General features: G+C 48.4%; 1 protein-coding gene across 1 annotated transcript; it reads left to right on the plus strand.

The window, feature by feature from the left end:
* The first annotated feature begins 23,327 nt into the window (after window positions 1-23,327).
* SHQ1 (SHQ1, H/ACA ribonucleoprotein assembly factor) lies at window positions 23,328-100,994 on the plus strand. Its single transcript, XM_083155973.1, has 12 exons — window positions 23,328-23,467; window positions 26,233-26,386; window positions 26,980-27,044; window positions 29,237-29,359; window positions 34,219-34,376; window positions 37,728-37,840; window positions 44,387-44,499; window positions 47,940-48,094; window positions 49,623-49,676; window positions 66,110-66,233; window positions 74,834-74,954; window positions 98,199-100,994. The coding sequence occupies exons 2-12, from the start codon at window positions 26,244-26,246 to the stop codon at window positions 98,824-98,826; spliced, it is 1,797 nt and encodes a 598-aa protein (XP_083012099.1). The 5' UTR covers window positions 23,328-23,467; window positions 26,233-26,243; the 3' UTR covers window positions 98,827-100,994.
* The last annotated feature ends 36,564 nt before the right edge of the window (window positions 100,995-137,558 follow it).

Genomic DNA, 137,558 nt, shown 5'->3' on the forward strand with positions numbered 1-137,558 from the left:
GCATTAGGAACGATGAAGGATTCCAGCACTGTGAACGATGTAGGGTTCCGGCATTAGGAACGATGAAGGATTCCAGCACTGTGAACGATGTAGGGTTCCGGCATTAGGAACGATGAAGGATTCCAGCACTGGGAATGATGTAGGGTTCCGGCATTAGGAACGATGAAGGATTCCAGCACTGTGAATGATGTAGGGTTCCGGCATTAGGAACGATGAAGGATTCCAGCACTGTGAACGATGTAGGGTTCCGGCATTAGGAACGATGAAGGATTCCAGCACTGTGAATAATGTAGAGTTCCGGCATTAGGAACGATGAAGGATTCCAGCACTGGGAATGATGTAGGGTTCCGGCATTAGGAACGATGAAGGATTCCAGCACTGTGAATGATGTAGGGTTCCGGCATTAGGAACGATGAAGGATTCCAGCACTGTGAATGATGTAGGGTTCCGGCATTAGGAACGATGTAGGGTTCCAGCACTGTGAACGATGTAGGGTTCCGGCATTAGGAACGATGTAGGGTTCCAGCACTGGGAACGATGTAGGGTTCCGGCATTAGGAACGATGAAGGATTCCAGCACTGTGAATGATGTAGAGTTCCGGCATTAGGAACGATGAAGGATTCCAGCACTGTGAACGATGTAGGGTTCCGGCATTAGGAACGATGAAGGATTCCAGCACTGTGAACGATGTAGGGTTCCGGCATTAGGAACGATGAAGGATTCCAGCACTGTGAACGATGTAGGGTTCCGGCATTAGGAACGATGAAGGATTCCAGCACTGGGAATGATGTAGGGTTCCGGCATTAGGAACGATGAAGGATTCCAGCACTGTGAATGATGTAGGGTTCCGGCATTAGGAACGATGAAGGATTCCAGCACTGTGAACGATGTAGGGTTCCGGCATTAGGAACGATGAAGGATTCCAGCACTGGGAATAATGTAGAGTTCCGGCATTAGGAACGATGAAGGATTCCAGCACTGGGAATGATGTAGGGTTCCGGCATTAGGAACGATGAAGGATTCCAGCACTGTGAACGATGTAGGGTTCCGGCATTAGGAACGATGTAGGGTTCCAGCACTGTGAACGATGTAGGGTTCCGGCATTAGGAACGATGTAGGGTTCCAGCACTGGGAACGATGTAGGGTTCCGGCATTAGGAACGATGAAGGATTCCAGCACTGTGAATGATGTAGAGTTCCGGCATTAGGAACGATGAAGGATTCCAGCACTGTGAACGATGTAGGGTTCCGGCATTAGGAACGATGAAGGATTCCAGCACTGTGAATAATGTAGAGTTCCGGCATTAGGAACGATGAAGGATTCCAGCACTGGGAATGATGTAGGGTTCCGGCATTAGGAACGATGAAGGATTCCAGCACTGTGAATGATGTAGGGTTCCGGCATTAGGAACGATGAAGGATTCCAGCACTGTGAATGATGTAGGGTTCCGGCATTAGGAACGATGTAGGGTTCCAGCACTGTGAACGATGTAGGGTTCCGGCATTAGGAACGATGTAGGGTTCCAGCACTGGGAACGATGTAGGGTTCCGGCATTAGGAACGATGAAGGATTCCAGCACTGTGAATGATGTAGAGTTCCGGCATTAGGAACGATGAAGGATTCCAGCACTGTGAATGATGTAGGGTTCCGGCATTAGGAACGATGAAGGATTCCAGCACTGTGAACGATGTAGGGTTCCGGCATTAGGAACGATGTAGGGTTCCAGCACTGTGAACGATGTAGGGTTTCGGCATTAGGAACGATGTAGGGTTCCAGCACTGGGAACGATGTAGGGTTCCGGCATTAGGAACGATGAAGGATTCCAGCACTGTGAATGATGTAGAGTTCCGGCATTAGGAACGATGAAGGATTCCAGCACTGTGAACGATGTAGGGTTCCGGCATTAGGAACGATGAAGGATTCCAGCACTGTGAATGATGTAGGGTTCCGGCATTAGGAACGATGAAGGATTCCAGCACTGTGAATGATGTAGAGTTCCGGCATTAGGAACGATGTAGGCTTCCCTGCACCTGTCTTCTGACCAGTGTTATGCTGAACAGATCCCCTCCACAACATGCAGATAGACATACAAGGGAAGAATATTATCTAGACTGTATATGAAATGAAGAATTTATAATCTACAACAGTGGTTCCCAAACTGTGTGCCTAGGCTCCCTGGGGTGCCTCAGGACACATGCAGGGGTACCTTGGTTTGGTGGACCAGGATCAATTCATATTATAAATGGTCAATGTAACAGGCAAAACTAGTGCTGGTGGCTGCCAAGCATACAATATGTGGACAAACAGGAGCAAATCCTGTCCCTCACTACATACTGTAACATATACACACAATGTACTTAATTTCATTTTTTCCCCCTAAATTTCTCGATAAGAAACATTTGGCCTAGGGGTGCCTTGAAAACATTTTGATGCTCTAGGGTGCCGTGATTCAAATAAGTTTGGGAACCACTGATCTACAATATGTAATATGGTTTTATAATGTACCAAAAATAGGTATACTTCAGAATAAAAGGGTAGCAACAACCATATACATTTATGGGGGGGGGGGGGGGGGGCCATGAGGACGTGATCATGCTGACCACACCCCCACTTCGGATGATCCACCAGTGATATAAACAGTTGTGCTCAGAAGTTTACAGAATTTGTGATTTTCTGCCCATTTGTCACAGAATATGAATGATAACTCACAAACTTGTCTTTCACTCATGGTTAGTGGTTGGGTGAAGCCGTTTATTGTCAAACAACTGTGTTTACTCTTTTTAAATCATAATGAAAACAATAACTACCCAAATGACCCTGATCAAAAGTTTACATACCCCAGTTCCTAATACCGGGTATTGCCCCCTTTAACATCAATGACAGCTTGGTCTTTTGTGGTAGTGGCTCTTTATTTTCTCAGATGGTAAAGCTGCCCATTCTTTTTGGCAGAAAGCCTCCAGTTCCTGTAAATTCTTGGGCTGTCTAGCATGAACTGCAGGTTTGAGATCTCCCCAGAGTGGCTCAATGATATTGAGGTCAGGAGACTGAGATGGCCACTCCAGAACCTTCACTTTATTCTGCTGTAGCCAATGACAGGTCGACTTAGATTTGTGATTGCACACCCTGCCAGCATCCTCTGCAGTGCTCCCAGATGGTTACCACTGATGGTTCCTCTGTGGGCAGGATATATCATACTATTACACAGGTGTTAGTTTTCCAATATATGCATTCGGCGCTTATATGGCTCACCTCCATAACCTTAATAAGCATGTAATCCTGCGGAGCTTCTGCAGCAGCAGCGGGGGGTGGGCAGCGGGGTCCGGGCAGCTGGTTGTGGCATTTGCGTGGCAGTGGGTTCTGGGCCACTGGTAGCGGCATTTGCTGGGCAGTGGGGTCCGGGCAGCGGCCGGACATTGGGGGTTATTCTAGTCCATTCTTTATGACAAAATCCTTCTTAGATGGACAAAACCATGTGCACTGCGGGTGGGGCAGATGTAACTTGTGCAGAGAGAATTAGATTTGGGTGGGGTTTTTCTTCAAAGTGAGATCTATATTGAAGTGTAAAATCATGCAGTCAGTATTTTCCCTGCACAGAAACAAAATAACTCACCCAAAACTAATTCTCAAACTAATTCTCTCTGCACATGTTACATCTGCCCCCCCTGCAGTGCACATGGTTTTGTCCATCTAAGAAGGATTTTGTCAGAAAGAATGAACTAGAACAAACCCCATTGTTTTGAAAATATTTTTTTACATTCAGCAGTCGATGCGCGCCCTGCCGGTTGGCAAATGCCGCTACCAGCTCCCCACCACCCGGACCCTGCAGTTGCCCGGATCCACCCGCTGTCCGAACTGACACATAGGTGTATGCTAGCGGTTCTTCACCGCCGGCACACACCTACGGATCAGACCAAACACATTGGCCCTTACTCTGGTCCATTCGCACAGATCAGAATCTTTGCAAGGGCATCAATGGTGGGTGTATGCGCATGCCTAGTGAGGTTCTGTTATTTTGATTTTTAATATCAAAGCATGAGTCACTGTATTGTGCAATATGTAGCATCATGATGTCACAATGCAGTTCCTGCATTTGTCTGTAATTAATATACCGGTAGACTGTCTCCATATTTCCACAGTGAGGATTCCCAAAGGAATGGATTTCACAAATTATAAATGCAAAAGTAGATTGTTGCAGCACTGCGGCAAAGTGGTTGGCGTTAATAAGGTACATTGATTGGCTGCAGTACACTGGTTGGCCCTGTGGTTATCATTGCTGCAGGATGGTGCGGTGGTAAGCATTGCTGCATTACACTGGGTGGATCCGCAGTTAGCATGGCTGCATTACACTGGGTGGCTCTGCAGTTAGCATGGCTGCATTACACTGGGTGGATCCGCAGTTAGCATTGCTGCATTACACTGGGTGGCTCCGCAGTTAGCATTGCTGCATTACACTGGGTGGCTCCGCAGTTGGCATGGCTGCATTACACTGGGTGGATCCGCAGTTAGCATGGCTGCATTACACTGGGTGGCTCCGCAGTTAGCATTGCTGCATTACACTGGGTGGCTCCGCAGTTAGCATTACTGCATTACACTGGGTGGCTCCGCAGTTAGCATGGCTGCATTACACTGGGTGGATCAGCAGTTAGCATGGCTGCATTACACTGGGTGGCTCCGCAGTAACATGGCTGCATTACACTGGGTGGCTCCGCAGTTGGCTTGACTGCATTACACTGGGTGACTCCGCAGATAGCATGGCTGCATTACACTGAGTGGCTCCGCAGTTAGCATGGCTGCATTACACTGGGTGGCTCCACAGTTAGCATGGCTGCATTACACTGGGTGGCTCCGCAGTAAGCATGGCTGCATTACACTGGGTGGCTCCGCAGTAACATGGCTGCATTACACTGGGTGGCTCCGCAGTTGGCATGGCTGCATTACACTGGGTGACTCCACAGATAGCATGGCTGCATTACACTGGGTGGCTCCGCAGTTGGCATGGCTGCATTACACTGGGTGACTCCGCAGATAGCATGGCTGCATTACACTGGGTGGTTCCTGAGTTAGCATGGCTGCATTACACTGGGTGGCTCCGCAGTTAGCATGGCTGCATTACACTGGGTGACTCCGCAGATAGCATGGCTGCATTACACTGGGTGGCTCCGCAGTTAGCATGGCTGCATTACACTGGGTGACTCCGCAGATAGCATGGCTGCATTACACTGGGTGACTCTGCAGTTAGCATGGCTGCATTACACTGGGTGGCTCCGCAGTTGGCATGGCTGCATTACACTGGGTGACTCCGCAGATAGCATGGCTGCATTACACTGGGTGGTTCCTGAGTTAGCATGGCTGCATTACACTGGGTGGCTCCGCAGTTAGCATTGCTGCATTACACTGGGTGACTCCGCAGATAGCATGGCTGCATTACACTGGGTGGTTCCTGAGTTAGCATGGCTGCATTACACTGGGTGGCTCCGCAGTTAGCATGGCTGCATTACACTGGGTGACTCCGCAGTTAGCATTTATACTGAGCCAGAAGCGTGGCAAGCAAAGGGAGGATGCGAGAGTACACTTTGGGTCCCATGTTCTCAATCTTTCTCCTCTACATGGTAGTGACATCAGAGGCCCTTTATACTGCTTGAATTTATACTCAACCCACCAGTCAGGGCTCTGTATCTGGCATAATGATGTCATAATTATGCCTGAGTTAAATCCCGCCCATGCACATGGCTGCCCATGATCCCGTCACACACTATTGCTGGCTTGAGGGCAATGTTATGTTTGAGTATAGAAAATGAACTCATGTAAGTTATAATGAATAGAACAACTTGGGAAGCTTAAAAAGATTGTTTGAAAATGATTATCAGATTGCTTGGCAAGGTGTGTTTCCACGGAGCGCATAGGGTTGGAGGTTAGATGAGAAGCTTATTGAGTAAGAAAGGGCGTTCCGCAGAGTGGGTGCAGCATGAAGAAAGTCCTGTAGGGGGATGGGAGAAGTCATGAGTGTGAATGATGCACACATAGAACTGAGTGATCTCATCTGACCACAGAATGTTTTCCTGCTTCCCAACTGGGTCATGTTCACACTATTGACAAGATCCAGATGTGCGTTTACATGAGAATATCTAAGGGTCTTTTCTGGTGCTTAATACAATAAAAATGCTATAATGTGATATATCTGATGTAATCACAAATCACAGAAAGCTGCCATTCCTAGCGGACTACCAATCCACAAAAGAGAGAGAATGTTACAATACTAATCAAATAGGGGTGATTCGTACCCATTCGTTTGGATAGACACTAGTGATCCTACTGGCTAGCGTATATCGCTACCTGGAAGTAACAGATTCCGGTACTGAAATATTTATATTGCCCCTGGAATATATATATATATTGCCCCTGGCAATGAGCATGTCAATCCCTGACAACGAGCATGTAAATCCCTGGCAATGAGCATGTAACCGACTGGTAACAAGCACCAAAACACTGGCAATGAATAAGAAACCCCTAGCAACGAGCATGTAACTCTGTGGCTTCCCATTCAAGTCTCCTATTTTCGCAGAAAGTTTGCCTGGCAACTGAATAGGGTGGCTGCTGATTTGTTGAGGGAGCTGTCTCAGCCAATCAGTGGCTGCCCTATTCATTTGGATATGAGTTTTGAAATCTCCTGGACGCTGCCGGCCTCTCTCTCCGCCTGCCAGTGGTGGGGGTGCGGGAGACACCAGTGCCGGGACATGGCCACATCGTTCATCATGCCTATACATGGAATGATGTGGCCTTGATCCTGCAGGACAAGTCTTTCATCTTTCCTCCTGATGAAAGAGTCAGCAGGCTCGATGAGCGACCGGCGGGCACCTGCATAGGATCATCATCAAGCCCACACACTATACGTTTTTAAACAATTGGTCATTTTGACCGGTCAGAAACAGCCATATCGCTTATAAAAATCTTACCATGTAGCTCCTACTTCCTGAGTGGGCAGTAGGCACTGGCAGGGCCGATCTGGGCCAAAGGGTATAGCCAAATGAAGGGGGGAATGCACTGGGTAAAAGTACATGGGGCCCCCCTAGCTAGAGCACAGTGACCAGGAGACCAGAAAAAGAGCATTTTGACCCTCCTGGAATGGGTCATGTTGGGAGGTAAACACCCCATCCCACCCTTACCTGGAACCTAAGTGCCCTGGGCCCCCAAGTCTTATTCTGGCCCTGCCACAAGGTTTACTTATATACTGTATGCACTCACTAATTGTTATCAAAGCTTCTAAGCATGGGCCCCTACCACTGCATATACCCCCCTGGGGCAATCATGCCAATGCTGCCTCCCCTCCTGCATTGTGCAGGAGACTCCCTGAAATAGCAGCAATCTCCCTCTCTCCCTCATTAGTCTAGCAATCTCCCTCATATCACCTAGCACACATTACACTATTACACCTCCCCTCCTGCATTGTGCAGCAGACTCCCTGACATAGCAGCAATCTCCCACTCTCTCCCTCATTAGTCTAGCAATCTCCCTCATATTACCTAGCCCACATTACACTGTTACATCATAGTTACATCCCCCCTGCATTCTGCAGGAGACTCCCTGACATAGCAGCAATCTCCCTCTCTCTCCCTCATTAGTCTAGCAATCTCCCTCATGTCACCTAGCCCACATTACACTGTTACACCATAGTTACCTCCCCTCCTGCATTCTGCAGGAGACTCCCTGACATAGCAGCAATCTCCCTCTCTCCCTCATTAGTCTAGCAATCTCCATCATGTCACCTAGCCCACATTACACTGTTACATCATAGTTACCTACCCTCCTGCATTCTGCAGGAGACTCCCTGACATAGCAGCAATCTCCCTCTCTCCCCCCATTAGTCTAACAATCTCCCTCATGTCACCTAGCCAACATTACACTGTTACATCATAGTTACCTCCCCTTCTGCATGCAAAGGGAGACTCCCTGAAATAACAGCAATCTCCCTCTCTCCCTCATTAGTCTAGCAATCTCCATCATATCACCTGGCCCACATTACACTGTTACATCATAGTTACCTACCCTCCTGCATTCTGCAGGAGACTCCCTGACATAGCAGCAATCTCCCTCTCTCCCTCATTAGTCTAGCAATCTCCCTCATGCCACCTAGCCCACATTACACTGTTACAATTTTTTGGGAAAAAAGAAATGAGAGTTAGATACATTTACATTGACTCATCAGCACCATTTCCCAGCACTTTACCAAGTATAGTATCTATTACTAACTGCTTTGGGGCTCATCTACATTTGGATATAAGTCATTTTACAAGATTCCTCTGAGATGTAGCAGTACACACCCACGCTTCTAGGTGCCACGTTCACAATCTCTTTTCACAATCTCTCCATATATGGAACTAGACATGCCCTTTAGGAGGATAATGACACACCCCCTCAATGGGGCGCTGCACACAATTCTACTACCAACTATAATCTCCCTGAGATTTTCAAAAGTAGGCAAGTATGAATCATGCCCCAGTCTGGCACTGGGGCAAATCGGCTAATTTTACATAATGGGGGCAGGGCTTAATGGTGTCACGCTCCTCAAGCCCCCCCCCCCGGAGTGTAGATTAAAAAAGTCGGCAACCCTGGTATATTGTTTTCTGCTGTGTACACTATTTCATTGAATTAAACATAGCAGGAGTTCATGTGTATACTGTATAGGTTGTGTAATGTTATTACCTATCTACAGTATATACTGTATATGTGGTTTTAGGTATTTTAATTTGAATAAACCGATCACTTCTTCCTTAAGGCATTTGCACAGGGGGAAACTAGCTGAGGTCACTTTAAAATGACTTTTATTGACATTATTAAAATATGTCTGGATAATGCGCAAATTATTCAGATAATTGTGAAATTGAACAATTTAGGATTATCTATAAACATAAACAGAATTTGCATCCCTCAAGTCTGCAGCATACTCACAAGGGGGCGCTGTTGGGAAGTCTTCCTTGAAGCTGATTTTTTTTTTTTTGCCTGTTTAGTGCAAACTCAGGTGACCTTTGGCTCGCTGTCTGGTGGTATTAACCTACAACCCTATAATGATTATCAGAGCCAGATTAAGGTCTAAATGGGCCTGGAGCTGAATGATCAAGGGCCGATTATGCACAATAATAGGGGTTGTGGCCAACACCTAATAATGTGGGTGGCGTGACCAGTGTTCTGTTTGGGTGGTCTGCTCATGGGTGTGTCTCTATTTGTGTAAATACTTTCAACTAATTATATATGCCTGGAAAAGGCAGGGGGGGGGCTGGCATAAGAAAAATGCAGGGAGATAAATTGGCGGGTGCCCTCCAAAGGTGCACCCGCAGGACGTCAATGTCCTAAGATACTTGCGGGGTGAGGCGGCACTGCAGTCATAAAAAAAATACTGAAAGCCGAAACTTGGTAGACAACATTTCAACACTTTTTATGTGGTCACCTAAATTTACCACACCATATACCCCTTATACAAATCATGCAACACAATAGTAACCCCCTTATACTGTACTTGCCTCTTACACATTACGCCACATGGAATGAGCCAAAATTCACACCATGTTCCATGTTCATTGCCAGGGGTTCCATGCTCATTTCCATGGGTTCCATGCTCGTTGCCATGTGGGATTACATGCTCATTGCCAAGGGGGAATACATGCTCGTGGTAACTGGGGGACGGCCGCCGCTGGGCAGAAATGACAGCCATTGACAGCCTGGCAGTATTCAGAGCACTGCTATTTGAAATAATACCCCTTTTACACAAGAAAATGCAGGGACTTACCCAGGAAAATGGTCCCAGGATCATGCAGGGACATTCCCGGACTGGCCCCTTTTACATCAGCCTAGTCCCTGCATTTTCTGGTGTGAGGAGGAGAAAAAACCACCCCTCCCCCCTTTAAACAACCAGCTATATCTTCGGAACCAACTGACCCATTTACATGTAGGCTTCGAATGATTTTGGTCTCGTGAAACTGGGCTGTTTGGTTCCAGAGAAATCTGTCATCAAACAACATGAACATCCATGAAATTACATTTCAGAAATGAAAAAAAAAAAATATCTCTAGAACCAATGAACCCATATGGACCAGGTATCAGATTGAAGGCCCAGCGATTTGAGCTCGACTGAGATCAACCTCGAGCTTCTGTGATGCTGGAGGGGGAACTGGCAGCCGTTGGAACCAGGAGGAGGTCGGCATTAGCGGATCATATGTTATCCTATGGTGAAAACATTCCAGGTTTGCCTGGCGGTATCTCCGGTTCCCGGGGGGCAAGCGATGCGAGGCTGGGCTCCTTGGAAAGCCCTGGTCCTCAGCTACAATGAGCCCATTTGGAGAGTGGCCTGGATCTGTAGCTCCATCAGGCCCATTGTTAATCCGGCCCTGGGGATTATAGCTCACAGCAGCTGGAGGCCCTTGTAATTGTCAATGCCTAATTTTTCCCAGCATATAATTTCCATAATCATAATTATAATCATGCCCACTAAATTAATATATTCAGGGATAAATAATCTTTTATCCCATAAATGTCATGTTTGGACTCTAAAGGTGCGAAATTATAATAACTGTCAGATGACAGTTATTAGAATTCCATATCACATTGCAGAGAAATATTACAATGGATATTGTTAGTAGTAGCATATTCTTAAACCAGCATTAGAGATGAAGTCATTAGCATTCCCTTACACCAGTAAGCCAGCCAGGAAATACAGTATCAGGGGGCGTGTCTATAAGCTAAGTGAAACCAGGTGAATGAATAGATTCTCCCCTCCCCCGAGAGTTCTCTTGGGAAGCAAGGGAAAATCAAACAGCCACTTGCTGTTCGATCAAGACACAGAGAGGATGGGTCTCGCTTCACCGGGAGGCTCCTTCCATAACATATGGATTTGGATGTGATAAGTATTATGTATCATATAATTGTATTGTGTACTAGGACCCCGGTTATGGAATATGGATTATGCTAGAGAGTTTAAGAGTAGTTAACTTCCATTCTTAGTTTGTCTTCAGATATTAACATGTGCATAGGCCCAGAGTATGTTTACATATGGTTATACAAAGAAAGCTTGTGTCTGTGTTTGAGAAGTGACCTGTGTGAACAATGATTAGCTAGGATCATTGAGATAAGGCATTGTAATAATATATCATACATAGATCTAATGGTTGAAACGTGCTGTGTTATTAGCCTGTAGTTATGAATGTGAGTAAGGATATGCTTAAATTGGTAGATATAGCCGTGTACGTTTACATGTGGACAAAGTGAGGCCTAAACCTGCTGCTGCCATGTGGAAAAGCAGAGGCCTAGTTCCAGGATCTTTTGTATGCAAGGAGTGTAAATAGCTTCCTTTTGTCTGCTATGTGTCTGGATATTTAAACTAGCCACTGTGTGTGTGTCTGCGTCCCAGAATGGATTAGCCATGAGTTGTTTCTATTGGAGAGTGTTAATACTTTGTGTGATATACAGTGAGAATATCTAGATAAACTATCGGATAAAACCAACTTATATGATACAAATGTTGATAGCATGATGCTCGGATGGTGTGTGTGTAATAGATTGTGATGTGATTGTGATGTGATTGGTCCTTGGATTGTGTGGTGCTATTTGGGTGTTCTGTGCGGAAGTGCATGGTAGATTAAATATATATTAATTGTGTATGCAACAGGTTTAATGTGTTTGATGGATGTGTAAGTTATAGTCAGGACGGTGAGTATCGCATGATGCAGGTTAAAGGTTAAATTTGGAGTAAATGTTGTGAATAGAAATAATGAACGTACAGTCAGTGTATGTGTGATTGCCAGGCGGAAGTTAATAGTCTTTTGCTAAGGTTTCCTTCGTGTGCTAAGATGGAGGAATGCCATGTGGCAGACTAACATGTGTTCTAGCTAAGATGGCCGACAAGTAGTTATTCTAAAATGGCTGCTTCATAGCCACGCCCCCTCCCGCGCTGTATTCGCATACACAGTATATAACACTGAGGTTAGCTTTATTCAAGGATGCTGGAGCATAATAATCGTTATTATGTATAATACCTGTATTGTTATATTTTGTAATCCATGATACAGTTTCATCAGTTTACATTCATAAATAATATTCATTGGTTATAAATCTGGACATTCAATTATTGGTTGCGTGCGAAATGAATAAATTAGATAGACTTTGCATATATAAATAAATGTACTTCCATAGATGGGGGCTCGTCCGGGATATTATATACTTAAAGATATGCAATATTATGCAGATTTGAGCCAATCAGCAAGGGAGGGATCACATATAGAATAGAAATAATTATTTTAAATTTTTCGGTTTTGTTTTGGGTTTTTTCTAATGCTGATAGTCCAGGCCTGCATATGCATAATCTGTAAGATACTAATTTGAACTTTGGGACAAAAGGAAAAACATTTATTTATATTTAAATACCAAGATGCGATTCTATAAGTATATTTGTTATAATAATTTGTTTTCTCACATGCGATGTTATCCCCTTTTGATGTTTATCTTTTAAATAATAGTCAGATATGATTAGCAAGGGCTGTTTCAGGTTGAATTGTTTATGAAAATTAATGCGGAAATTATGCATTATTAATGTGACAGTTTTATATACTGTCAAATGGACGACTGTCAATGCCTAATTTTTCACAGCATATAATTTCCATAATTATAATTATAATCATGCCCACTAAATTAATATAGTCTGAGATAAATATTATTCATATCTCATAAGTAAGGAAAAGATCGAATATTAATTTACATATTTTTAGATTCACATATAATGTCATGCTTGGTCTCTAAATGAGCGAAACTACACTAGCTGTCAGATGATAGTTATTAGAATTTCATATCATGTCACCCTCACATGTTATAACAAATTATAAGTTAGTCACATTCTTAAACCAGCATTAGAGATGAAGTCATTAGCATTCCCTTACACCAGTAAGCCAGCCAGGAAATACAGTATCAGGGGGCGTGTCTATAAGCTAAGTGAAACCAGGTGAATGAATAGATTCTCCCCTCCCCCGAGAGTTCTCTTGGGAAGCAAGGGAAAATCAAACAGCCACTTGCTGTTCGATCAAGACACAGAGAGGATGGGTCTCGCTTCACCGGGAGGCTCCTTCCATAACATATGGATTTGGATGTGATAAGTATTATGTATCATATAATTGTATTGTGTACTAGGACCCCGGTTATGGAATATGGATTATGCTAGAGAGTTTAAGAGTAGTTAACTTCCATTCTTAGTTTGTCTTCAGATATTAACATGTGCATAGGCCCAGAGTATGTTTACATATGGTTATACAAAGAAAGCTTGTGTCTGTGTTTGAGAAGTGACCTGTGTGAACAATGATTAGCTAGGATCATTGAGATAAGGCATTGTAATAATATATCATACATAGATCTAATGGTTGAAACGTGCTGTGTTATTAGCCTGTAGTTATGAATGTGAGTAAGGATATGCTTAAATTGGTAGATATAGCCGTTTACGTTTACATGTGGACAAAGTGAGGCCTAAACCTGCTGCTGCCATGTGGAAAAGCAGAGGCCTAGTTCCAGGATCTTTTGTATGCAAGGAGTGTAAATAGCTTCCTTTTGTCTGCTATGTGTCTGGATATTTAAACTAGCCACTGTGTGTGTGTCTGCGTCCCAGAATGGATTAGCCATGAGTTGTTTCTATTGGAGAGTGTTAATACTTTGTGTGATATACAGTGAGAATATCTAGATAAACTATCGTATAAAACCAACTTATATGATACAAATGTTGATAGCATGATGCTCGGATGGTGTGTGTGTAACGGCATGTGATGTGAGTATGATATAGCAAGGCCATAGATTGTATGCTGCAGGTAAAGTGTGTTTGCTGAATGTGCGAGTTATATAATATAGTTGTGAGTATTGCATGATGCAGGTTAGAGGTAATTTGGAATAAATGTTGTGGAAAGACAAATGAACGTACAGTCAGTTTATGTGTGATTGCCAGGCGGAAGTTATTAGTCTTTGTTAAGGCTCCTTTGTGGGCCATGTAGTGGAATCTAAGATGGCGGAATGCCATGTGGCAGACTAACATGTGTTCTAGCTAAGATGGCCGACAAGTAGTTATTCTAAAATGGCTGCTTCATAGCCACGCCCCCTCCCGCGCTGTATTCGCATACACAGTATATAACACTGAGGTTAGCTTTATTTAAGGATGCTGGAAAATAATAATAATCGTTATTATGTATAATACCTGTATTGTTATATTTTGTAATCCATGATACAGTTTCATCAATTTACATTCATAAATAATATTCATTGGTTATAAATCTGGACATTCAATTATTGGTTGCGTGCGAAATGAATAAATTAGATAGACTTTGCATATGTAAATAAATGTACTTCCATATAATGCTCTACGTGCAAGGATGTTTTAGGGCATTAGTGCCTTACCCACAAAATACAGGGACCTGCAAGTCAACTGTCTGTACCCCAAATTACCTTGTAAGTTTACTGTTGACTAATTTCGTAGGTCTAGTGTTACTTTCTGGTATATGTGAGGATTTAGGGGGTTATTCTGATTCACTCGGAAAGGCACAATCACTCTCTAATGGACAAAACCATGTGCACTGCAGGTGGGGCAGATGTAACATGTGCAGAGAGAGTTACATTTAGGTGTTATTTTGTTTCTTTGCAGGGTAAATAATGGCTGCTTTCTTTTTACACTGCAATATAGATATCAGTTTGAAGTAGACCCCCACTCAAATCTGTGTCTCTGCACCTGTTACATCTGCCCCACCTGCAGTGCATATGGTTTTGTCCATTAGAGAATGATTGTGCCTTTCAGAGTGAATCAGAATATCCCCCTTAGAACATGTAAGGGCTGTGTAGGGACCGGGACATGGTGCCAAATGATGGTTCGCTGAAAAGATCCATAATTGTTGTTGCTGGAATAAGGGCGTTTTGCATAAGGGTCCGGCAGCGCTCACCCCTGGGCTGGCTGGGCCACGGGAAGCGGCTGCAGTAATTTGCCCAAATCAAACATGGCCGCGGGAGGGCTGCTGCGCATGCGCGCACAGCACCTCCCGCTGCCTGATTCAAGATCCCCGCCGGAGCGGCGGATACAGGGACACTGGACGGCGGGAGGAACCCGCCCCAGGTGAGCCGCCCCCCTAATCCCCCCCCCAGGCGGGCATCACTATCGCCGCCAGCCCCCCCCCCCCCCGGTGCTCATCACCATTGCCGCCACCCCCCCTCCCCGGGCGTGCATCCCCCCCCTCCCTCCCGGGCCGGTTTCGGGAGCCAATCCGCCCCTGCACCTTGGGGTACACTGCAGACCAGTTGGGGGTACTAACAAATAATATTGGTAATGGCGGAAGAAGAACAAGTTTCCCGATGGTGGAAGACGACTCCCGTTACCGTTGCATAAATATCGCTCATCTGGGAAACCCTCGGGCTACTCAGAAACAATAGCGGATTTTACCCATGGGCTACAGCACTGCAGCCCTACCAGTAAAATCTGCCACACAGTTCAGTGGGCCCGATTCAGAGTCGATCGCTGTTGTTTGAATTCGCAATCCTATTATCGAATGGCTGCACATGCATATCATTCATAGCACGCCTGCACAAGGCAAATGAGTGAAAAACATAGCGTATGGCTCTCTTCGCAATCCCCTCGCAACTTGACTGACAGGAAGGGGAGTGTCTGTGTCATCAGCGCCAGTCTGTCTCTGTCACAGAGCTGTGGAAGGGTCAGATGTACTCAGATCTGCACTGGGGAAATCATTGGATGGTGAGGGAATTGCGTTTGGATTCGCAGAGAATAGCGAATAGTGAGGTTTTCGCAAATCATTCCCAGACTTGCACGGGGCCGGGTTTCACACTGTCTGGGCGGCGGCAATCTACTTAGAGTTATTGGTGGGCCCAGTGTCAGTGAGCCAGATGCACAGGGGCAAAACGCAGGATTTCTAAAGGGGGGTTTCCAGACATGTGGTGTGCACCAGGGTTGCCTAACCTCCCGGATTGGCCCCCGTCCCGTCCCCCCAGTAGGTGGTCAACCCTCCCGGATTCTGGGGAACCCCCGCTCGCCCCCCTCGCTTCCTCCCCCCCTGACCGCGGCGTTTAGCTAACCTGATTTGCCAATCAGGAGGGGGCTAGGCTAAAGTGCCATACTCGCATCATTTAGCCCCGCCCCCTCAGCGGAGATTGACAAATTGGGTCATTTCCCAGCATGGGGCGGGGCTTAATTATGTCACGCTTAAGCCCTGCCCCCCCCCCCCCCCCCGAAAAGTCTCCTCTCCGGGCTTCTCCTGGATAGGAGATAACAAAAGTCGGCAACCCTGGTGTGTATATATATATATATATATATATATATATATATATACACGTACACGTATCCATGTAACTAGCATATAGGGAGCATAGGCCTGCTCCCTGCTATCCCGTGACATCCTTGTGGAGATATATATATATATATATATATATATACTACTGCTGTACTTGCAGCTCCTGCATTTTTCAGAGCTGTAAACATCTGCAGATCACAGAGAGCTCTGTCTCGATCTAAGGAACAGCACCATGAAAATTTGGTCTGTCAGGGGGGGTTTCCAGGTATTTAGAAGCCCCCCTGCATGCGCCACTGATGCAGTCTGTGACTGGCAGTAACTTCTGATTTTAAGTCCTACCTGTCAGTCACAGACACTACAGGCAGTCCCTTTAGAAGGTGTTTTCACTCTCTGGGACTGACAGTCCGGGCTGCGATAAGCAGAGAGCTGGCTACCTGTAGGAAACCACTCCCTTCCTCCTAGGCAGCCCTAGCTTGCCTCTATAGGCTGCGGCTGGTGCTGTCCATAGGCTTCACTTTGGGCCTCCTCGAAGATGTTCAGACATTGATCATTTCCAGTGAAGAGAAAAAATATATGCACATGTAAATATACCCAGATCTGTAGCGTGCACCTATTTCTCCTCACAAGCTAAAAGGCGCGACGCAGTCGGCAACAGCTGCTGTACCGCGCTGTCCGCCCCACGCTGCTTCACAAACTATTTGAGCTGCAAAAATCTTCTTAAAGTCCTTTAAGCATTCCAGATGTTTCTGGGATTCATATTTTTTTTCAGGGTTTTGCACATGCACAGTAGCACATATGGCAGTCTGAGCGCATGCAAGATCAGGTGCCAGGACCTAGTTGTCTCCTCACCTTTCCTCTCCAGACACGGGGGTAGCGGCAGCCAGACCCCCTCCTAAAACTAGGTAGGAGCCGCTGCTGGTTATCATTACTGCCCCCATGTGGCAGCAGACTTTCAATCAGGCTGTGGCTTAGGGGGCGCTGTGTCCGATGATGCGGTGCCCTATTTGCACGTGCACAGATTAATACACATCGGAGCTGTACGTAAACCATCGGTTTGGGAACATATATAAATCAGGTCCATACCTCCCAACTTCTGGTCTGGTGAAATCGGGAGCGGCCGAAAAGGGGGCGGGCGTATGCAAATGAGGGTGTGGCTTATGCTAATTAGCCGCAACCTCATTTTCATACGAGAATAGACGCTGTGCGCATGCGCACAGCGTCTATTCTATTAGATTGGGGGGTCTCCCAACTGCCACCCCCCGCAGCGGGACAATGCTTGCCGCGGGTGGGACAGCGGGCAGGACCCGAAAATCGGGACTGTCCCGCTGTAATCGTGACAGTTGGGAGGTATGCAGGTCCTTTATTACAGAGCACAAAATGTTGCAACAGAGCTACACAAATAAGTCCATATATATATTCATAAGGAATTACCCATAAATCCATATGGAATTAGACCACATTTGGCCCTTTCGTGAACCGTGAAACCCGAAACAAGCACATAAAAAGAAAACGATAAAAACCTGTGCGCAGGCGGGAAGCTTTTTTGGCTTAACAACAGAAATATGAATCCCAGAAACATCTGGAATGCTTAAAGGACTTTAAGAAGATTTTTGCAGCTCAAATAGTTTGTGAAGCAGCGTGGGGCGGACAGCGCGGTACAGCAGCTGTTGCAGACTGCGTCGCGCCTTTTAGCTTGTGAGGAGAAATAGGTGCACGCTACAGATCTGGGTATATTTACATGTGCATATATTTATTCTCTTCACTGGAAATGATCAATGTCTGAACATCTTCGAGGAGGCCCAAAGTGAAGCCTGCTGTAAATTATTCCCAGCAGCCCGTTCCTGACAGAAATATGACTGTGCTCTGCTTCTAAACTACAGTAACCTGGAGTGAACCACGGCTGCAGTTCCACATTTGGCTCTTAAGTGGATTTATTACTGTGTGTTTTTTTTTAGTTTGAAATTAATCTTGGAAATATCAAATCACAGGATATAAAGTCACAGATGCATTTAAGATGCAGGATTACTTTCCATGCTCAATGTGAACCCGCTATCCTTTTTCAATAAGTTGTCTTTATTACATATGGTACATATTATTGATGGCAGAATGGCACGGCCGAGGGATTAAAGGGGAAGTATTATGTTTTATGAAAAGAAAATATAGCCGCTACGGCCCCTTTTTTTGCTGAGTAAAACAAGGGTAATCCCGCCACTCTGCGATGTTTCATTTGAAAGTTACTGGAAAACAGAGCTTTTGTCACCTGCTGTAGAACAGTCACTTGAACATGTTTTATTCCCCCCCTCCCCCTCTTTTTCTAAGTCTTTATTGCATAACATAGGGCCTTATTTTGGTTCATTCTTTCTGACAAAATCCTTCTTAGATGGGCAAAACCATGTGCACTGCAGGTGGGGCAGGTGTTACTTGTGCAGAGAGAATTAGATTTGGGTGGGGTTTTACTTCAAAGTGAGATCTATATTGCAGTGTAAAAATAAAGCAGTCAGTATTTTCCCTGCACAGAAACAAAATTACTCACCCAAATCTAATTCTCTCTGCACATGTTACATCTGCCCCCCCCTGCAGTGCACATGGTTTTGTCCATCTAAGAAGGATTTTGTCAGAAAGAATGAACCAAAATAAGGCCCATAGTGGTAGAGACGTCTATTCATACATTTTGAGAATGATAAATTGATAATATATGCACTTTGTTGCTGCCTCTCAACACTGGGGCAAGATGTAGCAATGCTTGAAGAAAGATAAAGTAGAGAGAAATAAACTACCAATTATTTAGCTACTGACATATATTTTATTTATTTATTAACAGTTTCTGGTACTTGTGTATTTTTTTAACGGCGCCCGATATATCGGATGCGATATCGGCCGATATATCGGATGCAATATCGACCAATAAATCGATGCAAAACGATTTTTGACCTGTTCATAACCCCACTATCCACTATGCATGGAGGCCGAAGCATGGGGAGCGGACGCGGAATACTGCGCTCGCCACACTATATAAAATCATTCTGAACAGATCAAAAATTGGTTCGGATCGCATCGATATATTGGCCGATATCGCATCCGATATATCGGGCGCCGTGAAAATACACAAGTACCCAGTTTCTTATATAGCACACACATAGTCCGCAGCGCTTTACAGAGACTATTTGAACATTCACATCAGTCCCTGCCCCAGAGCTTACAATCTATATTCCCTACCACATACACACACAGACATTCTAGGGTGAATTTTTGTTTGAAGCCAATTCACCTACGTACCAGTATATTTTTGGACTGTGGGAGGAAACTGGAGTACTCGGAGTAATTCCACGGATGCACTGGGAGAATATACAAACTCCACACAGTTAGCGCCATATATTAAATACAGGGCCAGAGGTATCAAGCTTCAAAAAGTGATAGAGAGTGATAAACCAGCCAATCAGCTCCTACCTGTCATTTTCCAAACCTAGCCTGTAACATGACAGTGAGGAGCTTATTGGCTGGTTGTTTATTACTCTCCATTTGATCACATTTTGAAGCTTGATGCATCTGTCTCACAGTCTGTAAACTAATAGTAGGGGATCGGTTGGTACCTTGGGCCTGATTCTTGTTGAAACACTAAGCCAGGCATGTCCAAACTATGGCCCTCCAGCTGTTGTGAAAGTCCCATCGGTGTTCGCATGGGTGCGCCCAGCATTTTCCAGGGCGCACCAGTGTTTTCATGGGTACACCCAGGAAACGCTGGACAATCCCATGCGTATGCCCCCCCCCCTGCGTATGCAAGTCGCCATATGCATCCACACAGCAGCTCTGCACATGCGCATTTGCAAATATGCGCATGTGCAGAGCTCAAACATCGGTCCCCATTGTGACTACGCAGGTAACCGAAAAAGACTAGAGCGGGGTTGCCTACCCTCCCAGAATGTCCGGGAGGGTCCCGGAAATCGGGTCCCCCTCCCAGCCCCCCGGAAAGGACGGCAACCCTCCCGCATTGTCCTGCCTCTCCAGCGGAGAGGGGGTCCGTGGGGGGTTCTGTGGGTCAAATGACGCGCTCGCGTCACTTAAACCCCGCTCCCCGCAGTGCAATGCATAAAATACCGGCATTGCATGGTGGGGGGCGTGGCTAAAATGACGCGATCGCTCTAGCCATGCCCCTAAATGGCTTATCACAGCTGCAGCTTCGCCCCTTTCTTCTATCGGCACTGGGCCCGCCCCCCTGCCATACTGAGCTGGCTGCTCTCTCCCGGAGAGAGCAGCCAGAAAGTCGGCAACCATGGACTAGAGTCAGGCCCTTTATCAGTCTCTAAACGTTTGAGTTTCTCAAGGGAGTTATCTGGAGATTGTACTCTCCCCTTCTGGCATAGTTTACTACTTTCCTGGATCGACAGGGAGGCTCCTGAAAATCGTGTGTCTTTCCTGGCCCTAAGGAAGGGTGGGTAAGTCACCCGGATTGTAGGCGCATCGAACAATACCCCCCCCCCCCTTCACATCTGCACATAAGCTTGTGGAGGAGGCAGCCTGAAAATTGCCAAGAATGCAACAACAAAGGAAAACATGGCATGATCCCCTTCCCTTCATTATGGATGTGGTTCATGGCAGCGAACAGAAGGAGGGATGCGATGATACTGTGATTCGCAGCAAATCACATCATCCAACACAACCCTGACGTCCCGCTCTAAGACCCGCTCCTGTCATGTTCAAGAATAAATCCTCCTAAGGTCATTATTGCAGTATCCAGTTATCGGATGTTTTCATCATCTGACAACACATGGGATCGGGGATAAGTCCCTGATTGCATGTGTTACCGCCGGTCCGAACTGCTGCTTATCCGGGATTATGGTTCCAGTACCTGATACCTGTGGTTATCGGGTCTAAACAACGCCGACATCGGGGATAATAGGATAACCCCTGGCAAATCTATTACCAGAGGTGAAGCACTGCTGCTAAAAGGGGTTATTCAGCAAGGATCACTAATTAGAAAATTCGCAAATTAAGCGAGTATCGAAATTCTGCATGTGAACCAGTTACATTGCGCGTGAGACATGGGAATTAGCGGCTGAAAATGCTAACAGATGTTTTACAAAAATACATACAAGGGGTGGTTGCGCTAAAAAAGGTAGATTCAGGTAGTCCAATGAATAAAGAAAATAAATGTATTTATTAATAAATAATAACACAAGTGCAGCAAGCGATGCGGTGCACTTTAAACTGTGTCCATGTCGACTGTGTTGACATTTGAGTAAAAAAACAGCAAAAAACCCTGTGTCGACCTTTTTACTGATGACCTAGACACTGTCGAACTAATGACCTGTCAAACTAGTGACCTGTCGAACTAATGACCTTTCCACCTAGAACCATGTCAACCTTTTCCCTTGTCGACCTAGACCCATGTCGACATTTTCCCATGTCAACCTAATGGTGTCGACCCAATAAATGTCGACCATCATGCTGTAGACCAAATGATCCCAACCCCCTGCATTGTCCTTCTCCTTTTGGGCCCAAAGGAATATTCTGCCCTAGTGGGTGTTATCTGTAGGTGTCCCTCAAACTACTACTTCCAGGTGGTAATTAGAGAGGTGGCATTCCTCCACAGATGGTTTTGAAAGTCTGGAAGAGATGTAGTGTGTGTTTGCAGGGCCTGATAGTGGATCCTGTGTACCAGGTATGAATGGCATCTGGGACCGGTGAGAGTCTGGAGATGTAAGAAGGCTCACTCTTAGCCGATATATTTCAGAGGAGGTGAGGTGAAGCAGTGATTCCTATGCACAAGAACTGGCATGTTTCGCTGCTCCTGCAGCTTTTTTAAGGGGAACACTGGGCAGCCCCTGACCTCTCCCTTCCTTCCCTCCTCCCTGTGTAGGCACACGGCACACGGCACACATTGCCAGCCACAGAAAGGACAGCCTCCAAATCAGGGCTGGGCAATTGCGGCCCTCCAGATGTTGATAAACTACACATCCCAGGATGCTTTGCATTAGTTTTGCTATGTGGCCATGCTGAAACTGATGCAAGGCATGCTGGGATGTGTAGTTCATCAACATCTGGAGGGCCGCAATTGCCCAGCCCTGCTCCAAATAGTGGTCAGGGCAGCCGAGAGGTATGCCGAGTCCCAGATTTTTTTGGAGGACGTGACCTAATCGCGGCAGGGGTGACCACAGCCCATGATTAGAGCACGCCCCCAAAATGTTTAGAGGGGTGCGAAAAAACACTCTAAAGTTAAGGGGTGGGGGTGTTATTGCCCCCACCCCTTCCTTCCTGTCAACGGCTTGCGCATAGAAAAAGTATCAGGAATTAATCGCAGGACAGCCTCGCACACCTTAAGGCCCAATTACATTAGAACGATTGTGCCCGATTTTGGACAATTCAGATGTTCCGGGCCAATATATCGTCTGGAAAGTGCCGCATCGTTTGTGTTTTCCATCTGATCCGATCTCATGTGCAGTCCCGTGAGAGTTGGATGGGAGCCTCTAGGTTGGTCGGATGGCACCTGTGATTTGTCGGAATCTGATGTAATCGGATGGAAAATGGAGTGCTTTTGGCGCATGTGATATATCATATGCGATATATTGCAGAAAGTATAGTACACATGCAATTTGGCCAGATAAATCTCATACAATTTATTGGACCAAATTGCATGCACAAAATGACACCAAAGTACCAAATTGGATGCAATCACTCCCGGGAAGGTCCAGGGGGAGCAATTTCAGCATCAGATATATCGTTCTTATGTAAGGGGCCCTTTACTTATGCATAGCGTAACACCCTTTGCTTGTGATAACAAGCAGCATACTGCCGCAAATTCCAGCAGATCAAACCAATATCTATCTACATGTTTATATCTAGATAGATCGATTGATTGATAGCAGTGAGTTTCCTCTTATCTGCATCCAGCAAACAGCATTATTCTATTATTTCCATGACAACTACCTAGCTCTTTCCACTCCCTCCAATCGCATGCCATGTCCCGCCCTTCCAATGATCGTCTCAGCCAATCTCTGCCTCGCTATTTCTAAGCGGCGGCTGATTATTGGTAGAGGGGCGGGTGCTGTTTTCAGTCCCTTGACCAATGAGGAAAAACGTTATGTCTCCGCTCGGTAACACGTGCAGCAGACCCGGAAGTAGGAAGCGAGTGTCCTAGAGCAGCGCGGGCTCTGTCTGGTGCTGAGGTGAGAGTGTGACTTGTAGTAGTGAGTGGTTGTTGCTTTGTGGTTGTGTAGTGATAACCTACCTCATCACACCCTACAGGAGGCGGAGCTCTCTTTGCTTTACTCTTTGGCAGGCTGAGCTGTGTCCACACAGAAGTTGTGGAACTGCAACACCCAGCATGCCCGGGCTGGATCAATTCTTAGACCCTAGCCTGATCTCACGTTAAAAATGGAGTAGCAGGCAGGATGACAAAGTGCCGACCATGTACACTGAATATAGGACCATAGACAATGAGAGCAGCAATTCCAAGGAAACGACATAGTTCGATTAGTGATAGTTTATGCACGGTGCTATGCGACTGCCATGGAAACCACAGTCAAGTGGCACATAATGTAGTGATGCAAATTGTGTCACTAAGCAAATATTGTTCCTGGTTATCTTTGTAAGGATATCTGTTCAGACAGTAGAGTTTTAGCTGCTAGAGGTTGCTCCACATACAAACACAGCGCTCCCTAGGTCTTCAGGACACTGATCTCGGTTCTCATCCTATCTATTAGGCTCCTTCAGGCATTGTTTCTGCTTTCTCTGTCTGCTGTTGAGTACCACAAGGTTCATTGATAGGGCAGCTGCTATTCTCCACATATGCTGCATATATTGTAATAAGAAATAAGCTTCTTTGGATGGGTTGGGTAAGGAATACTGGCAGTTAGGAGGATGCCAGAAATCACAATGCTGACCCTAGCATCCCGCTGTCCTAATCCCAACAGAAAAGAGCAAAGAAACCAAATGTAATTGTCCCATGGATGGGTGTGGGCATGTTGGGAGAGCCGGTAAATACCCCAGAGCTGCCGGTGATCATGAATAAATGCACATCTGTCAGTGTAGGAAGGGGAGCCAGGGAGAACTGGGCACGCCCTCAAACTGACGATGGCAGGTGTTGTGCCATGAGACCACGCCCCGTTAACATGAAGTGCCACCCCCTCTCAAACTAATCCCAACTATCCTCACAGACAATTTCTAACCTTGCCTTCACGCAACCTAAACACCCCCCTCCCATGTGTATCCTAACTCACCCCAGCACACTTATGATCGGGATTCCAGCATCTGCATCTTCCCTGTGCTAATGACACTCAAATTTACCTAGTGTTCCTTCTAGCACCTTTCAAAATCAGTGCAGTTCCTCTTTCCCGCTTCAGGTGGCGCTGTCTGCTTTGTGCTTCCAGTACAGTTTGGTCTATATTGAGATGCAGACCACACTGTGCTACAAACACCACAGCAGAAAGTGACACCCCAGGCAGGGAAGAGGAACTGCACATATTTTGAAAGGTGCAGGGTGCTAGAAGGAAAGCTATTTCCTTATCCTGTATGCTTAGTGTTCATTCTAGCACCCTCCATATTTAAAAATTTAAAAACCCATGCAGTTCCTCTTCCCTGCCTGGGGTGTCGCTGTCTGCTGTAGTGCTTCTAGCACAGTAGGGTCTGAATATCAGCACTGATATGCAAACCAGACCTGTGCTAGAAACACCACAGCAGACCGCGACACCCCAGGCAGGGAAGGGGAACTGCATAGGTTTTCAAAGATGGCTGGTGCTAGAATGAACAATATATGCTTTTACACAGTGTAATTCGGTGACAGATGACTGCATTAATATATGTGTGCAGATCTTAACCGTTAGCATATAGTAAACTATTTCATTCCGTTTCTTGTAGTGCTGGAAATTTGGGACTTCTCAGAGATTGTGCACTCCAAAATAAAACAAACAAAAAAGAAAGAAATTGCATCATTGTCACTGGTGTTATAATGATGTCAGATCTGACATATTAGAATTTTTTTTCCAGGTTTAAGCCCCTCATGCACTATGCAACTTCTCCAAGGGGAGTTTGCATGCGATTCCTCTTGAACCACCTGGAAACTTCCCGGGCGGTAGGATCACATACAATATATAGTATGTGGTTATTTTGTGTGTTCTATATTGTATGCATTCCCATTCCCCGCTGCCAGGAGGCTGTCCAAGTTGGAGGCTGGATGTGCAGCACGTCTGATTTCCTACGGATCCAATACGCACAGGGCTGTGCATCAGATGGTGTGTCACACACGTATGATTTGGACATGTTCACCAGATTAATCACCCAAGTGTAGGAATTGGGTGAAAAGTGTCTAAATCTCACTAGTGTACTGTATGACTAGCTTCAGTTTGGGGAGAATTATACCCCTTTCACACTTGCAGAGCTGGGTCATACCCGGGAATGTGTTCCAGGATGCTTCCTGGGACTCTACCCGGGAATGTACCCTTTCACACTGCACTCAGACCTGGGATCGACCCGGGACAGCGCCATTCACGCTGATCCCAGGAAATCCCTGCAAATACATATGCATGTAATTAGAAATGGACTCCAGGGCTCTGAAAGATGACCTCAGCATTTGTGAGCCCAAGAAAGCTCCAATCAGCAGCCTTTTTTAAAGTCCCGGGTACGGGACCATTCACACTGACCGCATCCCGGGTCGATTCCGGAATCTACCCAGGTCAGGACCTGGGTAAAAATCCCGGGATGTTCATCCCGGGATATTCTTTAAAGACCCTTTCACACTGAGCTAAATCCCGGGTTGATGCGCGGTCATGTGCAAAAACCCGGGATATTTTTGCAAGTGTGAAAGGGGTATAAGCAGATGGCTCTTAATACTTGAAAGTTGAAATAGTAATAGGTTTTATTTTTTGGTAATAAGTTTCTTTTGGTATGTGATGCACTTTTCATTTCACTCCTTGTTTTGCATGATCTTTTCTAGTGGAATTCACAATGATCACTCCTGCGTTTGACATCAGTCAGGACTCAGACTTCCTCATTATAACCATTAAAGTTCCCTATGCCAGAGTGTCAGAGTTTGACATTTACATTGACGGAGATGACTTCAAATTCTATGCCAAGCCTTATTTTCTAAGGTAACAGAACGGTTTGCGCCTAAAGAAATTGGCCTGGAGCATATTCAACTGCGGCTTATTGCCTGTCACTTTAGACAATGTTTTTATAGTCTTGCAATACAGAAATCATTGGTGAACGCAGTGTGATGCTCTCCCAATCGGATCGGTAGTTGAATTCCCCCCTTATTTTGTAAACACATTATGGGGCTTTTTTAAAAATGATTAATTATGATGTTTTAGACCTGATAAATGTTATATCTTCTGATAAATGTTATATCTTTTTGCCGCTTGTAATGGCAATAACAAATTAAGGTTTGAAGAAGCACATTCAGAAACCGACGCTCTGATAGGAGCCTGACCCCGTGCTACTGTGCATGCTCAGTCATTGCTTCACACATGAGCGAGCAGCCATTGTCGGAGAGGGATCCAACAAATCCCTCTCCAGACAAATGTTGCAGTTTGTAGCCTATAGGCATTAGTTATAAGGGGCCAGATGTACTAAGCTTGACAAGTGATACACCATCACCATCATTTTGTATGAGGGTAGGTCTGTGTTCCACTAGGTACTGTAATGAGTCTTTCTGCTTATAAAGTCTCTTTGCTTGTGCATGCAGGCTGACGCTGCCTGGAAGGATTGTGGAAGATGGAAGACAGAAAGCCACGTATAACGCTGATGATGGTAAGTCACATTGGTCCACATAAAAGTCTGCATTGCAGAGTTCAGATTATTGGTGATATGAGTTGTGCTTGTTATCTGTCTCCTAGTTTGCCATATTTGAAGGGTAGAATCTGTCTACCAGTGGTGGAATTAGTGAGTAGTGGGTCCAGGTGCAAAAAAATGCTTTGGGGGATGCGGTGATTTGGACTACAGCATGGTCGACATGGATCTAGGTCGACATGGATCTAGGTCGAAAGGTCATTCGTTCGAAAGGTCATTAGCTCGACAGTCAAAAGGTCGACATGGGTTTTTTTACTGTTTTTTTGTGCCGACAGGCGGTATTTCATGCCCTACCATCCACTAGGGCGTGGTGGGAGAATCAAATAATGTGCCGAGCGCAGTGAGGCACCGTGCCCGACATATTGCGAGGGAATGCGGTGCACTTTAAACTGTGTCCATGTCAACTGTTTTGACATTCAGGTAGAAAAACAGTGAAAAACCCCATGTCGACCTTTTGACTGTCGACCTAGACCAGGCATGTCCAAACTGTGGCCCTCCAGCTGTTGTGAAACTACACACCCCAGCATGCCTTGCCAGAGTCTTAGCATTCCCTAATAGCGAAACTGTGGCAAGGCATGATGGGACTTGTAGTTTCACAACAGCTGGAGGGCTGTAGTTTGGACATGCCTGACCTAGACGTTGTCGAACTACTGACCTGTTGATCTAATGACCTTTCGACCTTTTCCCATGTCGACCTAATGACCATCATGCTGTAGACCAAATGATCCCAACCCCTATTAAGTTACATATTACAAAACTGCACTGCACAGCTCTTAGATCTTATATGCTGCACTACATCACTACACTGAAATCACCTTATATGCTGCACTACATCACTACCCTAAATCGCCTTATATGCTGCCGCTACATCAGTACAATACATCCCCTTTTATATGCTGCATTACACTACATCCACATAAATGCGGCACTACATCACTACACTACATCCACATAAATGCGGCACTACATCACAACACTACATCCACATAAATGCGGCACTACATCACTACACTACATCCACATAAATGCGGCACTGCATCACTACACTACATCCACATAAATGCGGCACTGCATCACTACACTACATCCACATAAATGCGGCACTACATCACTTCACTGCATACATACCTACACTACATCCTCTTATACTCTGCACTACATCACTATCCTACACTACATCACCCCTATATATACTGTACAACATCACTAGACTATATCCCCTTATACGCCGCACTACATCACTACACTACATCCACCTAAATGCTGCACTACATCACTTCACTACATCCCCTTATATGCTGCATACATCCCTACATTACATCCCGTTATACGCTGCACTACATCACTACACTACATCCCCCTATATTCTGCACAACATCGCTATACTACATTCCCTTATAAGCTGCACTACATCACTACAGTACATCCCCTTGTACGCTACACTACATCTCTTAATATGCTGAATTACATCACAACACTACATACTTTTATACGCTGAACTACATCACTACACTACATCCCCTTTTATATACTACACTGCATCCCTTTATATGTTGAACTAAATTACTCCACTACATCACCTTATATGCTTAACTAAATCACTGCATCCCCTTGTATGCTGAACTACATACCCTTACACGTTGCACTACATCACTACACTGCACTAAATCACGTTTTCCCCACAATAACAGAACATCTGTCTAGCTCCTCTGTCCTCTGGAGCAGCAGACAAGGTAGAAGGAGGCCGCAGGGAAGAGTGGAGGGTCCGTGGATCTGATCCTCTGAAATGGAAAGAGCAAATGAGGGGGGCAGGCCTGGTCCTCGGTAGAGGTCAGATTAGAATATAGGGCAGCAAGTTAGAGGGGTACAGTAGTTCTACCATCACTTTCTACCTTCTATCACTGGCTAGGTTCAGAAGGTAGAGCTTGATGGACTTTCTGCAGACAGATTGGTGAAATCACATACAGGGGTTTGGCTAGTGACGTCAGGGAGTATTGCAGGTGACATAACGTATATGCTTATTTATGCTTGTGGTAGAAGAAATAATAATTGATCATACTTGCTTTGATCTTGCACATAAGAAATGAAGTTGCATGTCCTATGATATCTCTGTGCTGTTGTTATATTTGTGTGTAATGTTGTTCTTCTCTCAGGTATTTTCACTGTCCGCGTGCCCAAAGAGACCCCAGGACAGCATTTTGAGGACCTGAACCTCTTAACGTCCCTTTTAGCACCTAAAGGAGCGAGAACGTCTAAACGTCTCATCGAAGAGCTGGGTGAGAAGGGTCTAAAACATTCATACATTTATCCCTACAGCTATTTATCCCATGAGATTATGGGGTGAGATATTGAACACATCACAGTGGAAATGCATTGTTTCATGCAGAGATTAGCAATGCGAACCCATAGGCTGGGTATAACCCCGGCCTCACCATAAACCTATGTTATACATTCCCTTTGCCAGCGCTGTTGGGTTCTCTTCTGTATCCCTGCTGCAAACTTGTCCGGTCTCCGTCGTGGCAGTGGGAACCATGGTGTGAAAGCTTTAATACGTTGTTTGGCAATTCCATATTGAATCCACAGCCGCTTATTTCCAGCAGTTTATATCGGTTGTCAGAGTTGTACAGGTTGTCAGGTGCTCAGCAGGAATGCGTACTTATGTTCTACATTAGTGCTGGAGCTTAGTATGTCTGGGTAGCCTTTATTACAGCAATAGCCTCCCACAGCACTTACTGTCCCACTCCACAGGATGGAGCAGGAGACAGGAGCAGCCCAAGATATTAATATAAAAGTTTAAAAAGTGCCTCAAAGGTCATTCAAGAGAATGTAAAGCAACCGTTTCCGGATATTACAGTTCTGTATCATGTGTATTATTAGGATGACTTATACTCCTGAAGCCATTTTCTGCCTTCTCTAAATAAGCAGGTAGAGTAACAGGCATCCAGATTTGCCCAGCAGGAGTGCACTATGTAGCGGGTCTCTGATGTCTCAGCAGCTCAGATGAGTGCAGTCACGGCTTTGTGATATGTATCAGATAACCGCTATGGTGGCATTTGGATTAACTTTGGAAAACATCGTAAACTTACATTTTGGGGCTTGGAGGTACTTTTAACGATGGGTTTCAATGTATTACTTGGTTTTATCGGGTGGCGCTCCGATGGTCAGTAAAGTGACATCGGAATCCCGACTGTTAAATGCCCGACAGTCAGGATCCCAACTGACAGTGGCTATTCTCCCTCGTGGGAATCCACGACACTCATAGAGGGATAATAGAACCTGTGGTGAGCCACTGAGCCCGCAAGAGGCATCTTAGCCCCCCCATCGGAGTTCCGGGGGCCTGGATTCCAATGTCTGTATACTGACCATCGGAATCTCCACTGTCTCAGCGTCATACCACACCTGTTATCACCTTTTCTTGGAATCTTCTTGACGCCTAAAATATATCTTGAATCGTTTGTCCTCTAACATGTTCATTAATAACTATTTAGTACTATTCACTATTATTTTTTTAATACAGTAAAGTTCAAACACTGATACCCATTTCACACCAGAAAATTCAGGAACCCACCCAAAAATACGGCCCAGGGATCATGCCGGGGCATTCCTGGGTTGGCCCCTTTCAAACCAGAAAAGTCCTTGCATTTTCTGGTGTGGGATGGCGGTGGAGGTGGGCAGGAGGTGGGACTGCGGCAGAATGGCGGCGGAGAGTATTCACCCCAGGTTGCCGGTCCTCAGTGCAGGCCAGGGATCCACACAGATGGCGGGCGCAGATGACGCAGCTGCACTGAGGGCGCCATCTTCATACGTTGCCTGTCCTGTCATCTGCGCCCGCCGCCTGTGTGGATCCCCGGCCTGACCGTACGCACCGAGGACCGGCAACCCGGGTGAGTACCACTACCCCTTTCAAACCGGCCAGGACCCCGGGTTGAACTCTGTAACAACCCTGCTCCATAGCAGGGTTGAAATCCCGCGAAACTTTCCAGGGATTTTGGCCCGGGAACCTTACACACCAGCGCTAGTCGCGGGTTGTTCCCAGGCCCAACCTGGGAATTTAGGCTGGTGTGAAAGGGGTAAAAGTAGTTAATTTACTGTGTACTTTGTTGCCATTGCTTTGTAACGCACAGAGAAGGTGTCATCCTGTATTTGTCCTATCAGTGCGTAATGGTGAGTAATCCCTGCAGAGCGCTATTAGCACTTCCACCAGCACCTCAGACGCCGCATCTTCCATTCAGTTAGTCATTTTCTTATCTTCCCTGCTGTGAATATACTGCAGCATGATGTGAGCCCAGCACTCTCCTAGGCCCCCCACCCCGTCTGCATCTCTGTATACAGCCAACACGCAGAGACCGTCCTGTTTGTTGTAAGCATCTGATTTTCATGCACATTAATTCTGGTGATTGCTTTGCTATGCGTGGATTTTAGAAGCGGTGTGCGACCGAGTGATTGATAAGCGGGTTGAGAGAACGTGTCTGAAACGGCGTCTTTGCAGAGAATAAAGCAGCGCTGTTAAAATGAGTGATTGTGTAGCGTGGTGCCTTATAGGATGACTTCAGTGCGGCAGGCAGACCAAGTGCAGGTCTCCCCTCCTTTGTCATAACCAGCCTGACAGCGCTGCGCTGTGACGCAGACAGATTTTCTGACGTATGCTGCCTATTCGCACATTTACCGTCATGGGACTAGTATAGTGCACAGCGTGCTAGGCTGGTGATCAACAATGCACTTATGATACACTGGTCTCCCCAGGGTCACATTTGGGTATAGGGGTTTTGGGCAGGAACAATGACCAATGATTGCAATAAATGACAGGGCTTCAGAGAACCTGGATGCCGGTCTCCAATGCTCTTGCATTGGTCCCTAAAGAAGATTCCATTCCTACAGGAATAATTCAGGAGCTCAAACCAAAAGCACCGCTTGGCACACATCACAGAACTGAAAATGTCTACACAGAGATATGTGGCCCTAGGAGTGCAGCAAAATACCTGAAGGGATGAAGCCAAACCTTAGACCTCAACAACTGTCAGTAGAATTGTAAGAAGCGACAGTTACGAATATTGACAATATATAGATATTTACAGTCATAACGTCGACGGTCTTAAAATAATAACCGTTGCTGCTGAAAGCAGTCATCTCAGATGGAGACGGTTGCTAGGTCGACAAGAGCATTGGTTGACAATGGGAAGGTTGACGGTGAAAAGGTAGACATGAGTTTTTTGCATTTTTTTTTTTACTTGTGCCGACAGACGGTATTTCAGGGGTCCTGCCTCCCTAGGGACATCAAACTCTGGGACGGTCTTACAGCCTCCTTATGAATTGATTTGCCCTCTGGTGGTTGTGATGTCCAGATGTAAAATAACTGTCACCTCTGTGGGGCGGTTTGCAATAATTATGGTAAGATCCATCCTCCTTTATTAGGCCCATACACTGTGCGATTGTTTTATGTGTTTTGAATTTTTAAGTTCAAAACGCGTTGCTTGTAGTTCAAATTGCATCGTGTTTCAGTGGGGCCTGCGATGCGTGCTCCTGCGTACTTTATATTGCATAGTACAGTAAGTATGTGCAGTCAGTGCTTTCTGTACTACATCTTATCACATCACTGTTGTGGCACATTCTATACGATATGAACTAATTACATAATGTAGTTTAGTCCAAATTGTATTCAGTTCAAATGGCATATAGTACAATTGTAATCACATAACAATGAGGTTAAAATTGCATAGCATCACATAGCACTGAAGTTCAAATTGTACAGCATTCATTGTATAGTTCAAATCACACCTACAACACATGGCACTGTGTATGGGCACCTTAAGCCAGAGAAATGCCTTAGGGCTGAAATGCATTGGCCGACCACCCTTTGCAGTAAAGATCTGGAATTACCTGCTAGAAAGGTTGTGATGGCGGATTCACTTAATATATATATAAGAAAGGGTTGAATCAATTTTTAGTGGAGAAAGACATCTGGGGACACAATAATTAATTATAATGCATAGTGGGAGGTCCAGTAGGGTAAATATCTAGTGTTCATTTTAGTACCCCACAGCTTTTAAAATCCATGCAGTTCCTTTTCCCTGCCTTGGGTGTCGCTGTCTACTAGGGTTTTTATCACATGGTGGCCTGTTTCTCAGTACAGACCAGACGTTGGGCAGTATTCAATGACATTTCTCACTATGTGCGGTGAATCCTGTTTGGGATTCTCTCCCTCTCTCTCTCCCTCTCTCTCTCTCCCTCTCTCTCTCCCTCTCTCTCTCCCTCTTCAACGCCGCAGGGGCTCGCTGCCCCTGATGGTGATTGGAGCTGGGGGACGGTGGCAGGGAGATGGAAGCCTCCCTGCCTGCGCCGGAATGTGTGGGGGGGAAGGAGGGCTCCCGGGGACACAGGCAGCACAAGCTGCCCCCCAGGAGAGCTGGCAGGGGCACGGTGGAGGGAGCTGCTGCACTGGTCCCGCTCGTGCATATGTAATGAGCGGCACCAGTGTGCAGTGAATATCTAATGAGCGGCTCCCCACCCCTGCTGGCATCCTGTGTTAAAAAATTAAATATATATTCCTGTGCTGCAAGCACATAAATGAAAATAGCCCCTTCACAGAATAAAATTACTGATTTTTTTGACACCAAAAAAACAAACAAACAAAAAAAAACCTTTATTTTAAAAGATCACATTCCAGTTCACCTTAAAAAAGATGGCGATTGCTAAACGGTGACACACGGAGAAAATCACATTTGAAAGCAATTCGCCATCCTAGCATTGAATACACTCATGTCGAATCACATTGAAAAACCCATTGAAAAACAACAGCGAATTGCAGCGAGCATGAAACGGAGAACTGGCCGGCATTCAGTGGTCGCTTTCGCAGAGAGTGATAACAGCCCGATTCACCGAAAAAAAAATAATGGTGAATCGAGAGCATTAAATATTGACCTTTACCAGAAATGCCAAAAGCAGACAGCGACACCTTAGGCAGGGAGGAGGAACTGCATGGGGCTCAGGGAATGCTAGAGGTAGGATAATAGTATAAACAGGTTGAACTCAATAGACTTATGTCTTTTTTTTTTTTTTTTCTTCAACATCACAAACTACGTTACTATTTAATCACGCAGCTTATTTTCTTCTAACTTCACAAATTTCTTGTTTTCAGGATCCTCCAATCAGGGTCCTGAGGACAGTGACCATGAAGAGGACTTTGATTGGCAAATAGACCAGACTCCTTTTGAAGAACTTCCCACCAGTGCCCTTCATTTACAGTGCAGTTATGGTTTCGGGAATTTAAGTGTCGGGGTCTTCGGGCGTCTGCAGGTAAGGGAATTCTCCAATGAAAATGCACAGTAGTAGTCTACGAGATCAGCGGCTTTTCTAAAAACATTACTCTAAAGATCATAGAGGATGTTTAACCGTGGATGACCTCACGGGGGTGACAATTATTTCACTTATGAGTCACGGGCTGTGATTGAAAACAACAGCAGCTGATTGGTTGGTACTTTATTTCTCTAGACTTCAACTCTGTCCAAAGTTTGATATATCATCCCCCAGAATCATTGATTCTTGGGTCTTGCCAGGACATACGGGGACAGCTCAGAAGGGACGCTATGGTAGTTGTGTGTCAGTGCTGTGCATCCATCGCTTTGGGTTCTAAATAAATGATTTTTCCAGCTTGAGGCTGACTCTGAGCAAAGCCAAAGGAGCACATTACTCGTCACCAAAGACATTAGTGTTGTAGGTGGGGCAGATGTACAAAATACACAGAAGAGTTGGGAGGAGAGTGTCCTAGCTGTACTTTATATGGCAGTGGGAATAATAAAGCTGTGCTGTATTTGTGGGCTACATGGAGAAGTAGCCACTATTTACTCTGCATGCAAAATAAATAACTGGATTTGTACCTGTTGCATTGCAGCATGGTTTGTCCAGGAATACAGTTATACCCCAACTCTCTCAGTTATATTCTACTCTCACCCCTCGTCACCCCCTTCTCACCATTCATTACCAACCCCTCTCACCATGCACCAACCCCCTCTCACCCTGTATCTTCTAATTCCGTTGCATAATGTGAAGTATAGCTTTTTTTTTTTACTCATTCTGTGTGGCATTTTGTGAATTTTGGATCATTCCACGTGTCATAATGTGAATATTGGCTCATACTGTGTGGCATAAGGTGTACAGGATTTTCGATAGAAAAAGTTTCCCTCTTGTTATGGTGCATAATGTGTTCAAGGGAGGTGGCCCATACTCAGTGTCCCACGGCGGGGGGGGGGGGGGACGACGACAGTTGGAAGACCCCCTGTCTCTATCTCCCCAGCCCCACAAGCTGCAGAATAGACGCTGTCTGCATGTGCCTATTCTGCAGCCTGAGGGGCTGGGGACATAGCCAGCAGCTCAGAGAGCCACTAGCCATGTACCCACAGCAGCAAAAAATTGGGCATGGCCTCACTGAAATAGGCCACCCCCCCCCAAGGGCTGCTTCAAGATATTTCCCGGGCTGGTTTTAATTCCCAATCCGCCCCTGCCTGTAGCGCCTCACTCTGGGGAGCTTTGGTACCCTGTAGCGCCTCTCTCCGGGGAGCTTGGTAGCCTGTAGCGCCTCCTCTGTGGGGCGCTTGCGACCCTGTAGCGTCTCCTCTCTGGGGCGCTTGTGACCCTGTGGCGTCTCCTCTCTGGGGCACTTGCGACCCTGTGGCGCCTCCTTTCTGGGGCTCTTGCGACCTTGTGGCGCCTCCGCTCTTGGGGCGCTCGTGCCCCTTTGGCGCCTCCGCTCTTGGGGCGCTCGCGACCCTGTGGCGCCTCGGCTCTTGGGGCGCTCGCGACCCTGTGGCGCCTCGGCTCTTGGGGCGCTCGCGACCCTGTGGCGCCTCGGGGAGATTGGTGATAAAAAGGAAAGAAAACTCTCTGATTGCAGCACAATAGTTGCACTTTTCATGGTGAATTTAAGGCAATCTGAGTCCAGAGGCTTCAGTGAGTGCCGGCTATAACCAGCTTTAGGTGTATTTTCCGTGTGACTGGCTGTGCGCTGTGTAAGTACAGAGCACCCCACTGTATGTCCGTGCATATTGGCTTAGAGGCATGCTGTAAGTGCGGATGTGAGGGAGAGAGCGGTCGTGGCTCCATTCCTGATTTGTAGCATCCTTTTTATTAGATCAGAGCCCTGCTGGTACTGTGTATTTCCTGGTAGTCAATTTACTATGATTTGCAATTAACACAGTTGTGAACTATAATAAGACTCTGACTTTTTATGAGCCGTATAATGGTTACCTCTCTAGAAAGAGATTCGTGTAAAGATTCCAATTCTGGCGTTATTTTCTGCTTCTGTGTACAGTTACTCTCTTATGTAAGTATACAGCTGCGTCGCATTCACGCTCATGTTACATGTACCTCTGCTACAGAACCTCCAGTGAATTGTATTAAACACAGCCGGGCTGCAATTCACTTGCTAAAGCAGTAAAACCACTTAGGAGTGCAAGTAAATCACTCCGGAATACAGACAATTTTGTCTCTGTCGGAGGTTTATATATCCCAGTCAAAAGCCATTTGATACGCCTGCATTCAGTAACCTAATAATAAAGAATAAGATTCGAGCTCCAAAGAATTCTACATAAAGATACTTTCTCTGCACAGCGAGTCTTGGAAAAATTGTAATACACTGCCCCTAGTGGTTATATTGTAATATAACATTGTAGCATACATGCTAGTCTGGACGTAGGCAACCTGTGGCTCTGCAGCTGTTGGGGAAACTATCCCAGCATGCCGTGCCACAGTTTTAGCGTTCTCTAATAGCAAAACTGTGGCAGCTGCAGGTGGAGATACGATGGATGCGTGCTGTCCTACAGGTCTGTCTTGTATATAACTATAAAGCTCTAATAGGATACAGTGGGTGTTTGAGAGACACATCCGTGTAAATTCCAGGCCACCTGTGGATCTGTAAAACGAGTCGGTTAGGAATGAATGCAGCACATGTTTGAAAATGTGACCGTTCTACCCCTTTCACTCCGCACAAATAACCCGAGGCCGACCTGGGTTACTGTGCGGCAATCCAACCCGGGTTAAATGAAGGGCTTTACATGGGTTGGACTCCGGCTGCTGTGCAGTATGAACAGGTAACCCAGGTCCTGTTCGCGCTATCGTGAGGAGGCAGAGTCTGCTCCAAGTGCTGCCCCCGATCTGACCCGGCCTTCCCGATGTCATCAGCGACCCGGCTTATTGCTGGGTCGATGTGGGAGCTTCAGCTCTCAAATACCAGATCGCTCTTGGGACGGACAGTGTCAAAATCCTGGGTGCAACCCGGGATTTGCGACGTGAAAGGGATATTAGTAATGACAGCACCTGTGCACCAGTTCGGGGGTCTATAAAACAAGAACTGCGGGTAGATCTCGTGGACTGGTATGGAGACCCCAGGCCTAAGCTAAATGACCCCTGTTTGTAGGTCATTGTTTGCAGTCTACATACATTATGATCTTTACATTTTATGATTGATTGTTTTGCCTTCAGTATCTTTGTTAAGTGGTTATACAAGAGATTGGGATATCAAGGGCTTTGCACGTAGCTGTTTGTCACTTAGCGTTTTTAGAGTATTTGTGATTTGTTTGTCTATACGTTCGCTTTCTTCCCATCAGCCTTGCTGTTTCCACCTGTATAACACACTGCACTCTGCTCTTTCAGGAGGAACTGACTGATGTTATTGACTTGAGAGATCCAGACGTCACCCCGGCCTCTGAGCGAACACACAGGCGTCTGGCAGCCGAAAAGGCCAAGTTTGACCCCGATCATTACCTGTAAGTGCCTTTTAATGTCTGCTAGACAGCACATTCCCCAGTAGGATTGACAGCACTCTGTGGCCGTCTCTGGATTTGTTCCTTAAAGATCTGGTGTTTGACTGTTTTTTTTTTACTATTTTGTTGTTTGAATATCCTTGTAATATATATATATATATATATAGAGAGAGAGAGAAAAACACTATTGTTGATTCGCTGCCCAAAAAATAATAATCTTGTAAAATGTAAATGGGCTGCTCACAGAGGAATGGACAGGTTTATATGTGCGCATCTGCAAACCTTTCACGCATATGGTCCTGGTTCCGGTCTGGTTGTAGTAGCGATGCGCGCTGCAAAGTACTGATGTTCGGTACTTTACATGTATGCCGGACCTGTGATGCGCATGTGCAACACAAGTCTGCAACAGACTACGCAGGAAGCGCTGTGTCGCGGGAAGGGGCCGGCATGACCTTTGTTTCCCAAATCGAAGGGATGGGGCCAGGATCTCTGTCTGTGGAAAGAGATTTCCTTTGTTGGTTCTGATGATCCGATCCAGCGTCCCAGCATCCAGCTCGGATCAGTAATGCATGCAGGAGACGTGCTGCTGCACTACTGTATTGTGATTGCAACATCAACCACATCTGAATGAGGCCTGTTACTTCATGTTCGTTCATCTAGGCCAGGGTTGGGGAACCTTTTTTGTTTTAAGGGCCGTTTACATTGTGTAAAAAAACTCTGAGGGCCATATATATCTGGCACTTACAAATCCCAGGCTCCCAGCTTCACCCATGCTGTCACATGCTGCTGCTGCTGAAGTCTCCACTCGCGAGATCTCCCGACCTCTCGCGACAACTCGCCATACCTTGAAGCCTGGGCAAACCGGGGGGGGCCATTTAACCTGGCTGCACGGGCCGTATGCGGCCCGCGAGCCGGAGGTTCCCCACCGCTGATCGAGGCCATGTATTCATGTCTTCAAATAGATGGGCAGATTTATCTGGCCAGGTGAAGTGATAACGCACCAGCCAATCAGCTGTTTTTCAAATCCAGTATGTACCATGACAGGAGCTGATTCGTTTATGCTTTATCACTTTACCAGGCTTAAAAAATGTGACCCAAATTTGTTTACGGCAGTGGTCCCCAAGGTAGAACATAAATGGTTAAAATGACAGAATTCAGTTGCCTGTGATCCAACAGGGGTATGCTTAAAACATGGACTGCTAGGGTGCCTTGAGAGGCGAGTTTGGGAAACAGAGGCTTATTGTCTTTGCTCCCTAGTTATGAGCCTCTGCGTTGGTTACAGTAGTAAGTGGAAGATTCCGGTGTCAGGACAGGAAGTGAACTACTAAGCCGATATATAGACACTACTGAAACACACAGAAGCAATTTTAGAGTCAATTTGAAGATAGGCACAATGTATGTAGGCTGGCGGAGAATGCCCGCCTGCCCAGTGGAGGGTGAAGGGGTGAAATGTTGTTATAAGGCGCACTTATCGCACATTATAGTAAGGCTTTTTACATTGTCCAGGTGAAGGCAATTAAGCGAGTGTATGTGAGATGTGATGGTGTGTAATGATGTGTGTGTTAATAGAAAGCTATCTTTATCTTTGTGTATTAATTGGTATGATGTTATAGCTCTTGGCCTATGCTTCCTTTATTGGCACGTGGAGCTTGCTGCCTTCGCCTCCGGGCTCCATAGATGGAGATACCTGCTGACCTATTTAATCTGCTGCACGAATGACCTTTCACCCCGTCCCACCTTTCGGCCGTAGCTGATTCTCTTATTCTGTCACGCGCTGAACTCTTAATAAGTAATGTACAGTTCAGTGTAGAACACTGGGACAATGCTGGAGAGCGTGGTGGCTTTCCCTCTGACTCGGGCTGTTCAGAGTGGTGTGTGGGAGATGGGCATGGTCATCTTTGGATGGGTTTCTGTGTAGAAATGGTAGAATGTTTATAGTAATGATGATCCCTGAGCCCTGTACACCTGTGCTTAAGCACAGATCAGTGTCACACATGGGATGCACCGGTGATGAGTACCGAGCATTCTGTGCCAACCTGTGTTCTCTGCGGAGAACACGCAATGTGACTAGACTTCAACTGCATGCAGGCGATGGTGATGCCCGGGTGATATTTTTGTTTCTCAACACTTGAATCGCAGTTAGCACTACAGCTCGCGCTCTCTCGCTCGCTCTCACTCTCTCATACAACAGTAAATTATACTTATGGGATCTTGCTGGGAAGGAGCGGGCCAGTGACCACCAAGACCCACTGGAAGCTGCCAGCTGCTTGCAATGTATCCCACAGAAATGTCTTTCTATGAAGATGGAACATAAAAACTGAGCGTACTTTCATTTACGCCTCCTGCTCAGAACACCGAACATAAAAGTTCCTTTAATTTGTGCTGAGCAAATATTGGCATCCAGCGGTGTAGAGAACGTAGGAATAATGCTAATAAATAAGATCTAGAGGACGGCACAGATGTTCTAGCTGTTGGGCTTACGAGACTAATACGTAGGTCCTGAGAGGTTACCAGTCACTTTCCCCTAAACTGCTCCCCACAGCCTGGCCAGCGGCAACTACATACAGTATAAAGGGCAGAGGGGAGCTGCCGCACATGCCCAGTGATGTCAGATATTCCTACCAAGTCTGCTGTGTACAGATGGGTCATTGTTGCTGGTACATCGCCAGCCGCCCGTATCTGGCACTAGGTGCACGCGTCTTGCACGCTCACACATCCATTGCTGGGAATGGGGAGCTCAGGTGTGTCTGGCGCATGCGAACTACATCCCCGTGCCATGCGTGGCGCTAACCGTGGATCTGCGTGCTCACTCATCACACCAGACAGAGACTCTGGCACGTGGTTACCGTGATCATTGGGCCTGCATATGTCTGTGTTAAGCTGGGTACACGGTCAGTGACAGTCCCCCCCCTCCCCCCCCGCTCCGTACATGCAGTCACTGACGGACGACAGGGGGGTTGTTGACACACTGACCGATGTACGCGATGTATCAATACCGATATCATGCATATCGTTAGCGAAATATCGAACAGTATGTACCCAGCTTTAGGGGCAGCCTATAGCATGTCACACGGGCTGGTTACAATCAAGTACATTTGGAAGTATAAAGTTTGTAATTAGAACACAGAAACCGAATTGATTAAATAAATATATAAATATCAGATGAAAGGTCGCCATGGAGAATGTAACAGTATCTTTTATTTGCCGATTGGATGATTGAACCTGAACATGTAAGTTGTCAGATAGGGATGATAAAGGTAAAATATATTGATCTGCGGTAACCAGGCATCCACTGACCTCCGTCATCCAGTAATAATGTCTACCCGCATTTACTCCCTGCGTCATCTTATTATCTTTCCTCTCTATTGTCTTTTATCATCAGCCCCCCAGTATCCAAATAACACTCACCTTTATATATTCCCTTCAATCACACTCTCTCACATTGGCCTACAAAGGTCACACCCTGATACAGGTTTCGGTCAGGATCCAAACAGTCAGGAAACCGACAGTATGATCCTGAGGGAGGTAAGTACTGGGGTTGGGTTAGTGTTAGGCACTAGGGGAAGGGATAGGTTGTAGGGGAGGGGTGGGTTAGGCTTAGGCTGCAGGGGTGGGGTGGGTTAGGCCATAGGAGGGGTGTGTTAGGGTAAGGCACAAGGGAAAAGGTTAGGTTGCATGGGTGGGGTGGGCCTGGATATGTGAGGGGTGGGTTAGGGTTAGGCACTAGGGCAGGCATTCCCAACCACGGTCCTCAAGGCACACCAACAATGCAGGTTTTAGTGATATCCAGGCTTCAGCGCAGATGGTTTAATCAGAATCACTCAGGTACTAATTAATTCACCTGTGCTCAAGCCTGGATATCTACAAAACCTGCACTGTTGGTGTGCCTTGAGGACCGTGGTTGGTAATGCCTGCACTAGGGGAAGGGATTGGCTGCAGGGGTGGGGAGGATCAGGCTGTGGGAGGCGTGGTTGAGGCATTTAGGGGAAAGGTTAGGCTGCAGGGGTGGGGAGGGCGGGGTTAGGGTTAGGCACTAGGGGTAGGGTTAGGCTGCAGGGGTGGGGAGGGTCAGTCTATGGGAAGGGTTGGGTTATGCACTAGGAGAAGGGTTAGGCTGCAAGGGTGGGGAGGGTCAGGTTATGGGAGAAGTGGGTTAGGGTTAGGCTGCAGGGGTGGGGAAGGTCAGACTATGGGAGGGGTTGGGTTAGGCTGCAGAGATGGGGTGGGTTAGGTTATGGGAGGGGTGGGTTAGGGTTAGGCACTAGGGGAAGGGATTGGCTGCAGGGGTGGGGAGGGTCAGGCTGTGGGAGGGTGGGTTAGTGTTGGGCACTAGGGGAATGGTTAGACTGCAGGGGTGGGGAGGGTCAGGCTATGGGAGGGAGGGGGTGGGGGTTAGGGTATACATATTTTCCCTGGATGTGTCTAGATTCTGTCCCTCGTGATCCCACTGTCGGTCTTCTGACTGTCGGGATCCCGAATGATGGCATTTCGTAACCAACCCCCCGATACTACCGCATTACCCTCCAATCCATCCATAATTCACCTGTTTATTTTAAAGGCCCCTTCTCTTTCTTGCTGCTGAAAATGGTGACTCTGATGTGAACAGCTGCAGTCTTGGCAGGTGGACCCCTTATTCCTCATTACTTCTTCTGCAGCCAAGCCTCCTCCTAATACACTGTCAGCCACGCTTCTGCCTCATTCCCCTTTCTGTACGCCCCATTCCACCCCTCCATAAACCCGATCCCTCATTTTCCTTCTTTGACGACCTCCCCACCGTTCCTTGGCCCGATCGTCCCCACTCATCTATCTCCAGTCTCTCCTGTGACACTTCCCTCTGTGCTGCGCCCTTTCCTCTCATTCCGTCCTCCGCTTCTCTCTCTGTCCCTGTTATTCCATCTGTACCATTAAGTATGTTTATTTCATGTGTTCCTTCTTTGTTAATCTTCCGCCTTGCCTCCTGTCTTCCTCGTACCATCCCCCCCCCCCCTCCTCAGTGTCGCTATGGCTACAGTACTCTGCATTACTGTCGTATAAACCATGCACGCGGTCTTACGCTAATCTCTGCATACATCCCAAAGCCTCGCAGGGAACGCTGTCCATCCATCACTTACTGGGCTCCGGCCCAGCTCAGACATTCTGCACTAGGCTGCCTGGCTCACTATAATCTAGTTGATGAACACTAGAGGAATTCGCCACAGTTGCCGCTTACATCATTCATTCATCCACCAGCTGGAGCTGACTGCTTTGCCTCATACGCCGCGGCTGTCGCTTTTTATTTTCCCGCAACATGCCGCTGTCTGGCTATTAAGCAGGTCATTGCGAACTTGCTGCAGTACATATGGATGTTAGGTCGACACATATTAGTTCGACATGCATTGAGTCAACTGCTGAAGGACGACGCAGCTTAGATCGACACAGGAAATAGGTCAACGTGGCTAAGGTGGACCTGGTTGGACGGTCGACGCAAGCATTCGGTCGACAATGGCTGGGTCGACAGTCAAAAAGTCGACACGTTTTTCACGTTTTTGTTCTTGAGCCGACATGTGCCGACGGGCTGTATTTCATGCCGTACTGTCCGCTAGGACGTGGTGGGAGAACAGTATAGTGCCGGAAGCAGGGCGCACTTTGATCAGACTGACCTTTGAACTGTTGATCTTCCCATTGCCTACCTAATGCTTGTGTTGACCTTAGCCATGTCGACCTATTTCATGTGTCGACCTTTTACCGGTCAGTCTAATGTATGGCAAACTTCATAGTGTCCTAGCGACTGTATGCCGTGGTTTAGTTGGTCCACAATGTCTAAGTCGATGGCTAATTGTCGACAGTGACTAGGTCGGCACCTATAAATGGTCGACAAACCCTAGGTCGACATTGACAGAAGGTTGGTGCAAGCAAAATGTTGCCGTTGACTTGGTGGACGCTGAAAAGGTCTACACAAGTTTTTCACAGATTTTGTTGGTGTCTATGTCGACATGGACACCATAAAAATGTACCGCGGACCCTCGCTGCGGTCGCCATGCTTCAGGCGCGGTACCTCACTGTGCCCGGCGCACTATTATAATGTGATTCTATGGCCACTTGGATGGTAAAGTTTGCAGTCGGTCTAATCAAAAAAAAAAAAAAAAGCACGAAAAACTCATCTTTTCAGTGTCGACATGTCAGTGTTGACCTTTTTCTTGTGTCCACCTTTTATCTTTACACAGCAAATTTAGATATGTTTGGACACAGCCCCCTCATTGTTTTGCGGCTTGACCTAATGTACTCGCACTGGGCTTTCCCAGTGCTCCGGAGGCTGTTGTTTTGGCCCCCGTCTCATCGTTATTGCTCCTGCTGGGTGACTTCATCTGAGGGCGGCCACACCAAAATACCAGAGCAGTTTCGGTGTCACCCGATGCCATCTGCACCCCATAGTGGTGCCACTGGTCTAGCCCACGACATGCAAGTTTGTTGTTTGTGTGTGTGTGTGTGTGTGTGTAAAACCAGCAGTATAGACCATTCCGCTTCTGCTAACTATTCCTGACGGAGCGAATGTTTCTTTGTCTCTTCCAGCGCTGATCTCTTTGAGGATGATGCCATCCTACACTTGTTGAAGTTTAAGCCCTGGTGGGCAGCGGTAGAGCATGGAATAAGCAATTTATCGCTGGAAAACCAGGAGACGAAGGGTAAGACAATTTATACCATATAGGAGAAGAAGAAATGTATTCTGAACATTCCGTTATCTGTGTACGCTCTGCAAGGAGCGGTGATCTCACGGAACAGCTGCTGGATGATAAGAATCCCCCAGGAGAGTATAGTCAGACACACTGTTGAAAAGCAGAAACCTTTGCATCATACCGTAACTTCATAATGATGTTACAAGTCACTGCGAGAACTACAGATCATATCAGCAGAGCACTGAGAAACCCCAAGGTGACTTGCAGAACGCGAGGGGAATCAATGTATGAACTTCTGACATTCGGTTATGTAGACACTCTAGTAAGTGATATACTGATAACCGTGCTGGGCAACCTCAGGAAACCTTTATGGCGACAGGGAGATGGTGCCAAGAATCACACTTTACTAATTTTTTCTTGTTTGAAAACTAAAATTAATCTGATTTATGGTTTACAGGTTTTTTTTTTCTTATCTTTTAATATATGCATTCCAGTCGTGTTGGAAAGAGCCCACAAGCAGCTTCTGCTGAGTAAAGTTATATACAGCGTGCCTATATTCTGAATGTGACTGTGGCTGTATCGCCATACGGAATGCTACATTGCAGCATTTTCCAGGAAAACACTGTAACATCATTCCTTTTGCCGATACAGCCACAGTCTCACACAGAATATAGGCATGTTGCATATCATGTAAATTGGAAAAGGCTGTGTGTGCTTCATTTCACTTCGTTAAAATGCGCAAATAAGGGAAAAAGTCACAACAAATGGTCTGGTGCTACAGAATCGCACAGAGTTCACACGTTCTGTATAACGCGACTTGTATCACATGGACGATGGATGTATGTGTATACACTGGACGGTATTTAGATTTTGATGTTTTCGACCTCTGGGAACCAGAGAAATCGCAGAGATTATCGTCTAGCCTGAAACCAGCCTGATGATATTGCTTTTTAAAGCTCTAGTGTTTACTTGAAGGTGTAAACCTACTACACGCAGTAGGAGAGAGTTTTTAGAACTACTCTACGTATTTCGCCTGGATCAGACTTTATCTGATTTGAACACAAGTCAGCCCTATGTCTCTGTATATAGAGTACTACTGTATGTGTCTGGTGTCCTAGCCTTCATCATTATCAGCATTCACTCACACTATCTCTGCTCAGAAAACGGCTATAAGTAAGTGTACACACAGCTCTGCATAACCCACAATTTCCTTAACATGCCCTGCTACACTTAAGATCCATACACACTGGGCATGTATGGATAGCGATGACCGCTGTCATCGCTGAGGGGAAAGCACAGTCAACATGGCGCTATGCAAAGCTGTCCTCAAAGCCGCTCATCTGCTGGTATTACCAGCAGATGAACGGCTTTCCCGGCGATGATGCGGGAGCGCGCAGCAGCTCTCACCACCGGGACGTACACACTGGGCGGCTTTGAGCTGAAAGCCGCTCAAACTTGGTGTTTTGAGTAGCTTTCAGCTCAGAATCGCCCAGTGTGTATGGGCCTTTAGACCAAATGTAAATGGCCTGTTACAACCCAGTTACTCCTCTAGCGATGCGAGTTTGGGTGATTCTACATAGCACGTTGTGAAAACAGGCGAAATGCGTCAAACTCTGCATGGGAAGGTGATGGAGGCAGATTATCGCTTACAAATGATAATGGGAGAGATGGATCAAGCCGTCTAAAGAGTGTGGATGCAGCGTCTAACTACCATCTTATACAGGGCTGGGCAACACCGGCCGGTACTTGTGTATTATAGCGGCGCCCCCGATGTGCATCGCGCGATGTTTATATCGCGCCGCATGGCATGCGATGCAACACGATTTTTGCCCCCTATGCGATGAAAGATCGTATAAGCACCATAAAGGGTGCTTTTAAGCACCCTAATGGGTGCTTACAATGTGAAATGCACCCCCACGCCACCCCCCCACTATAAACGTGAACCCGAAGGGTGGCGAGCGCAGCGGTACGCGTCCTCCGACCTTTTCATACCTCCACTATCCACGTCGGCGTGGAGTTGAGAATAGAAAGTGTGGCGAGCGCAGCGAGCCACCGAGCTCGAAGCGTGGCGAGCGGACGCGGATACCTTCACAGGTATCGGAGTCCCCTCGCGGGCTTCACAGGTATCCGCGTCCCCTCGCAGGGCTCGCCATGCTTCGGGCTCAGTGGCCACACTTTCTATTCTCAACTCCACGCCGACGTGGATAGTGGGGGTTTGAAAAGGTCGGAGGACACGTACCGCCGCCCCTCGCGGGCTCGCTGCGCTCGCCACGCTTCGGGTTCATGTTTATAGTGGGGGGGTGGCGTGGGGGTGCATTTCACATTGTAAGCACCCATTAGGGTGCATATACAATGTTTAATCGCGTCGCATTGCATTGTATGGCATTGTATGCCATGTACAATGTCATACAATTTTAAAATTGTATGACATTGTACAGCATCGCGCGATATCGCGTCGCATCGCATACCATCGTATGCCTTATGGTATGCGATGCGATGGGCGCCGCCAAAATACACAAGTACCCACCGGCCCTCCAGATGTTAATGAACTACACATCCCAGGATGCTTTGCATTAGTTTTGCTATGTGGCCATGCTGAAACTGATGCAAGGCATGCTGGGCTGTGTAGTTCATCTGGAGGGCCGGTGTTGCCCAGCCCTGATCTTATAAAATGTACTTGATTGGTTCCTATGGCATCTTCTCTACATGTGTCGATTTCCTATCAACCCCCATCCTGTAACGGAGCAAAACAGACAATCGGGTATATGAATTGTCAAGACCCCTCCCCTGTGTGCTTCCCATCTGAATGCAGAGCGCATGGGGGAGGGGCCAAGACAGCACTGCTAGCCTGCTTTGAATAGTAGTTGTCCTGCTTTCTACACTCACACAGTTTGATAGAATATACATACCATCTGGTATTCTCAAACCAGCGGCGTAGCTACGTTTTGGGCGCCCCCCCCCCCCCGCCCATTCAAACCCCCCCCCAATCCCCCCGCAGCCTTACCTTTCGCGCTGGTCCCGGCGGCTCCGTTCTTCTGCTGAGGACCACCACAAAATGGCCGCCCCCATACAGCAGACAGTTTCAGAGAACTGTGTGCTATATGGGGGCGGCCATTTTGTGGTGGTCCTTAGCAGAAGAACGGAGCCGCCGGGACCAGCGAAATAGGTAAGCCTGCAGGGGATTGGGGGGAGGTGTAACTATAGCACCGCAGCCCCCGGCGCCCCCATATGCACAGCGCCCCCGCTGCGGTGCTATAGTTACGCCAGTGTCTCAAACATCTGTTTGATCTCTTTCATTGAACCGGTATAACATTTATTGCCAGCTAATGACTTTGCTAAGGCTGGAATATTACACCATGAAGACTGTAAAACAACATTACCATTGCACAATTTAGGGACACATTGGGGCACATTTCTGACCATAAGCTCCCCCCCCCCCCCCCCCCCAGTTACATTTACAGATAAAGAGAAGGAGCAGCTGCGGAAATTCACAAACAAGTCATATTTGCTGGACAAGAAAGCCGAGAAGCAGTCGTACCTGGGACTGATCGATCTCCTCCTGGCTTACTGCTACGAGGTTCGGGTTACTGAAGGAGAGAGAAATGTAAGTGGATTTTTTCTCTGACTGTGCTGTCTGGAGAACACTCCTGCCAGGAGGGTTCTGCTATAATAACCTGACATTGTGAGCGCGAGGCTCTCTCTCTCTGACAGGCCAGGCGCACAGACAAGGAGCGAGAAATAATCTGACAGGTGAAAAATGAGTCCCACTCGCTCGGAGGATAAGGCTGAAGGCTGATGTTAGGAGTGTTTCGCAGTAGATTTACCAGATAGTGAGCAGCAGTCCGCCCAGCCCAAGGTCTCAATCCTCCTTCTAAATTGAACAATGTCATGTAACAGAGAGAGATCTGTCGCACACAGATGTGTGCAGTGACGGTTCTGTACTGCGGACACATCGTCGTGACGGCGGAGGAGAGAGGCCTTTCATCCTCCGTAGAATCGTTTTATCCTTTTTAGAAGGTTTTTCTTTTTTTTTTCTGTGGGTGATGGATGCACTATTGGCTTATTTATTATGCTTCCGCACTGCTGATTGGACAACTGTAAACAGTAAGACCAATGCAGTCCGCAAAACTCTCTCATCTTGCTCTGCACCCGGCAGCGATGGGCAGGAGAGACGTTGTACCTGGCATAGAGGGGTAAACAGATGATTATTACAATTGTGGCACAATCCTCCCACCCCACCCCTATTTTGCAGCATACACTTGATGCCTAGCGAGCGGTTAAGCCCCGCCCAGCCGAATGACCCCGCCTCCCAGATCCCCTTGGTAGCATGTGAGGGCATCTGTTCACTAACACATCACCTCATTTGCTGACACTAGCAGGAGATATCATTCCATGATCGCTTATCGTGGGCGCGGACGTAATGTGACATCAGCCTCCCAACCCGAGCAAGCATCAGCCCACCTGCATTCCTAGGGGAACGCCTCGCAACACGTCCTGCAAATCTGAGTAAGGTCAGACTTAGTGCCACATGCCCTAAGCTTCAAAAGTGATTAAATGGAGAGTGATAAACAGCCAGCCAATCAGCTCCTGCCTGATATTTTTTAAACACAGTCTGTGACAGGAGCTGATTGGCTGGCTGTTTATCACCCTCCATTTTACCACTTTTGTTTTTTTTTAAACATAGTTCATCTGGCCCTTTTGCTGCAGTCACATGATTGATGGTCGCGATGTTCATCTTGAACTGTGATCACATTGCAGTTTTAGCAATCACAAATGCAGGCAGGGGTGTGTGTGTGTGTGTGTGTGCAGGCAGGGGTGTGTGTGTGTGTGTGTGCAGGCAGGGGTGTGTGTGTGTGTGCAGGCAGGGGTGTGTGTGTGTGCAGGCAGGGGTGTGTGTGTGTGCAGGCAGGGGTGGGGGGTGCAGGTAAGGGGTGGTGTGCACCTTCTCCTGCATTTGCATTGCTGAGGATCGCAGATGCTAAGCGGCTTGTCATATGCGATCTATGCCTAATCCGGCCCAGGGCCCTATTTCCAGCTTGGCTGCTTTGTAGAGGTAGGAAGGTAATGGCCATTCTTCTGACCATATGATCCCTTTAATGAACATCAATATGTCAGTGTTTTTTATATTGCAGGTAGAGTCTGCCTGGAATATAAGAAAATTAAGTGGAACCCTCAGCTGGTTTGAGGTGAGTAGTTTTTATTTATTAGTTATTCCAGTGGTTCCCAAACGATTTAGCATCACGGCACGCTAGATTATCAGAATATTTGTCACGGCACCCCTTGGTGCAAAGTTTTCTACCGAGAATTTCAGAAAACAATATTAAATGAAATAAGTTGTGCTTATATGTCATCCTTAGGTCCAGTTATGTGATGAGGGACATAATTCACTTCTGTTTATCCACATATTTAAAAACTGGAAGCCACAAGCAGGGATTTTGTCTATTACATTGACTATAAATAATTTGAATAGGTTCTGAAAACCAAACCTCGGCACCCCTGCAAGTGCTCCGAGGCACCCCAGGGAGCCTAGGCGCACAGGTTGGGAACCACTGAGTTATTCATTTATTAGCCCATAAGGTTCATTGTCTGCTAGTGTCCAAATAGTACTGTAGGTGTATGCCACACCTAACACTGTATTATCCATAAAGTACTGTAGGTGTATGCCACACCTAACACTGTATTATCCATAGAGTACTGTAGGTGTATGCCACACCTAACACTGTATTATCCATAGAGTACTGTAGGTGTATGCCACACCTAACGCTGTATTATCCAGAGAGTACTGTAAGTGTATGCCACACCTAACACTGTATTTTCCATAGAGTACTGTAGGTGTATGCCACACCTAACACTGTATTATCCATAAAGTACTGTAGGTGTATGCCACACCTAACACTGTATTATCCATAGAGTACTGTAGGTGTATGCCACACCTAACACCGTATTATCCAGATAGTACTGTAGGTGTATGCCACACCTAACACTGTATTATCCATAGAGTACTGTAGGTGTATGCCACACCTAACACTATTATCCATTGAGTACTTTAGGTGTATGCCACGCCTAACGCTGTATTATCCAGAGAGTACTGTAGGTGTATGCCACACCTAACACTGTATTATCCATAGAGTACTGTAGGTGTATGCCACACCTAACACCGTATTATCCAGAGAGTACTGTAGGTGTATGCCACACCTAACACTGTATTATCCAGAGAGTACTGTAGGTGTATGCCACACCTAACACTGTATTATCCAGATAGTACTGTAGGTGTATGCCACACCTAACACTGTATTATCCATAGAGTACTGTAGGTGTATGCCACACCTAACACTATTATCCATCGAGTACTTTAGGTGTATGCCACGCCTAACGCTGTATTATCCATCGAGTATAGGTTATGAAAACCAAACCTCGGCACCCCTGCAAGTGCTCCGAGGCACCCCAGGGAGCCTAGGCGCACAGTTTGGGAACCACTGAGTTATTCATTTATTAGCCCATAAGGTTCATTGTCTGCTAGTGTCCAAATAGTACTGTAGGTGTATGCCACACCTAACACCGTATTATCCAGAGAGATCTGTAGGTATATGCCACACCTAACACTGTATTATCCATCGAGTACTGTAGGTGTATTCCACACCTAACACTGTATTATCCATCGAGTACTGTAGGTGTATTCCACACCTAACACTGTATTATCCATCGAGTACTGTAGGTGTATTCCACACCTAACACTGTATTATCCATCGAGTACTGTAGGTGTATGCCACACCTAACACTGTATTATCCATAGAGTTCTGTAGGTGTATTCCACACCTAACACTGTACTATCCATCGAGTACTGTAGGTGTATGCCACACCTAACACTGTATTATCCATAGAGTTCTGTAGGTGTATGCCACACCTAACGCTGTATTATCCATCAAATACTGTAGGTGTATGCCACACCTAACACTGTATTATCCATCGAGTACTATAGGTGTATGCCGCACCTAACACTGTATTATCCATTGAGTACTGTAGGTGTATGGCACACCCAACGCTGTATTATCCACTGAGTACTGTAGGTGTATGGCACACCCAACGCTGTATTATCCATCGAGTACTGTAGGTGTATGCCACACCTAACACTGTATTAAGAGAAAACATATAAAATGTTAGGATCTGCTTACCCTTTCCCAGGCAGCGCTTATGCTGACCCCTCGCCATTACCCAAGCAGCACTTGTGCTGGCCACACCCCTAGGGATTCACATTACTGGTAACACTTATACGTTAAGACCCAGTATTTCAAAATGATATTTAAAACAGGTCTGAGCCACTAAACCCCTTTCACATTGCAGGTGAAAACCATTTTAAATAGCATGTAATACCATTCACATTCAACCCGTTTAACCCCCAAAGAACACGTTTCAAGCCATAGAAATAGAGCCATTCACACTGCTTTTTAACTGCTTAAGCAATACCGGTATTTTTTAAACGATTAAAGCAATCCTGGAGCTTTCACACTGCAGCTCTACACGTTTTAAAAGGCAAAAAAACCCGGCAATTTACCGTTTAAGAGCTGTGAAAGGGGTATTAGTCTCTGTGCTCCGTTCCCCTGCAGAGCTTTCACTAGGCTCTCACTTTACCATCAAAGCTAACGCTCTGTTCTCACTTTGCCGGTACAGCTTATACTGGACACACAATTCCCCTGGCAGTGTTTATGCTGCGCGGTCATTTCCCTGGCGAGGTTTCGGATTTCCATGATTGGTTATGAGAGATTCCAAACTATGCTGAGTGTGCCACCCTAGTGCTGTGACCTGGGAGAGACCCTGCAGTCAGCTGTCACTCCCTGTCACTATGCTGCAGCATAGTGGACACTCACATATATATATTAAGCGCAACGGAATATGCTGCGCTATCACTTTGCATGAAAGCAGTCCTTGGACAGTGAGTAACTGAGGGACGAACATGTAGCGTTTGCTCTGGCTCCACAAGGCCTGCAGCTGCTTGTCTGTATGCCAGTAATAATATCTCAGTGCCTCGGTGATGGGGAAGAAGTGTGACCAGATGTCAGTGCCTGTGTCTTTAGTTCCTGCCTCTGGCACGTGCCGCAGAAGAAGCAGAAACATGACGTATTGGTTCTGCAGTGTTTTACCCAATCCGCGTGTTAAGGTAGCCAGCTTCATTGTATGCCACTGCATCAGCCTTACCCGGGTACCAGTGCCGATCTGTGCAGGCCGCAGCCCCTCTGACTCGGGCAGTCTAATGGGCATGCAGCGATTTCCAGAAACATAGAGGTAAGTATTTTGCATAGATGTGTGGCCTGAGCCCCCCTGCACCCGAGGATCTGTTTGTATCGCAACCTTTCTGGATACACCCATGCCATATGCTTGCTTATGTAGACCTCATCATTCACAGAGCCCCATCCTTGGTGCATAGCCCAAACACCCTCACTAGACGTAGCCCACATTGGAACGCCCGTTGACGGCCGGTTCCGCCTATTCAGCCACCAGTGGAGAGGCAGTGAAGTGAAGACTTGCATTTACATAAGTGCAGTGTTACATAACGTTGCATTGCTCTTATGTAAATGACCCTCAGTGGGTTATTAATTACTGCTAATTATCTCATATTGTCGCTCATAGCTGAACTCCTTCCCATTGGGAATTATTTACTAACATGAGCACAGATTGCCAGACAGCAGCGGATCACTGCAGCTTGAACGGACGTGTGCTGGAAATGTTTTACCTTGCACCACTATGAGGTTCATTTGTGAGAAACCAAATCTGTGGAGGGACACTAGACCACCAGGATGAAACCTATGTGATCTTTATTGGAACCTATGCACCCAGCAATGCTAGGATTTGTGTCTCTGTGCCACCAAGGTGTTAATATTTGTACTAGGAAATGGCTTTTCATAAGGAGGGGATGTATCACACCTTTTAAAGAAAAGTGCAGTAGTCGCCATGGCAACCAATCAGATGCTCTAACATTTGCGTTTATTAGCGCAAAGCACAACTGTTGCGGTAAGAGATGTGGTGCGGTCCCTGGACTTTTCTGAGACCTGGGGGGGGGGGTCCTCTGCCTATGCGCACAGTGACGGCGGCGCACTTTGGGCATATAGGTAGGGATACATGACGAAACCCTCAAACACAGTGGCGGAAAGAATCCCATAGGCTTTCTAATATAGATACCCCACGCAGCGGTGACCTGGCAGAGGTGCTTTGGGGCATATGACAATATGTTAAAAACCTCGAAAACTGGGTTTTTACCACATTTGCACTTTAGTGCATCCCGCCCAAAGACCCTACACCAGAGGTTCCTCAAGGCACCCGACGGTCCAGGTTTTAGGTATATCCATGGCTCAGCACAGATGGGTAAATCAGACTGACTGAGTTACTAATTAAGATTGATGACACCACTTAGCGCTAAACCCTATAATTAGGTACACAAGATAAAATTACGTATCTTAAACCAGGTGTTGATCTTTGATGTATTTCAAATGAGGTCAGCACCTGAAACAACATAGAATGATATCGCCCTTTTCTCCCAAATGAATGGGATGTGTGAATATAAAGGGTATATCAATACAGAAAGATCATGGTGCAGTTTCCAGGTAAACAGAAAGTTTTAATAAGCACAGGAAACTCACAATATTGCAGATGGTAACAAGCATATAAAAAGCCAAACGGCAAAGCTGCTGCACAATCAAATTCTTCCTCCCATCCGACACTGGATTCAGGTGGTGAAATGGAGACTCAGGGCACCGGTATCCCAAAAGTTCCTCAGGTCCAGGGAAGATGATATGCAGTCCAGTAAAAGATAAAGTATGCGTCTCACTTAATGCATTTCGGGTCGAATTGACCCTTCATCAGAAGTGTGAGTCACACTTCTGATGAAGGGTCAATTCGACCCGAAATGCATTAAGTGAGACGCATACTTTATCTTTTACTGGACTGCATATCATCTTCCCTGGACCTGAGGAACTTTTGGGATACCGGTGCCCTGAGTCTCCATTTCACCACCTGAATCCAGTGTCGGATGGGAGGAAGAATTTGATTGTGCAGCAGCTTTGCCGTTTGGCTTTTTATATGCTTGTTACCATCTGCAATATTGTGAGTTTCCTGTGCTTATTAAAACTTTCTGTTTACCTGGAAACTGCACCATGATCTTTCTGTATTGATATACCCTTTATATTCACACATCCCATTCATTTGGGAGAAAAGGGCGATATCATTCTATGTTGTTTCAGGTGCTGACCTCATTTGAAATACATCAAAGATCAACACCTGGTTTAAGATACGTAATTTTATCTTGTGTACCTAATTATAGGGTTTAGCGCTAAGTGGTGTCATCAATCTTTCTATCACCAGTTTATCACTTTGAGTGTTCACGTTGACAGGGCACTCGGTGTTCACCACCAGCAGCATACTCCCTTTTTGTTTTGCGCTATTCTTGGCAAAATATTGTATTTTCCATTGAGTTACTAATTAAGTCACCTGTGGCCAAGCATGGGTATGCTTAATACCTGGACCTTTGGGGTGCCTTGAGGACCGCGTTTGGGAACCTCTGGCCTACACACTAAGAGGTAAATTTACTAAAGTGTGAGTGTTGTTTAAAAAAGTGAGAGATGTTGCCCTTAGCAACGAATCAGGTTCTACCTGTCATCCTCTAGATCTAGAAGGTGCTATATAAATGATCAGTCAAATCTCATTGGTTGCTATGCTCACTCCTAAAAAAAAAAAAGTTTTTCCAAATAATTGAACCGGTTGTTGTGTAACCTACTTTACACAACACTGCTGAATATGTAAGCTGGTGATATGCCTACATCGCATTAATAAGCATTCATTTCCCATCTCTGATGTCGTCCAGCTGGTTTTTCTTTATTTCCTGCGGAAGATCTCATGGCCTCCACAAAACCCTTAAACTGTTTTGATTAAAAAAAAATCTAGTTTCTCTGTCTCCTTCCTGGTGATCCATCTCTGCAGTGCGCCTGGTGCCGCTGGCAGCGTGCCATCTCTTTGGTGGATTATCAAAGTGCGATCATATCTTTGCCCGAAGCAACATGCTCCCAGTGCATGCAAGACCTGGTTGTGCTTTGATATCGCACCAGAGGAATGCCTGACGCGCAGCGGCACAGAGGCTATAGGGGACTGCCGATGATTCCGTTTGAAGTCTATCACCTGGAAAGAAAAGTAAATGTTGCGGCTGGTAATAGGTTAGCAGACTTTTTTTTAATATGTTGTGTTTTTTTCAGCAAAAACCTATAGAAAAAACGTCAAAGAAGTCAAATTTATTTTCGCAAAACATAAATAAAAAGATGGCTCTAGAAATTGGCATTCCTATGTGTGCTGTTTACAATGGGAGTCGCCTATTTCAGGGTAATGACCTATCTAGCACACCTTCCCACCATCCCAGATGGACACAGTGGGTCCTGCGATATCACTGATGCAATTATTGAGTACTGCAGTCCCGAGGTGCTGGTTCCCTTGTAATTACAGATGCGTCCTCATACATTATTGATACAGTTGCGCCAAGCTTCCCTTTCGTGATAAAACGGCTTCTTTGTGCTTTAAATACCAGTCGCTTGATTTATGAGGAATCTTATATCTGATTTCTGCCTAAACAGACGCATCTGTAGGGAGCTTTCTATAGAAAAACCTGGTTGTTCCTGATGGGGTTTGACAGAAATGGGGATGGAACATAGGAATATTATATTTCCAAATCGGCAAATCGAAACCAAAGGATTTTTTTAGTGGTTTTAATCTGTTTGAAGATGGTGAAGAAATATTCGGGATGAACTGGGGCAAGAGGAGGCGACTTGTCCACCCAAACTCCAAACTTAGACGGGAAATGCCTGTGGACATAACTTGCTAACTGATCGGCATAATAGTATTTATTAACACCAAGAACACGTTCCTCTTGCTCTCCCAGATCGGTTGCAAGTGGACTGTGGGTTGCCTTCTGAACCAGGTGAAGAGGGCTTTCGCCCCTTGTAGAGAGGAAAAATATATTTTGGTAGCATGTGCCCATCAGCACTTGCTAAAAAGTTCCCTAGGGTTTCCGCTACATGTTGAAGATGTACTTCAGCTGTTGGTTCCTCGTTCCAGCTCGGAACCTTTTTTCTAGTGCCTAATGGCTCCTATACATTTGCGGCGACTTCTCCCCTCTAAGAAGTTGAATGCAATACTCCTTGAGCCACCTTCCCGGGCAGCGGTCTCTCATACGTTATATATTGCATGTAGTCCGTTTGCTTGCGATATTTTGCAAGCAATCTCAGCTGAGCCTGCCAGGCTCAGAAACAATCCAGGAGATTGCGTCCGCAGCAGGGGTGACTCGGAGGGTCCAGTGCGTTGCGCACGGGACAGCACATTGCATCGGATCCGCTGTCAGTCACCTGCAATTTGGGCTCACCCCTGTGATTGCTGCAATCCATGAAAAAAGCCCAGTTTGCGGTACATCGTCCAGTGTATGGGGGCTTTAACAGGCAGAGTCTGCAAGAGAGAGAGTAGTCTTGGAAGGATTGCCCTACTTTATTAGGTCATTCGAGCTGTCTATTCCAGGAATCCATTCCTGATTTAACATGCTATAAGAGAGGCGCACAGATAATGCTGCATAAAATGTCTAAGCCCCTGTTTATGAAACCCCCACGGGGCTGCTACCGGATAGTGTTTCATTTTACATTTTGCTATTTTACTGCTGAAATGAAGAAACCTAAGCGTTCCGTTTTATCTGTGTTCGTTGTAAAATGAGAGGAGACCGCACTGTGGTTTTGGCTGAAGGCGTGAGGAATAGATGTTGGGGTTTTATTGTTCGTGAAGACTATATAGTATGCATTGGGCTGTTAGGTAACTGAAACTGAATATTGACAGTAGGGAAGCCAATCCCGGGGCATTTTTTCAATCTCGGGATTCGGGATTGAAAAATGCTCAATCCCGGGATTCCCGGGATTGGCTTTCCTAATAAAAAGACACCCTGGCTGCCCCACATTTACTTACATTTGAGGGTGCAGCAGGGTTGCCAGGAACCAGGAGCCCGGTTGCTGGGTGGGGGGACGGGTTGTCCATGCTGCTGGCTGGGTGGGCGGGCTGGGCTTGCTGGCTGGGCGGGTGGCGCGGCATCACACTGCCGGGCACGACCTCTGCCTGCACAGCGTGACCTCTGATCTCGTCACGCTGCGCAGTGTTGCTGGGAGAAGTTGGGCAGCTGCCCGGCATTAGACTGCGCGTTTTGGGGGCCAAATCCCGGGATCGGCGGGATCCCGGGATTGGCCACCCTAATTGACAGGTAACGGCTCAGTGATGACAGGGGAATGTCTTGGTCCCATTTGTTTTATTGGGGGAGGAGGGGGAAAATGATAAATCTCCAGGACAGAGAGGTTAAGATGAAATGCATAGATGGGGAACCTTTTCCGTTCAGCTGTGCAACTACGCATCCCAGCATACCCTGCAACAGTTATAGCATGGACAAATAGCACAACCGTAGCAGGGCATGCTGGAATGTGTAGTTCAAAACAGCTGGATGGCCAAAGGTTTCCCATCCCTGATATAAGGCATAAATTGCACTCCTATAGCCTTATATCATAGAGGGACAGCTGCTGCGATCAAACACAGTCTCCGTGCGTGAGACCATTCCCAGAGAGATGTCACATTGTTAATTAAGGAAAACAAATCAATATCTCCTTTGTGTATCTAAAGCTTGGTGGTTTTGTCTGACATGGATATATGAGAGAGGGTAAAAAAATGTTTTTTATTCAGGAGATGATTTTAACGGAGATACCGACAAAGTAATCTGCTCGTATCCACCGGTCTTTTCAGTCCTTTGCATCTTTTTAGAGCACCAGTACTTTATCCTTAGTGGTTGATGGGTCAAATTGTTCCCCTTCAAGTATAGCGATACATAATACTGCTGTGCTATAAGTCTGTGGATATAGAGCAGCACTATATATTTTTTTTACTGGAGAACCCATCCGGAATTTGGGCAGAGTTGTGTAGGGTACACACCAGAACGATCATGATCGTGAGACGACCATACGACGAGCACACGTCCTTCTTCCGATCCAATTCCGGATCTGTTCTCAGTTGAATGGATCGTTTTTAAATCCTGACTGCAGCAGGTAGGATCTGCAAAACGACCAAAAGACCAGCGGGGACGCGCATCGGATCTAATACATGCCGAACTATGCCCAATTTACATACAAGTGGTCAAGATTGTATTGAAATTGGGGGAATTGAGGCCAGATCGTTCTGGTGTGTACCCAGCATTAGCGACAGATTACTAAAGAATAGAACGTGGTTAAATACTAACCAATCAACTTCTATCTGCCACCTTAAAGACTATGTTCGAAAAAAGTCAGGAGCTGATTGGTTGGTACTTTATCTCTCTCCATTCTTCCCACCGCTGGGTCTGAGAGGTGCAAGCTGGGGGTAAGGAGACTGAAAGCGAATCGCTTCTCCTTTTCTTTTGCAATAAGCAGGAGCTAAGGGAGTCTGCAGAATTTCTTACCCTTAATGATTGTAGGAAGAGTGGATTTGTTTCAGGTTATGAAAGCTTGGTCCCATTGGCTGTGCCGGAGGGCAGAGAGAATGACTGAGCACTCTGTGAGCTAGTATAATCCAGTAACAATCGCATGAATTAGGTTGAGCGTTGCATTGTAAAGGACCCGCACAGCTTGGGGGCGGTGGTGAATAGGACGATCGCATTCTTACGGGCAGTGGGAATAGAGAGGAAGCTTTCCTAGTGAAATGAAGGGACTATCATACAGTAAGAAAGTAAAGTTATAAACTCCAAGTATCATGTAATAAGGCAACATCCTAAAAGACGCCATTTGTAAAGGCTATGTAGAACACTGAGGGGACTTTGTGGCAGACGCGGATATAGAGGGGGGCAAAGTGGGCGATCGCCCCCCCCCCCAGGAAGTCTATATCTGCCCCCTGAAAGCCTGCACAGCACACAAGTTTACAGTTGGCCCGGAGCAGCCAGCCCCGTGCGGAGTGTCAGCCAGGGAGCCGCAGCACATCAGTGGCCAGCTGGGTGTCAGCCAGACAACTGCAGCACACAAGCTCCCGGGAGCCCGGAGCGGCCAGTGAGGGTCAGTGGCTGGGTGTCAGCTAGACAGCCGCAGCACACGAGCTCCCGGCGACCCGGAGCGTCCAGCCCCATGCGACGAATGTCAGCAAGCCTTTCATCACCGGGAGGCTGCCTGCTGTGCTCAGTGTATTGTATGGGGGGACATCTCTGGGATCTGCCTAGCAACTGTTCTGAAAGTTGTGGGTCAGGAAGGAGTCGGGATATGGAAGGGGAGGAGTCAGCCTGGATGGGGGAGGGGCAAAATTAAACTGTAAAACGCCCCCACCTAGAAGAAAAGTCCGGATCCGACCCTGTTTTGTGGGGAGCATAAGGCAGGAGGGAGGCATTTTGAGGCCGTCTAGAACACATGTCTTCAACCTGTGGCCTTCCAGATGTTACTAGAACTACATGTTCCAGCATGCCCTGACAGTTTTGGCATGCTCTCATAGGAAAAAATGTGGCAATGAATGTTGGAACATGTAGTTTCACAACATCTGGAGGGCCGCAGGTTGAAGACCCATGGTCTAGAATGTTAAAGGTGATCACCAGATGGTGAAGATGGAGGGAATGCTAAAAGGACTCACAAGGCCGCAGCACCTGAACTGTAGTCCTGAACGGAGGGGTAGATTTATGAAACAGTGCTAAGGGAGGAGAAGTGATAAAGTGCCTGGTACTTTGGGTCCTATTCTAGTTCACTCTTTTCTTTTCTGACAAATTCCTTCTTAAATGGACAAAACCATGCTGCACTGCCGGGGGTAGATGTAAAATGTGCAGAGAGAATTAGATTTGGGTGAGTTATTTAGTTTCTGTGCAGGGTAAATACTGACTGCTTTATTTTACACTGCAATATAAATCTCACTTTGAAGTAAAACCCCACCCAAATCTAATTCTCTCTGCACATGTTACATCTGCCCCACCTGCAGTACACATGGTTTTGTCCATCTAAGAAGGAATTTGTCAGAAAGAGTGAACTAGAATAAGGCCCTTTATCACCGGCCAATCAGCTCCTGACTGTTAAGTTACAAGCTGGGTCCAAAAAGGGACAGTCTGTTTTAAATGTGGACAAAACCAAGGAAATGATTATAGATTTTAGGAGATGTCACCAAGCTTTGTATTGTCCATTAGTCCGTAAATTAAGTGGTTAATCAAGAGTAAACCAGTAGCAATCACTGAATGAGACCAGTTACTACCATAGGAACATCATTATTAAAAGCATATCATTGCACAAGTTTAACAAGGTGATAAAATATCCGGGGTACCCGCAACACCAAACAAACCAGCACTGGGCGAGATTGGCTGAAGTCCCAAGGCTAAGACCACTGATCTTCCAAGGGATCTTCTTGGATTCTGAACTTCGAGATGTGTCTCAAAGTGCTGGCATCAGAGAGTTCTGATTGCTTGGTTCTCAAGGAATTGTCATAGCACAAGACCCACGGGAGGAAGGGACCTGGATGATCACCACATCAGCCACTAACCGTTAGATAACTTACTATCGAAAGCTCTTATACAGGGTTCTCTGCCTACAGGTGGGGTATACGAATTAAAGAAAAGTTTTGGACTTTCCAGAAGACAAGCTCCACAGATGTCACATACTGTGGATGACTAGCTAGGCAGCAGACTCATACTCAGTCATTGTCACAGGTCATTAGCTTTGAGTATCTGAGTACCACAAACATTAGCTACTGACTTGAATCATTGTGGGTGTGGTGACCCACAGCAGGTCTGTAATGCGAAAAAAGCTGGGTGGACACTGGAGCATTATGGATGCGTTCCAGCTTTGGAAAAAGTCCCCACCAACCTGGATTGCCTGTGCACACTAGAGCGATTGTTAATAAAGGACAGAATACTGGAGCGACGGGATTCGGTCCGACATCGAAATGAATCCCCTCAGCCTGGATTACCCGTACACACTGGAGCGATGCTCCTAAAGGACGGAATGAGGCTGTGCACACTATAGTGATGTTAATAAAGGATGGAACACTGGAGCGACGAGGATTTGGGCTGACCTGAAAGAATCCCCATCAGCCATGATTGCCAGCACACACTGGGGCGATGTTAATAAAGGATGGAACAATGGCCGTACACACTGGGGCGACGTTAATAAAGGATGGAACAATGGCCGTACACACTGGGGCGATGTTAATAAAGGATGGAACAATGGCCGTACACATTGGAGCGATGTTAATAAAGGATTGAACAATGGCCGTACACACTGGGGCGATGTTAATAAAGGATGGAACAATGGCCGTACACATTGGAGCGATGTTAATAAAGGATTGAACAATGGCCGTACACACTGGGGCGACGTTAATAAAGGATGGAACAATGGCCGTACACACTGGGGCGACGTTAATAAAGGATGGAACAATGGCCGTACACACTGGGGCGACGTTAATAAAGGATGGAACAATGGCCGTACACACTGGGGCGACGTTAATAAAGGATGGAACAATGGCCGGACACACTGGAGCGACATTAATAAAGGATGGAACAATGGCCGGACACACTGGGGCGACGTTAATAAAGGATGGAACAATGGCCAGTACACACTGGAGCAATGTTAATAAAGGATGGAACAATGGCCAGTACACACTGGAGTGATGTTAATAAAGGATGGAACAATGGCCTTACACACTGGAGCGACGTTAATAAAGGATGGAACAATGGCCGGACACACTGGAGCGACGTTAATAAAGGATGGAACAATGGCCGGACACACTGAAGTGATGTTCATAAAGGATGGAACAATGGCCTCACACACTGGAGCGTTGTTAATGGTGTCGCTATAATCAGGATTGACCACGTACATTCACATATTGGGCATACACACAATAAGCACCTGATCCGGTGGATCAGACATTATATCGCTCAGTGTGTACCCTCATGCAGATCTCAGAAATCTAGAACTTCACTGCAGATAAGAACCATTAGGTGTGATTTGGTATAAATCCATAAATTCAGATCTGAGGCTAAACGTATCTTGGGGCATATCCAATTAGCATTTTCCCCATGCTGTAACCCATATATTCTGCACTAAATGCTGGAATCTATGGGTTTCCTCGTACATTAAACCCCAGAGAGAATGCGATGACCACCGTTTTATACCAGCAACCCCTTTGTCTGCAAAGAAGGATCCTTGTTCCGCACTTGGATGCAGGGCCCAGGCTGACTAGTCACCATGGGGTTAACCTGCGAGAGTGTTAGCTGGCTACACAGATGCAGTAACCAGGATAATTAGGAGCTGCTCTGGTGAGCCGGCACTGGGGCAATCATTTGCTTGAACACAAGGCAGGATATACTGTATGGGGAGCGGTGCTGGAGAACTGTCCCTCCGAAGCAGACCAGACCTCAGTGGTTTGTATTATTGCAGCATTAGCTCTGCTGGCTGCTGTCAAGGTCCAAATCCCTGTTTCCGCCTGTGTAGTAATGCAGTGCGCTGGTACTTAGCAGTATGTGCAGAGAGACGATCTGCGAGTAATTGCTGCAATATATGGAGCATTTTACAGCAGATTACGCTCTTAAGAGGGCTTTAACGGAGCATTCAAACCATGCATCCTCGCAACCCTAGGCAACGCCACTTTCTTTTTGTCTCTGAAGTGCAGAGCCATATTGCTGCGTTCCAGTACATTGAGAGCCGCACTGTCTTTGCCTTGGTAATGGACACAACACTCTTTGCTCAGGAAATGATTTATTAGTTGTGCTTTCGCTCACATGGAATGCCGCTGTGTGTGTGGAGATGGGTCCGTGCTTCACCAGACGCTGGCTTGGTTTATACACTGCTCCATTGTCTGCCTGGGGAGTCGGTGTGCGCTACAGCACAAATGCGTGTCTGCTTCCAGTTGCCAATCTGAAACAAAAAAAATAGCTAAATAAAGTCTGTTGTCATGGATACATATATATGCGCAAGGCTTAGAACGGCGGTGTTTGTTTGGGCAAGTGGTAAGCTAGTAATAGGTTCCTGTGTCGTAAGAGCACATACTGTAGGGAGTGATTCTGATAGGACGTGTCTGCGTCAGACTGCTCTGCGCACTCGTCCAGGTGGCTTGCGTACAAGGGGCCTGATTCAGCAAGGTTCGCTAAGCAGCGGTTGTTCGCTAACGGTTTTAAAAATGAAAGGAGATGGAGTTGCCCATAGCAACCAGTCAGATTCTGTCTATTTCTCTATTGCATCCTAGAAAATGATAGACAGAATGTTATTGGTTTCTTTTCACTTTTAGACGCTTTAGTAAGTTTACCTCATAGAATCTGATAGCAGATAAGAACCACTTGGCCCATCTGTGGGGGGGGGGGGGGTTTCAATCTCTGCCGATATTTCCATATGGGACAACTGTGAAGGGCCTAGATGATTCTGAGGGGCCCCAGAGGCAGAGCTCGAATGCGGTGGCAGTGATGTACGCTATATGTGCCCAGCCACATCATCCTCCTGTTCTTTGTGTGGTCCCACCGCAACGCTCAGCCATCTACATGTTGTGTTGTGCCACTGAGCCGCTTGGCTGCTGCCTATACTGCACGTGCGCCCTGGACACTGGCGTGGCAGCAGAATTGCACATACAGAACAGGCGGTCAGCTGAGGCAGGCCCAGATGGTGGCCCAGAGCCACGCTGAAGTACCGGATCTGTGCACACTGCACCTACCCTGCCCTGGGCAATGAGTATGTAATTCCCCCCTGGGCAACGAGCATGTAATCCCCCCGATGGGCAATGACATGTAATCCCCCCTCACTGGGCAACGAGCATGTAATCCCCCTCACTGGACAACGAGCATGTAATCCCCCTCCCTGGGCAACAAGCATTTAATCCCCCTCCCTGGGCAATGAGCATTTAACTCCCAAGGCAAGGAGCATGTAATTACCCCTGGGCAATGAGCATGTAAACTCATCCTGGCAACAAGCATGTAATACCCCATGGCAACCAGCATGAAGCCCCTAGCGAGGAGCATGTAACCCCTGGCATTAAGCAAGAAACCCCTTGCAACGAGCATATAACCCCTGACAATGGGTAGGAAAACCCTGGCAACAAGCGTGTAGGTAAGCGGCACTTATGTGGCATAATATGTAATAGACATTACGGTGTGGTATAATATATCATGGACATTATGGCATGTTGTATAATAATTAATAGGCATTACAGTGTGTGGTATAATGTGTAATGGGCATTACGGTATGTGGTATAATACGTGATAGGCATTACAGTGTGTGGTATAATCATGTGTAGTAGTCATTACAGTGTGGCATAATGTGTAGTAGGCATTATGGTGTAAATTTTTGCGGCACGCACTGTTCCTATTTTTAGTATGTGTGTCAAGGTGGATGGTGGTTTTGTCAGATTGGTAGTGAGGGAGGTGGTACACTCAATCCACGTAATAGAGTGGAGTTGAAGGAGGTACTCTCATTTGAAAGGAAGGGTGTAAAGATGAAGGAGGTAGGTGATCTCACATGACTAGGCAGCAGAAGGGAGTACTCCCATTGAGAAGAAGAATTAGCTGCTGCTCTTGGTTCAGAGATGAGTCTGTCTACGCTTTGGGCATTTGCCTCGGACTTGTAATCATCCCCCCTTCATGTTCCGAAGAGCGTTGATTGTATTTTAATCCCACACAGCCCTTGCCTAGTTAGACACAGTACGGCGGACAAAGGGTTAATACAATTCTCCTTGTGAGTCTGGTATTTAATACAACACACGTAAAATATTCATGTAACAAGCTCTAAACGTCTGGAGAGCTGATGCCGATTCAATTTTTAATCTGCGGTAATCGTTGCTGTCTAATAAGACCAGCCTCATTTATACACAGAGTACATCCTTGAGAAATGGCAAATTGCCTGCCGCGAAGTCTCCGGGATTTCACCAACACCTCTGGCTGTTTACTCTCCGCGGTACACAATGATCAGCAGCCGCTGGAGGGACGATGTTTTATGCATCTCCCCCTTCTTTTGTGTCGGGGCTGGATTTCTTGGAAACTGTCTCATAAATCATTTGTAAAGCGCAGCTATATACACGCGTCTTTTACAAATACCACATGTTGCTTTGCTGGGATGCGATGTTAAGAAGAAAATAGTGCGCTGTCTCTAACAATCAGTGTATTGGGCCAGTATGCGTGTGTGGGGGGGGGGATTGGTACGCACGATCCGTGGGGATACCAGCGAGGTTCTGCTTTCTGTAGACGACGCAGTAATATAATGTTGCCGTTTCACGTCTCCCGGGCTGATCCTGCGTCTTGTCTGAAAAACTGCACGGTGTGATTATTGTCCGGTTGGCGCACACACACATTGATACCGAATCGGTTATGTCCTTGTTATTACTGTACTATAAATGTGTAGTTTATTGCCTATATTAGAGGTAGACAACCTCTGGCCCTCCAGCTGTTGTGAAACTACACGTTCCAGCATGCCCTGCCACAGTTTTAGCAACTGTGAAATCATGCTGAAATCTGTAGTTCCACAACAGCTGGAGCCCTGAGTTTGACACCACTGCCCTAACAGCAAAACAGTCGCAGTAGCTGGAGTGCCACAAATTCGCTACCCCAGACCTATACAGTCAACTGCACCTTTTTCTTTCTTTTTTGTTTCGGTAACAGACTTACGGGTCGGTTACGGATGTCCTGGTGACGTTTGGGAGACGCGTCTTATGCTATCCGCTGTACAGAAACTTCCGCCTGGTGACCAAGGCTATCCGGGACACTGGCTCACTGCTGAGATTGGGTAAGAAATGGGGGATCATCCACTTAAGGCTTCATCTTCTAAGGACTGCATTGGGTCTGGGAGACATTTGAAAAGTAGAAGGTCCAATCACCTGTTAATGTATTGTAGTGGGTGATTCAGAGAGAAAACAAGCTGCGCCCACGAGTTTTGCTTTATCAAGAAGCATTCAATACCTCGATCTCTCTTCCTTGACATAAGTTCTGGTGTTTTGTATTGATCTTGGCCTAGACCACAGGTGGCCAAACCTGTCCTCAAGATCTACCAACAGTTTATGTATATCAGGCAACATGTGGATCTATAGAAGGAATGAATGCAGCAGGTTTGAAAATGTGACAGTTAGTAATGACTACAGCTGTGCCCCAGCTAGGTGGTCTGGGAAATGTGGCAGTTAGTAATGACTGCACCTGTGCACCAGCTAGGTGGTCTGGGAAATGTGACAGTTAGTAATGACTGCAGCTTGCACCAGCTAGGGGATCTGGGGAATGTGACAGTTAGTAATGACTGCAGTTGTGCACCAGCTAGGGGATCTGGGGAATGTGACTGTTAGTAATGACTACAGCTGTGCACCAGCTAGGGGATCTGGGGAATGTGACAGTTAGTAATGACTGCAGCTGTGCACCAGCTAGGGAGTCTGGGGAATGTGACTGTTAGTAATGACTACAGCTGTGCACCAGCTAGGGGATCTGGGGAATGTGACTGTTAGTAATGACTACAGCTGTGCACCAGCTAGGTGGTCTGGGAAATGTGACTGTTAGTAATGACTACAGCTGTGCACCAGCTAGGTGGTCTGGGAAATGTGACTGTTAGTAATGACTACAGCTGTGCACCAGCTAGGTTGGAAATAGTGGACCGCTGGTAGCTCTCGAGAATCGGTTCCGGTCAACTCTGTTCTAGACGTCTAAGTTCTTTTCTGCTCCATATACAAACTCAAGTCACACACAATACACAAGTGCCATATATGACATTAAGAGCATTGCGACTAAGACGCAACCTTCCTCTAACCATCCAACTGAGCAACCCTTCAATTTGTCTGTCCAACTAAAACACCGCCCCACACAAGGTGGGTTGTTGATGTCCTGCATTTCCCATCTCCTGCTATATGACGTGTAACCTGTTTTATAGAGTGGATTCAACAGGTACTTTGGTTCCAGCAAAATGCGTCTGTAGTCATTGTAAGTTGTTTTACTCTTGGTCTGCATTCAGTAGACGTGCAGGCCAAGCGGATGCAGCAAAGGTTTAGGCCAAACAATTTGGTCAGTTGCAGATTATAGAAAGGACAAAAATAATTGACAATGGAAGATCTGATAGCAGAGAGGCCCAGAACTGGTGATGTGTATATGTGCATTTTGACATCTAATTTGCAAGCAGTTCCAGTGTAGAGAAGTACTGTATCTAGAGTATTGTGTTCAGTTCTGGAGGCCATATCTCCAGAAGGATATAAATACATTAGAGACTGTACAAAGAAGCGCAACTAAAATGGTGCATGGCCTACATCACAAAACGTACCAGGAAAGATTAAAAGATCTTAATATGTATAGTTTGGAGCAGAGAAGGGAAAGGCGGGACATGATAGAAACTTTCACATATACCAAGGGTTATAACAAGGTGTAAGTGGGAGACATTCTTCACAGGAAGAGGAGCAACAGAACACGAGGACATGCACTGACACTAGGGGGAGGAAGGTACAGGTGGGAGACATTAGTCACAGGAAGAGGAGCAGCAGAACACGAGGACATGCACTGACACTAGAGGGAGGAAGGTGCAGGTGGGAGACATTCTTCACAGGAAGAGGAGCAGCAGAACACGAGGACATGCACTGACACTAGAGGGAGGAAGGTGCAGGTGGGAGACATTCTTCACAGGAAGAGGAGCAACAGAACACGAGGACATGCACTGACACTAGAGGGAGAAAGGTGCAGGTGGGAGACATTAGTCACAGGAAGAGGAGCAGCAGAACACGAGGACATGCACTGACACTAGAGGGAGGAAGGTGCAGGTGGGAGACATTCTTCACAGGAAGAGGAGCAGCAGAACACGAGGACATGCACTGACACTAGAGGGAGGAAGGTGCAGGTGGGAGACATTCTTCACAGGAAGAGGAGCAACAGAACACGAGGACATGCACTGACACTAGAGGGAGAAAGGTGCAGGTGGGAGACATTCTTCACAGGAAGAGAAGCAGCAGAACACGAGGACATGCACTGACACTAGAGGGAGGAAGGTGCAGGTGGGAGACATTCGTCACAGGAAGAGGAGCAGCAGAACACGAGGACATGCACTGACACTAGAGGGAGGAAGGTGCAGGTGGGAGACATTCTTCACAGGAAGAGGAGCAACAGAACACAAGGACATGCACTGACACTAAGGGAGGAAGGTGCAGGTGGGAGACATTCTTCATAGTAAGAGGAGCAGCAGAACACGAGGACATGCACTGACACTAGAGGGAGGAAGGTGCAGGTGGGAGACATTCTTCATAGTAAGAGGAGCAACAGAACACGAGGACATGCACTGACACTAGGGAGGAAGATTCAGGGGAAATGTGAGGAAGAATAACTTCACAGAAAGAGTAGTAGATAAGTGGAATAGCCTCCCATCAGAGGTGGTAGAGGCAAATACAGTAGAGCAATTTAAACATGCTTGCGATAGGCATATTGATATCCTTACAAAAAAATAAGGATCAAATATGATATGAAGTAACATGTTTAAAAAAGGGGCAGACTAGATGGGCCAAGTGGTTCCTATCTGCTGTTTCTATGTTTCTATAGAGTGCGCCGGACTCAGCTGTGAAATCTCCATTGGCCGATCATGGTTCGGAACAGTTTTGTAAAACAAGCCAAATACACACCTATGGATGGTTTTAGAGAAAAATTTTAGTGGCAGCATTTGTTGCTAGTCCTCTGTTTCCCATAGCAACCATCTATCAGTATTACTTGTATCACTGACTGAGTTCTGGTTGCCAGGCAGAGCACCCAGAGTGCTACCACGTACTAATAGCTGCTCTGACTGGGCCCTTGGCAGTGAATGGATTTGCATCTGGAACTAGGAGACATCGGGAGCGGTTAGTGTAGGAAGATGATTACCGTTCCTTATCCGTAACCTTCATTTGCTGGCCTATACAATAGAAACCATAATCACTCGGATGCAGCCTATTATCTGGGCTCTGGTTCTAGATAGACGGCTAACTACCGGCTACGTGATTGGCTCACCTTAACTGGACCACCTGGAGGCAAAAGTTGGTTATCTCTTCACATAGAGATAACCAACTTACACAATGGTTCTTAACATCGGAAGACTAATCGCTAATGATGAACTCCGAATTCATAACACTTCCTGTGGGTGCCAGCCGACCCCTGCGTGCGCTTGCTACCATTGGCTGCAAGAGCTGACACTTAGCGGACCTGTGAAGCAGACTGTGATTGGATCAGTTTCCCCCCCGGGTGACTATGGCTCTTTAACCACTTAGGGGGAGGTTTATCAGCGTTTGGAGAAAGATAATGGGGAGAGAGATAAAGTGCCAACCAATCTGCTCCTAGCTCTAATGCCCTGCGCACACGGTGCGATTCAGGGTCACTTTCGAATCGATTTTGACAATATAGTCACAATCGAAATCGAATGGTTTTCAGCCGCATTCGATCCCGATGCGCTGTCCCGTTCAGTCTATATCGAAGAGAAAAATAGACTGAAAGCTGAAGAGATGTGAAAGACAATATTTAATTATAGTAAAAGTTGCCTGGAACAGACTTCCATCGCACAGCAAAGGAACGGAACACAGCTGGGGGAGACCATTAACGAGTGAAGCTGGTAGATTGCGACGTCCAGTCTGTGTTTAAGTGTTGTCACATTCTGCATAATGGTTCCCCGTCCCCCCATAACCTCTCTTTTCTCTGCTCGCTCACCAGCTGCAGTGACTCTTCCTGGGTGGGGGGTATACCCGCGGACCACCACAAACCACATGAATTTGTGAGCGTGGATCTGTTTGTGCCTTTGTGGGGAAGCGCAGGCTTTGTGTTAGATGGAGAAATGTGTGTTTTATTTAACACAATCTGGATATCGTTTTAGCCCAGCGCATTGCCTGCCAAGGGAAGTGGTGTGAAAATGTCAGAGCGGGGAGGAATGCCAAAAAGACATTTGAGTTTAGACAACAATATCTGTTATTTTTATCTCCAGCGTGTGTCGGAGCCAGGAACACGCCGACGTGTGCAGCACTAGAGCCATTTAACAAACCCCGGACAGGAATTAAACTTCACAAACACCCCATGCATATCATTAGGACAGCCAATAAAAACCGTCGGCTTCAGTGATGTCACTGCTCCCTATTGCATTAGATGCTGCATTGCCATAAATAATGTTTCAGTCCACGAAATAGCCGCCTTCTGTTAATGCAGGCAGCGCTCTTTAATATAAGAGAACGTCCTCCTATCGCTTGTTGGTCGAGAGATAAATGAAATGTCAAGCTCACAAATAGAACGTCGCCATCCAGTGGCTAAATCATAATTCAAATTGATTTAATGGCTGCGTGGTTGTAGAAAGAACAACTTTTAGAACAACACAATTGAAGCTAAGGGTTTTTTTTTCTTCTGAAACTAAATTCTCTGTGTGAGCAGTAAAACTAAGGGGCTATTGCAAGACAGGATGAGATTCAGGGGCCAGTGAAGGATCGGGCGAGTTTTAAGGGCCAGTGCAGGATGAGGTGAGACACGGGAGCAGGTGAATTATCGCGTGAGACTAAGGGGCCGTTGAAGAATCAGGTGAGACACTGGGGCTGGTGCAGGTTCGGGTGATGCTAAGGGGGCAGGTGCAGGATCGGGTGAGGCTAAGGGGGCCGGTGCAGGATCGGGTAAGGCGAAGGGGGCCTGTGCAGGATCGGGTGAGGCTGAGGGGGCCTGTGCGGGATCGGGTGAGGCTGAGGGGGGGCCTGTGCAGGATCGGGTGAGGCTGAGGGGGGGCCTGTGCAGGATCGGGTGAGGCTGAGGGGGCCTGTGCAGGATCGGGTGAGGCTGAGGGGGCCTGTGCAGGATCGGGTGAGGCTGAGGGGGCCTGTGCAGGATCGGGTGAGGCTAAGGTGGCCGGTGTAGGATCGGCTGAGGCTAAGGTGACCGGTGCAGGATCGGCTGGGGCTAAGGTGGCCGGTGCAGGATCGGGTGAGGCTAAGGGGGCCGGTGCAGGATCGGGTGAGGCTAAGGTGGCCGGTGCAGGATCGGCTGAGGCTAAGGGGGCCGGTGCAGGATCGGGTGAGGCTAGGGGGGCCGGTGCAGGATCGGGTGAGGCTAAGGGGGCCTGGGCAGGATCGGGTGAGGCTAAGGGGGCCGGTGCAGGATCGGGTGAGGCTAGGGGGGCCGGTGCAGGATCGGGTGAGGCTAAGGGGGCCTGTGCAGGATCGGGTGAGGCTAAGGGGGCCTGTGCAGGATCGGGTGAGGCTAAGGGGTCAGGATCGGGTGAGGCTAAGGGGGCCGGTGCAGGATCGGGTGAGGCTAAGGTGGGCGGTGCAGGATCGGTTGAGGCTAAGGTGGGCGGTGCAGGATCGGGTGAGGCTAAGGTGGGCGGTGCAGGATCGGGTGAGGCTAAGGGGGCCGGTGCAGGATCGGGTGAGGCTAAGGGGGCCGGTGCAGGATCGGCTGAGGCTAAGGTGGCCGGTGCAGGATCGGCTGAGGCTAAGGTGGCCGGTGCAGGATCGGCTGAGGCTAAGGTGGCCGGTGCAGGATCGGCTGAGGCTAAGGTGGCCGGTGCAGGATCGGCTGAGGCTAAGGTGGCCGGTGCAGGATCGGCTGAGGCTAAGGGGGCCGGTGCAGGATCGGCTGAGGCTAAGGGGGCCGGTGCAGGATCGGCTGAGGCTAAGGGGGCCGGTGCAGGATCGGCTGAGGCTAAGGGGGCCGGTGCAGGATCGGCTGAGGCTAAGGGGGCCGGTGCAGGATCGGCTGAGGCTAAGGTGGGCGGTGCAGGATCGGTTGAGGCTAAGGTGGGCGGTGCAGGATCGGTTGAGGCTAAGGTGGGCGGTGCAGGATCGGGTGAGGCTAAGGTGGGCGGTGCAGGATCGGGTGAGGCTAAGGTGGGCGGTGCAGGATCGGGTGAGGCTAAGGTGGGCGGTGCAGGATCGGGTGAGGCTAAGGTGGGCGGTGCAGGATCGGCTGAGGCTAAGGTGGCCGGTGCAGGATCGGCTGAGGCTAAGGTGGCCGGTGCAGGATCGGCTGAGGCTAAGGTGGCCGGTGCAGGATCGGCTGAGGCTAAGGTGGCCGGTGCAGGATCGGCTGAGGCTAAGGTGGCCGGTGCAGGATCGGCTGAGGCTAAGGTGGCCGGTGCAGGATCGGCTGAGGCTAAGGTGGCCGGTGCAGGATCGGCTGAGGCTAAGGTGGCCGGTGCAGGATCGGCTGAGGCTAAGGTGGCCGGTGCAGGATCGGCTGAGGCTAAGGTGGCCGGTGCAGGATCGGCTGAGGCTAAGGTGGCCGGTGCAGGATCGGCTGAGGCTAAGGGGGCCGGTGCAGGATCGGCTGAGGCTAAGGGGGCCGGTGCAGGATCGGCTGAGGCTAAGGGGGCCGGTGCAGGATCGGCTGAGGCTAAGGTGGGCGGTGCAGGATCGGCTGAGGCTAAGGTGGGCGGTGCAGGATCGGCTGAGGCTAAGGTGGGCGGTGCATGATCGGTTGAGGCTAAGGTGGGCGGTGCAGGATCGGTTGAGGCTAAGGTGGGCGGTGCAGGATCGGCTGAGGCTAAGGTGGGCGGTGCAGGATCGGCTGAGGCTAAGGTGGCCGGTGCAGGATCGGCTGAGGCTAAGGGGGCCGGTGCAGGATCGGCTGAGGCTAAGGGGGCCGGTGCAGGATCGGCTGAGGCTAAGGTGGCCGGTGCAGGATCGGCTGAGGCTAAGGTGGCCGGTGCAGGATCGGCTGAGGCTAAGGTGGCCGGTGCAGGATCGGCTGAGGCTAAGGTGGCCGGTGCAGGATCGGCTAAGGTGGCCGGTGCAGGATCGGCTAAGGTGGCCGGTGCAGGATCGGGTGAGGCTAAGGGGGCCGGTGCAGGATCGGGTGAGGCTAAGGGGGCCGGTGCATGATCGGGTGAGGCTAAGGGGGCCGGTGCAGGATCGGGTGAGGCTAAGGGGGCCGGTGCAGGATCGGGTGAGGCTAAGGGGGCCGGTGCAGGATCGGGTGAGGCTAAGGGGGCCGGTGCAGGATCGGGTGAGGCTAAGGGGGCCGGTGCAGGATCGGGTGAGGCTAAGGGGGCCGGTGCAGGATCGGGTGAGGCTAAGGTGGGCGGTGCAGGATCGGGTGAGGCTAAGGTGGGCGGTGCAGGATCGGGTGAGGCTAAGGTGGGCGGTGCAGGATCGGGTGAGGCTAAGGTGGGCGGTGCAGGATCGGGTGAGGCTAAGGTGGGCGGTGCAGGATCGGGTGAGGCTAAGGTGGGCGGTGCAGGATCGGGTGAGGCTAAGGGGGCCGGTGCAGGATCGGTTGAGGCTAAGTTGGGCGGTGCAGGATCGGTTGAGGCTAAGTTGGGCGGTGCAGGATCGGGTGAGGCTAAGGGGGCCGGTGCAGGATCGGGTGAGGCTAAGGGGGCCGGTGCAGGATCGGTTGAGGCTAAGTTGGGCGGTGCAGGATCGGTTGAGGCTAAGTTGGGCGGTGCAGGATCGGGTGAGGCTAAGGGGGCCGGTGCAGGATCGGGTGAGGCTTAGGGGGCCGGTGCAGGATCGGGTGAGGCTTAGGGGGCCGGTGCAGGATCGGGTGAGGCTAAGGGGGCCGGTGCAGGATCGGGTGAGGCTAAGGGGGCCGGTGCAGGATCGGGTGAGGCTAAGGTGGCCGGTGCAGGATCGGGTGAGGCTAAGGTGGCCGGTGCAGGATCGGGTGAGGCTAAGGTGGCCGGTGCAGGATCTGGTGAGGCTAAGGGGGCCGGTGCAGGATCGGGTGAGGCTAAGGGGGCCGGTGCAGGATCGGGTGAGGCTAAGGGGGCCGGTGCAGGATCGGGTGAGGCTAAGGGGGCCGGTGCAGGATCGGGTGAGGCTAAGGGGGCGGGTGCAGGATCGGGTGAGGCTAAGGGGGCCGGTGCAGGATCGGGTGAGGCTAAGGGGTCCGGTGCAGGATCGGGTGAGATATACACAGAGAGAAAGATATTCGCCCATGTGCAGAGTTATACACGTCTGTACATCCCCACAACTCTTTCCTGCGCTTGAATTCGTAGATCATTATCGCACACCATCCTTGGTGCAAGAGATGCATATAAAAAACAGGCGTCTTTCTACGTATCGACACAACTCTATAGTACACAATTCCTGTGCAAGTGCTGAGTTCCCACCCAGTTACTTCCCACCCCCAGTGGAGGAGCGACAGAGTTATATACAACTCCATCAATGTTTAGGCTTGGAATAAATAAAGGAGTAGTTCACCATTTTACATGACAATGTGACCATCAGGGGCACTGTCGCATTGCAGTCTGTAGCTGTCTAGCTTGTAGCCATTTAAACGTAAGAATGACAGATGTCTGTCAGATAGAGCTTTCTCAGCATGGAAATACAGCAGTTATTCCCTAATAATATCTACCTGACTCTAAACCAATAGAAATAAAACTATAGTACTTTTTTGTTGTTAGCTTTTTGTCTGTTGTCTAATTCTCTTTAATTTTAGGTAAAGCTGCTGTTCTGAAATCTTTGCTGGACATCCATGCAGTATTTCAAGCAAATGATCCTGCGTACATTCTTAATGATCTGTATATTACGGACTACTGTATCTGGATTCAAAAAGTCAAGTAAGTTTATTGTCGTGGTTTAATTTCCTCTTCCCGCCTTTGTGAACATATGATACACCTCACCTAGGGTCATCTGTTCAGGATATAAAACGGCCATATTAGCCAACCAAGTGTAGTCTAAGGTGTACTGAAGTGTGTACTTTACCTGTAAGAGACCAGACATCAAGTTCCTGCGTCACTACTCCCCTTACATGAGACGGGCAATTACATCATATGAGGAGGGGAATGGAGGCAGCAGGAAGCCACAGACTGAGAACTATATGGTGGAAGAAGCAGGGTTCCAGCAGCACAGAGTAGATCAGGAGATGAGTGATGCAGTGAGGACAGACAGGGCTGCATGTGACATGGGCAGGGACATGATGTGAGGAGGAGAATGGGGCAGCAGGAAGCCAGAGACTGAGAGTTATATAGTGGAAGGAGCAGGGTCCCCAGCAGCACAGAGTATATCAGGAGGTGAGTGATGTGTCAGTGAGGACAGGGCAGCATGTGACAGGGGCAGTGACATGATGTGAGGAGGGGAATGGAGGCAGCAGGAAGCCACATACTGAGAACTATATGGTGGAAGAAGCAGGGTTCCAGCAGCACAGAGTATATCAGGAGATGAGTGATGTGATAATGAGGGCAGGGCAGCATGTGACAGGGGGCAGTGACATGATGTGAAGAGGGGAATGGAGGCAACAGGAAGCCACAGACTGCTCTCCTGAACCGTAACTTCTACCACTGGGGAGTCGCTGATGCTGTGTTGCCCGCATACCCCTATCATGCCTCATAGCCCAGCCTCCTGCTCTCATGCACCCTAACTCCCACCCAGTAGGAGGAGACACTGACTCAGGGCCACCGTCCTGCCACGCTGGACCCCCACCCTCCTCTTTAGTCCCCCTTATGCCCACACACCCCTATCACTACCCAGCCTCCTGTTTTCCTGTGTCGTGACCTCCGCCAGTGGGGAGCCGCTGACTCAAAAACACCCTACTATACTATTGCGCACACACACACCTAAACAACGCGCACACACAGCCCCCCACACCCACAAATGTCACTGTACCCTCCACACTATCAATGTACATCTCACTCTGTAACCGCTTTTTAATTAAACAAAACAATACACACCCCCTTCCACATCATGTGCTCTCTATTTAACACATTTCACCTATAACTCAAGTTGCAATACAGGCCATCTTTCATACAATTCTAACCATCTTTCTCATATACAAACGTTCACAAATTAAGGGGGCGCAGCCCCTTACGACTGTGCAGAGCGCCTGTAGGGCGCGATGAATCACCTAGTTTTGTTATATAAGGTTATGAAAGGTCATCGTGCATATTGGGGCCAATTCAGAACTGTTCGTACGAGTCCGAATTGCGCCGTTTTGGATAGTGGGCGGTCAGCGCATGCATGTATATGCGGGTGGCACGGTATTGTTTGGAGGGGCAGCGGGCAATGCTGACCTGTTTAATTTATTTACTAACCTTTTTCAGCATCCGGCACGCATGCTCTGTAATTTGTTGCCCCTTTAAAAAAAACAAAACTCCAAGTTCAGCCGGCGTCCCGCGCAGCAGCCGGACTCGCACCACAGTACACCCGCCCCAAGGTTGTTTCTTGTAGAGTGAGCGTGAGAGGGAGTGTATGTTATTACCCTGACAGTATCAGGCAGAGCAAGCTCCCTGGCAGAAGCCATCTGCGCAGCACGTCAGGGGGGGGAATGCCGGGGAGATTGGAGAGTTCACGGACCAGGCTCCAGCACAGCGCTGACTCCCCCCAGAGACACACATGGCAGATTGCTGTAACGTTCTTGGCTGTCACAGTGACAGAAGCACGTTTGGCTTGTTTTGTGCGCGATGCCGGGGAGCTAAAATGTGAAAATGTTTCCAGTAGGAACTGGCGGGATCTCGGATGTAACTTCGGTATCTTGCCAGGACCGTAATGCTTTTATAGAATGAAAGAAGATTAAGGATGTGGAGATGTAGTTATTAACTTCCTAAAACCCACATAGAGAACCAGCGGAGGAAGTGGAAATTGAGTTTGCAAGAGGTAAATCGTTTACTGGATCCTGTGAGACTCGGGATTTGGGCACAGGACTCGCAGCATCGGCTCCTGCGTATAAACTTGGCGTTGATTAATGAAGGTGTAATTATGTTTTTGTGATGAATGGGTGTATGTAAATAGGATAGGTACATGCCAAGTGCACAGCTGTACCCATATCTAGCGCATAGGGAGGGATACAGCGCGTTAGAGAAGGCTAGGCATTCCTAGTGTGTACAGGAAGTACTGTGATGTCACTGGGGAAATCTTTGTGTCCCTTCCCCCGCCCCACCTGTTAATACTGATTGTGACGCCTGTATTGGTCTCCTCTACCTCTTGGGATCCCTTCAGTCATGTGATCTCCGTTCTACTCCAGAAACACCCCAACACTCATATCTGTCTCGCTCCTGCCCCGAGGATTCTCGCTGATCCTCGCTCCTGCCCCAACTCGGTATATACGGTCTCTAGGTCTACAAACATTAGGCCGACACCACTCGATCAACATGCAGGAAGGTCGACATGGGTTACCTGACCTGAACCAATGCAACCCGTAAACCCTTTTTCGGCGGTATAGGTTTTGTATTGATGTGCAAAGGTTATGGTGACTCGTAGTAGGGGCATAGGCTAAACACGTGAGTGCAGTCACATCTCCATGTTTTCCAGCACTGTGCCTATCTTGTGATCAGCCGCGGCTTCCTCATGCCGAAGTGTGTGCAGGAACGGCCTTCCAGGCTTGCACATTCGCAGTTTGGAATTAGTAGCATCTTATTTTTTTGCACCTGCGCTTTAGAGCCGCGCATGAGGAACTAAGGGGCAGATGTATTAAGCCTGGAGAAGTGATAAAGTGGGAGGTGATAACGCAACTGCCAATCGGCTCCAGTCATTTTTCAAACCCAGCCTATAACCTATAAACAGTTAGGATCTGATTGGCAGGCTTAATACAACTGACCCCTCCATCAGGGGCTGTGCAAGTGCTTCTTCAGGCAAATTAATCATTGAACATTACATTTCTGAATTAGCCATTTGATTAAACATGACGTAGACACCATGGGATCTGGTTGGGATCGTTTGGGCTACAGTATGTTGGGCGACACCATTAGGTCGACATGGGAAAAGGTCAACATTGTTCTAGGTTGACATGGGTTTAGGTCGACAGGACATTAGGTCAACACAAGCATTAGGTCGACAGTCAGAATGTCTACATGTGGTTTTTCGCTGTTTTTTTTTTACCCGAATGTAGACACAGTTGACATGTAGACACTGGTTTCCAGTGCACCGCGTCGCTCGCAATGCTTCGGGCACACTATTTTATTCTCCCACCACGCCCTAGAGCAGGGGTGGCCAACCAGTCAGAGGTAAAGAGCCGAAAATATCGGTAGTCAAGCTAAAGAGCCGACATCATGCACGCGCCGAAGGCGCATGCACCAAAAAAAGGGGCGTAGCCTATTTTGACCCCTTGGGTGGGTGTGATACAAATATGCCTCCAATAGTGCAGTGCCATATATACATATGCCCCCAATAGTGCCAGATACACATATGCCCCCAACGGTGCCAGGTATGCACCACACGGTGCCGGGTATGCCCCCACAGTGCCAAAAAGCTGGTATGCCCCCACAGTGCCACAAACTGCTATGCCCCCACAGTGCCACAAACAGCGTCTCCTTCCCCCTCACTTCCCTGTGATTGGGCCGCCCACCAATCAAAGCTCACTGGCCGGCTCCTGATTGGCTGCTGGCCCACGAGCTCTGATTGACGGACGGCCCAGTCACAAGGATGCACAGTAAGGGGTAGTAGAGATGCGCGATGCGCGCTCTCCTCCCCTCAGAAGGAGAAGGGATTCAGGGAACCGGCAGCAGGGGGGACTGGGACAGACGGTGGGCGGCAGGCAGCAGTGGGAGCAGGAGCCGCACTTTACAAGGGGGAGAGCCGCATGAGGCTCAAGAGCCACAGGTTGGCCACCACTGCCCTAAAGGATGATAGGGCATGAAATACCGCCTGTCGGCACATGTCGGCTCAAAAGACAGTGAAAACCCCCATGTCGACCTTTTGACTGTCGACCGAATGACCGTATCCCATGGGACCACACCAACTTTACTGTACGAGTGTAATTATGTGTTGTCGTTATTCTCTGCCCCTGGGAAAATTATCTGCCACATATTACATCTTAAATATAGAACATTAATAATAATAATAAAAAAGTGTGTGTGTGTGTATGTGTGTGTATATATATATATATATATATATATATATATATATAATCATTCATTTGCAAACTACATGATTTATTTCTCTCCAGTTTAGCAGACAATGTGACCGTGAAGGACGTTCCCTTTGCAAGTTCTAGCAGGTCTTCTGCTGTGTTTCACAATAGATTGGCCACAGGGTGGCGTCGTCCTCTTGTTTATGGACTGTTTACCGCTCCATTGTTGACGTCTTGCCTAAAGGGCATTTGGAGGTTAATGGCTCTGCCGGCATCTATCCGTTTGTGCGCGCGCTGCCGGGTGGCCTCATCTGAACATTAACACGGTTAATGAAGAACCTCTTTAATCAGAGCATTTGTCAAATCGGTGGCTGCGGCTGGGCCTCGATGTATTAGGGGCCTACGCAGCCCAGGCTCGGCGAGGCAACGGGTTAAGTATTTTCCACTCGGAGGAAACGTCTTTCTTTATTGGCAGAGAGATCCTTCGCCACTCTTGAGTGATCGCGCTGCGTCTCTGTATTGTCGGCTAATGTTTTCAGTGTCGATTAGGACCATTGCTGGGAAGGCTTTGTGCAGGCATGTGCAAAACTGCAGCTATTCACTCGCGTTCTCTCCGGGGAGAAAGCTTTGTACGAGCCAATTGTACACAGACAGGCGCACTCCATACAGTGTACGCAGTGCTAGGGGAGCAGCTGTTACCAAATTGGGTTTTTGTTTAACCTCTTTCATGCAGAAATCTCCGCCACTCCCTAATCTGCAGGAATGAAACCCCCTTCCCAAACATCACTTTCATCTTAGATTTTCTAGGTCTTCAGTGGCAAAGAATCACATAGGGCTACCCTACTGTGCATCTGACTACCTCCCCCCCTCCCCCGTTTCCCATTGTTCTTGCCTAATGGAAATATTTACTGATGAATGTAGAATTATCAATGAATTAGAGAACTTTTTGTTTAACCGTTTCCAGAGTTTAGTCAGACCGCTGTTCTCTCTGGGACAGATGTACTCAGCCTTGGGGAGAGCTAAAATACCAGTTGTGTTTTAAAAAACGTACATGTTGTGCTTAAAAAAAAAAAGGTACTTGTGGATTATCACGGCTCCCACGATGGCCATCGTATGCGAAAAAGATTGCATCGCATGCGATTTGACCGCATACGATTTTTCACTGAAGAGCGCAGCGAGCCACCGAGCCCGAAGCGTGGCGATCGCAGCCGGATACCTTCACAGGTATACGCGTCCCCTCACGGGCTTCACAGGTGTCCGCGTCCCCTCGCGGGGCGCGCTGCGCTCGCCGCGCTTCGGGCTCGGTGGCTCGCTCCGCTCGCCACACTTTTTATTCTCAACTCCACGCCGACGTGGATAGTGGGGGTATGAAAAGGTCGTAGGACGCGTACCGCCGCCCCTCGCGGGCTCGCTGCGTTTGCCACGCTTCGGGTTCGCGTTGATAGTGGGGGTGGTACAGCCTCAAAAATGCCATTTGGGGGCCATTGAACATGTTTAATACTAATTCCAATGCATTTGGATGCTTTTCAGTGCAAAATCGTATGCGATGCGATTGCATACGATTTTGACAAAAAACGGCAAAAATCTGTAAAAATCGCATGCCACTATATATGTCCATATATCAAGTGATGTCAGCTGCCCTCACCCCGCATGTCCGTCACGGCCTCATTAGCCCTTCTCCGCCCCCCCCCCTATCCCCACCCGCTCGCAAACTGAATGTTTGCCATGTCTGCACATGCGCAGAAACGCACCTGCGCAGACGCAAAACATCAGTCCGCGAACAGATCTGAATAAGGTCCTTAGTACATCTAGGCCCGCAGTCTCCAAGGCTTGGTGCATCTCCCCCTTTACTCATTACGTTACACCCTTATCTCTTCCCAGAGTCTTCCTGTCAATCTTATTCAACGTATGATAATGGTGTCACAATACAATATATTTGATTGGGCCCAAAAAAACGGGAATGATATCAATGGTGACGGCGTATAATGCAGTTAGGGTGGCCAATCCCGCGTTCAGGATCAGTGGGATCCTAAAATTGCCAGGATTTCAGGATTTCTTAACTACAGTACAGCAGTGGTGCAGCAGATCACATGCCGGATGTTGCTGGGAGCAGTAGTTCTGCAGAATTACTATTCTACACCAGGAGAAGAACTGAACGCCGTAGCCAGGCTGTATGGGAGCACATTACCGTATCCAGTCAACACAGACAAAAGGTCGACACAAGCAAAGGGTTGACTTGCCAATTTTTTTGAGGAGCCGACATGCGCTGACAGGCGGCGTTTCATGCCCTACCTTCCACTACAGCATGGTGGGAGAATAAGAAAACTTCAAAAAATCATATTGACCTAATGCTTGTGTCAACCTTTCTGGCCTATTTCAGGTGTTGACGTAAGGCCTGTCGACCCAATGACTCTCATACCCAGTCACAGTTGTATAATCCAGGGACTGTCTCCACTCTGCTGCTGCTGCATTCTCTCCTTTTACTGATATTTAATTTAGAAGCAAAGCAGCCGGATCAATCCCACTAAACTTAAGGTGCCCATACACTAGTAAGATTTATCTGCAGATCTGGCTGGTTGGAACAAAAACATGGTAATGGATGAGTGACAGTTTGTCAGTTTTACAGCATTTCCAAGCAAATGGTCAACTGTCATTTGCTCTCATCCATAACCATGTTTTTGTTCCAGCCAGCCAGATCTGAAGATAAATCTGTGTGTGTATGGCCACCTTTAGTTCTCCGCATTCAGTGTTACCACCTCCTCTGCTTTTCAGCCATGTCTTACTACAATCCGCTAGCGTTTGTTGTCTTTGCTGTTTGATTCCGTCGATGCATCAATGCTGGTCTTTGGCTCCAATTCATTCAGCCCAGAGAGTGCACAGCAGAGAGCTATGGATAGAAATATGGATGATGAGAACATCTGGCTGAAAAGCACAGACCTAGGGAAAAGCCTGCATTCATTAGAACCATCAGGTGCAAACTTATACATATTGGCCCTTATTCAGGTTGACTCGGTCGGGCACGAATTCGCACTGGGACCGATGTTTTTCGTATGCGCACGCGCAGCAGCATTTCCGCGCATATGCTGGTTGAGCATGCGAAATCGGCGCAAAATCTGCTCGGCGGGTGCATGCTCCCTTCCTTTCGAGGGGGGGGGGGGGGTGGATGGGGGGAGAGAGGCGTAGGGTGCTGGCCTGGGCAGTTAGCATATGTGGACGCCTGGCATTTCATGTGTTCCTGACACACGTTTGGGGGGCCGGCGACCATCGAAAAATGGACGAGGTTCCCACAACCATTCACATGGACGAACCCGGCGGGCGTACCACCATTCGCCTGGTGGGTTCTGGTTGACTCGCAAGGGTGTGAATTTGCGCCCGAGAGAGTCAACCGAATAAGGGCCATTCTGCAAAAATAGAGAAAGTGCAGTATTTCTCTTATTCGAGTCATTTGCGGAACCTTTTTTTAATAAGGGTATTGTAAGCCCTACTTTTAAACCTGCATCATCCCCCCCTTATTATTATGCAGACAGAACAGCGCTGCATTGTATTGCATCCTGTGGCACGTCCTCTGCTGAGTGTGACTGTAACACATGCAGATAAGCGGATTTGTGCGAGGAAATGACTGAGCTGTGACAGCGCCTTCCGCAGCCCTAGTCCGCCTCCGGCGCTGAGCAGCAGGTGCTGCCAGCCTGTGTGCCCCAGCCAGGTTCCGCCAGATGGAAAATTGCATCTTTAACCCCCGAGGTCACACTGGAATGTCATCGCTTCGTTCCATCCCCCTGCTAAGTAAGCTTATCAAACACCCCGCTGCCTTCGCCACTTGCATTAAGATAATACAATTAAACGGAAACCTCCGTCTGTTCTGCTTCTTTTGAAGTATCCGGCTCTTTCTTAAGATGAGAGACTCCGCACTTGTCATTTTAACTCTTGTTCTGCTTATTACCGGCTCTGGCTAGTCCTGTTAGCCGGTCAGACCCATCAGTTAATGACTTACTGCCGGTTCCTCTGTCCTCTATCCGAGTGGGCTTTGTCTACGCACAGTCCTCAGGGAGAAATAATTAATTCTGTTGGGTTGTCCTTTTAAATTTTATTTGGCGCAAACAAAGGAAGCGTTCCGGCACAACGCCGCTGTCTCATTAATTGATTGTGTCTTATACTAACCGTCAGCATGAATCTATAATGAATGAGCGCACAAGCAACTCTTTGTGTAGGAATGAGGATACAGCGGCGAAAGATAGAGGGGCAGTTTCAGGAGCGCGGGCAGGAATAAGTGCGCATCTGTCATGAATCCATTGGCCTCATCTATGTGGCCACACCTTGCCAAGCCAGCTGCTTGTGATCGCATTCTTGTGCTTTTCAGACCTGAGTGCAGGCTGGGCCATAATCCATAGACTGCACATGCGTACGGATTGTAGTACACATGCGCAAGGCCATACTGCGATAAAGTCCTGCTACTTTTTTTTTTATCGCTGGCCTATGCAAGTTGACAGGAAGCCGGGGTTTGGGGTGGTAATGAGTGGTTTTCTGGGAGTGTTATAGAAAAAAGCTCCGGCCCAGATCAGCCTGATTCTATCGCACTGGCCCTGGGCTACACACAGACTTCACGGGTGTGGATCATCTATTAGAATGAACTTAGGTCTACAGTCATTAGGTAGACTGGCAGGAAGGTCGACCTGACTTAAGATCAACATGGGCCAAGGTCGACATGACTGAAGGTCGAATTTGCATAAATGTCGACATGAGGAAGGTTTTTTTTTTTTAACCGAATGTCGACAAGGACACAGTTGGCAATGAGAATCGGACCCACGCATAGCTCGCTTCGCTCGCAATGCTTCGGGCACGGTGGCTCGCTTCACTCGCCACAGCTTTATTAACCTCCTCCACGCCCTAGTGGATGGTAGGGCATGAAATACCGCCTGTCGGCACGTCGGCTCAAAAAACAGTGAAAAACCCCATGTCGATCTTATGACCAGTCGACCTTCCTCATGTCGACCTTTATGCAAATTCGACCTTAAGTCATGTCGACATTGGCCCACGTCGACCTTAAGTCAGGTCGACCTTCCTGCCATTCGACCTAGTGGGGTCGACCTAATGACTGTAGACCTAAGTTCATTCTAATAGATGACCGCTTCCTGACTGCACACACTAGGAAAATCATTATATGGTGATCTGTAGCGAATGGATTTGCAGCCAATCACAAACCTGTGATATTTTCACCAGCTTATCGCAGCCTTGGGCGGGGCGTCAGGGGGGGGGGGGGTGTTCACTGTGGCTGGGTGGCGATTACCTGATCAAATTAGCGGCCGAGCAATCAGATCTGATTAACCCTCTGAATTCTCCCCAGTATGTGGCTGGTAATGCAGAAAGAGAGAGAGAGATGTTCTAAAGTACACAGACAGAGTGGCGAGATATAAAGTACTGACCCATAGGTTCTCAAACTTGGTCCTCAGGACCCCATGCAGTTCACCTTTTCCAGGTCACCCGGAAGGTGTACAGGCGCATTCATTACTCACTGACACATTTCAAAAGATCGACAGGTGGAGCTGATTCTTTCCCCTTGCGATTCTGTAAAGACGACCTGCAAAACATGCACTTTGTGAGGTCCTGAGGACCGAATTTGAGAACCTGTACACTAACCAATTAGTCATTTAACAGCCTGTTTGAAAAATGACAGTTACAAGTGGATTGGTTGGTACTTTGGGGTGATTCTGATTTGACTCGCTAAGAAGCGCAAATTTGCTGCTTAGCGAGCCATGTAACGTCGCCCATAGGAATATACGCCCCCCTTGGGCAGCCGTTGCGAGGGGACAAATCCCCGCGCATGCTGCCACTGCAGGAGAAATCGTTCCATGGTCGATGACCATTCTCCTGCCTTCGCAAATTTAAGTCTGTATCAACTGACTTGGATTTGCTGCACCGGGACGAAGACAGGGCGGGCGGCTGATATCATGTGACCGTCGGGGCAGGGACACTAGGTGTGATCCAGAATCCTGCCCCTTTATCTCTCTTCAAACTGCTAAATCTCAAGGGAGGTGTTCACATGCAACATCCACTCGCGGTCCATTAGCTCGGCCTCTTACCGCATTCGGACGGTGTGAGCGATCCGTACGGTAGGCGGGGCTAAGAACACTCGGTGCTCATCCGAAAATACGCATCAGTCCGATTCAACTACAATAAGGGCCACAGTGCACATTTTCCAGGTCACCAGCAGCTGCCCTCTGTATCACCAACTGTCACATTATACAAATGCAGCACAGGTGACCTGGAAAACGTGAACTGTGTGGGGCCGCTCAGCACACAGCGGTGAGTCAGCGCTGTGTGCTGCGCGATCCGTCAGGGCCAGTGTGCTCACCAGATACCTGCAATTACTAGATTTATCCAGTATGCTGGATATTAATCGCCAGGCATTAGCGTCGCGCAGGGCCCTGCACCGCCATGGCCCCTACACAGAGAATTGTCTAAGCGATATTGTGAGATCGCTTAGACAATGCCCTGAAATCGCCCTGTGCGTGCGGTCCGTTAGTACATTGACCCCTACATGCTTTACAGTAGCTAAAGCGTTATATAGCTTTGTTATTAATAATTGAATTGGCACTGGATAAATCTTGAGCTTTTTCACACCCAAATGTACCCGTCTCTTAATTAAAGCTAATGAGCCGGCGTTGTTTTTTTTTTTAATTGCGCATTTCTTATGTTACTCAATGTAAAGCTTGTTTCCTTTAAGTACAAAGTCATCGGCTCTTTTTATTATACGAACGTAAAGATTTATTCTTTTGTGATTTTATTTTTTTTGTATGGTATTGTGTGTGTGTGTGTGTGTGTGTGTGTTTCCCATTTGTCAGATGCGTAGATCTTTGGAGCTGTTTGATTAGCCTATGGTCTCTGTGTATTGTGGGTTTCGGACTTGAGACTGACATATTTAACTTGGCATAGACAAGATGTAGCTAGTGTAAAGAAGATGAATTTGGCAGTAAGCGTTGAGCAATGGCAGAGATGTTATTACAAGTGTATTTGGCAGACAACTTGCATGCTTAATGTATCTGAACACTTTTTTTTAAAGGTACTTAAGTATACGGCCGGAGATCTGATCTCGGTGGGTGGCTACGGAGATGTCTATACATTATTTACACATTATGTGATGATCTGCGGAAGTCACCGTCACTCTCGGTTAGAATAGCTTTCCCTATAGCGCAGAAATATCTGCCTGCCTCCGTCCTCGGCGATGTTCTGTACGCCGTTTATGAAGAACGTGTACTCTAGTTGTGGATTTTATTTTTAATACCTGAAAGTTGTACTTCTTTAGTTAAAGGACAACTTGTGATGGATCGCATTTGACCCTCCCCCCTGGGAAGGTCCTGGAGGGCTCACGTGTGATTGGCTTGGCGCACACTGCTGCGGAAATCTGTATGGCCAGCTTAAGAGTTACCAATTAGAGATGCGAGGTTCGGTTTTCCAGAAAACCCGATCCATTTGAATTTTGTAAATCTGAACCAACCCAAAACCTGATTCCGGTTTCAATCTTCCAACAGTTTGGAATTCTGAATTGTTTTTTATCGTTTTGTTATCACTGATTATCAAAACACTGGGGTCCACGCAGGTCTCTACTACCAATAACATCCACAATTCTATATCTATACAAGTTTCAGGAGTTTATCATTACTGAGGATTTTAGAGATGGATTAATGATCAAGATGTTTATGGGACTAAAGTAAGCTGCAGCCAATCGGGGCAGTAGAACACTCACATTGGTGCATAAACCAGCCAATCAAAGAAATAGACCGGTGAAAGATCTTTATCAACCTATAGTTATCAGAGAAGTAAAACTAATAATCCACAAGGCAAAGTGCAACTACAGAAGTAACCACAAGTAATATTTGTAGTATGTTCCTCTATAGGAAATATCCGGTTGGGGCTGCTGAGCCGGTTTTTAGTATTAGATAACCGTAAAGATAAAAATGTACCATAAAAAGACGCAGTAAAAAATAAAGGCAGCCGTGTCCATTCATTTTTACTATCTGTTTTATATTTCAAGCTGCATTTACTCGCTGTATTTTTCTTCTTTAAAACTATAGTTTTATAAGGTATAAATGCCCGGGGATATTTCCTATGAATTTGCCACTTTGTCGATGGAGCGAATTCCTTGGGCTGTCTGGCAAAGTAATTCAGAAATATTTCCAGTGCCCAGATCTAGGCTAATGATCCAGCACTAATGACTTGTGGTTCATTTGCATTCATTACTTGTATAGGTTTACGACCTTATTCCGACCTTGGTGGTGATAACCTACTAACCTCAGTCTTCCTGAGGCACCCAGCACTGTTTTTGGCAAAATATATATTTATGCTCTCTCCTCCACCCCCTTTCCAGGCTCCACTACCCTCTACTAGCTTATGTAAACCTTCTGACCTCGGGTCATAATCCCCTCTTCCATCAGAGGCGTAAATATGCAAATCGCCTGCTATGGGGTATTTTCTCAGGGTTGCCTACGCTCCTGGAATGGCCGGGAGGGTCCCGGAAATTGCAGTGGAAGAGATTTAAGCTTTCCTAAGTTTGCTGTTAATTGTGCTTATGCCTGGTAGGGGCCAGTTAGTAGGCCTAAGTATTGTAGCGCTAGGGCAGGGGTAGGCAAGTAATTTTTAATAGAGTTATTTATTTTAATAGAGATATTTCTATACAGCAGAGGAAGCAACACGCCAGCGGTCCGCTCACTTAACTTTTGGATACACTTTTTCCTGATGCTCTCTACAGCAAATACATGTTCTCCGCTTGCAGGCAGCTGGAGCTCCTGTGTGTGCTTTGTGGCTCGGTGCAAGCAGAACACCTTCTCACACTGCCTGCTCTTGCTCTCCGGCTAGTACCGGCCGTTTGAGCACTGCTTCCAGTTCCCAGGTATGAAGGGCTGCTGCGGTGGCCTTCCTTAGGGAGGTGGGAGGCGGTCACAGCAGCAGCTCCTCTAGCCCCGACAGCTATCACACTCCGCTCACCCCGTGACCGCACTTGTCTGGGCGCTTCTTAGGCAGCGCCGCGGCAGAGCAACCCGCACTCAGACATCCGGGGCAGAGCCTCCAGCTGTCACCTGGCAACTGCAGCGCACGCTTACAGTATGGCTCAGCCTCTCAGAGCTTGCAACAGGATGGGGAAGGGAGGACTCAGCATAGCTACCCGCAATGCATTCCTGGGACCGGCGTTCCACATCTCTGTCCTTTGCGGTCTGGAGATGGACCCCGGTCCGCCAGTTGCCTACCACTGTGCTAGGGACTTGGACTGCCAGTGCCTGGATGCACTGAGCGCTGCATGGACAAGTATATTTCTTTGATTGTTTATATGAAGCCTGGTTTGCTGTAAAGTGGATTTGTGGCCTGTATGTCATTAAATACATGCACAAATACTGAAAACTACATGGATAATACTGGATCCCTACCAGGTTTGCTGCATTTACAGGTTATGGAGCTATTGGTAACGGAATATAAACTGTGTATAACTGAATATTGAATGTTCAATGTAGAAAGGGAAATTCCAAACATGGACTACAGTAGCATGATATTGGGGGAGATGGGGGGGGGGGACTCTGTCATTTGTGGCATGGTATAATAGATGGGACGATCGGCATGAGTCGCATTTATGGTTTGGACTTTTGGGGAATTTCAAGAAATTGTTACTAATTGTTTCTTGTCTTTAATTTCTTGCTTTGTCGAATGAATACATTGGCAGCCATGCTTGCAGGTGACCTGTATATTATAAATGACTACAAAACCTAAAGGCGCAAAGTTCCTAGTGTTAATGAGGTACGTGAATATTAGCAGAACCCACAAAATGGCCGCCATGTTGATGTCACTGTTCCTAGTCAATGGATGGGCTCGTTTCTCATGAATGCAGGTACAGCCTACAAAATGGCTGGCACTGTGATGTCACTGGTTCCTAATCAATGGTTGCTTACTTACTTCATTATTAAATTAAGCTGGCACGGTGTGCAGGCGACAGGTTAATTTTAATGAGCAATTAGTCTGTGTTAATTACAGATCAGATATTGTGGTGTTCAGGCCATGTGTGGAATAGCTAACGACGCCACACCTTTATTATACAACCTTCAGCACACTTCATACCTGATAACCTATCTCTGGTTAGCTGTGACTGCCAATTCCTATGCAGTGGATCTATAGATGGGAGATTGCCGTTCTATTTGTCTTCTGCGGCCTACAGACGGGGTGACACTGCTGAGCGATCTGAGCAATGTAGACCACTCAGATCGCTCAGCACACCGCTTCATTATTTAAAAGGGAATCGCGAATACAATATAAAATAAGTGGTTTATGTTTAATTTTTTTTATTTGTTTGCTTATAACTTGTAACTCTTTTAGTGGCTGATTTAGACATAGACGTTAATGGGTATGCTGACGCATCTTTGTAACACAGCAGCTGTGCGAAATTATGTAAAAAGCCGCTGTGGCTTCTGTGATCTGCAGCTGCATCAGAGGACACCGCGTCAAATCGTCTGTGATCATCTGCGTAAGCCCCCAGGGGCGCAGTCGCTGGATACGGCGCACCCAGAAAAGGAACGCTCTACGTCACTGCCCCCAAACAGCCGTAGTAACGTCACAGGATCAGATCCGCACATGCACAGTGTGGCTCCTGTGCAGGTCATTAACCAGCATAGGTTTATGTAACGATCGGCTTTCCCTCAGTCTGTGATGTATATCCAATGCAGGCAATTAATGCACAGTATGTGTTCTGTAGGAAAAGCTAAATGGCAAAGTGTGCATTACATAGCTCCTAACATTCGTCATGTAAGATCTGGGACAGCGATCAGAATGTATGTATGTAGGTACGTATGTACTATGGGGGTTTGTCCAAATAACTGTGGGAGCCAGTAAAACTCAGAAGGTTGGACACCCGTATGCCACCCCTACGCCACCCCTACATCTTTCTCCAATCTCCATGTATGAGCCACAAGCTATATGCTGCTGTTTAATTGTTATTGGTGTGCTACGTACAAAGGTGGGATTTGTGTGCACAAAGGCAGACGGCAAGTCCTCTGCGAGCAGAGCCAGGAGGCAGGATTTGTGCGTACAAAGGCAGGCGGCGGGATCCCTAGTGTTCATTCTAGCACCCGCCATATTTGAAAACCCATGCAGTTCCTCTTCCCTGCCTGGGTTGTCGCTGTCTGCTGTGGTGTTTCTAGCACATGTCTGGTTTGCATATCAGTGCTGATATACAGACCACACTGTGCTAGAACACTAGATCCCTACAGACAAAGGGGGTATTTGTGTGTACAAAGGCAGGCGGTGGGATCCCTACAGGCAAAGGCGGGATTTATGTGTATAAATGCAGGTGGCAAGTCCTCTGTGTGCAGAGGCAGGCGGCGGGATATGTGCGTACAAAGGCAGATGGCAAGTCCTCTGTGTGCTGAGGCAGGCGGTGGGATATGTGCGTACAAAGGCAGGTGGCAAGTCCTCTGCGTGCAGAGGAAGGCGGCGGGATTTGTGCCTACAAAGGCAGGCGGCGGGTTCCCTGCCTGCAGCAATATTTGCAGTTCCACACATCCCTCCCATTGCAAAACAGTTTGCGCACACTTTCGCCCCTACTTCACCGTTTGTGTGGAGGCTGAAGAAATGTATCTGTTTTAGTCTGGTCCTGTGCGAGTGGGGAGTTTGTATACTGATTGCGTCTGGCAGTACGTGTAGCCGGTCTGACATAACAAGAAGGCAGCCTCTCCGCTCACCGAGGACCATCGCACAGACTGAATCCGCATCTCATTAAAACAGGTTAATCCATAAAAGCTTTTTCCGGGCTTGTTAAAAAGTACCTTTCAGAGTTCTAAATTGGTTACATCTGTACCCCACTCTGTCCTCACCTAACCTCATTAAATCCAAGTCAAACATCCGACCTCAGGCGGCTGCGCTGGATGATTGCTGACGATTCCAGCGCGGCGGTGGCTCTACCAGATCATGACAACCTGCATAAGTCTATGCAGAGCCGATGCCGCCGGCTTGTACACCCAGATATATTTGTCTGAGGGCACTGGGTGGAGCAGGCGGCATAGTTCCGAACAGCAGCACAGAGATTTCAGCAACAGATAAAATCCTATTAGAAGCTGGAAAGCAAAGTTTTGTGACATGTTAAATGATTATCCTCCCGGGAGAGGGAATATGAAGCTCTTAAAAGCCATTCAGCCGAGAGAATATACACCTCAGTTTTCCCTCCTGGGACTTGTCTATTACATTATCTGCTGATTGCTCGGCTGTCAGCGTGACATGCCTCGGAGGTTACTGAGGGCTCTGCAGAGGAAATTAAACTGCTATCTTCTGGAAGAGATATACAGGATCTATAGCTGCAGGAAGTTGTCTGGTTTGGTGGGTTGCAGAAAACACAGGATGTTCACCTCATCTCAGCCCTCTATCCAACCACAATGCTGCAGAACAAGGAGCACTAATAGGAACTGCTGATTTCGGCTTTGTGGTCCGATGAGGCGAAAGACATGGAGAGAACACATACACTGAGGTGCCAAAAGTCATGGCATGGGTGCCTTACGTTGTGTAGGACCCCTCTAGCCCGGCATCGATACCACAAGTGAACGGAAGACCTCTGCAGAGACCATGCCATCCAGATAGATTCCTGATTTGTACGTGCAGTACTTTGGGTGTCAATGGACCTCTCAATAAATGTTCAATTGGATATTATATCGATCACACCATTTCTAAAATGCTCCTCAACCCAAATATGGGCAACTTGAGACCTTTTACTGCTGGTCTATTCCATTGTCGTGGGGGTAAACAAATCGGTAACTGGTCCAAGATGCGTTCCAATGGGCCATCAGACCCAACCCATGCCACATGAGCACACCATTATGGAACCGCCGCTGTCCTGCATGGTGCCTTGTTGACAACTGGGGTCCATAGTTTCTTGTCGTCTGCACCACACCTGAACTCTACCATCAGACCGAAAACTGTAACTGTGGCTCATTGTACCAAGCCACATGTTGCCAGTCCTCCAGGGTCCAATTAGCAACGTCACAAGCCCAGGTGAGGTGCCGTGTCCGGTGTTGTTGAGTTATCCGGAGAACTCTGGTTGGTCTAATGCTCGATATCCCAATGAAAGCTGAAGAACGCTGCACCGACCTTCAGCATATATGTGTCTGGTGCCTCCGCCATGGGATGTGATTTCACCCAGTGTTAGGTGTCGGTTAACATTGACAATTCTGGCCAGACATTGCTAAGCACGATCATTGTGTACTGTGCACAGTGGTTGGTATAGCCTACCATTATATATCCATGGTACACATGTGATATGTAGATTGAGGAATGTTGTATGTCCGCACATTATCATTCCCCTGTCCATAGGCTCATGTTGACCTTTTACCTGTCGACCTTTGGACAATGTCGACCATTATTGGTCATCAGAATCTCGATTGCTGGTGCTTCCACAGGGGGATCCCAACTGACAAGGGGCTATTCTCTCTTGTGAGGGTCCATGGCCCACATAGAGGGAGAACGGAACCTGTGGCGAGTGCAGAGAGCCCGCATGGGGCTTCTTTGCGCTCCCCCTATGACGAAGCACTGGCGCAGTCGGGATCCCGATGCCGGAATACTGACTGTCTGGATCCCTAATGTCGGGAAGTCATACCACGCCCCTCCCTTAGTCCTTCTTCCACAGCAGTACACACATTGCCAAGCAGTGAAAAGAGTGGAGATGTTCCCATAGCAACCAACCAACTTTATAAATGCTACCTCAAAGCTGATTGGCTGCAATGGGCATCTTCTTCCCTGACTCGCTTCTCCACTCCACTCCTTGATAAATCTCCCCCTAGATGTCAGATCTGGCTTGTGGAATTATTTTATTTTTTCTGTTTCCAATCCGCCGGTGTCACAGGAATGGAATGAGAGGAAAGCGGGATTAAACCTTCCGTCTCCCCTGGGGACCACCGCGTATGTACTGCTGATACAGTACATCCAGCTGGCTATAACTGAAAACAGATCCTAAGGCATATGAGGGGGGAATAAAGGTGAATTTCATAACTCACGGATCTGCATGGATGCCGGTATGAAGCACAGAGTCCCATGCCAGCTTTCTGTAACGAGCCTCGTGGGCTTCATGTTAAAGGTTTAGCAGTTTACTTTTCTTTTTTTTAAATAATATAACGTAAGACGTCTTTTTATATAAAGTACAATGATTTCATAGATTTAGTTGTTACTGCTCTGTGCTGGGACTGTTACGTTGTGCTTTTGTACAGAGCGGCGGTGGCCAACGGATGGGGGCCCCGGACTCTGCACCATTCTGTAATTTTCTTATAATGTTTGAGGGGGGGGGGGGGTAGGTCTGAGTGGCAGGAGTAAAGGTGGGGTCAGAGGGCCTGATTGCTGTTGTGCAGATTTGAGCAAAGGCAGTACGGACGGTGTAATGGTTAGCATTACTGCCTCACAGCGCTGAGGTCATGGGTTCTATTCCCACCATGGCCCTAACTGTGCGGAGTTTGTATATTCTCCCTGTACTTGCGTGGGTTTCCTCAGGGTACTCCGGTTTCCTCCCACAGTCCAAAAATATACTGGTAGGCTAATTGGCTCCCTATAAATTAACCCTAGAATGAATGTGTGCTGTACATGTGGTTGGGAATATAGATTGTAAGCTCCAATGGGGCAGGGACTGATAATAAAAATGTTCAAATATTCTCTGTACAGCGCTGCGGAATATGTGTGCGCTATATAAGAAACTGTTAATAAATAAATAAATGCACATGTTTATGAATTGTAGCGAGCATGCGTGAGGCCAAATAATACCTCCCAACATGACCCTTTCCAGGAGGGACAGTTGGAGGGCTGCAGCACAGTCCAAACTTCAGATAGGGATGTCACACCAACTGCCACCACAAACACCACAGTCCAGGACTCACTGACAGGTGTGGCTCCCCTATTTGGACAGTGGTACAGTTCTGCTGCTGCAACTGCCACTGGCAGGGAAGTCCAAGAGCAGAGCATTTTGTCCCTCCCGGAATGGGTCATGTTGGGAGGTATGGCCAAATAGCTAAATAAAATCCCGTATGGATCAAATTGCAATTCCCTCGCAATTTGACTGACAGGAAGTCAGCATTTGGGGGGAGGGGGTGGCCGTCCTATTTTCTGAGAGTGTCACGAAAAATGCAGCCAAGGCGTACTCAGGGAGGACGTGTGACATCAGCGATGACCACTTCCAGCCTGTCTCAGAGCCGTGCACATTTGCACAGACTGGGGAAATGATTCAATGGCAAGTGAAGTGTGAATGGATTTGCAGAGAATAGTGATCAGCAATCCATTCGAAATCCACTGGTTTTCACTCTGCCTGGGTGGGGACTATCGACTCGTAATCCTGTGCAGATTAGCATTTGAGTGATCAGGTCTGAATTCGGTCCTGAGAGAAGGTCGGGTTTGACTGATTGTGGGGGCAATGTGTGGCGTATGGTATAATGGTGAGAGGCGTGTTGGGGATGGTGCAACGGTGAGAGGCGTGTAGGAGATGGTATAACGGAGAGTGGCGTGTAGGGGAAGTTATAACGGTGAGCGGCGTGCTGGGGATGTTACAACGGTGAGAGGCGTGTTGGGGATGGTGCAACGGTGAGAGGCGTGTAGGGGAAGGTATAACGGTGAGCGGCGTGTTGGGGATGTTACAACGGGGAGAGGCGTGTAGGGGATGGTGCAACGGTGAGAGGCGTGTAGGGGATGGTGCAACGGTGAGAGGCGTGTAGGGGATGGTGCAACGGTGAGAGGCGTGTAGGGGATGGTATAACGGAGAGAGGCGTGTAGGGGATGGTATAACAGAGAGAGGCGTGTAGGGGAAGGTATAACGGTGAGCGGCGTGTTGGGGATGTTACAATGGTGAGAGGCGTGTAGGGGATGGTGCAACGGTGAGAGGCGTGTAGGGGATGGTGCAACAGTGAGAGGCGTGTAGGGGATGGTATAACGGAGAGAGGCGTGTAGGGGATGGTGCAACGGTGAGAGGCGTGTAGGGGATGGTATAATGGTGAGCGGCGTGTTGGGGATGGTGCAACGGTGAGAGGCGTGTTGGGGATGGTGCAACGGTGAGAGGCGTGTTGGGGATGGTGCAACGGTGAGAGGCGTGTAGGGGATGGTATAACGGAGAGTGGCGTGTAGGGGAAGGTATAACGGTGAGCGGCGTGTTGGGGATGTTACAACGGTGAGAGGCGTGTTGGGGATGGTGCAACGGTGAGAGGCGTGTAGGGGAAGGTATAACGGTGAGCGGCGTGTCGGGGATGTTACAACGGGGAGAGGCGTGTAGGGGATGGTGTAACGGTGAGAGGCGTGTAGGGGATGGTGCAACGGTGAGAGGCGTGTAGGGGATGGTGCAACGGTGAGAGGCGTGTAGGGGATGGTGCAACGGTGAGAGGCGTGTAGGGGATGGTATAACGGAGAGAGGCGTGTAGGGGATGGTATAACGGAGAGAGGCATGTAGGGGAAGGTATAACGGTGAGCGGCGTGTAGGGGAAGGTATAACGGTGAGCGGCGTGTTGGGGATGTTAAAACGGTGAGAGGCGTGTAGGGGATGGTGCAACAGTGAGAGGCGTGTAGGGGATGGTGCAACAGTGAGAGGCGTGTAGGGGATGGTATAACGGAGAGAGGCGTGTAGGGGATGGTGCAACGGTGAGAGGCGTGTAGGGGATGGTATAACGGAGAGAGGCGTGTAGGGGATGGTATAACAGAGAGAGGCATGTAGGGGAAGGTATAACGGTGAGCGGCGTGTAGGGGAAGGTATAACGGTGAGCGGCGTGTTGGGGATGTTAAAACGGTGAGAGGCGTGTAGGGGATGGTGCAACGGTGAGAGGCGTGTAGGGGATGGTGCAACGGTGAGAGGCGTGCAGGGGATGGTGCAATGGGGAGAGGCGTGTTGGGGGTGCCAAGGTCGTTTTGGGAGTGTTTTTAATTAATGAAATAACAATTTGTTGGCAGCCCCTGAATTATGTAAAGTTGCCCTTGCTGACCGAGGATGCTTTCCTGTATCACTTGTACCCACATGTACCAGCTTCTGAGGCCTTCTGTGTGCTGAAATTAGTCTGAAGTTGCTCTGTGAGAACTCGGCAATCCCCTGATCAGATTTTACAGTGTACAGCTTGTGTTGGATGCTTATTGTGGTCCCATTATTGTCTACCCAACAACCAGAGCCAATCATTTGAACCTTCCTCTCTTTGTGTGGCCAAATTGGCAATATTCTGTGCTTCTGAGGTGCATTTAGTTTATCTTCAGAATGTAGCTCTCATGAGCAGCGCCCTCTCCTCCCTTTTTCTTCAACTATATCTCTAGCATGTACTGGTCCTAAATTACCTTGTACTGTAATTTGTTATTTTCTTGTTTTTCGCTCAATTATGTACTGCCAGGTGCGGCAATACCTTTGTGGCACCATATAATACCTGAGTATTCCGGTGTTTGCACTGTAGTCTTGTCACTCCTGAGTTACTGGCTCTTCTGCATGACATTTTGGACTTTGTCCGATATCCTGTACTTTGTTCCTGACCTTGTCCCTGGATCATCCCTCACCTACCAAATTCCTGATTTTAGCTCTGTTTAACTCCTCAGCTACCAGCAATTGGGCTCCAACCTCTGATGTTACTGCAGTGCAGCCTCTGAGCTGTAGTTTACTTGACATACAGTATATAGCTGGGTATATATTAGATATGTGTACCCAGCGAAGATGTGCGCGATGGGATCCGGTGGAGGTACTGGTACCAACAAGGGCATACACACTTGCCGATGCCATCTGCAATGAGTTGGGGGGAGCCACATAAACATGTACAAACTCCATACAGACGGCGGCCTAGTTGGATTTTAAGCCTGCGCTGATGCTCTGCAATGTCAGCCACCGTACTTCCTGTGCATGGTTATTTTGACTTTCTGGTGGCCATACACACGCAGATTTATCTTCAGATCTGTCTGGTTGGAACAAAAACATGGTTATGGATGAGAGCAAATGACAGTTGACCATTTGCTTGAAAATGCTGGAAAACTGACAAACTGTCACTCATCCATTACCAGGTTTTTGCTCCAACCAGCCAGATCTGAAGATAAATCTTACTAGTGTATGGGCACCTTAACTCTATAAAGTCTTTGCTGAAGAGCACAGAAGGGCACCAGAACGGTAAAAGCCATGTGCAGAGCAAGCTGCTATGTTCGCTTACATGTGCGGCACATTAATACAAAAAAAAACGGGATACAGTGCTATGAACTAAGCCCCAGAGATGAGGCCAGCAGCCAGGGAATGTCCTTATGTACATTAGTGAGGAGGGACGCTGGAGGCTAGTTTGGGGGTTAATTAGTAACTAACAGGTTGGGGTGCGCCTCTTAATTACTATACACACCCAGCGTCTTGTATGCTCCTTTCTATTTATAGTTGTTTTTTTGTCTCCAAATTCACCTACGTGCCACCAGGTGAAGGATAAAGGGAAATGTTGGGTATTTCTGTTTGGAATGCGATAATCCCGGGCGGTAGCAATACTTCACACCTGCTGATTGGCTGCTTATTTACTTTGGGTGTAAGTGTGTTCTAGTTCACCATTTAGTGGGGGGGGTATTCAATCTGGGTTTTCGACTGTAACAACGTCCCGACAGTCAGAATCCCGGGTCGTTTTCGCTTCTCTTGGCTGCAACTTGAGAGCCGGAATTCACTGTTCCGGCTGTCGAGTGTCCGAAAGTCAGACGAATTTTGGCGAAAACCGTCCGCGGATTCGACAATACATGTCAGTTCCCGACAATACAGGCGAAAACGGCAGACGAGTCCCGTAGCAGGCAAGTCCGGTCCGAGATTAAATAGCTTAACTGCTGATATTTAATAACCCACCATAGTCTGCAGTCTGAGGGTTTCATTTTCCAGCCGCAGTAGAACCACAAGTCCAAGAATGCTTTGTCGCCACTATGGTAAATACAAGATACGAGTGGTTTTGCAGTGTTCCAGCAGCTGGTTGTCTCTCGATCTGTATAACTCTAGTTTTGCGACTGTCCAGGTTTTCTGCGGTTCTGTAATGTAACATTTCTCATTGTATTTTCCTGTTAGATCTAAGAAACTGGCCGCCCTATCGGACTGCATACAAGCAGCCTGCATCGTTAAGGCAGATCTGGGCTTTGAGCTGGAAGCGCTGGAGGAAGCTGCCAATTTAGTTCAAGAGGAAGAAAAACTGCTGCAGGTGTCAGACAGCGTCCCCAGGCAGTGCGCAGCACGCGCTACATCTGAAAGCTCCAGCAGCTATGCCTCAACGGAGACAGAAGACACCACCTCGTCAGATGAGGATGAGACCAGCAGCAGCGAGGAAATCCAGGACTCCTCAGAGCAGCTCCCAGGCGACACCACCACACCTCTCATACAGGTTATAGATAATAGACAGACCCACCCTAACACAGCTGCGAACACAGATTCTTCCCCCACACAGCCATCTGTTCCCTTACATGCGGCGGTGTACACTGGAGAGAAGGTGCAAGCGGCAGTTACCATCCCCGAAATCCCCCTCGAGCACACTCCTGATGACACTGACAAATCCCAAGAGACAGACTGCGCAGCCCGGCATTCGGAAAGTACTCAACCAAAGTGTCTATCCCGGGCGTTCTTAGAGGTGACTCCGAGGATGAATCCGCTTCTCATTGTTCAGCAGTCAGCGGAGGAGGAGGAGATGTCGCTCGTAGATTAATCTTTCCCATCCGCCTCTCATTGCAGGCTTCAGTTCGGATTACATTTTCATTATAGATAAATGACAGCCTTGTCCTTTGGATACTTCATTAGCGCCCGAGATGTTTTCCGGGGCGAAGTAATGAAGAGACGGACAGCCTGATATAAAATCATTAAATCAATCGGGACGTAACAACTGGAGCACAGTGAGGTGTAAATGCGAAGCCTTGATTTGGTAATTAACCAACAACGATACAAGTTTATGGAACATGAAGGTCCCATATAATTTCCTTTCTCCAGAACTTATTCAGATTAGGGATGGACATCGCATCGCAATGTTTCTTAACCATCGATGATTTTGTTTTCACGGTAGTACTTTCACCATTCAAAAGATTTGATGGCGGAAGCCCAGCCATCAGTTGATGGTGGGCTTCCGGTGACCATCCCTAATTCCGATGTTGCACAGTTTTATGCCGTATGCCCAGCTGTATAACTCCCAGGGGGCCAGATCTCACGGGGGCCCCAACACAGCACTCTGTGATAGGAGGCACCTTTAGAATACTCTGTCCACGGAGGCCTTGCAGCCACATTGGGGGTTTACGCTTCTGGGAGACCTTGGGGTTTATTTATTAAGATGGGTTGTTGCTATAGGCAACCAATTAGATTCTATCTGTTCTCTCCTAGAAGGTGCTAAATAAATAAGTCGTAGATTCTAATTGGTTGCTATGGGTAACAGCCCAACTTCAATAGAATTCCCATCTTAGTAAATTCATCCAGTGGTGAAGTCTAGGCCAACCTGTGGCTCTCCAGCTGTTGTGAAACTACAAGTCCCAGCATGCCTTGCCACAGTTTTGCTATAAGGGGGTGTTAAAACTGTGTCAGGGCATGCTGGGATGTGTAGTTGGCTGGGAATGGTATAGCAGCATTCTCATGATGACACTAACCTCCATTGAGCCCATACAATAGCTGCCTCCACTATGGGGGTTATTCTGGTTCACTCGCAAAGGCACAATCACTCTCTAATGGACAAAACCATATACACTGCAGGTGAGGGAGATGTGCAGAAAGAGTTAGATTTGGGTGTTTTATTGTTTCTGAGCAGGGTAAATACTGGCTGTTTTTTTTTTTTTTTACGCTGCATTATAGATATCAGTTTGAAGTACACCCCCCACCCAAATCTAACTCTCTGCACATATTACATCAGACCCACCTACTGTGCACATGGTTTTGTCCATTGTGAGTGATTGTGCCTTTCCGAGTGAATCAAATAACCCCCAATGTGTAATCCACGAGTACGGTATAAATCTGCCGATCCGCTATCGGTAACACCTAGACTGTTTTGCATATCAACAAACCGCTTCTTAGGTTTACATGACATGAATATTATTATTACTGTGTGCTGAGTCTCGGAATAATGTGCTACGCTCGCTGCTGAGTGGATCTGATGCGCTGAAGGACTGGGGATTCCGGGAACATCGCTTCCTAGGAATCATGAGACGCCTCTGAATGTAATTGGGTAATACCGGTTTCCTCTGCAATGACTTTGATACCAGAAAGAGAGCACTCACAAAGTCGCTGGATTAAGATGTGACCCGTCTCTTGTGATGTTTGGGATTTCTATTACTTCCCCGGTGTTTCTCCGGACGCTCTCTGTTTCCGTAATGGAGAGAGAGCCATCGATAAGACCAGATTTATTGTGTTGAGTGATAAATGCACCAAAGAAACTGATTAATACCTTTGAAAACGACCAGGGGGCATTGGCAGGAAGACACATCTTAAATAATGTTCCGCGACGGAGCTGATGTCTAAAGGCTTGCGAATAGACACGGGACACCCGTGTCAGGGAGATATATGCTTCCGCTGTTTGAGTTCTACGGGCAGGCCATTTGTCTGCACGATAAGGAACAGTGCTGCTGCGGGAGATAAGCGGGAGGGGGCAGGATAAATAGGGCATGTTCCAGGCAATTAGGAACACGGGAACAGATAGCCGCTTCTCGCCTCTGTACGGTTGCTGCAGCAGATTACAGCGTGTTCTAATTTGTTAGTTACGCTGCTGTTTCCTGCCTTCAGCTAATCAGGAACGTCCTCATGGAAAATGGTCTTGTGTTTTTCTTTTTCTGTGCAGTGTTGTGCAGGAAAAATCATAATAGGACGTCGGTACCTACATCAAAATAAAAGGGAAATAAATAATGGGTGCGTCCGTTTCAGCATTCAGATATTTCTAAATGTTCTAGCGATATATATCGTTTAAAAAAAATGTGTTTGCTTTAAAAAAAAAAAAAAAATATATATATATATATCTCATATATTTAGCCAGAACTGTCAGTCTGTGACTGTGTGTATAACGCTGGGCGGAGTCATGGGTGGAGTTATACACACAGTCACAGACTCCAGTCCTCACATACACTATAGCTCAACTGCTGTAGGGAACCGAAAAAGTTCCCCATCACGTGCACACATCCCCACAGCCCACACACATTATGCAGTGATGGGGAGGCACCGGCACAGCCACATACCTCCCAACTTCTTCAGTGTATGAAGCGGGACCCTCGCTGCGAAAAGGGGGTGTGGCCTATGCAAATGAAGGTGGGACATATGCAAATTTTGTTCCGTTGGTCACGCCCCCTTTCCCCCTCTGCGTCGCTGTATAGACGCTGTGCACAGTGTTTATTCCTCATGCTGGGGGGACTCCCAACTGCCCCCCCTCCCCGCACACTCTGCTCACAGCCTCACCCCCCCTTCAATCTTTAACTTACCTGGCACAGCGCCAGTATGTGTGCGCAGACTGGCAGAGGGATTCAGAGAGTGTCCATCCCTCCCCGCGCACGTGTCTGCTTTCTGCTGCGCCGGCCCCTGAATGTATGACAGGAGTCAGGCCGGCCTGGCCTGATGAAAGGGAGCAGAAGAGGACACAAGCAGGGTGCCTGCCACTGGACCAGAAGAAATGCGGGTCCCAGTGGCAGAAGGGGGAACAGAAGGGAGAAGAAGCCTGCAGTGATCCTGGAAGCGGAGGTCCCCATAGGATGCAATAGTTCATTGGTCCGGCGTGTCCCCCCAAAACCCGCCTCCTTTTAAGTCCAGGTTCGTTTCCACACACACACCCTAACTCTACCTATACACCCCCTCCCCCACAACCCTAACTCTCTTTATACAGTACACCACTGCAAGCCTAACTACAGTGTATACACATCCCCCTCCCCGCAGCCTAACTACAGTGTATACACATCCCCCTCCCCGCAAGCCTACTGTACACTGTAACCCACCTGCAGCCACTCCATGTACCCCACTTCCCCAACCGCACTACTAATGCACTCACCCCAACACCCAAACCTCCTAACCCCCCTAGACCCCCATGACATCCGTCCCACACCACCACCGCCCCACACCAATAAGCACCCTCCCCCACCCACACCACTACAATACGCACACAACACCACCGCACCCGCCCCTCCAGCACCCACAGGAACCCCATATCCACTTGCACAACCATGACAACCGCCCCTCCCACACCTACACTACACTCCCCCCATCTACCTGCCAAAACACTGCACCTGCCCCTCCTGGCACGAATACACCAACACACGCCACACCTCCACCCCAAATTCCTTAACTCAAAGTATCCATGCACCCACCCATGGCAGCACCATTCCCATCCATCCCCCACCTACACTGCCGACGCACCCATGCCTCACCCAAACACACTACCCTTGCTACTACACCCACAGCACCACCGCAAATGCACCGCACTAAAACGGTGCACCACCACACCTAACCAACCCACACCACCCACATGGCCAACCACCCCACATACACTCCACCACACACAATATCACCCCCATCTGCCACTTCACAACACACACTACCCCATAATGCCTTTTCACACCCTTGCACCCAACCTTCACACCCCTACCACACCCCTACCTACAACATCACCACCCCAACACCTGCAGCACCCCCACATCCACCTGCAAAAACACTGCACCTGTCCCTCTCCATCCAGCAGTACCCCCGCAACAAGCAGCACAAACACTGCACCTGCCCATCCCCCTCCCGCATTACCCATGCACCCATCTGTCTCCCAACCACACCACACACTTCCCACAGCACACCCGCAAATGCATGTTTCGCAACCGGTGCACCCACGCACCACACCTACACACACCACCCACATGGACCACCACCACATGTGTAACTCCACCACTCACACTATCTCGCACCTCACACTAGCCCACCCACAAGCACCTCCGCCACACTTGCACACCTCTGCCACACACCATACTACAACACTCACCACCCCACCGCACCCACTCCTCCGCCACGACCCACAGCACCCCGCCATCCACTTGCGCAAACAGGACAACCGCCCCTCCCACACCACCCCTCCCCCACCAATGTTACACCGGCCTTTCACACATCCACAACATGCCCAAACCCCTTCCCTAACCCACCCGAAAACCTCACAGGGGATACTAGCCCCCGAAAACTGGTGTTTTTTTATTTAATTAGCCACAGATATTGAATGATAAATGGGCCCCATGGGCAGCCGAGGCGTGTGATCCCGGAACCGCAAGCTGCACCAATTTCAGCGCTTTGCTCCAATCTTGTTCCATCTAAACAAGTTAGAAAGCGGATCATCTGAACAAGAGCACTTCCAAGATTATAGCACGTCGTCCTGTGTCGCAAGGGCAGCCCCCCGCTGGCTCAGTAAATAGCCAGTTATTGTGGAACACCACAGGGGGCTACGCTAAGAGCCAAGCCAGACAAAAGACAATTGCTCTCACTCAGCAGGGACAGTTCCTGGTAATCAAGTTCTGTTTATAAATGTAATTGTTACCAATCCATAAGGCACTTTATAATCGGCTCCGTGACTTTGCCTCTTGCACCAATTTTTTTTGTAAAGGTTAAATGTCTTAATCAGTTGCCATCAATGTAAAATCCCGAGGCATCCTTCCGTGCTATCTGCGGCGCTGCCTGGTGGGATCTTGGAGCGCTGCGCTCCCCACCGGGTCACGTTACTAGGTGGTAACTGTGATACTCTCCAGTTTACATACCCGCTTTCAGTAAAAGCCCTTTCACACCACCCAAACAACCCAAGTTGACCTGGGTCAGTGTGCGGTGTGAAAGGGCTGGCACACACCTAGTATCGATGTGCCACTGACGGCTACACATATGGGTTCTCTTACACACAGCCTGACCGACATGGGCTTATGTCGATGAGGTCATTAGGTCGACAGTCAAGGGGTCGACATGGGGTTTTCCACTTTTTATTGTCCTAAATTTCAACAAAGTCGACATGGACGCTGAAACGTAGCCCCTCGCATGGCTCGCCATGTTTCGGCACACTATCTTATTCTCCCACCGTGCCATAGTGGATGGTAGGGCATGAAATACCGCCTGTCGGCTCAAAGAAAAAGTGAAAAAACCCCTATGTTGACCTTTTGACTGTCAACCTTCCTGTATGTCAACCTAATGCTTGTAGACCTAGTAACCGTGGGGGAGATTCTCTAAACTAAAAATGCAGTAAAAACCCCGTTATCTGGGTTTTTACTGCATTTTGTGATGCTCTAAGCATCCCCCGCCGGGTTATTGTGACGGGGGTATCGCCAGAAAAATCTGGCAATGCCCCATAGAAGCCTGTGGGCCTCTACTGTGACCCACCGCCGCCCCACACCGACCCCCCCCCCCCCTTCACCTGTGTCCGGGCAGCACCATGCTGTGCTGACCGGACGTGTGACCTCCTCCTCCCTGCAATATGATCCTCTTCCGGGTGTAGGGAGGAGGAGAGCAGCAGCACAGTGCCGGGTAAGGGAGGGAGGGAGGGGGGAGCCGCCGGGTCTCGATGGGACCCGCTGACTCACCACAAAGAACAGGTCTTAAAGCAAGAGCTGTCCTTTGCCATAATTATCACATATGTTACAGCATATGCGATAAGTATGTATGCAGTAGCCGGCGGTAAGGGTGCGCGGATGTTCGAGCATCTCCCCCCATATCCCTTACAAATAAATGTACAAAGATGGACAAGAAAGTAGAAACCTGTTTGTAACTATACACACATTGTTGAGCAATAGCTGGTGCTCTTGACCATCTTATTTCCTTCTATGTTACAGAAGAATCCTCAGACGCTTTACAATCACGAGTTAATAAACTGACAGATACAGACCCACACAATTCCAATAGGACCCTGATCTCATAAGCTCACAATCTGCTCTAAGCTGTGTAGTTCCCTGTTCTAGAAAGCTCTGCGATACATTTCAGCTGCGGTTGTGGCCTGTTTCTGCAGCATAATGAGCTGTACTTTTACCCAGAAGCAAGCATTATGTTGTATTCCCCAAACCGCCGTCCGCCAGTACAATTTTCAGACTTCTCGCATCATGTAACACCAGCCCGCAATGATCTGGTTCATTTTCCATCGAATTCCCTAATTATGTGTATTACAAGTGTGCAGCGCAGCATGTAGCAGTGGGGGGCTGCCACCGAGGAGAGGCAGGAGGTCTGCTCTCGCAGGCGCTGGAGAAGAAGGGGACCTAGTTTAGATTCTGCAGGTGTCTGGGAAAGGAATTTGTTTACCAGGTGTACGTACAGAAGTAACGCTTCATTCAGCCAAGGAAAACTTCAACTTGGAAGCAATTTTACACACGTACTAAGCCAATTTAGATTTAAACGGCTTTCCACTCTGATTGTCTCCTCGCCGTACGCTGCGAAATGCAGAATTTATTTCATACGCCGAGGAAGGTGCGTGAAATAATAAAATCAATTCTTCACTTGCAGTTGCACACGCTTCAGCGTCACCCCCCTCCACCCGCTTTAAAACTTACCATTAAACTATGGACCTCGTTCAGGGGGTATTCAGACATGATCGCACTGCTGCAATTTCCTAAGGTGGACGATTAACGACAACTGTGTATGCGAGTGGATCATAGCAGGCGTGAGCGAGGCCTTTCCGCAGGAAAAATCCAGTGTCTTTTCGGATCGCTGGCTGAATACAAGTCATGTGACAGGATGATGGCGTTTGGGGGGGGGGGGGGATGGTAACAACGTTTTCTGGGAGTGTCTGCGAAAACGCAGGCGTTAACAGGAAGGGGTTCGCTCAGCCTTATTCTGTAGGTTCTGGGTTACGCATAGGGGATGATTCTAATTTAATCGGTACCCCTCGCATGGGTTGCATGTTCACCGTCCCGCTTGCACCTAGCAGTGGGGGCATGGGGTTGCAGCGGGGGGGGCATAGCCCATGGGAACACTCAGCGTTTCATGAGTGTTCCCATGGTAATGACGCGGGGGTGGTGGGGCAGCTGACATTACTGGATGTCAGCTGTCCATCCTGTCCTCGCACTGGGCGCTTGTAAATTCACAGCCTTGCGAGTCAACCAGAATAAGGTCCATAGACTGCACACACTAAATCATTCGATGGTGAGTTGCTAATGGATTTGCAGCCAATCACCGATCAGCGTGACATGCAGCATTGCACTGGGCAGGTTTTCACTCTGGCGGGTGGTGAGTTTCAGAGCAGTGATCACCTCTGGGAGACCCCCAATAGGTACCATGCTATTCTGAATGCTGTGGTCCTGGGCAAGCACAGGTTCGGTTCTGCAGATACGTTGTGTTGACCGATATGCTGCAGCCATTTGTGGGCAGAGCGGGGACGTGGTTGGCCTGCGTTCCCGGAAACGGGGCATGTCTGGCAGGGCTGCAGCAAGGATCTGCATTGCAGGACACATTCCCAGGCAGGTACAGAACATGTGTTGCAGTATGCTGACACAATGTCGACATTTAGCATGCCGACATTGATGTCAATTTGGTTAAACTGTCCTCGTTATTCATGTTGACAGCTGCAAAATGTCAACTTTGACAGTGTTGACATTGGAAGTGTCAACATCGTCATTACTTTGTCATTTTCTGGAGGGTTAGGGGCAGCATGTGAGGAACACAAGTATGTCAGCCTTGTAACACTGTCTACATAACACTAGTGTTGACGCAATGAATTGGTATGACGAATGATGATATCAGAAACAGGTCAATCTGATGCCTGCTGACATTGTGAAGCTGTGGAACATATATGTCGAAGCCATGTGACACATGTTCTGGCATGCTGCACGCATAGGCAGGGCAGCCGAGAGGTAAGCCGGGCCCTGGTAAAATTTGATGGGTGTGGCCTAATTGCGGGAGGCATGGCCATCCCTGTGATTAGGTCAAGTACAGGGTAATTAGTACCAGCCCCCCCCTCGGCTGCCCTGCACATAGGGGGTACATTTACTAAGATGTGAGCGCTATTGGAATGTTGCCCATAACAACCAATCAGAATGTATTTCTTATTGGCCCCTTCTAGAAGATAGAACTACATTTCAAAAGAACCATAACCTGCCCCTTCTCGGTTCTGCGCCATGTTTCTATACAGTGAATGGCTATCGTCACTGTGATTGGTCAATAGCTCCAGCGATCCACCAATCAACATGCTGGCTGCCGTTCACTGTCTGGCTGCAGGCTGGCAGGTAGGGGATGCTGTCTGGCTGCTCTGATTGTGTGACCACCCTCATCCCTGCTCGGAGCGGGGTCACGATGAAGACCTCTGCCCGTGTCGTACCAAGACGCCGATGCACCCTGGCACGCATGATGCCATAGAACAGGTGCTGAGTACAGGAATCTGGGCACAATTTTCAAGCAGTGGGTTGTCTCTACATCCACCCCACAAGTTGGGCACAAGTTCTGCCCGGGCCGCATCTGTACCCCACCCTAGGCGGCAGCACCGGCGGTGGCACACCCCTCGTTATGGTCCTGGGCTCTGCAGTTCTTCTCTTCCACTAGAGAGTCAGCACATCTCCAAACAGCGATCTGCTAATCTTTATAAAAAGTGCGATAATTATACTCATTATGGTAAACACCGGATGCGACAGGTTTTTGTGTTTAGCGTGCTCTGAAAGGGCTGTTGATCTAAGCTACCTCTGTCCCTTTAAAGGGATAATGAATGGCGTAGTGTTGAGTCGCGGCTCTTGAGAGGCAGCCGAGTGCCGCACAGCTGTAATGCAAAGTTCCCGGCTACCCCCGGGGGCCAATTTACTGCGCTGAGTCTATATTATGCTGCTCTTTCAGCGGTCCTCCGTGCACTCCCTCATCATCTCCCCGTAATTCTCATTAGCGAGCCGCACAGCCCATGCTGCCGGAGTCTTAGATCTTGGCTTAATTAACCCCGTTGCTTCCTGAAGTGGATGCACTAAATAGCAATTAATTATGTCATTTTTCAGCCTGCCAGTAATGAAAGGAACTATAACAATACATGCGTATTGCTTTCATCTGTTCCTCGGCCTAGTCGTCATAGGCAACGTGCAGCTGCTGTGGAACTACAAGGCCCGGCCTGCCCAGTCATGCTTCACATGACATTCTCGGGAGCCTAAAATTGAGCGAAACTGAGAGACCGTTGTGGTAATTAGGCCGTTGTTTAATTACAGGTTGGATTACAGCAGCCTTGGTATTAAGTACCTCTTGATAGCCCATCCTGAATTCTTCTTTCCCATCTGCTTGCAAACCTCTGTGGCAAATAGAGTGGGTATGCAGGCATGTAGTTGGCTGGCAGGGCATGCTGGGACTTGTAGTGCCACAGGAGCTGTGGGCCGTGGCTTGTCTGCCTCTGCTTTGCAGTTTGTAAAGCTCACCTTCCAACATTTGTGGTAGTGGAGATGGGGCACTTTTGCAAACCCTCAGTGGCGTAACTATAGCACCGCAGCCACCGCTGGAGGGCGCTGTGCATATGGGGGCGCCGGGGGCTGCGGTGCTATAGTTACACCTCCCCCCAATCCCCCGCAGGCTTACCTATTTCGCTGGTCCCGGCGGCTCCGTTCTTCTGCTAAGGACCACCACAAAATGGCCGCCCCCATACAGCAGACAGAAACTGTCTGCTGTATGGGGGCGGCCATTTTGTGGTGTTCCTCAGCAGAAGAACGGAGCCGCCGGGACCAGCGCGAAAGGTAAGGCTGCGGGGGATTGGGGGGGGGGCTGCCCAAAATATAGCTACGCCGCTGCAAACCCTAAATTAGGGGGCATGGTCTATGGTTGTGGCGCTCCCATGAGGCTACGCCCCTACTTTTTCTGCTGTTGGGGTGAATGGCCAGCACTGTGAAAGGTGCTGGCCATGCCCCCTGACCCTCTCCTCAGTGAATAGTCTAGGACTCTCACCCCCCACCCCCGCGGATCACTGCTGCTCTCAGGTGGGGCATGGGACCGTTAAAAAAAACACACAGGGATGGTCCAGTGAAAATCGGGACAGTTGGTCTGCATTATGGGGGCAGCCATTTTCTGAGAGTCACTTTTTATATGCTGCAGGAGCCGGGACCTGACATAAGCCCGATTTTGCGGCAGGGGGGTGGAAATGTAATAGTTACGCCACTGGTGTAGACAGTGAAAAGGTCCACCACTATTGTTCAACAGTCAAAGGTCGACATGTGAAAAAGGTCAATATGGTTTAAAAGGCTGACACAAGCAAATTGTCAACATAGAAAAGGATGGCATCCCAGTGGGCATAGAGGCAGAGTGGAATAGTGCAGGAAGCTTGGCGAATGCAGCGAGCCCTGTGAGGGGACGCGGTTCACTTATACAGTGTCCATGGCGACATATATACCCCCTAAAGCTGGCCATACATCAGAACGATTCTAGACATGATTTCATCGGATCGTGTGATCGATTATGTGCACATCGCGAGGTATTTCGGGTCGCGAGGTCGCTCCTATGACCTTATGATCAGTCGGTAATGGTTGTGGTCTTATGCAGATCATATGAGTAATGATAGTAAGTGACCCCGCAGACCAGCAGCATGTGAGGAGTGTGACTGGTAATTTGGGGTAAGGGAGAGGGGTACAATGTCAGTGCAAATCTGTATAATTAATATCGACATAATAACTGTCGACATTGTGGCATCAACATGATTGTCAACATTTCCACATGCGCCGTTGTTTTATAATCTCTCGATTTACGAACTCTTTCCTTAGCGATGCATGCTGAATTAGGCCCAATTCACATTATTGCACGTCCTGCTTTGGCTACACTTAGGAGGTGATTCAGACCCGCTCGCAGAGCAGGTAATGGTGGGGGTCCTCCACAGCGAGTGCCTCCGGCAAAGTTTTCATCCACCGGGGCGCTCGCTGCCTGATTGACACCCGGCGTTTCATGGGCGTGAGGAACTCTGGGCGGCCCCAGGGAAAGTGGGCGTTTCCCTACCTGCTGGGGGTGGGCTGTTGATGTCACATGACGTCAGCCCCCCCCCCCCCCCTAATTTGGAGAATACCGTGCAGCCGAAGTCCTTATGCAGATCATGTGTGTTTTGCACATACGATGCAGATCGTTTGATCGATCATGTGATCTGCATCTTATGCAGGTCGTTCTAATGTATGACCAGCTGAAGCCTCTGGGCCCCATATCAGTGGCACCCCTTGCACCCATTATAGCAATGTCCCTCTCTAAAATTCAGTTCCGCTGCCACCACTCTGCTCACCAATGAGTAATGATAGTAAGTGACCCCACAGACCAGCAGCATGGGAGGAGTGTGACTGGTAATTTGGGGTAAGGGAGAGGGGTACAATGCCAGTACAAATCTGTATGATTAATGTCTCCGTCCCACCTGCCCTAGGGGTCCAAAGGCTGTGGTGAGAGCTTGCCTCGCTTGTTAGTACATAAGGCTCCATTCTTAGGCAAGACATAAATAGAACTTAACTACAAGGGAAAAAATCCTAAAACAAGAGGCTGTTTATCCCAGTGATAGGGACCAGCGGCATTAGTCCTATAATCCCACTCAGTGGCGCTACAATAGCTCCGCAGACCTGCAGTGGCTTGGAGGCGCTAGGTAAGTTTGGGCGTGTCGAGTCTGCAGAAACTATTGCGAATGGAGCCGCCAATCGCCGATTCTGTTGCTGCCGGCCCGCCGGGACCAGAAGAGCTTCCTGTCTGCAGTCCCAAAATATATAATAATAATAATACCCTTCACAAAATGGCCGCCCCCCTCACAGCACTATGTATTGACTGATAGCCGCCATGATAAACTCTGTCACAGTGGGTGGCACTTTCATATGTACCCAGGGAGCAGTAAGTGTTCTGTCAGTAAGTAACCCTCCCGCTAATGCCTATCCCTAATCCTCCCACCCCGTAGCCTGAAGTGTATTCGGTCGATGGATCAGCGATGTCTAGAACGACAAACACGTGGTCGTCCACGTATGGTGAAACGCGTCTAGTTAGATGCCTAAACCAGGTCGACAGCGTCTATATCGACTTTAACAGAAGATCGGAGCAAGCAAAAGGGCAATGGGTATGTGGTCGACGGTTACAAGGTTGACACGGGTTTTGCATGTTTTTTTGTTTGTTGTTTTAACCGACTTGTTCATACTTTACCATCCAAGTGGACATACAGGGCGGGATGTACTAAAGGGAAAATATGGTAAAATGGAGGTTTTACCGCATTTTCCTATGTACCATTACCCGTCCGCCCCGTCTCCGCCAGGCAGGGTATCGCTACCTCTGGGTGGCGATACCCTATAGAAGTCTATCGGTGTCCGCCATCCGCGCGACCCCCCCCCCCCCTCCCGTCCTCCATCGATCTTCTCCTCCCCCAGCAGGTGTCACAGGCGGAAGGACATCCGGCTGCAGGGGGAGGAGGAGACGCCGGGGACATTGACAGCCGCCAGGATGTGACGGAGTCCCCAATGCTAGCTGTATATGTTAGTACATATGCGTCAGCATCGCGGCAAGGGGCGGCGATGTATATTAATACATCCCACCCCAGAGGGAGCTTAAATAGTGTGCTCGGCACTGTGCCTGAAGTGTGCGAGGGGACACAGTACACTTCTACGGTGTCCACGTCGACCTATGACACCCAAAAAATGTCGATCAAGACATGTCGATTGATCATAACCAGCCTAACCTGACCCAGCGATCACTGCAGAATGTCAACATTGTGATAATATCGACATAATAACTGTCGACATTGTGGCATCAACATGATTGTCAACATTTCCACAAGCGCGGTTTTTTGATAATCGCTCGATTTACGAACTCTTTCCTTAGCGATCCATGCTGAATTAGGCCCAATAAGCATTATTACACGTCCTGCTTTGGCTACACTAAGGGGGTGATTCAGAGCTGCTTGCTAATTTAGCCCCTCTGTTGATGGTGGGGGTCCTTCACAGCGATCGCCTCCGGCAAAGTTTTCATCCACCGGGGCGCTCGCTGCCTGATTGACACCCGGCGTTTCATGGGCGTAAGGAACTCTGGGCGACCCCCAGGGAAAGTTTACCTACCTGCTGGGGATGGGCTGCTGATGTCACATGACATCAGCCCCCCCCCCCCCCCCTAATTCGGAGAATACCGTGCAGCCAAAGTCCTGGGTTTCTTTTTGGCTGCACGTAGATGCTTTTGCATCTGTGCTTGTGAGCAGATGTGTAAGCGCACAGCGTAGCGCAGCGATTCTGGCGTCCCAATAAACGCAGCCTAACAAGCAGGTCTGAATAGGCCCCTTCCTGCGACATCAGACCTCCGGTCGGCATCCTGTGCCGCAGTTATCCTGGCTCCCTCTATTACGGCCCGTCCGGCCTCTCCTCTATTAGCCCCCCCCCCTCCCCCATGAGTGATTCCCTCGCTGCCGAGAGACGCCTCTGCTCTGGGAGCCACAGCACAGCAGCCTCAGTGTCTCCAGGCATTTATTGATCATGTTGGTGGCGCTGGTTTTATAACTAGTGTTCTAAATCAAATTCCCATTGATTGTGCTTCAGCTGAGCTGTGCGGCTGTGAGGGCTGCGAGCACTCCTCGCATACCGCTATGTATTCCCCCTGGTCGCTCTGGATAATTCAGGACTGGAGTGCGAGGACTAAGTGGTTTCTCATGTAATATGCAGCGTGCTTGTCAGGCGTTCCTCCCAGGATTGTCAGCTGTCAGTAAGGGTTCTAACAGTCAGTAAAGCCAGTTACCTGCGAGGGATAAACCTCATTACATTTACTTATGGCTGGTAATGTCCATTTTGTGTGGCTGGCATAGGGGCAGAACTCTTCATCGCCCACCTAGTGACATTTGGAGGGTGGCTACGGGGATACGTTTTATGGGCCTCCCAATGGAAATGCTGGGCGTTGCCATGGGTATGCGGGCAGGCCAATGTCACAGGACGTAGAGCTGCCCGCCCCAGATGCATGCAAACAAAAGTCAGTTTTCACTGACATCTATTAGCGAAGGCAGGAGAAATAAATAGTGTGATGGTCGGCAACATCAAATGATTTCCGGATGTCAGCTGCCCGTCTACTTCCTCCCGAATGTGCACATATATCTAAGTGACCTTTAGATATGTGTGCACTCACCACATCATTCGATGGTCGGTGACCATCAAATCCACGCGGAGGAAGAAGATGCTTCCCTTGAAGAGGATTGCATCGTACCCCAGCCACCTGGGAGAGGCAGACTTTTTGGCTCTGCCCTCTCGAAGCCTTGCAGTGCTCCCGAGCTGCCTTGGAGGGTCAGACTTGTCTGCTCTCCCCTCTGAAGCCTCCACCGCTCCGGACCCGCCGCCGAGGGTCAGACTTTCTGCTCTGCCCTCTGAAGCTCCCCAGCCTCCGTGGAGGGTTAGACTTGCTTTGCTCTGCCCTCTGACGCCGTGCATCGCTCTCAAGCCTCCTTGAAGGGTTAGACTTGTGGAGGCTGCCCTGACTTCAGCTGCCCCGAGAAGCCGGAAGGATGGCCACAGCTGCTTCAGTCCTGTTGCCGGCCTCAGCCTCGACTTCGGCCCCCCTCGCTGGGAAGAAGCCCAGGAAGAAGGGTAAGTCACTGGCCGAATGTCCGACCGGATTGGCCGGCCCTAGCTCCAATGCCCCTTCTGCAACACCACCAATGGTGCCTGTCAAGGACCACTCCAAGAACCTTCCACCCCTGGAGCCCTGGATGAGGCAGACCGTGGTGATGAAGCTTAAGGAGGTAGACGGACGGGTGCCGGACATGACGGTTTAATACTTTGGCAAGAAGATGGTCCTGGAGCAAGGATTCTCTGCACCTGAAATGCTCAGCGTCCAGAGCTTCTTCAGAGGCATCTTTGTCTCCATTGCAATCTGCAAGAGGTATTGGGAAGCAGTGAAAGCTGGCGAAGCCTGATTCCCCTCACTCTCGCTTTGTGGGCAACTGCCCTATTCAAAGAGAGGAGAGGCGGGTGACTGTTTCAATGTGAAGCCCACACACGCCTGTCAAGGACATCGTCACCTTTCTCAGCAGATCCTGCACCATCATAAAGGACCCCTCAAGCATCTTTTACGAGAATGGACTCTGGACTGGAAAGTGGTCGGTGATTGTCAGGCTGCACAAGGACACTTCATGCCCAGATGGAGTCAAGCACCTCAGACTGTGCTTCTCCCTGGGGGGAACTGCAGGACTTATCTACTACATGGACCAGCCACGCACTTGTCGCAAATTGCGATGAAAAGGATTACTTTGGGAAGGAATGCATGGTCCTGGCTTGCAGGATTTGTCGAATGAGCATTTGGAACTATTCCAGACCCTGTGGACCCAGCTCGCCACCACCAGGGCTGTGAGGGCCGGGGACTTCAACTGCCCGATTGAAGGGAATGGTCGAAGCACCTGCAACTCTGCGAAACTGGACATCACGTCCAACCGGCTCGGGGAAATGGTGGCCGAAGCATCACTGCAGGATGCTGAGCGCTCCATGGGGGCTTAATGAAATTCACGTGGAGCCGCCCGATGGCTCCGTGCGTTCCTGCATTGACTTGGTGTTCACCTCCCGGGCAGTGCAGCAGGTAAGGCATTCTATGGTTCCCTGCTTCTTCTCTGACCACAGAGCCATTCTCTTCCAAGGGGTTCTGGGCCATGGTTTTCCATCTGGCCCAGGCTCCTGGAAGCTGAACTGTGCCCTACTGGAAAGGGAGGAAGTACTGGCTGAGCTTAAGGATGCCTAAATCACATGGAAGAATGACAAATGTTATTTTGACTGAATGTCTGACTGGTGGGAATATGCCAAATCAAACATCCGCAGTTTTTTTCAGGTCAAAGGGCGTATCCAGGCATGCGACCTTAGGAGGAACCTCAGAAAACTGCAGAGTGAGCTCCAGTCCCTGGTGGACCTCCAGCGTTGCGGCTAGGACGTGAAGGACGACCTGGATGAGACCAAAAAGAGCCTGAAAAAGCACTTTGAGGAGGAGGAGGAGTCCAGACTATACGTCTTCCATTCCAAGGTGGAGAATCTGGAGAAGGGTGAGAAGTGTTCTTCTTTCTTTTTCACGAAACTCCACTCTGGCCACACTCCCTTGACCGAACTGTGTGATGAGAATGGCAAGCCCAGACAGGGGAAGGAGGGTATGATGAAGGTCGTCCACGACTACTACAGTGACCTCTACTCCCCTAAGACTACAGACACCGATAAGGTGGATAAGTTCCTGTCAGTTATCACTAACTCTATTGATCCTTGGCGTTGGAGGAGGTGGCAGGACCCCGGACAGTGATGGTCTCCCAGCAGAGCTTTATGTTGTGCTGTGGGACCTCATTGGTCCAGACCTGCTCGAGCTGTATCAGGAGATGGTGGTGGTGGGCAAAATGCCTCCTTCGCTGAGGGAAGGAATGATCACGATCTTGTATAAGCGTAAGGGGGAGAGATGTGACTTGAAAAATTGGTGTCCCATCTCTCTTTTGAACATGGACTACAAGATCCTCACCAAGGTACTGGCCTATCGGCTGAAGGTTGTCATTGGGCAGATCATTCATCCAAACCAAACCTGTGGCATACTTGGCCGCAGAATCGCAGACAGCCTTGCCCTCCTCAGAGACACGGTCCATTACCTGTAAGACCATAATGTGTGCACGCCCCTGATCAGTCTTGATCAGGAAAAGGACTTTGACTGTCTCCCATGAGCTAATGGACAAGGTACTGCATACATTTGGCCTTGGTGAGCTATTCTGTTCATATGTTAACCTGATGTACCTTGATATTCACAGCTCGGTGTTGGTGAATGGCTGGAAGACTGACCCCTTCTCAATTCTGTCTGGGGTCAGACAAGACTGCCCTCTTTCACCTCTTTTTGTTTGTGTTATAGAGCTCTTCGCTGTATCCATCAGACAAAATTCAGAGATCAGAGGGATCACCGCACCGGGTCCAGCCCACCCAGAGACCAAGTGTTCGCTGTACATGGATGACATCACTGTGTTCTGCGCAGACCAGAGATCGGTGATGGCCCTCATCCAGACCTGTGAAGACTTCGGCCGTGCTTTAGGAGCAAGGGTCAACCTTGGGAAGTCAGAGGCTATGCTCTTTGGAAAGTGGCACCTGTCGTCCTCCACCCCATTTCCATTCACCGTCAAGCCAGACCTCATCAAAATACTGGGAGTCTGGTTCGGGGGAGATGGAGCGGCCCTGAAGTGCTGGGATGAAAGACTTGCGACGATGCCCAGGAACTGTCTTTCATACCTTTCGGTACTGTATGGACTATTCCCAGGCACCCACACGTATGGGGCGACCCAGGAAGCCTGGCGCCTTATAAACTGTGCTAAAGACGCTTTGTGGTTTGCCAGAAATCATCTCATACTGTGGAGGGAGAGAATGTCCGTTCAGGACTGCCGCCGGCTGGATCACAGCCTGCTCAGAGACTATTCCATTCGGGATAGCCCTGAGGAAGAACTCTGGGAGGCAATGGAGCCATCTGCCGCCGGGCTCCTGCTCCCAAGGGGGCACCTCTCCTCCCCCTGGAAGTTTCAATCAGTCATTTAAAAGCCAACGATATTGCTTCTGTGGCTGAGTTCTGAAATATTATCTCTTATTCTGAAAAGAAATATATATTATATATAAGGTTATATAGTATTCTGTGTGTGTGTGTGTGTCTGGTGTGGGGGGGGGCACCAATATATATCTTGCCTCCGGGCAACTGGAACGAACTTACGCCACTGGTATAGCCTGGTGTATAAACTGGTGTTTTGGCTGTGCTGCGACACGTTATATATGTTTCAATGTTATCGTCTGTTTTTTTGCTTTCTTTATGTACAATAGCTATCCCTTGTTACATCACTATGACACACTGTTACATCACACCGCTAGTGTTACATCATGCTGGTATACAGGTATAATATAATCTGTCATGTTCTGCATTACATTAGTATTACTCAGCTTCTAGCGCATTAGGATTATTACTGGCAGGACCACATCGTGTTTCAGGAAAGCTGCTAAATGGCAGTTCTAGAGAACATGCTGGTAAATGACTGCTACGTGTAAGGTATTGTTCTGACGGACACTTTCCTTCCATGAGCTGCACCGACTGTGCGACCGCTGCTGCATAGATCGTTCCCTCTGATTATTGTCACTTCCGTCACAGGGGCCTTCTGAGACCACTAATTGGCACAGTGAGGATGCAGGTTGTATGGTGTCTGCAGTGAGCCGCTGATATGACAGCGCGGTGTCACAGGCGGCAGGTACCGCATCTTCCACGTCAGTCATAGATAATTACAACATGGCGAGGAGATTCCTGCCGGCTTCTGCAGCCTTAAGCTGGGCGCACACCTACGGCCTAATTCAGACCTGTTCGCTAGGCTGCGTAGGTAAACACCGCGAGGGGATGTGTGCGCTAACACGTGGTCGCTCACCATTGAATGATTTCTCTGCTTCCATAAGAAAAGACAGCCTGGACTGACTTTTCTAGCGCCCGGGGCTGGGCGTTTCCCTGCCCAGCCCCCTGACCGCCCGCTTCCATCACACTATGGTGCACATGTGCAAACCCCGACCATCAGGAACAGGGCCAGATTCGGCCCATAATGAACGCATCTTAATCAGCTCCATTGCGACGGTATGCCAAATAACAATCCATCGCACTGCTGCGCACACTACACCACCCCCTGTACAGCAGCGTACGGTTACTTGCTTTGTGTAACTGCGCCATGTCAGGTGTGAAATGATGATTCGGTGGGGTAAATTTACTAAGGTGGGAGTTCTACTGTGTTGTTGCCCATAGCAACCAATCAGATAGTAGAACTGTGGCAGCAGTGGAATGGAGGCTGGATGCCTGAATTGGTCCCTGTGGAGGCCGAGATGCAAGACCGCCATCAGGGGGAGGGGGAGAGGAATGGGCTGAACCCCTCCTCCTGCACAGACAGGGGGGCCATCTCTATAACTGCAGACAAGGGTGTTCGCAGCAGCAAGAATGGGGTCATCTAGATGTCATGCGTGTGAGAGACAGGCTGCAGGCCTGCGGCTGCAGACCATGAGCCTCTCTCCCCGGACAGCAGCCACTTGCCAGGCTGCCGTGCATGAGACTGGCTGCTGCTGTGATGTGAACTGTTCTCTACTCCCGAGCAGCAGCCATGGCCCCTCCCCTGACATCGCCTGTTGCTGACTGTGCTCAGCACTGACAATGGGGGGGGGGGGGGGCACCTGTCTTGGGTGCCGCTGGCCCAATGAGGGCTTAACTATATCAGGGGTACATCATGATCTGGTCAAACAAGTGCATACACACTGAACATTATCAGTTACCGATATCGTTCGCAATACTGGCACAGACATGCGCCAGATGTATCAAGCTTCACAAAGTGATAAAATGGAGAGTGATAAACAACCAACCAATCAGTTCCTACCTGCCATGTTAAAGGCTAGGTTTGAAAACTAACAGGTAGGAGCTGATTGGCTGGTTGTTTATCACTCTCCAATTTATCACTTTGCGACGCTTGATACATCTAGCCCATGGACTCGGCTGGGTCTTTCTCAGAATCAGCCTCTTAGACAGAAACCAGCAGCAGCTTCTGAGTTACATCACAACATTGCATCATCGTTGGATGATGACATCATTATTTGGGTGTAGTCTGAGAGTGTACAGTATAGAGCGGAGGTAAACTCTCTGTACCTATATCTCTGGCCAGACCTTTGTGACCTCAGTAATGTCAGTTGTTGTTTCTGTAGGAAATGACGTCAATGATGTTACGACAAGTGTGTTTTCACATATAAAGGGGGTATTTATCAAAGCTTGCATAGGGATGAGATAAATGATCAACCAAGCTCCTACCGCTCACTGCGCAGCAAGCAAGTCTGAATCAGGCCCATTCTCTCACAATTGTATCTCTCTCTGAGGGCCAGATGTATCCAGCTTCATAAAGTGGAGAGTGATAAACACCTGGGTTGACCCTTTTAGATGTACCATAATCCCGGCTCGAAAACCTGGGATTTTGGAGTATGTCAGAAAGGGCCGGGGTATTATTAGATGGGTAATAATAGATGTCTGCCATCAGGCACGCCAGCGTCCCGCCAGTGTGCGCAGTGTGGTTCCAACACATGCAGCAACAAATGGTCTCCGTGGGAACGGGAGTCAGAGATTCTCCTGGTAGGTTCCTTTAATTTGGGGCAGATTACGTTTTCTCAGCGGAGTCATTGAGAAAAGGAGGTTTCTAGTCTCTGCTTCGCACAAAAGCTTATTCTGATTGGCAACATTAAGCTGCTAAAAGACAGAGGCCTGAGTCATTTAATAAGGGAGAACAGGTGACATTGGGAGGTAGAGAAACAGAAGTAGCGCCAGACAAAGGGCCTAATTCAGGTTGTCTCGCTATCAGCGGGCGTTCAACACCGAACGGCTGCCCGCTGCCACCCGCGAATATACGCAGCGGCATGCGACTGGATGTGTGAGCACTCATATCTATTTGCATGCGAGCGCACGGCCGGAAAAAACATTAGATGGTCGCTGACAAATAAAAGTCAGTCTAGGCCGAATTCAAGGATGCCACTGACCTAATGTGATTTCAGCAGCTCACCCCCAATCAAGCTTCGACGCGCCTGCATTCAAAAATGTGCGCCCAACATTTTTCTGGGCGCACCCAGGAAACACTGGGCGTTCCCATGTGACAGCCCACTACCCACCCCTTCCCACCCCCATCTGTGCAAACACCTCGGCGAGTGTGATACATGCGTATTTTCACCCATACACATGCACAGACCCGCAACATCGGACTGAATTCAGAAAAGAGCAAGCCAACCTGAATCACCCCAAAAATCTTAACCCTTCTTCACACTTAAGGCCTATTGTTAGTACTTCTGGCTACACCGCGGAACGCAGCGTCCTGACGATCTCCTAAGATTAGATGTCTCTTCATCAATATCCACTGATACAAGTTTCTCCTGTTATGCTTTAATCATTGGTCCAAATGCCCCTGGTCTTCTTACCCCAACGGGAGGAGCCTGCACACCCCTATGTTCTCCACCAGAGATCTGAAGTATCTGAGTATCAGGGATAGCTTGTTCATGTAGTGCATTACAATCTAGGAATCATAGATATATATTGGATAGAGAATGTATTGCCACGCCTGATCGTTAGAGACACAGAGGGTTATTCTGGTTCACTCCTTCTGGTAAATTCCTTCTCAAATGGATAAAACCATGTGCACTGCAGGTGGGGCAGATGTAACTTGTGCAGAGAGAATTAGATTTGGGGAGAGATATTTTGTTTATGTGCAGTTAAAATACTGGCTGCTTTATTTTTACACTGCAATATAGATCTCACTCTGAAGTTAAACCCCACCAAATCTAACTCTCTCTGCACAAGTAACATCTGCCCCACCTGCTGTGCACATGGTTTTGTCCATTTAAAAAAGGGATTTTCCAGAAGGAGTGAACCAGAATAAACCCCACAATGGGGGAAATTTACTAAGATGTGTATTCTACTTCAAATGTGATGTTGCTATGGGCGATTTGCTTGCGATGCGATTTTGACTAGTCAAAATTGTATGCTAAATTGTACCGTGCCTACACACCATTAGACTGTTACCTAAGCAACCATGTAAAAATGTTCATTTCTGGGATCCCGGAATTGAAAGGGTCAATCGAAATAATTTATTCTGTACTTTTACTAAATAACTTGCCAGGCTCATCCACCCCACACCATGATTAGCAGAACAGTTAACAGGGTCCAAACTCTACTTACCTGGCTGAAGGGTCGGCCCGGCGTGGAACTGCGATGCATTGTGTAACCTTTAACCTCAGGAGACTCTGCGCACAGACAGGCAGCATCGGAGCTGAGTGCTCAGCGCTTCCCAGCTGGAATCTGAAACGGCGGATGTGCGATTGAAATCCCTGTGATCTGGGCCCCAAATCGCAGGATCGCGCTGACACCGCTATTGGCCATCCTAATCTCAGACATCTTCCAAATTAAGGAATCTGGTTAACAATCTCCGTTCTAGATGAGCTATCACAAAGTGAGGACAGAGGGGCCCATCCAGGCCTTTTCACACAGATTCGAATTTGACCCCTCCGCCAATGTTTTGCAGCATAGCGAGCAGGTCTGAATAACCCCACAGCTTGCGGTACCGTAATAAGGATGTTCAGCAATGCATCAAGAGGCAGTGACATTGAAGGCTGTAAACATTGACTTCTCTCCGTTCCTCTTCCTACCTAGATATCCAGCATCAAGAGGCCGAAACCCTGCACAGAAGTAACTGCAGGATACCTGCTAATCTGCATCTCATCCTAAAGAGAGCAACACCAGCGAGTTGTCAGTCCCGTTTGCTTGGACCGTCTACTGCCAGGATTCTTCCAGGGAAAACAAACTGACAGTTGGCAGCAACATGGGAGAAACAGCGCGTGGGCTGGGAACGCCATCATGGACCAAGGCCAACGATTGGAACAAAGCTGTGTGTCTACAATTAGCTACTTCTGTTTCTGGCTTAATTTGCTTTATAAACAATGGAAGTCGCCCAGTGGGAAGAATTCTGTGTGATATCTCTGCAGGGATCACTATAAACGCAACATTTTGATTCTATAACAGGACCTTGCGTATAGGCGGAAGCACTTATCCGAAGCAAATCAAACCTACTACTACTACTGCAGAGGATTGGCCAGGTAGCTGCTACTTTCAATATTAAAAGGGATATTTATCAAAGCACAAAGAGAGATAAAATGCTGAGAGGTAAAGTACCAAAGATCAGCTTCTACTTCGGATGCCAATCCTGGGATTGCCAGGATGTCAATCCTGGGAATGTAGCTTTCAATTCCAATGCCCTCTCAGTCACATGACCCCCGCATCCGTCTGCCCTCTCCACAGCCTCCCACCCTCTGTGCTGCATCTGCCGGGTCCAGCACACCCTCCCTGTCTCGTGGCTTTGGCATCTCCCCTCTCACACCCCTAAGCACATTCAGTCACACACACTCCTGTTTTTTTAAAGCCACGCATTTCAAAATACTGTCATTCTTCCCATACAGGAGAAAATAGCTCCATGAGTAAGGTGTCTGTTGTCAATATAGAAGGTCATGGGTTTGAATCCTGGGCATGACAGTACGTTGAAATGTGGGCTTTAAATAAAAGAGGATATGACTAAAGGTATTGGGTATGACTGCTATACGTATAGCGCCTATACTTAGATATCTTAATGCTTTCAGTGAACTGGGGATGGGGGAAGGGGCATATCAATGGTTTTTCTGACCCAGGCCAGCAAAATGTCTAGTAACGGCTCTGACGACGTGGTGAAGTCATCCATGTTCTGTTACAAGTATTACCCTACTTTTTGTTGAAACATCTGTACAGCATAAAGCCTTGATAGGTCACGTTTCCTGAAATGTGCTGCTAGCACCTCTTATATCTGCGGAGCGTCTCACATTGCTGAAGACAAGCTCTGCAGTTTCCTGCCTTCTTTATGTCTCTGTTCTGTAACCTGTTACCGTCACATAGTAATGGCACGTGACAGTCAGACTGCCGCCTGCAGTACCTTGTCAGTCTATGTATCTCCATATCCACTTTATGGAGTCGATTCTGGATCACTCCTATTGATCCGAATTCGGCACCTACCCCAATGGTTGGGGTTTCTGCATGTGCATATCTGCGCATGTGTATACCCCGACTGCAGCATGAGCGTGACGTCATCAAGCCCCGCCCCCTTGATGGGAAATAAACCGATATGCAGATCTCCATGGAGGGGTGGGGCTAAAACTGCAATTATGAAATGTCAGCCCTGCCCCCGCCTCAGAGACCCGTGGATTGCGGTATTGGAGGACGCTGCGATCGGGTGGCGGAGCGGGGTTCCCTCAGAATCCAGGAGGGTTGGACACCTTTCCAGGCTGGGGTGAGGGACCCGATTTTCGTGAGCCTCCTAGCCATTCCAGGAGGGTAGGCATCTGTGAACATCCTTGGCGAGTTACTCATTCGCTGGCGGCACTGAAATGTGTGCTCCCCCCCCCCTCCTACTCCCCCTCCCCCCACTCACCCACACTTACCCCCTCACCACTGCATCTTCTGCCACAACGATCCGTTGCGGTCCCGGGCGGCTTCCTGGACCTGCTGCTATCTTCAGTCCCGGCACTCCTGCTCCTCTCTCTGAATGTCACATCCAAAATTGCCGCCACCTTACAGCAGACCATTATTTAGAATGCAAGAGGAGGTCGCTGCCTCCTCTAGCATCCTTAATAACTGTCTGCTGTGAAGGGGGCGGCCATTTTACAAAGGACAGCAGGCCAGGAGGAGGAGCACCGGGACTCAGGGGTAGATTTATTAAACATCGATCAGGGGAATATGCGATATCCCCGTGCGTTATTGCAGAAGATAGCGCTTCCCCTGATCTATGACACCCGCGATGTGGGTGTTTGAGGTGCAGCGGTGTGGGGCAGTCGGTATAGCGCAGGGATGTTATATTTCAGTCTGATCCTGCCTCCTACCTTATTTACTAAGCTGATTTGTGGGCGCGCGCTCCTTGTCTTTTCTCCTCCTCTTTTCGCTGCGGGTCTCTCTTCTATAACTCCTCCTACTGCTTGGTCTCCGGCCTCTTTAAATTCAAACTGCGCATGCGCCGGGTACACAGTATCCCCGGCCAACATTACCCGGCGCATGCGCAGTTTAAATTTGAGACCAGCAAGCGGAAAACTGCGCATGCGCCGGGTACATAACGCGAGATCAAGGTAACCGGCGCATGCGCAGAAGATGCCGCCGGACGCCTAGAGCATTCGTTATGGGAGGAAGCGTATCCCTGGCAGGAGGGGATAACGCACTCCCATAACGTGCACACAAAGATTAATAGATTTGGGCGAAATTCAGGCTCACTTCACCACGATAAAGTGGTGAAGCAAACCTGCGCCCATAAGGAACGTTAGGGCACAATTGATAAATCTACCCCTCACTTCGTCCCGGTGCCTGCAAGTAAAAGTCAGCTCAGACTCACTTTTATTTGCGAAGACCGGAGAAATCACTGGATGGGCGATGGCCACCCAATGATTTCTCCTGCAGCGTGGTCTTCGATACACACCCCTTTGCATGGTTACGAGGGTACTCTGTAGGTGTGTGGGGGCATTTATTTGTGCGGGCGGCATGCAGCATTACACGGCCCTGCTTAGCGAGTCAATCAGAAAACCCCCCCTATGTTTGTTACTGAAACATTAATAGTTTAATCTACAAATTGTTCTCCAAGCTTACGCCATCACCCCCTGCAGTAAGCCGCCATGTTCCCTGCCACGAACACATTTGTACCTGTCTAACCTGCACATTGACCAAACAACCCCCAATATCTCTGCACCTGTATACCGCATGCCAAGTCCTACTGCAGCGTACAGTGGGAATACATATCGCTGACCCCATTCTCTGCCAGCGTAGATAGCAAATGATTCTTCCTGCAGATGTTAATCCGCAACGCTGTGGAAAAAAATCCCCGTCTCCCTTGGAGTGCTGTCCTGTTGCTAGAACTGTTAATTAAAAATGTTCTACTGAACCCTTTTGATTCATCTCGCACTTGCAAGCTAATGAGGTGTAAATCCTACAGACTGCTGTATCCTACAGCTGACACGGTAATTTATATCAATTGCTGCGATTAGTACCGATGCTCAATCACTCCTGTGCTTGCTGGCTGCAGCCTGTCACAGTCCTAATGGAAGAAAGTAGGGTTTGGATTCTTAGTAGAATTTCCTAGCGTTGGTCGATGGGTAGCGGCTAGATCCCCTTCGACGGGAGGACCTTTCCCATCATGCTTTGGGTCCACGTCTTCTTGGAGGGGGGAATATCACATCCGGGTCCTTTCGGTGAAGGGGAACTAGTCACAACCTTGGATGATGCCAGCCAGTGGACTCTGTACAGCGGTCGGTCAGCGCATTACAATTAACATCAAGACAGTGAATGGATTTCTTGTGGTGATACAAAGACAAGTTTTGAAACGATGTGGATCGGGACAGTGTGTATGCTCAATATCTTTAACGATGAATGCTCCAGTGCGTTAACGGCTCCTAGACCGCCCAACAAACCCATTGGCTGTACATGCAGGTCAATTTTGGCAATGTAGCCAAGGACCTGCTTGAAGAGCAGCTGCCGGTGATGTCACTGAATGATACCTGTAACGATATCATTCAGCGTGTACGCACTATATTGTTCACCCATGGCCACCGCCATCGTTAACGATATTGGTAGTTCCAATCAGTCTCTAGTGTGTAAGGGGCTTCGAAATCCTGCTTTTGAAAGGTGCGTCTGGCTGAGAGACCAAGTATGGTGGAGATTTTCTTATTTTTTAAAAATATATCTAATTTTCATCATACAAACTCATTAATCATTGATATTTCCCGTCTTTGGTAGAGCTACAATTGCTTTAAAGATATTTGTTACATTGCATTGCACACAACAAATGTTTGTGCTGTTGGTATAGGGATTACAAGGCTGTCTTGTCAGTTACTGCCTTAGGCAACTGAAAGGCTGGGAGACTACCTGCTGTGTTCTATCTGGTACATTATGTCACATGTCAAATGCGCTACCGGCCTTGACCTCAGGGATTGTGTATGTAAGACAAAGATGGCTGAGCTTCCGCCATCAACACTTCCAATGCAGTGGTACTCTGCACATGTGGGCAGCACGGACAGTGTAATGGTTAGCATTACTGCCACCAGCACTGTCTGTGGTGTGAAGTTTGTATATTCTCCCCATGCTTGCGTGGCTACCTCATTTTCTGCCCACTATAAACCACAAGTAGGTTAATTGGCTCCTGACAATATTAACCCTAGCGTGAATGTGTGTGCATGTTTATGTGGTAGGCAGTGGCGTTAAAAAGGTCGGGGGGGGGGGGAGCGGGTACTTTTTACTCTGGCCTGGGTCTCGCTTCCCGCTCCCCTGTTGCAGGGAGCCGGGGAGTGAGGAGATAGATTTCAGGCTGCTGCCGCAGCACAGCTTCTTTCCCCAGCACAGCACACGCTACTCAGTGCTCTCATTTATATTTTTTCATGGGGGTGTGTCCCCGCCCCTTCCCGGAGGCCCTGCCCCCACCTGCTGGCCCTGCCCCCACTCGGTGGTCCTTCCCCCTCCATTTACTGGGGCCCGGCCGACCTGTCGGCCCTCCTGGTGGTAGAGTCCTGCGCACGGGGGGCAGGAGCTGATATAAATGGCCAAATATTCTCTGTAACAGGGATCCATATTTTAGACAAGGGCAAACCTTGCTCATGCCGGAGGTGAGCATCCAAAAAAGTGGTGCAGCCTCATTGTTCAAGGGGTGCCTGGGGCAAGGAGAATAATAGCTATATATATGATATGCATTAAAGTTCAGATGGATCTCTGGGGGTAATTCAGACCTCATTGCACGGCCGCAAATTTACACGGCCATCGTTCAGCTAAAACACCGCCACACTAAAATGATATCCCGCTGTGCGAATAAATGTGCTCCAGCCTGGAGCTGACGTCACACACCCTCCCCTAAAACGCTCAGACATGCCTATAAATTTACCAGACACTCCCAGCGGTTTTCTTACCACTCCCACTAAACGGTCGGTTTCCTCCACCAGGCCCCTACTTCCTGTCAGTCGCCGTGTGAACAGCATGCGAATAGAAACAGTATCAGGATTTAATAGCACGGCCTCGCTCATACGTACTGCGAACCCTATGCATGCGCAGTGTATCGATAATTGGCCACCTTGTCCATTCGCAGCCCTCTGTCCGTGGACGTAATTGGTGAGTTTTTGCACACAAAGCCTTCACAGATGTTAATGTGCGCAGTGCAAGTCTTATTCTGAGTTGGAGAGAGCTTGGCCGGGCCTGTCTTTCCACAGACAGAACTGCTCTCACTTGTGGGCGTGTCATGGGCGTGTATCTAACGCTCAGGGCTGCCGATAGGAAATTTGGGGCCCGGGACTGATTTCCAGTCTGTGACCCTCAGGGATCCCCCCCTTAACTTACCGCCTAACTCCTGCTCCCTCATCCTTGCAGGCCCCAAAGCACGGGCTTTTTCAATGCAGGACACCAGCTTGCATACCAGAAACCGCTCTGATTGGCTAATGGTACATGAGCTCTGATTGCCTCAAGAGCCAGTGCAGCATTTTAATTGCCCACTGGTGTCCTTCATTTGTGAGAGGGGTGTAGGGGCGGTGCGGTGTGGTGCCTGCTACCGTGCAGGTGTCTCCAGACCACTTACCTGGCACCGCACCCTCTCACCTTCAGGCCATGACAAACCACGGTCCTGGAATTCTCCGGCACCCGGATACGAACTCCTAGGAGGAAGGAGAGTAGGTGAGAGCTGTTCTTCCTGGATGAAGACCGAATCACCCTCTGTCCCACGACGTCTCTACAATAGGAAGCTCCGGGAAACAACATCATCGGTGCACGGCCTCAGAGCCCGGAGTGTCACCTATTGGCACTCGCGCACCTAGGTGAGGCCTTGACCTCGCACGAAGGAAAGGAGACAAACACACACGGATGGACAGACAAGATGACACTCACCGTCGCCTTTCTTGTACCTTCTCCCAAATGCCCTTACAGGTCCCTGTAAGCAGGGGCGTAACGAACTATTTAGCGCCCCCCCGCCGCACGTTTATTCGACGCCCCCCCCCCCCCACACCTAACCTGCCCCCCTTCTTACCCGCGGTCTGCGTCTCGCCCAGCTCTCTGTCGGGACCTTCCTGACCGTCACGGTCCCGGCCGGCTCCTGCTGCTACAATGAAAACGGACTCTTAGAAAATGGCTGCCCCCATACTGCAGTATGGGGGCAGCCATTTTCTAATTGTCAAAATGTGGTTTTGTGTCAGCGCCTGCTGCTTTAATAATTCTTAACACGGTTCTCTTAGAAAATATATATGAAATTTAATTTTAGCAAAAAATATCAATCAAGTCAGTGTGTAGCAGCATTTTCTAATTGTCAGTTTTCATTGCAGCAGGAGCCGGCCGGGACCGTGGCGGTCAGGAAGGTCCCGACAGAGAGTTGGGCGAGACGCAGACCGCGGGTAACTATAGCCCCGCAGCCCCCCCGGCGGCGCCCCCAATTTCTCTGCGCCCCGCCGCCACCGCGGGGGCTGCGGAGCTATAGTTACGCCACTGCCTGTAAGGAGTCAAAAACACCAGACACGTGCAGAGCCTAACACAACCTAGATGTGGCATGACTACTTAACACAAAGCCCTAGAACTGACAAAGTGTGTGTGGTGCAACACAACTATTATAACCTAGACAACTTTGCTCTGCACGGACACAACATACACCCAGTACAAGACTTTACCACCAACAATTCCTTCAACCCACTGCCTAACCCTTGATGTTACACTTCCTATCTAGAACTGGCCAGCGTATGCACACTCTGGGGACCCACGAAGGGACTGCCGCGTAGCACGTCCACCTCTTAACCCCAACCACGGGACACTCTGCTTTACTGGGCCTAATGCCCTCCCTGGATCACCTGCAGGCCTAGTGTCTACCTATTAATTACACCAAAGTGACTTCCAATTCAAACACTCCTAACTGTGGCTCAGGCCTAGTGCCTGTCAGTGACCGCAGGCCTAGAGGCCTGACTGGAGGCACAGGCCTGGGGCCTGAATGGGGGCACAGGCCTGGGGCCTGGCTAATGGAGCCCATGGGCCTAGAGCCCGGCTACTTGGGCCTCGGGCCTCACGCCCGGCTACTGTGCCACGGGCCTAGTGCCCGGCTAACTGGGGGATCCTGGGACCTGGAGGGCCCAGCTTATTGATCAAAGGGCCAGGAGGGCCAAACAATTAAATGGCCACAGGCCGAGAGGGCCCAACTCATGCGCCCACAGGCCGGAAGGTCCTGACTTTACCCATGGGCCTAGTGCCCAAACACCCGGTGGTCTAGGATAGGGGGGTAGGTGGCCGAGGGCCGCCTACCTGCTGTTGGGAGAGGCCGCGGGGGGGAGTTTAGTCAGCTCTTTTGCATTCCACCCCTGCTGGCCTCTCCGGATCCAGACGCCATCTTCTTTTCTTCTGCCGCTGGCCCATCCTGGCCAGTAGGCGCCGCTTCCTCTCCTCGTCCAGGCCTTCTGGCCTCTTCAGTGGCCACCGGAGCTCTTCTTCTCCCTGCCGTCTTCTGCGCCGTCCTCCGGCGGCTTCCGTCTTCAACAGTGGTCAGGGAACTCATTACCACACGCAGTGCATGTTTTGCAGGTCTCCTCACAGAATAACAAGTGAAGTAATTAGTTCCACCTGCGGACCTTATAATATGTGTCTGTGACTAATTAGTACACCTGTGCACTTGCTGGGTTACCAGCAAAACGTGCACTGTGTGGGGTAAGGAGGACCGAGTTCCCTGACCATTGGTCTTCAGGAGCGCTCCTGCACTCCACCGGTATGGTACCCTCCTCCTGCTTCGCCTCGGCACGGCGAGTACTAATTGGCCATCGCGGCGGCCATCTGCCATTGTCTCCTGATTCGGGAGCCGTGATTGTCAGATATCATTGATGTCAGTTTTATTTATTTAGCCTTTTGTCTTCAGAATTGTTTTTGGTCGCTGGTCTGTGCCAATCACCCGCTTCACCTGTGTACGTGGCGGAGGAGGGGGGGGGGCAACGCTGGAGACTCGCCACAAAGTGGGGGCACCATCCGCTATCGGGTATATTATGCTTACGGCAGCCTCCGCTATAAATACAGTCTGAACAGAAATCACTGGACCATGCAGTAAAACTGTAAAGGTCCTTTTCCCCTTCAAGCTTAAATATTAAATAATTCCTAGCCGTAAAGATCTACGCGAATAATTAACACTCATTGCAGAAACACTCATTTAACACAGGTGCTTGAACTATAGCTGCACATTCCCTTTATCCTCCTCAGCTGCCAAATTCAATTATTCATACTATATGCCGGCAGGCGAAGAGGCCTCGTGGAGGCATATATTCTGAAAAACGCAATCACAAGGGCGGCTTTGCCTATAGATCTGCCTGGGCACCAGTCACCAGTTATTTGCAGAAGTCAGATTTTAATCACGGCCTCCTGTCGCCATGACATTTGCAACAACAATGCATTACAGGACCTGGGGAAGTCCTAATGCTGCAATCAGCCGGCACCAGCAACAGATCCCCACACACCTCGCTCTTGTTCTGCATTGGGAGCAACTTGGGCCTTGTTTGCAAGACAACACGTCCAGCGCTGGTGGACCTGGCAAGAGGAAGGAATCATTTACTTTAATGAGCCATCCGGAGAGTCAGGGACGGCTCCTTTCATGCAGGATGCAAGGGTGACCTTTGAAGATGTGACACCTCCTTCATTCACACAAGACAGACAAACTGAGGACTGATATCATCTACATTTCATGCAGTGTTATAGCGGAGGAGCTGCTGGACCTTGTGGTTCTATGGGCCCGATTCAGACCTGGTTGCGCTGCGGGTGATTATCGATGCACTGCGCATGCATACGGCGAGGCAAGGCCTTGCTGCAATGAAATCCTGCTCCTTTTTTTATACGCACACGCGCTGTACGCAAGGTGATTGACAGGAAGTAGGCGCTGGTGGTGGAAACCGGACCTTTAGTGAAAGTGCTAAGAAAAACGCTGGCGTGCCAGAAAAAACTCGTGAGAGTGTCTGGGAAAATGCTAGGCGTGGCTGAGCGTTTTAGGGGAGGGCGTGTGACATCAGTTCCAGGCCGGATATGCCTTCCGCCATCGCACCGCCCAGGTTGACATGGTCCATTGGTCGACATGCATGAAGGTCGACATTCAGGAAAGTCAACATGACTGGATTAGGTCGACAGGGTCATTAGGTTGACACAAGCATTAGGTGGACAGTCAAAAGGTCGATGTGGGGTTTTTCACTTTTTTTTGTCCCGAATTTCAACACAGTCAACATGGACACTGAAACGTAGCACCGCTGCACTCGCCATGCTTCGGGCACGGTACATCGCTATGCTCGGCACACTATTTTATTCTCCCACCATGCCTCAGTGGATGGTAGGGCATGAAATACCGCCTGTCGGCACATGTTGGCTCAAAAAAAAAAAAGGTGAAAAACCACATGTCGACATTTTGACTGTCGACCTTCCCCATGTCGACCTAATGTTTGTGTCGACCTAGTGACTCCGTCGACCTAACCCATCTTGACCTTCAGTCACGTCGACCTTCCTGCATGTTGACCTTCCTGCTGTATTGTCAGATTTGTCCACTATAGCTTTTTAAATATCCTTCATTTGGAAGGTAATTCCGATTGCTGAGCGCACAGAAGCTAAACGATCAGGACATTTCTAGAATATACCATATTTAGGGTCCTTCCAAGTATAATAACTGTATTGTGTTTCCTTATATATTGCTTAAACACCAGTTTGTCAGTGTCCCATGGGCCTTATTTCTTTTCCATTTAAGAAAACAGTGTTGTTATTAATATTTTTGTTCAATAAAGCATTGTGACTTTTTTTGGCACATTAAACATGACTTGTATCGTCCTGTCTTCGTGTCCATGAGTTAGATACTGTAAGCTTGGAATTTACAATGCTACATTTATGCAGGTTCATTTTTGATTTACATTAACTCTGATTGAATTAAGTTGTGGTTTTACTTTGAGATCAGTCATAGAGTAAAAGAGGACATCTTTAAGCTTCAGCTCTTGAACTTATCTCATTGGTTGCAGGAATAGCGTGCTCAGTATTGAGCACATTCTGCATTTTGGGGAATTTTAAACATTTTTAGACAGAGAAGTGGTTTTGCTTTGATTAGCCATAAGTCGTACACGACCAGTTCTGTCTTGTTTAAGGTATTTTAAGGGTTTCCTGGTTTCTATTGATAACTGGGGGTTTTTATATCCTAGTTACAGCGATGTTAAACAAGTAATCTAATAATGTCATTATGGCCCTTATTCTGATTGACGCGTACTTTCCCGCATACTTTCGGATCGCGTCTTTACGGCGTCTGCGCATGCGTGGAGAACGCCACGCGCATGTGCCACGCCTTGACTCCGTACCTGTTCGGGCAAATCCCGTACAAAACTGGTCACCGCAATCATTCGGGAAATATGGGCGTATTATGGGCGTCATGCGGAATGACACATGGGCGTAGTTTCAAAGTGGGCAAAACGGGGCGGAAACATGGGCGGACACGGGGGAGTACACTTATGTTGGGGGGCGTGCATTCGGATAGCACTCCGAATGCACGCGAACAAAAAGGGAAGAAATGTGCGGTGTCCAAAAGGCTACTATTGCTTTGCGGACACCACTCGTTCCTGCGGTAGGCGAACGGACCGCCTAATGACTACAAGCATTAACACCTGAACCCAATAGAATCGACTCCTTTACTCATTACTCACTAATAGGACGCTTGTCAGTGCTTTAATTGAAACCATTGCACTTCAATTGCTGTAAGGGTTAATGTGTGCAATGCATGTGTTAGGCATGCTTGTAAGGATATATTGGCATCTAATTGATTCCAATTCCAAATAAGCATTTTTGTATGAGGATAGGTAATTGAATAAGTGGGTCATGTGATGTATTGCAGAATAGACATAATAGTGGGTTTTTTGGCGTAAATACACCGCTTACGTGCGGTAGCACCGCTTGGCTCCCGTTCGGATGCGGTATTCCCGTGCATACTCTGTAATACTCTGTAATACTCTGTAATACCGTGCAGAATCGGAGTGTTTCTCCCGCACACGCATGGTTTGTATGTCGTCCGTAAACACGCCCTGTTCCTAAAGAGTGAGTCCGTCCGAATGCGGAGGACACGTGGGCGTTTCTACGGACGATGGCCGCACGCGGCAGAACACCGTGGCGTGCGGACCGCTCCGTAAGAATGCGGGAATATCCGCACCGATCAGAATAAGGGCCCATGTCTGGGCTACCCACAACAGTGATGGAGAATATATAATGTATGCATAATGTTGACTTGAGAATGTTGACATGGTGGTAACGTCGACGTTCTTGGAATGTTGACATGGTAGGAACCAGTGGCGCTTAAACAGAGGAGGGAGCCCGTGAGCAGACTCTTGGTGAGCCCCCTCCTCTCTGCACTACTGTACACTCAAGCATTGTGCCAGAGTCTAGTGCACATGCGCAAGTCTCCGGAAACATGGCTCTCTCCTTGTTCCGGAGACTAAAAGCGGTGCAACGCATGCGTGGTGGCCATTTTGGCAGTGATTTTAGCCGAGAATGCTGCGGCCAGCCCTGGACTCTGAAGACGTAAATATGAAAACATGGGTGCCCCCATTATAGAAACGCCTATGGTTAGAACATTGATAAAATGTCCCCAGTGGTTTAGCAATTTCTTAACTCAGTGGTTCTCAAACTTGGTCCTCAGGACCCCACGCAGTTCACGTTTTCCAGGTCACCCAACAGGTGCACTCATTACTGACTGACACATTTTAAAAGATCCACAAGTGGAGATAATTATTTCACTTGATTCTTCGAGGAGACCTGGAAAACTTGTACTGTGTGGGATCCTGAGGACCGAGTTTGAGAACCTGTGTCTTAACCAGTACATTGGGTACGGCGGTTCCAGTGGTATTTTTCAGGTCTCCTATTGGCCCCTAACCACCCCTCTATTGCCTGATCCTATCCTCCCCTCCCATAACCTAACCCTCCCCACTGGTAACCTAACTTTCCACTGCTGGACCATGCAGAATGTTGACATTTCACGTCGACGCTGTGAACATGGTGACATATGGCACATGCCAAGATGTTCAACGACAAAACTTTCAACATCATAACTGTTGACATGTAATGTCGACATTATGACTAAATCCCCTTCTCTATAATTTTGCATTGATCATATGTACGGAGTCTCCGTGTGTCCAATATGGATGACATTAGAGTGTGACATTATAGAAACAGAAGACTCCACTGACAATTCACAAGCGCTGTTGCTTGTCAAGCGCTGTAAAATTAGACTCGTAATTAACTTTCAAGCATTTCTGTTAAAAGGTTATTTTTCCTTGAGGAGCGCTGTTACACTGACCCCACAGCTGACTTCTCAGAAGCGCTGTTCCCAGGGAAGCACAGGTGCAGAGTCTCACTCACTCTCCCTGTCAGTTAACAGCCTAGCAGTCAGTGTGATGTCATGCTCCCGGCTTCATTAACACACTCAGTGGAATTGTCATTGCCAAAATGTGATGACTTGCAGGTCTCAGTGTGTGTAATGCCACCGACAGCCTCCCATTCATTCCCAGGTTTTACTGTTACTCTGTTAATCCCTGTTAAAGAACGTTAAACCTTCAGGATTAAAGAACAGTTTTACTTTCACAGTTCGCTCACTTTTTCTGGATCCCTTCCTCTCATGAGGACACACCTGGGTTTTGACCATCTGATAGGTCTACACTGGGGCAAAGCCTGGTAAGTTAGCGGCATGACTGGTAGGTAGCGCTTCCTGCCCCCTGGTCACATAATGGGGTGATTCTGATCGACTCACTAAGCAGCGAGAATTCATTGCTTAGCGAGCTCCGAACATCCCCCACTTTGCGATTGGAGGTTTTGCATAAACTTCCATTTGCAGAGTAGCGTACGGGACTGACCTAGACTTGTGGGGTCCGAGAATGGGGCAGGCGGCTGACATACTGTGACATCGGCAGCCGCCTGCGTTCTCATGGGGACTCTCAGCGGTTTCCTGGGCACACCCAGTACGGCAATACAAACCGATAAACAAGAAGGGTTCTTACTGGTTCATTGCTGTGTTGCCTTGCAGTGTGAACGGGTTATTTGGGTCGAGTGACCCGTTTCCCATTCACACCAATGGAGGAGGCAGCGCCAGCTCTAAGTGCTGCCTCCTTCCCCCACCCCTGATGACGCTCCACCGCGCCCCCGGATGACTTCAGCAAACCAGCAATATTGCCAGTTCGCTGAAGTCATCTGAACAGACCAAAATGCAGACTGAACCGTTGCGACCCTGCTTTGAAAGGGTAGAGGGGGCGTTACCTGGTAGAGCAGGAACAGGGCTATTTGGGTGGTTTCTATAGCAACTACACCAAGTTTCAAACATGCCAATCATAACAAGCATTTAACATAAGCAAATAACATTTTAAATATTGCAAACTATGAATGTAGTTGCGAAAAAAAATGAAACAATTCATCCCAGTGGATATAGCTGAGGTAATTAAGCTTTTTTATTATTTTTTTACAGTGGCGTGTCTTTAGGCCCCGATACACTATGTGATTTGGGCACGATTTCACCCGATTCGGATCGGGTTAATCCCGTCTGATGTCGACTAGTCAGATATGGCCTGTTTTCGTCAGATTCAGATGGATTGGACAGACCGATCTGACGAAAAAAAAGGGCAACTCTTCGCTCCCTCAGATCAGATGTGCGGTTGAGACTCAGATCCAACCCTCCCGGAATGGCCTGGAGGATCCCAAAAATCAGGTCCCCCTCCCGGCCCCCCGGAAAGGTGGGCAACCCTCCCGGATTCCGTTGGTCCCCTTCCCCCCCTCATGTACCTGGGTGCAGAAGAAGCTTGAAATTGCCACGATTCGCGGATTTTCTGCGGAATAGGGCGGGGCTATATATGCAAATCGGGCAAATTTAGCTCCGCCTCCTTGTTGGAGACCCGCATTTTTCGTGATTTGCATCACTGGGGGCAGGGACTGATGATGTCTTCATCAGGCCCCGCCCCCAGAAGTGATGCTGACAGTCTCCTCTCCGGGGATCTCCCGGAGAGGAGACTGTAAAAGTCGGTAACCCTGATCTGAAGTGAATAGAGTGAAAAATTAGACCAGGTTCAGATGAAATATCTGGGAGAGTTCAAGGCAAATCTGAAGAGCTTTCTAGCTTCCTTCTGGGTAGTGGCTTGGAGGCTTCTAAAAATCAGCCATTTTTTAAAGAGGCAATCATTTACAAGGCAAAACCGTGCCTTGTAAATGATTGCCCTTTTTTTAAAAAAAGGGTCAAAGTTTAGCTGGCATCCCATTTGAATGCTACTGTTTACATCTATCTTCATTGGTTGAGTAAAAATTTTGGATAATAATAAAAATAATAATAATAGTAAAAAAAAAAAAAAGAGACCAAATGAAATATAACTCTTGGATGAAATTTCATTCTAGAACGGAATTGTGGGATGTCCGGTCATCTACAGCTACATTTACAGCCCATTATGTGGTCACAGATCTCACCTACCACTTCTCATACTCAGACTGTGAGTGATTGGCAGAGAACATTTACTGCAGTGAATCAATGCATATTTGAAAGAACATTTATGTAAGATCAAACCGCACAGCTCCTGCCTTGCTGCCGCAGTAAGCCGGCCTGACCACACTGGGCAGAGGATCGCACACTACTAGACGGAGGACTCCGCTGCCTTAGCAAAGTGGGCTAGCTCACGGCCAAAGAGGAAAGTGTGTGGCTGTATAAAAGGAATTAGATACAGTTTTCCAGAACGGTAATGGGTCTATTTACTGTTTTTTGTTGCTACTTATGAAAAATCTAGCTTCACCCGTATTTATTAAGAAAAGTTCCCCTGACGTAGTAGTTATGTGCCCTGGCTTTGTCTGTTCTCACATTCGCAGCGCACTGGAAGCACAGACTTGGAAAAAGTTTAAAAAAGTAAAAAAAAAAAAAACATTACTGCCACACAGGCCGCGCCGATAGGCAGATTGGAATTCATATGGATGACTGGTGGAAGAGATGGCAGCCATGAAAAGACTGACAGTGATGGAGAGAATCCTGACAGGTATTTCGGTAAGTATGCTTACCTCTCCCTGCCCCCTAACCCTAATCCTCCCCATTAGTGCCTTATCGTAACCATCCTTCCCCGCACCCTAAAACCCAACACCCCATTAACCTAACCCCCCCCCCACTTCTTAGTGCCTAACCCTCTGTCCCCATAGTGTAACCCTAACCTCCCCCCCTACCAGCACCCTAACCCACCCGCTTGTACCTAAACCTAATTTCCCCCCTATGGCGTAACCCTAACCCACCCCGGTATACTTACACCCAGGGTACAAACAATTTGAATTCCAGCATCAGCATCTCTAGCCAGGGCTGCCATCAGGAATTTTGGGGCCCGGGACTCATTTCCTGTCTGGGCCCCAGCTCCCCCTCCTCACTGTAACCCGGCTCCTCCTCCCCACCTCCTCTTCCGCTGAGCTGCAGCCTGGAGTTCCCGAAGCGCAGGCTTTTTCAACTCAGGATGCCGGTGGCCAAATTGAAATGCAGCACCGGCTGGTGAGCCAATCAGAGCTCGCGTACCAGCAACTGCTCTGATTGGCTTCCGGTACACCAGCTCTGATTGGTTCAAAAGCCGGTGCAGCTTTTTTATTGGCCACCTTCCTTCTGTGTTGAATAAGCCTGTGCTCTGGGACCTGCTTTGTTCAGCGCACTGAGCGCAGCACAGCGGAGGCAGTTGGGGGGGGGGTTGCAGTCTGCAAAATGAGCTGCCCAGGCCCTTCCAGAGGCCGGACTTGGGACAGCTGTACCCATAGCACCCCCCTATTGGTGGCCCTGTCTCTAGCAATGTCAGTATTCCCCCTGGCTGCGCAGCCTAGCGTGACCATGTTTTTTGGGTCGCAGCAGCAGACATCATACAATCGCCCCCCCCCCCCCCCCCCCCCAAAAAAAAATAGGGTCCAGAAACGTCTGCTGCTGCTACGGTCCATTATCAACTCCCCATTGATCCTTTGCCTCCCCCTGTTGTGCCTTGGACTGTGGTCGCATTA

The sequence above is a fragment of the Crinia signifera genome, chromosome 8, assembly GCF_055691185.1.
Source record: "Crinia signifera chromosome 8, ASM5569118v1, whole genome shotgun sequence".
In the NCBI taxonomy this organism is placed as follows: Eukaryota; Metazoa; Chordata; class Amphibia; order Anura; family Myobatrachidae; genus Crinia; species Crinia signifera.

Coding starts and splice junctions, on each gene's coding strand:
- SHQ1 (XM_083155973.1), top strand. CDS start 26,244: ATGATCACTCCTGCGTTTGACATCAGTCAGGACTCAGACTTCCTCATT. Junction 27,045..29,236: donor CACGTATAACGCTGATGATG/GTAAGTCACATT, acceptor TTCTTCTCTCAG/GTATTTTCACTGTCCGCGTG. Junction 66,234..74,833: donor TGGCTCACTGCTGAGATTGG/GTAAGAAATGGG, acceptor CTTTAATTTTAG/GTAAAGCTGCTGTTCTGAAA.